This window comes from Clinocottus analis, unplaced genomic scaffold (genome assembly GCF_023055335.1).
Source record: "Clinocottus analis isolate CAN_PGR_092001 unplaced genomic scaffold, fCliAna1.0.p SCAF_13, whole genome shotgun sequence".
NCBI lineage: Eukaryota > Metazoa > Chordata > Actinopteri > Perciformes > Cottidae > Clinocottus > Clinocottus analis.
The window spans coordinates 6,295,446-6,439,624 of NW_027175854.1; the positions used below are offsets into that span (position 1 = coordinate 6,295,446).

Consider the following 144,179-nt stretch of genomic DNA (forward strand, 5'->3'; position numbering starts at 1 on the left):
CATGATTTAAGACCCCACATCTGCCTTTGGCTCAAACATGAGGATCTTGATTACATACATGACCCATGTCTCAAGCTGTTCAATTTATAGTTTCTCATGTGAAAAAATATGTTAATTCAAGAAAGAATTTTAGGAGCGTGTAGTAGCCCAAACCTTGCAAAGATGTAAAAGATGTAAAACATTATTGCAGCTTGTCTGCTGTCATCTGGTGGCCAATTAGTGAAACTATTAGAATATTCTCTTTGTAAACTGATGTGGAAAACATCTGTATTAAGTGTCTCAGTCGTTTGTCAGAGTATTTTTATAGCGAGAAGGTTCTTGGCTCAAAACCAGCCAATATGTGTCTGGAATTTTTGGGTAGGTTTTTTTCTGGGTAAATGTACAAAATGTACAAAACATGCAGCTCAGCTCAGGAAAACTGCACGTATAATTGTCAAAATTCACCGATTGTATGTTGACGTTCATGCAGTTGGTGATATACCCCTGAGATGTCTCAATGGAACTGTGTAGTGCTGAGGTTAACAATGAAATCAACGTGGAAACATTTTTGAAGCTTATTTGGTTAATTAATACAATATATAAACACATAATGTTTTGCTCATATATACATTAGAAAACTATCAAAACCAGCTAAATTGAATCTCTGTAAATGGTAAAATGTTATTTCGGTAAAAAGATAAAGAAGTTTGTCATACATGTTGCATAATGTTGTCAATAAAAAAGTTTATAAAATGTACATACATATGTTGATTTTAATAATACTAGTATTACTTAATTTGTCAGTATACTCTTATATGATGTGTTTTTGGTGTTGTGTTCGCAGTGCAATAGTGCCTGTATTTTGAAGGTATTACCAACATTCTCCACTAGATGGTAGTATTGTGTCCACTACTCAACTGCTAAAATAAAGCTAATAATATAATATAAGTAACACAAGAAAGTCCAAAACCTAAATGTATGGTATTGCCAATTATTTGTCCTCACAAAAATAAGAGTTATTAATCCAAAAATATTCAAACACAGCTCACATAAAACACATAAAACTAATTTAAGATGCATACAATGAACAAATACGCAGATAATGGAAAACATATTTATTTTGTGTAAAAGTTAGTTAACATGCGAATCTCTAACTTTACACACCTACCAAATAGTTTTCATTTAATCCAAAAAGTTAAGGAAAAACATTTCACAGAGATAAATGCATTTGTGGTAAACGGTCTAATAACCATATCCTCAGAAGATATTAAGTCTGTAGTCCTGCAAAAAATATGATGTTTCTCATGAAACTGTTCTGATATTTTACTGAAGCTTGATTACACCGTTTTGGAGACAGTCCTTAATAACGTAATCCCAGTAAAGCCAGAGCGGAAGTCGGACTCTCCTGGGCAGGAAATTGTCGGCAGTGTTTTTGTTGCCGGTGGGGACTGTTGTGTTGTGAAAATGGCGACGCCTCGTCGCTCCTCTCAGCAGCAGCAGCCAAACTCCCTGCTGTCCTCCCCGCCCCGCGGCGCCTCTCACTCCGCCACCCTGCTTGGCTCTCCGCCGGCACCCACCGACGATGCCACCACGCTCACCCGAGGAGGCCCGATGGAAAGCAGGTCTGACGGCGAGGGAACCCCTGCCTCTCCCACCTCCTCCACCGCAACCTCCCCAGCTCTGGCCCTCACCGCCAGCAGCAGCAGCAACAGCAGCGCTAGCAGCAGCGCTAGCTCCCCGACAACCACCGAAGGCAGCGGGACCAGCCCCGGCTCGACGCCCGACTCTGGCAGCGGGGACGCGGGCAGTAGCAGCGGCAGCAGCGGCGGCGGTGGTGGTGGTGGTGGTGCAAACGGGGCGTTCAGGGACCTGTTTGAAGCTTGTCGAACCGGGGACGTCTCGAGGGTGAAGAAACTCGTAGATGCGCTGAACGTGAACGCTAAAGACATGGCTGGACGTAAATCGACGCCGCTGCATTTCGCCGCAGGTAAACATAACGGGGAACCGTCTCAGTGTATCAATACCGCAGCGGAGGTGCTTTTAGGGCGTTGGGAGCGACCAGAAAGTAGTTTATAAATATTGGCAGACATTATCCTCGAGCTGGACAACAGTTTTCAGGATGATGCCCATCAACAGTAACCGCTTACAAATGTGAAATGCACCAACAAAGGAAAAAAGTCCATGTAACTTTGGTAATCCCACTGGTTATTTCAAGCAAAAATAAATCTAGCCTCATGCTTACTTTTCTGATCTGAAACAATTGTAGCATCTCTCTTTCTCAGTTGGTAAAGTTTTGATGTCTTGTTCGAAATTCGGTACCAGTATTAACAATGTGTTAATGATAACAGCATAACAACAGACAGGATTTGATTGTGTTATTGTATATTGTGCTGTATTAGGTGTAGAACCACTGCTTACGCTCCTTCTAGTTAAATGGTTCCAGGTAATACAGATCAATAGGATAGGCGTGGGCAGAACAATCCCATAATATCAGCTTTAACTCTGTAATTTTGCTCATTTTCTTAGAATATTCACTAATGTACGAACAGATGTGGAAATTATTTTAAGATTTGTGCAACATTTGAGTGGAAACATACTTTAAAATGACTTTAAATCAGTGAAGGGCTGAGAATGTCATGTGTAAACTTTATTATTTTTTTTACAGAGAAAAGACTTTTTTTCCGTTTTATTCCTCTCTGTTCTTGTTTATGGTCCGCGGCCATTGAAACAGGCTCATCTTCAGTTCAGTTCCAGAATTGACTGCTTTTAATTCTTTCATCGGTGCAGATGAAAGAAGATGAAGGAAGAAAGACTTGCGCAGCTGTTTTACATCTCAAGCCGTCATAATCCCTAGCAGCTTGAACACTGAATGTCTCGCGGCACGTTTGTAGTGAACACATAGCAAGCTTCACTTGTACGGTGCTTTCCTAAGCAGCTGTCACGTGTGCCTCACAAAACAAATAAACAAACTGAATAAATAAGAAGAAAACAAGACGATTGAGAAGAAAGTATTGATGCTTAACATGAAACAGACACAGCAGCCGGTCTAACCCATCTGTCAAAGTTGCAGATTTGATTTTTAGAAAGTGGTTTCATCTGAACCTCGCTGTTCAAATATTATAATTGTAATCTTCTTCTTCCTCTCTCTCTCTCTTTGCCTCGCTCTTTGCCTCACTCTTTGAATGTCGCTCAGGTTTTGGGCGGAGAGATGTGGTGGACCACCTGCTTCAGACGGGCGCCAATGTGCACGCACGGGACGACGGGGGTCTGATCCCTCTTCACAACGCCTGCTCATTCGGTCACTCCGAGGTGAGACTTTGACCAGCAACTCTATTGATGTAGCGGTATTTTTTTTGTGCCTCTGCAGCATAGCAGGTTTTATTTCACAAGAATTGGTGTGGTGGTAAAATCCCGAATGGACGAAGAAGTAAACTGTAATGGGTGCTGAGAGTAGAAGGTTATTCAGTCCGTACACGCAAAAAAAAACAACCCCTTTGCTTCTTTGATGTTCTGGTCACACCGGCGCATGGCGATGTTTCAGAGTATCTGTGACAGATGTGCTAATGCTTTTTATCTCCCCGGCCCTTTAACCACCATCATCAATCGACTGATTACAATTGGGATTGTTTTAGAGGCTTTTAGAGCTTTTTCTCAGAGCACTTTGCAACCACGTCAGAAAAGCGCAGCGCTAATGCAACTATGTGATCACAGGGATGATTAGTGCTGTGATGAGCGAACACTGTCCAAACAAGAACCAATCACGAAGCAACGACACAGAGGCACCCCTGAGAGGGATTGTTTGCCTTTAGATTTGTGTCCTTGTGTGATTTAAAATAAATAAAAACAAAAGTGGAAGATGAGGCGTCTGGGGGTTCTGACCCTCGTATTGTGGAATAACTGCTGGAAAGTGGAGGATTAAACCCTCAAGTTGGGAACAAGTTGCTGCATGAAGTAGAGAAGTATGTTGTCGTCTATAACATGAGTGACGGCGAGATAGACGGAGCTGTTGTGTCGCACTGTTGACGTTAGCGAAAGGTGTTAAACTGCAATACTTTTTTTTTTAAATTCCGAAATGGGTTTTCTTCGGTGACAACCTTGGGTTCTGAAAAGTAAAACGAACGTGGAAGTGCCTTTTTAATCTGCATTCTGGTGTCTTTGAGAAAATGACCCTCATTCTCACTTGATTTATTACCTCTGTAAACATGAGTTTATGGTTCAACGGCTAGACATCTTCTTCAATACAGCATGGCGTTCTATTTTAAATTTATGATTAAAACGGACCAAAAAATAGGGGATGCATCAGGGAGGGGCGACTTTGTGATTGACTTGTCGCTACCATGGCATTGTCCATGTTCTCCTTTAACAGCTTTAACACTTCCACAGTGCGTTTGCAGTTCATTCAAGTTTATTGTATATTGTAGCATTCTGATCACTTAAAAAAGTAGTATTCAGCATCCGGTTGTACGTAGCTCCATCCTCCTGTTTCTCTTCTGGTTCAAATGAACCATGATGTTGACGGCCAAAATGTTGAACTCGAGGATTTAAGCCCGTAGCCCACGAACCAATTGATCACGTCATGGTGATTACGTCACAGTCTAAGGTTGTAATGTATAGATGCACAGAGAAGACTGTCACATTAAAAGAAAAAAGGGTTTTGGAGAACAAAAAAGTGCATTCCTTTTATTTAAGTTTGTAAAAACTTGCAAAAATCAGGTGTTGGTGGGGAACTCGGATTCTTTGGTATTGTTTCCCAAACAAAGAGAAACTGCAGATGTTCTATAATTTGTTTTTTAGGTGGTGTCCCTGTTGCTGTGTCAGGGGGCCGACCCTAACGCTCGAGACAACTGGAACTACACGCCTCTACACGAAGCTGCCATCAAGGGCAAGATAGACGTCTGTATAGGTAAGCACCGATAAACGCACGCCGCACACATTGCGGGCTCCATAAACACAAGTGCGCATTAACCGTTTTGGAAGCGTCCCGTGGATTTACATGAAATGGTCCCATGGCATTTTGAGTTTCCTTTTTCTCGCTGTCTGTTGACGGAATTGGCCGCGTGAGCAGAACAGAAGCAGGAAATCAGTGTTACTGGTTGCCACGTTGCTTCCCGGAGTTACATCGGTCCCTTAGGTGCAATAAAAGTCAATGGTTGTTCTGTGGCCTTTCTAAATATGTTTCATTAATTGCAGTGGTGTTGCTGTGGTGAATTTATAGACGCTAAAATCCCTCTAGTGTTTGTTCTTGTTTTTAATTGTCTTCTCTTCCACCACCACCCCGAATTCACAACCCGGAGCTCTGTAAAATCAATTAATAATATAATAATCAATATAATCAATTTTCGAAACTATAATGAACTCTTTTTTTTTTTTCACTCGGCATCAAGCAGCAAATAAGCAGCAAATTGCAATTATTGCGTTACTGCCTGTTCTTAAGTCCACACAAGATCCAGAAGAGCATCGATTTCTTTGCACAATATACAAAGAAATTACACCATACGTACGCTTTTTAATTTTAGAATAGAAAACATGAAGGGATATCAGAGAGTACTTTAGCGGCAGCCTGAGAAAGATCTGAAGTAGAAAAGATCAGCACAGCATGAGAACCGTCTGAGCAGTAAGTTGTATGATAATCTTTATGATCTTAATGGAAAAGCGTTGCTCAGCGCGAGGAGCAATAACAAATGACTGCAATGATAGTCGGCGTCACCGTGCTGTCGGATTCAGTCTGGAGTGCTGAGAGCAGCGAGGAGGAAAAGCTGCGCCTGTTTTTTTAAATTTTTTTAATGTCTACAACAAGCTGCTGCAGAACGTCGGGGCCCTTTAATGACTGCGTGGACGCAAAGAGCTTTGTGGAGCTCTGAGGATTTATTAAGCATTTAACATGCGTGTATTTTTTTTCAAATAACGCATGCGCACACGTTTGTGAGTCACCTCTTTTGAAATGGCTGATTTACCCTTTCAAGGGAATGCAAGGCGATGTAGCAGTAAAACGGTTAAACACTCATTCATGCACAAATTTGCATGTCTCTCGATTTATTGAAAAGGCCTATCGTGAAGTGGCGTGGCCATTTAACAAGTCTGGTGCTAGAAAAACTGAATTTGGGAAAAGACGGACCCGCTCGACAGTGTCCATAACCGTGACGTCTTCCCACTTAGGCTGCGAACCGCTTCGCTAAAGCAAGATGTGCTAATAGTTTTAATGATTAAATCACACAAACGAGCACCTCCTCTTGTAAAGGTGTCATGTATCCGGCTATACGGAGACATTTAAGGACAAGTTTGTGCAGTTTCGTAGGTGGAAGTTAAGAAGCTGAGGCCCATCAGCTTGCAGTTGGAGGCCGCACTTGGTTGAGTCGACCAATGTCACGGTGACATTCCCGAGGCCCCAGTCATTGAAGGACACGGAGCACTCGAGCTGTCGCCATGCACTTCTCTGATAACGCGTCTGAGTGCCGGCCGCCGTTTGAATGTCTGACACATTTTGTGAAGCAAGCGGGACGACAAATACGTTTTTGGCTTCCACAGTTGAAAAAGCAAATATTTTCAGGTCACATTACCTATTTCAGAGATGATTTGGAAAACGTTAATATATGTTTGTTTTTTTCAGTTTCCATATCTCCCTTGATATGTTGCGCAAGTCAGTGTTGCGTGTCTGACATCTGATTTTTATAGTGTATGACGATCTGAAACCAATGGACGCAGGAAAAGTCTTGTGGCAAATGGTTCGCAATAACGTTGAGTCAACATGGCCGGTGGGGAAACGTTACTGTGTGAATCGAAGATATTTTTAAGGACATGTAACATGGTGATGCCATTTGTGTTTCTTTTTTAAAAATATCTATTTTAAACCCGGTCTTCACATATCAAACCGCTTTATTCAGTCACGGAGCGAGATAATCATCGGCTTTTAAATGCTGAAGATCAGCGCGTTGGTGTGCTGATTCAGTCTGGAAAGTTATTTTTTTTATGTCCAGTATCTGAACATTTTTGTTGAGGTCAAACCACTCAGAGGCACCACAAGTTCCAGCATTGAGTCTCTTTTCCTCTGGTGTTAATATAAAAAAAGAAAAAATGACATTGTTGCATTTTTATTTTCCCAGTTTCCTGTCCTCACTGCAGAGTTACCGACAAGGCATGTAACACAAAAACCTCTTGTTGCGTGTTTATTGGACCGAGCATCGGTGTCCTGTCATCCTGCCAGGTTAGAGATTTGGCAGCAGAGTGAGAGCCAAATCAGAGTCTGATTCTTCCGTAACTTCAGCTCAGCATGAAGGACGCTCTATCCTCTTCGTTGGTGTTCACGCAACTTGAGTAAGACATTAATCATTTATTGCTGGACCTGCATCTCTGCCATGTCGAGGTCCGGGGGAAATCTCATCAACGAACTCGGGATAAGAAGATCTTTGAAATCCTAAAGCAGCCGCGCGATTGGCTCCGAGCTTAATAACCCGCCGCCTCCATAAATGTCTGTTCAGTACACGGTTCACACGGTGTCCTCGTCTCTCCGCTGTTCTCATTCGACTGGTTATCCATCGGATCATCGGCCAAGTGAGGCGCCGCTCTTTCCCACCCCAGATGTCAGAAAGGTTAATAACGGTGTTTGGTTTTTGTACTTCAAGCGCTTCATCGTCACTCAGACCATCAAACCCCCCCGCTGTTCGACTTTGTTTTTTTATATTGTTTATTACTTTGTTTAAATGACAATGATAAACCTCGTCCAGAGGTTTAAATTCATTTAACTTGCTATGGGGATAGTAACAATTATTTTAATTATTGGTAAAACATTTTTTTTTAAAGAAATAGTTTCTCATTGAAAAAGGGAAAATTGCCCATTCCATTATCTGAGTGACGCTGACTCAAACAAGCAATTTAGTTTTGTTTTCAGAACCCAAAGATATTAATTAGAAACAGAAAAGCAGTGGCATTTGAGAGGCGGGAAACAATCTTTGGCATTTGTTCCTGGATAATCGACTGGCACAAAAAACTATTTTATTTCTATTGATCAATTAATAGTCTATAGTCTAATAGTTAATAGGAATGACATTTGGTGTAGAAACCTGGCCATTGTCAAATGTTTAAATGTATTCATTTGTATGTTCTTTTCTAAAAGTGGCAGCACAGGAACAAAGTGTACAATCTTCTTTTTTTTTTTACGTTGGGTGGCCTTTAAAAAATAAAACATTTGCCTAAATAATTGCCGGCAGCTCTTTGTTCGAGTGTTCGCTTGTGCAAACTGTGCCACTAAAAAATGTCTAAATGTAAATTTGGACCAACTAATATTACACATTCAGAGAAAGGCTTTTAGTGTGAGGGAGCTGCAGGAAGTGTTGCGGCCCCGATGAAACAGAAGTTAGAGCATCTATAGCTTCTATTCCCCAGTTCAATTTTGTTTTTGTAGTATTTCAGCAGTGAAAAGAGGGATTTGATTGGGCTGCTAAAAAGTGTGCAGGCTTAAAAGGGAGTTGGAGACATGACTACAAATGTATATCACTGGATTTATACATTAAAGGAAAGAAGCCCTAAATTAGCTTAAAAAACCCCAGAAAGAGGAATTGATTAATGCATGAAAGTCAGGGACTACTTTCCGTAAGCACATCATGTTGTTATACAATGCTGAAGAAATAGATCTTTGGTTTCATTTTTGCATACACGACCGCCGATGTGATCTAAAATAATTAAAAAATAAAGCTAATACTGAACCCTGCTGCTATTTGACTTCAGCAGCGCTTTTCAGTTTTTCCCATTGAACAGCACACCTCAGATGAGACATGCTGAGAACAAATATATGTCCCTAAATGACTTACTAATTGGACATAGGCCGCTCAGGTCGCGATCATAAAATAACGGCTGAACACCTGAGTGTTTCATCATTCCATCTGCCTCACTATGGACATCTTTTATCCTCTCACCGTGTGTGTGTGTGTGTGTGTGTGTGTGTGTGTGTGTGGTGCAGAGCTAAATCATATTTTCGTGGAGGGGTGACTAAGGTCTGCGTCAGTGCTCGGGCTGCGGCACATGTATGTGCTCGCACACACGCGTGCGCGGGGACGCGCGCAGCATTACCCGCGATATCTTCGCTCCTCTACCGTCCTCTCTGTTGGGTTTCAGCGGAGTAGTTTGAGTCAAAGGGCACGTGAACTGCTCGGCGATCACAGCAGCTGGAAGTGAGGTAGAGAGGGAGGCAGTGAGCGTTGACATTAGAGCCCTCAAAAGAGCTGTATTACCAAAAAAAAGAAAAGAAAACTGAGCCCATGCAGAGTTTGTTATTCAGCTCATACCTGTTCAGTAGTCGCATGCCTCTGCTCTCTCTTCTGTTTTCTTTCCCTCGCTTCTCCTTTCCTCTCATGTTCTCTCCTCTCCTCTTCTCCCCTTTCCTTTCTGTTTCTCTCCTCTCCTCCCCCCTGCTCATCTTCTGATTTCTTTTCCTCCTCTCCTCCCCTGCTTCTCATTTCCTTCTCCTCTCCGCCGTTTTTTTTTTTACTACTCTCTGCTCTCCTTCCCTCCCAAGCACACAAACATTCTTGGTTTGTTTTGCTCTCCCTCTCCTCTTTTCATCCTCTCCCTCTCATCCCTCCCACCCCATTGTGTCCCCCTCCTCCCGCCCTCCTCTCTCCCCTTCTCTCATCTTGCTCTCCGCTGCATCGCTCAGTCAGTCGGAGAGGCGAGAGTCTCTCCACTCGCACTGCCTGCACGCCTCGTCGCTGCCGCCTCTGCTGCCGCCTCGATTAGCTGTGTCAACTCGTCTCTCCGTTGCTCACTCGTTCTAATTTATTCTTCCCGGCTTCGCCACAGGCTCCCCGCGCTCCTCCACGGAGGTGTTATGTGCTTTGTAGGCGGTCACGTCGCCGCTCTTTGTACGGTCCGCCGTTTGTCTGGCGGTGTGGCGTAGCGTAGCTTCCGCTGCTCTTGTTGTGGCATGTCTGTTTACATCAGCGGCATGGCTCGCAGGGCAGAGGGAGCCAGGGGCAGCCGAGAGAGCGGCGCTAGCAACAGAGGTGGAGCGGCCAGGGGAGGTGGAGAAGGAGAAGGGGGACGTGCAGCTGGAGACTCGGGCAGAGGTGGAGGAAGAGGAGGGCTGGGAGTGGAGCAAGTGGGAGAGAAAAGAGGAGGTACAGGGAGAGCAGTTTATGGAGCAGGATGTGGTTCAGCAGCCGGAGCGGGAGCAGCAGGAGGAAGAGGAAGAGGAAGAGGAGGACTAAGGGAAGGTGTGTGTCGAGGAGTTTGCATGTCAGTCCAGGAGCTCAGCTACTGTCTGTGTCTGCCCTGTTGTACAGTGTTACTGCAGCACGGAGCCGACCCCAACATCCGCAACACCGACGGCAAGTCCGCCCTGGACCTGGCTGAGCCCTCCGCCAAGGCTGTTGTCACAGGTCAGTGTCCCGTCTGTACATCTGTCTGTCAAATGACACACACACACACACACACACACAAGGGGTCAACATCTGCCTGTGTTCCCGTTGCGGATTGTGTGCGTTTGTTTGTCTTTCCTGTTCTCAGTTTCCTCTTTTGCGTTCCTCTTTCTTTCTGCCTTTTCCTTACGGGATGCACTTTTTCCACTCCTCTCTTAATGTTAACAGGTTGCACACATCGTTCCCACAACATTCCTTTCATTCTGCCCAAGGCTGCAGGCAGTATTGCCTCGGTCCATCTATGACCTTCTTATTTTTTTTTTAGCAAGGCAGTGTTGTCATGTACTCACCACGCATGTTATTCAGTCTCTGTCCAAGGCTTCGCACATCGGCCATTCATTCGCGTTTCCTTAGTTCGGCCTCGCTTTTCTCCAATAGTCACGGGTCGCAGGTGTTTGTGTTTTCCTATATAATCTCATTCTTCCGGCTGAGGCTACACTCATTAAACAGCTATTCAATAAACTGTGTTGGATTTTGCTCAATGTTTGTTTATTTCTTTCCTTCCTTTCTTCATTCTTGTCATGTGTTGTTAAAAAGTAGAGGAATAACCAACACACTGACACAGCAGACCTTGACTGAGAAAAGTGTTTTTTCTTTAATGCAGCACGATAATGCAAACAATGACGGATTGAAATGTTTTTAAATGCAGTTTAAAAACTGTAAGAATCTTTTCTTCCTCCTCCTCCAACCTGGGTTTAGGAGAGAGGCTTTTCCACCCTTACAGGCAAAAGACTATATTGGAGAGCTTTAGTGGCCAACATGGGACACTTAAACTCTTTTATGCTAAAAAAAAAAAAAAGAAAAAAAAACCCTTAAAGGGGGCAGGTCCTTATTTAGTGGTAGAGGAACCACATGGACAAAGTTAAAGACTTTATATGAGGAAATAAAAAATAAAAAAATGTGGCTTTGAAATAAAAGAATTGTTGTATAAATTTTCCATTGTTAGACAGCTGAAAGTACAGACACAGTTTAACTTTTGTTAGTTTTTGTTTTATGTTTTTGCAAATCAGCACCTTACATCTTCTCTTCAAACAAGCTTATTCCTGCTCTAGTGTACACACACACACACACACACACACACACACACACACACACACACACACACACACACACATTGGTTGGCTTATGAATTATGAGTCCTCATCTCACTTTCTCTTCAGATGGGAAAGTTTGAAAGACAAGGGTCTTATTGAACTAAATTAGTCATCTTATTTCTGTTTTGCCTTGCATAGCTTCCTCCATTTACACTGTGTTACATCACCAATTCCCTCCGTGGTAAAGGAGATAAACCGCGAGATACCACAGCGCGGAGCTGCGCGGTGTCAAAGCATGTAGACCATATTCACCGCAGCCGGTCTGAGAAATCACTGTCCTTGCCAGCTAAAATTGAAATGAGGTTGTTCGGTGGCAGGTTATTGAATGTTGCCGCATATTTTGCAGTTATCCCCGTCACCCCATCTCGGTATCAGCCATGATAGAAGTTTTACTACAGAGCTGTCATGGATATGCGATTTACGGGGCAGTTAAACTAGAAGTCCATTTGTGATAGAAAGTGTTTACCAAACATTGCAGACTTATTTTTGTGTGTGTGTCTGTGTTGAACAGTGTAAGCAAGAAATTGACTGAGGACTCAACACAATCCTGCTAACAAATAAGAGTGAACACTGCAGCTTTGTTGTGTTTGTTGTTTGACGTCAAGATGGCTCAGACTGTGAGAGGTGTCTCCTCAAGGGGAAGAGAGGAAAGTGGAGAGAGAGAGAGAGAGAGTCTTAACTTAGTCAACTCTGAACGCACAGACGCGATGCACACATTTTGTAGACGTTGTCCTCACCCGTCCAAATGTTTATCCACAGTTATGTGTCCAGAAATCTGCCTCGATTTGATAGAAAATAGGATGCGTCTCATAGCTCCAGAACTTGTGTGACAGGAGAACTGAGGCCCATTTTAATGTAGGAAAACAATTCTTCTGTTTTAGGCGATTAACTAATAAAAACTTTGTTTCGTTTATTATATTCCTACAACTGATTTCCCCAAAATCCCACACACTGAACCTTTTTAAGCCAACGTACTTGTGAGAATCCACTGAAATGAGCTTTAGTGTGCTGCGGCTGCCTTCCCACATTACAGCCAAATACAAGCAGGTTTTTTTTTTTTTCCCCTGGCTCAAAGTGAAGCAAAGGTCGCACCTTAACACTGACCTACGAAACCTTAATTTATTTTCTTAACTGGAAAAAACATTTCAAGCAGATTTATGATGCCCCATGTGCCTACCCATTGGATCTAAACGCTCTATAATGGAAACAAGGGCTTTGGGATTAAAACATGTTTTAATTTCCATAAATTACGGTCTTTTCCAGACATTTTAACTTCTCATAGTTTAAAGCACGAGCCCAATTATAACATTAATAATGTCTGTGTTCCGTTCAGGTGATTCATTAAGCCCGTGCCAATGAGCAGGCATGCATCCTACCAGAACTGGGTCACCTAACTGGAATGCAGCCGTAATTAAGGTTATCAATTACACCTGTGCTTTTCCCCACTATGGCATGTCAAAAGGTCGCCACATGATGAATGTAGGTGGAGCACAGTGGTTAGAACGCACAAAATGTGTCTGAATCCTCGCCGCTTGCCTTAAGTCTGAGCCCCCGAACGGAGCAGACGGGTGTGTTTTTTTGAATTTCACTGGAAAAGACAACAGTAAGACATTGACAAGGACAGCTAAATGTCATCTGGCGTCTTCAACATCCGCCGTTTCCACAGGCATCCGCCGACGCATTCGGGTGAAAATGAGTCGTTAACAGGGAAACCAGTTGATCCATGACGCCAGCGCGCTGACTCTCCCCTCCGTCATCGGCCCTTTGCTCCCGCGGCGGAGGTTCAGTATTCTGTCTGCGCTTCAGATTTGACAAATCTACCGCACCTTGTTAAGTAACGTGAATTATCCTCTTAATGGCCGGCACTAATTAACCAAACTATCGTCCTGTCACATTGTCTTATCACCCGGCGCCATCCCGGAGTGATTCCGCCGTTCTAATTACCGCTCGCAGCGATGCATTTAACGCAAAGCTCCCAAAGACATTATCGTCGACATGGTCGGGTTTTTGGTAAAAAGCTTCAAAAAATTCAAAACCAAGCATTTAACCTCTTTTTTTTTCTCGAGAAAATAAACCCTTCTAGAGTGTAAATGTGAACATATGTGTGTTTGCATTTGTAGCCTGTGTTTGATCTTCCACAGAGACACCCTCGCCCGGTCTCTTTTGTCTTGCATGTTCTACGATTTTAGAGGTTCTGCTCTATTCCTCAATCTCCGCTGCAGGCCGGCACGGCTTTCAACCTCAGTCGGCGGTGATGGAAGTTTATATAGACCCATAAATAAGCGCTACCGCTCAGCCACATCCAACAAAGTGCTCTCCAAAATGATGGACTCTGTTCCCTTCTACCTGGAGATGTGGAACGAAAAGACGAAGAGAATTAGATCTTTTTTAAGGGGGCTTTAAAACAGGACACAATAATTTGTTTTGCAATACATTTGACCGGAATTGGGTTTGGATAGCTCATCTGCAAGGTTTTCGTCATGCTATTCTCCCCCCTGATCAGGGTGAACATACATCAGAACAGGGTAGGTCGGTGTTTATTGTCAGGTCTTTCTTTAAATCCGCAGACGTCTCCCAGATGTGCCTTTTCAGCAGAACTCTGCAGCTCAGTCCATTGGAAGTGTGAGACGCCGGCTGGGGTCAGACTCCCAAGCATAACTGCAAAATTTAACGCCACAGGCCCGGGTGCTCTGCTTCTCAGCATTGTTTGCACCAGTGCAATGAGCGAGGGAGGACAGGGGTTCATGGATTTCAGCTCATTGAAAATCTGTATGTGAAGCACTACTGGCCGCAATCTAAGTAGCAGTATAGATGAGCAAATACGTGTGTTAGAAATGTAAATAATCTGTACTCTGTTGTGCCTGTGCAGTGCCAAAACCTGGAGGCTTTCAAGGTAATTATGTCGTTCCTTATCGAGTTACAAAGGACAGCATGCACAGATTTGCGGCGCGATTAGCGTATCGCTACATGGTTACTGGCTCCTGGAGCTAAACCCTGATGCCCCTAAAGTACACACCATTGAGCCGATGTTGAAGTGAAGCCGCCGCGTTTAGATGTGATTCATGGTGCTGCGGCGATGTTGAGGACATGCTAGACAAATTAGTGTTTTGTGACAAGGCAAAGTCACTTTCAGCACAAAATGTTTCGAGTAGCATAAATAATCAATGAAGTATTTCACAGTATACACAGTGGACTCAAATAAAGACTTTGTAACTAACAAGTGTTTAATACCAGGATACTGATGAGCACTAAATTTAAACCGTAAGTGTTTAAATTGTTGAAAGCGGCCTCACTCGAAGGCATGAAAAGCGGTCCGCTGGTGAGCTTTAGAGCTGCCGGCAGTAGGGTTTTGCTACCTATTCGACAGAGCCAGGACAGTGGTTTCCTCTGGCTTCCAGCCTTCACGCTGAGAAAAGATAACGTCTAGGTTCCTACACCAGCGTGAGAGTTTTATCAAAGGCCTGGAAATTCCCAGAAATCCCCAATATCAAACTGCAGATAAGTAATCGAGAGAAACGCACGGTAATGATGTGAAAAGCACCAGAGGAGCTAACTACGGAAACAAAGGGATCAGCGGGAGGATTTTTACTCGGATCCGTCTTTCCTGTCCTTGGTGATTGATCTTCCTCTGGCCAGGAAAGCAGTGATTAGGACACTTTCATCAAGTTGTTTCTGCCCTTGACAATTCTGTCCTTTCTCCCTTCGTATCTCCGTCGCTTTCTTTCTTCACTCATCAATTACGATGTTGTTTAATGAGCTTGCAAGTACGGCATGTACTCCATCCGCCCCTCATCCTCACAGCCCTGGCATCGCTCTGTCCCTCTGACACGTCGTCTATACTCTTTGTCCCTTTGCCCCCTGCTGTCGCTCAACCGTCCCAGGCTCCATACCAATCGGCCGCTCCATCTTTCCCCTCTGACATTTGTCATTCATTCTCTTTCTGCTCCACGCTTGAGACGTCTCAATCGGCGTCATCCACTTTGAAATCTCTGACAGTAACATGATCCCATGAAGTACACCTAGATTAACCGTTGATGCATCAAAGACCTCAGCAACCCTGCAAAGATTGAGCAGTTTGGAACGCATCTCCACCTTTCATGCTCAGAAGAGACGTTTTCAGGCCGGGAATATGCCAAAAGTGGATTTTGGTGATCAACATCACTGCCAATATATTCGACTTATCTTCTGAAATACTTAGCGATCCTAAAAACAAACAAACAAACTGGTGAAACATGAGCTGCATGCAAATTGTATTTACGTGGTAATCTCTCTGAGACTGTTGTCCCAGGTATTAAGCGCTCATTGGGGATTTTGTCTGCATCATTGGAATTAAACTCTCGTATCTTTGTATTGTTTTGGTCTCGAATAGGAAACAAACTATGTTTATATAAAGGCAATGCCGTTTTTTTTAAAAATATCAACACCTGCAGAAGCAGATCCGTTTTCTCAGAAGAAAACCGCTCGCTTAATTTAAAAAGCTATCGGTGCAGGAGCATCTGGCTAGTGAAGGGAATGGGAGGTGACGTCCAAAACTCCCCAATGTTTAATTGGGAGATTGAATACAAAACCTCCTGTCCTTGCACCTTACTTTGCGTCAACACTATGCGCCGTTTAAAGTGGATTTGGACATAGATGCACGCGCAGCATGCACTTTAGTCCTGATGGAATAAAACGTCACTCTCTGTTGGTACACGTAGTGTTTTGTTCTCTTGCTGCTCTCATGTGTCAGTTCAAGTCAGCTATTTTGTGTGCTGAATTCGAATGGAGAAGCAAACCATGTCCACATGGTACAGCCTCATCTGGCACCACAGATCAGCCAATTGGAGAAGATTAGTCATTCTGTCGCTTTATGGACCGTTGCAATGTCTTTCTGAAAGCATGTAGCTGCAGACGGTAAATAAAGAAGAGAATAAATCCTTGTTGCAGTAAGGAAGGAGGGAGGGAGGGAATGAGGGAGGGAGAGAGGGAGAAAGAGAGAGAGACTGAGTCCATTAGCCGCTATTAATTACCTCTGATTGGTATTCACAGACTAGCTGCTTCTGAGCCTCAGAGAGATCAATTCTCCACCCTGGACTTCAGTCAACACGCGCACAACAAACACGCACACACTTTGGCATTCCTTTGGCCTCTCTTGTTTTAATGTGTCTTTAACACATTCCCATTCTGCCATTCTGATACGAACAAATCGGCTTCATTTCAGTTGCGCTGTGTCACGTTGCCGTTTGCTTTGGGTTAAGTGCCAACCAGATGGCAGGAGAGCCAGCTTGGCATTCAGTAGGAGGTTTCACACTCTGTGAGCTGTCTGTGTCTTTATGAAGTGTTGTTGCCCCTTTGATACGAGAGATATGGAAGATGATCTCATTTTAATTGCTGTCCTTGTCTGGTGTGTGCCCAGCATTTTCAAACCCGTTTTATATTCATAAAATTCATTCATGTATTCATAAAAAAAAGCCTTAAATGGAGAACAATTTTTGAAACCATTAATTTACTAACGTATTGGCCAAATGTTTGAAATGCCTATGACAATGATGTTCTATCGTCCTCATCAATTATCATTCTAATTAAAATATATGATGTAGTTGGAAACTTCTATTGAGGCTTCGGAGGTTTGCTGTCATGTTTTATTGGATCTAACTGGGATGCAGAGAACCCCCGTGGCTAATAAAGACGCTGGTGGGTTTACGTTGGGGTTGGTTAAACGGGCGGTGTGTTGGTATCGGCCGCCGAGGGGCACCGGCTCAACGTCAGTATTTGACGAGTCGGGAGTACGCTCGGGTTGTCCATGCCACTGTGAAGATGGCTTTGATCTTTCCTTTTTATTCTTTGTTTCTCAGTGTGGGTTAGAAAGTGCAATGTCTGTGTGACCTTTCATTACCTCAATGCATTTCTAAAATGAATGTGAGCTGTATTCTCTCATTTTGTTTTCCATAACCTCTCCTTGATAAATCCTATTACTTTTACTGAAGCAATGGCCGAGTTGCCCCGTGAAAATCTACTATCTCCTTTTGTCTCATCTTTAATCTGTGAAGCATGTTTGCACATATTCCCGTTTTTAGAGGCAAATCAGTTTCCTGGATTAAATAAACAAAGCGTCGGTCTCACTTTACCAACATGGGGAGTAAAAGTTTGCCTCACACTTGGATCTCAAACTTGGTCACTTGAGAACTGTCTCGAAAAAGAACTTGACGTCAGAGACGGGACAATATTTGCTATTTGAGTGGAAAACATTGTCACTCTAGTTGGCTTCAGATTTGACAGTTACAGTACGTCTTCCCCAGGTGGTGGAAGCTTTCAGTTCCGTGTCCAGCTGTAACTACATCTAGCTTTGTCTCCGTTCCGTCATGAAGGCAGACTGTGGAGAACTTGAATAGGTTGAGTGAACAATGGGCAGAATTAAACAAGATTGAACACTGGAGGTTTTTTTTTTTTGTCATCTTGTCATAGTTAGCTTTTCATCCACAGGAATGAGTTACAGACGGCAGTGATAGGCTGTCCTCGACAAAGAAACTACGTCTACAAGGATGTGCTGGTATGAGATGGAGAGGGGGAAAAAAAAAAGAATCTCTAGAGAATATAATTGCTTTCAATCAACCAGCTCGACTACAGTGCAGATACTCATTTCTCGTACTCTCTTTGTTATCAGTTTGCTCATATTTGTGCTACTTTCCTTGCGCTTGTACTTAATGGGTATTTCCCTGTCAGAACTAAATCATTATAGATAATTTATTTGAGTTTAAATGTTCATTGACGGAAGAGTTTACGACTGAAACTCTGGGTTGCAATCATTGACTTGCAACTGCCTGGACTACCGACAGCAGTGTCTTGGACAACACCGTGTCTCAGTACTCAACCGCATTTATGACGCGCACAGGCCGCCATGAAGTACTACAGAAGACGACTGTAATCGAATGAGAATCTTTGCTCTGGGAAAGACTTCCAGGCTCAGCAGAACTCCACCATCTAAATGGACAGCTAATTGACACAATCACTTACTTGAACTGAGACGCAAAAGTCTTTGCGTGATCTCGGTGCGAAAGTTAAAGTGCAAGACTCCTCTCGCGCAGAAACAAACTCGCACCCCAGACATTTGGCGGACGGCCAGAAGCAGACTTAAACACAGACCACGGTCACCCCTGACAGTAAAACTAGAAAATAGGTTTGAACTGTTAATAAATCTCCACGAGACAGAACTAGTGATGGACGCTGATAAGAAGGGACAAGAGAGAGTCATGAAGATACGTGCCAACGGGGCAAGAAAGACATTATTGGAAATGAAGGAAAGGGGGAGAATAAAATGATGTAACTTTTGGTTGTGGGAGATGCTATCAGAGATATAAGTGCTAAGACATTTACAACACCCTGATTTCCAGGTGTCAGTGAAATTATTTTACACGTGGGAGCCAGTGATGTTCAACGGCCTTGACAAAATGGACGCCCAGTTGTTTATTTGTAGACCACCGTCAACAGTCAAGCGATATTGGGTTCAGCAGACAGTTATCCCTCAATACATGGCCCAGCGTTAGGTTGAGCAGGATGTCACATTAGCTGGTCCCTCTTTCTTTTTAGCCAGCCGGTAGTGGGCGGGGCTTATCAATTAACGTGGGGGCTCATGTGTAATGAGGCTTATGGGTAGCAGCGTCCATCAGGTGATCTTTCAGATTCAGAGAATTGACAGAACGGAGCGCCTGTTACATCTAGCTTTGTTTGGATTCGGACCAACAACAACAACAATCTTGGGAGACGGCGTGCTCTCCACATGGACTGTTTACCTGCATTCAACCAAATCGTGCTCGAGCGAGATAAGTCAATACTACTGCCGACTACAAGCGGTATCCAGAATTCTTCCAATATCAGTCTCGCCCCTGCTCCCTTTGTATTCCTCTCCCAACAGATCTGAAGTTAAATGACGGTCTGTTATCGGTTCAGCCTTGCGACACTCGTCGGGCAGGCCTAACATGATGCAACCTCACACACAGCGGGCAGGGCACCAGGAAGACAGAAGCGGCACGGCCTCCAACTCATGGATCCACCTTCCAATTCCTCCTCTCGTCGATCCCATGCCTCACCTCTTTTGCGATTCACTGGCAAAATGTGTAGAGGTTTTTTTCACCGTTTTGTCGGGCACTCGGTTAAAATGCGCGATGTACGAATACACGTGCCGTGCCATGGCTTGCCTTTTGTACAGTATCCTGTTGTCTTGTCAAAACTGGTACTAATCCAATATTCTTTTTTTTTTTTTATCATCCCTTGGAATCAATAAGGGTGTGTGTCCACCCCGCACTGCTTTTGAAGTAGAACTGCCGAACAGAAGCTTTGGTGAAGCGCTTGTCCCCGCTCCTGCTGTTGCTGCGTGACAAGTAAAAAAACAGTTTGACGCGTGGTGTGCTTTGACAGCAATTGCGTTTTGTGTATGTGTTTCCATTAAAACTGTATTCCCGCCATGCTGCGTGTTGGAGGCATGCTGTCAGCAAGCACTTCCACTCTGTTGTGACAAAAGAGAAAAAGAAAATTGTTGCTTTGAAGATAGGTCCGCGGTGGGCTGGCAGCTTTAACGCAGCAGAAAATTAGCCGGCGCGCTCCCTCTCTCTCACAAGGGCCGGCGAAAAAGTGATTTAAGTGAACAAGGGAGAGGGGACTGGAGACGGAGAGAAAGCCGAAGAATGAGGAGAGGGGGAAGACGAGGAGGGAGAGAAGGGAGATAAGAAGCACTGGGAATGGGAAGAAAGTGGATGAGATGTCGAAGAAGGGAACAAACACACCGAGTGAAAGCGATTGAAGGGGAGAAGATGAAGATGCTTACTGGCTCGGGTGACAGACGGGACAAAGAGATGAATTGATGCGATGTCATGCGAATGCCAAGAAACTGGAAGAGAGGGGAGCTCTGATCGGTGTGTACGTTAACAGCCTAATCATGAAGACAAAGAACCGCTGTAGCTGCTCTGAAGGCTTCGTCCTTCTAATGCAGCGGGAGCAAATGCAATCTCGCACCTGTGTGCACCTTCGAGAGCCTGTAGGTGCGTGTGAGAGAAGAGAGAGAGGAAATGTGAATTCCTGTGTCTTCGAGGCCAAGTGTGTAGCTTTCCTCCCCTTTATCGGTGACATGCTTATTGATTACCATGATGACTGCTGTTCGATTGGTCCCTCAGTGATGAATGAGCCCGAGCCCTATTTCCAAAATGCTCCAGCATGAGACGCAAAAGTGTGCGTGAGTTAGTGCGTGTGCTTCTGCATGTGTGTGTTCCCTCACCCCATTCAGGTCATTTTCCTGCAGCTGAAATTGCCTAGTTTTCCACACGGCTGCACAGCTCCACAACACGGAGTGAGTTAGCGAGGGCAGTCGGCCACTGTACAAGAGTCAACTGTCGGAATTTGGTTAATAAAGTCAAATTTTTGGAAAATTACGGAAACAACTACTGAGCTGTATCTCCTGGATGATGGAAATGTACATATTGAAAATGGTGTGGGCCCTCGTATGAAGCCACCTTTATATCTTCTTTGTAGCCTGGTTTGCCTTTCCAGAATCCTCAAACGCTTCATACTTTTACAAGTCATCCCATGGATCGTTGAGGAATACAAAAGTATTCGGCTGCCCCTACTAAATGACTTGATTTGAGTGGTGTTCTCCATTAGATTATCTATTTAAAAGGGAGAAACATCGTTAAAATATGAATTGATTTTTTTCCCCTCTGTCATAAGTCATTGCGTGGCGCAGGCTGCACCCGCCCGTGTGCATGGCGCACTACAGAGGATCACATGCAGCGGAATGGGCTGACTTCTTGATTCTTCTCTGTTGTTGCGTGACTCCCGTTTGTGTGTGCCTCACTCAGGACAGCTGCAATATGATCTAATCTTATCCATATTAATATGTCCTCGGCTAACTTTGATGTTTTTCTTGTTGTTGCTCCTCCTCGGAGTAGGAGGAGGAGGAGTCGGTGTTCCGACCTCCTTCCTGTCCTTTTGTATCTGTTTAACGAACAGTGAAGAGAATCCATTCTGATGGGTTGTGGGCTTTTTGCGGGCATGCAAACTACTTTCCTGATAACCATCATGAATTAGCATTTGTTTTTTGTTTTTTTCCCCTCTTTAATCGGTATCCAGGAAGTCCTCTCGCAGGCCTCGGGGACAATGTTGCTCTGGCTGTTAGAGACAGACGTTTAGAGGGAAGGAGAAGCTTAAAGTCATTGGGTGTTAAATACACTGACGGGCCACCGAGCAGCGCACCATTATGGACAATGAGCACAACGGATGTTGAGCTGGAGAAGGATCCTGTCACTTGTTCCTTTTTAAAGAAAACATATTTTCCAGCGAGATCCAGAATCCTCTCTGGCATAGTGACTGAGGGAAACGCTTGACAGACAAGGGCATGTATACGGTAACAAATCACATTGACTTTGTTCAGCAACTCCTGCTTTCATGAGCAACATTGCTCACGATGTAATAACACACACTGATTCTGGGAGACATGCTTTCCAAGACGGAACAAACCTACTTCGTAGCTGCTTGAAAACATTGCCCGTTGTAGATAAGACACATTTTATTCAGAAGAATGCTGAGAAGTCGGAACGCACCACTGTCTGCACTAGAACGGCATTTTCAATTGCGGAGGAATGACCGCAATGAGATTCCTAGTTTAAATGAAGGTGTTTGGGGCGCGCCCACTGCCCACTCAAGGTCTCACACACACACACACGCTCACTGATATAGTATAATAAGTTTAGAGCGGCATAAACAGACCAAAACGTCCAGCTTCTTACGCCTACCAAGCAGAAAGAGAAGGATGGAGTGGGCGAACAAAAACACACAGTGAATCTCTTTTCGGTGCTCCGTGTGAAGCAATTAATCACACGGTGTAAGTGGTGAGTACGCAGGGTCGGTCCGCGAAAGGGCCCAAATAAAATCTCTTTCTCATTTCCGCACACCGTCCCATCTATTTACCTTTCCCGCCTTGATTGGTCTCAGAGCGCACAGGTCCGCCTCAGCAGTTGCGACCTTGCTGAGGTTATAAGTGGATCGCTCAACTCCTGACTCAAAGCCAGTTGTTGTATAACAGCAGATCAACTGCTTCTACGATAAATTGTATTTGATTTAGACACACACACACACACACACACACACACACACACACACACACACACACACACAAGCAGACAGCTGGGCACTGAGGCGACTCATGGTCCAGTCAGCATCAGTCAGCATCATCTGTGCTTGTACAGCCACTTAACACACACACACACACACACGCACACGCACACACCCACCCCTAGGTCCTTGCTGCATGGTCAAGATATATATAGAAGTGTGACTGTTTGACATTGACTTGCACTCACCTATGCACAACCCCGGAAACACACACACACACACAAAGGTCGACATGCTTTGAAGCATACAATTTGATTTCTAACGAACGGCGAGTGCCGGTGTCTACTGCACTATGCCAAGGGATTGACACACGCATGCACACATATACTCTCACTCTCTTTCACACTCACACACACAAAAACACACATACTATCATCATTCAGGAGGCAGCGAGCCTGTCCTGAGCTTTAACCTGTCCTTGTCTGTTCTATTTGGCGTCAGCAGGATTGTCGACACCGCACACACATACACACACACACACACACACACAGTCAGACTTGGATGTGTTCATACATACTTAAATACATACGTCCTTCTCTGTCTCATGCCACATAGCTGCATGAAGCTTTTGGGGAAAATTACGATAAGTTGAGTCACACAGCTTCTGTGTGGTTCTTTTCATCTGTGTCTGTTGTCAACATTAAGCCCATTTAACACACACGCCAGGTAGGCTATGTGTTAGCACATCGTTTTATTCTGCCAGCAGCAGGTCCAATACTGTGATATTGACTTAAAGTACAGTCACAGGGGGAAATTATAAGTGGCTATGTCAACTTGTTTATTTTTTCCATCCATTAACGCAACGGTCCTCAACCCCCGGGCTGCTTGGGTCGATTGGTACTGAGCCGCACAAAGAAAATGAATGTTTGTTTTTTTAAAAAGAAAAAAAAACTTTTTTGAAGAAGGAAAAAAAGTTGGGAAAATGTTTTATTTTGAAAAAGGACTGGATACATCCGTCTGTGCGTCTGAGCCTCACGAAAAAAAAAGAGCTAGCGAACCCACGAGCAATGGCATACCCACAAGCTAGTGGAAATGAGGGAAAAATATTGTCTGACATGAAACCGGGTTGTGGCTATAAAAAGGTCAGGGACCACTGCATTAAAGAACCAAACTCTTGGATTGCACGGGGCAGAATTTATACATTTGGCGACACCTGGTGGTAACAAATTGAAATATTTTGTTCTAAAGAGTCAAGCTGCATGTGCGTGTGTGAAAGAAACTAATTCAAACAGCTGAGTCACAATCACTTTAGCTCTCAAAGCATGAATAATATTGGAAGCAAGCTGCGGCCAGGCGAACAGTACATCTCGTATTTGCTGCAGTTAATTTGCAGACTGAGCAGGACAGCAGACTCAGCTGAACATAATGGTTTAGAATATGTTTTTTGTTCAGGTGTAAGTTACACTCTGATTGAACTGAGAGACCGAGTCCCTCCCTTCCTGTCATTTGTCATAAATCATTTAGCAAATATTTTCCCGTTTAGATTCTCTGAGGCTGACAATGCATGTTTCACGCGCGAAGTCTGCGGAGATTGAAATCACTTAAAAATGTTTTGTTGTTGTTTAGAAAGCCACTTCTGCACATCCTCGGTGACTTCACTCACTCTCGCCGTGACGGATATCAAAAAGCTTAAAAGCTTGACTTTTAAAACCAATGAAGTTCAAAGTGTTTAAAGTCTGAATGAAGTTGAAGGTGTGGGTTTGAGCATTCCTTTCAAACTCTTTTCCTACTTTCGCTTTGAGGAAGAAATGTAGTCCAACGGGCGGGGGGCAGCAAAAAATAATGCTAAATATGAAAGATATTTGTTTGTTACGCACTATAATGATTACAATGATACAGTGTAAGCCAGGAGCTTTAAGGGCCGTGACTGTCGGGTGTGTAGTGGAGAACGATCGTCTCAGGACAATAAATTGGTTGAAAAGCACATTATCTAATTTGGTGTCTTGATCCGCCTCTGTACGTTTCTCTCTTCTCTCTTTGTATTCATATTTTTCAATCTCCCACCCCCTCGCTGTCTCTTCCTTTTCTTCCTCCCTTGACTGTTCCGCCTTAGCCTCCCTAACACCAATTATACTGTGTCAAATCCATGCATGTCAGTTTCCAGATCCCTAATCATCCCTTCTCTCTTTCATCTACAAATCCTTTGTTCCTCCCTCCTCCCCCTTCCACTTCTCTGTAACCTTTTCTTCTGCGCCCCTCACCCTAACCCCACCCCTCCGTCAGCGCTGCGTACACACACACAGCGCATTCTCCGCAATCCTCTTCCGAATTTTATCTTTATCACTTGTACTTAGCCATCTTCCTTTGAATTTTTTTTTTTTCTTTTTAATTTCCTATTTCAATTTTATACCTTTTCTCTTTCCCTTTGGCCTTCTTTCACAGATGAACTGCATTGAGCAAATGTGCTGGCAACTTTATATATATATATATATATATATATTGGTTTTCATGTATGAATAAGCCCTTGAGGCACTCCTCGGTAAAAGTTGCAAAGATAGTCTTACTAGATTGGATTTTGTTTCACCGATTTTTAATTTACTCAACCCAGAAAAGAAATGGCAGCTCGCAAAAAAAAACAAACTACGTTGTACACTTTGTACAGGATGCCATACAGTCGGCGGTGGCAGAGTGCGTCTGACGGTTGACGTTATTGACTTGCATTATAGGGAAGTGTAGGATCCAGTGTTTTTGGAGCCTCATCCTTGAGTCATGCTTCAGTTTTTTTAATTTTGTATCTATTTTGAGGCCGATAACTTCATGACCGTAACGACACAGAGGTAACTGCACTGGAGAGAGCCGATGTGTCACCTCTCGGGTGTATTTTTCTTTACATTTCAGTGCAAAACAAATTATTGGTAGGTTATCCGAGCAGACTGGGCAGTCTTTTCTTTTTAAACACATCGTCCATGTGACGCCCCTCAATGACGACTCAGTCACTCAGTTAAATCTGGCAATGTTAAAGGTTTCAACCCCCCTACCCATCACCCATCAAGGTGTGTGTCTGCTTTGTGACTGTAGTTACAGGGGGGCAGGGCTAAGAGAGGGAGAGAGGGTGAAGGAGGTAGGGGGAGGGGTTTGTTTATTTCTGTTGTGTTTTTTGATGGTAACTGCGCCTCCTGAGCCCACAGGAGGAAAGAAGAAGAAGAAAAAAAAAGCAGGGGGAGAGAGAGAGAGAGCGTGAGAGAGAGAGAGAGAGAGAGATGGGGACAGACATGACGGTGAACAAGGGAAGATGGTTAGCAGTATGAGCGGCGGCCGGGAGACGGGAGACAGACGCGGCAAAGCAGGGAGGGATGGACGGACGCACGGACGGGTAGAGACGGCGCGCGCGTCAGTCCGCCGCTCGTCGCCCAAACAATGAACGCGCTGTGGTCGCTGCCGGCAACGCAACGCCACGGCAACCGGAGCCAGAGGGGTGCGCACTGAGCGAGAATGGCAAGCGAGAAAGAGAGGAGGAGGAGGAGGGGTGGATGAAGGAGGAGAGATGGAAAGAGAGAGGGTGTCTTCTTCCCCCAATGGATAGATCCTTCCTCTGTGTGTGTCTTTACATGTGTCTGCGTGTGTGTGTGGCTGATCATGTGTGTCTGTGTGTGGTCGGTGTGTGTTGGCGGCCAGTTGTTTGACACTATGATCTTCTGCCACCATCTAGGTGAATACAAAAAGGATGAGCTGCTGGAGGCGGCGAGGTGAGTAACAGACTCTCTGCTTGCTCTTTGTTGTTGTCGTCCCCTTCCTCCTGTTTTTATGCCTTTTCATCTTGTCATGTCTTTCCTCCCGTGCCTCCTTGTTCACTTGCTCAGTTCTTTGGCTCTCTCTCACCTCTTATTTCCACGCTCACTTTCTTCTCGGCTCCTCTCCCATTTCTGTTTCCTTTCCTTTCGTTTCTCCTCCTATCGTCACTTTTGTCCTTGTCCCCTTTACTCTCCTCCGCTTTCACCTTTTCTTCTCTTTTCCGATTTGTATTTTCATAATTTTCCTCTCGCTTTCCCTTTTGTTCTTCTTTCTGTGGTTGTCCTTCTTCCTTCTTCTCACTTCTTTGTTACCTCCTCCTTCCTCTCTTCTTTGATCCACTTATGTTCTATGTTTCCGGTCCTTGTTTTTTCCCCTCCTCTCTCCTCTTGTCTTCCTCCTCTCCTTAGTTTCCTCTGTCCTCCTTTTTTCCTTATTTCCTCCTCTGGATTATTTCTCTTTTCTCTTGTTTTCTACCCCCCCCCCTTGCGCCCCCCCCCTCCCCGGTTTTCATTTCCTTTCCTCAGCCGTCCCCTCTCTCCCACCCCCACCTCCTTTTATCATCTTATTTTCTTTTTCTTCTCCTCTCCCGCTGTTTCTTCATCTCTTGAGCTTTTTTCTCTTTTGTTTGCATTCCATCATTTGTCGCTGCCTTCGATTTCACCTCAACTTGCATCTTTGTGTGTCAAATGGCTTCTCACACACACACACACACACACACACGCACACGCACACGCACACACACACAGACCTCTGACACTAGTCATGTTTATCAGATCAAGAGAACATGTGGGCCAGGGACGCATTTGAGGCATGTTATGGTTGCAGGCAGTGCATGTGGGCAAAGTGTTTGTGTGTGTGTGTTTTTGTGTTTGTGTGTTTTTCAGTCTATTGCATGAGGAAATGGCATAGCTTTCATTTGGGATTGTGTGTGGGTGGCTGAGCGCTCAATGCCTCAACAGCCTCTCTATCTCTCTCTCTCTCTATCTCTCTCTCTCTCTCCCAGGCACACACACACACACACACACACATACTCACACACAGATAAACACACAAGGAAGCAGCTGGCTTAGCATAGCGGTACCCCAGTGTATTATGGGGTCAGCAGGCTGTTTAAGTGTGAACTGGGAACTCAGTGTGCCTCTAACACATCTGAGCCACTGACTGGCTCTTCCCAAATGCCATTTTTCTTGTGTTTGGTCAAATAACTCCCACTCATGACTTATAGGATATTGTTTGCCTTTTTATTTGTGGTACAGATAATTCTCGTGAAGAAATCGTAACGACCTGTCCCTTCATATTTTTGGTACTTGCTTTTGACCCGACTAATTGACAAAAAAAAAAATCCAAGTTTTGTGCTGTCCAAACATCTATAAGACATGCACACGTGCGTGCACACACACACACACACACACACACACACACACACACACACACACACACCACTTAGTGTCCTTCGTCCCCGTTAAATCCTTAAGATGTGCATCGAAATGAAAGCTTCCTTGTGTCAGACTACTAGCAGAATGCAGCGAGTTAAGGGGAAAAAGTGGGTGGGGGGAGTAAAAGAGTGAGGAAGGAAGGAAGGAGGAGGCCGAGCATTCGAGGTTAAGGTGAAGAAGAAGAAACTATGGGTCAAAAGGGAGGGTAAAGGTGGTGAGCTCAGACGAGAAGTGAGTAAGAGGGTAAAAGGCCAGGAGAGTAGCAGATAATGGTGGTTGGAGGAAAAACAGGAAGGAAGAGAGAGGAGATGTGCATGTCTCTTTTTGTCAGTAAGTGAAAGAAATAGAAACAAACAACAACAAAAAAAGTAAACGAGTAGAGAGAGAGAGGAAGGGAATAATAATCCCTTTCTTTCCATCTGACAGCTTCCTCCTTTACGGCTGTCACAGGGATGGAGGTTTAACTGGCCGCTGCCTTGGCAACACTCTCCTGGTGGTCACTCAGTGCCAAGGCAGTGAGCCTAGGAACCAGGAAGCACAGCTCAACAACATAAACAAAATCTCAACTCCACTGTGGTTAGGCTAAATGGCTTTCTCTCGCAGATTAGTTTAGCTTGTTGCGGGTAAAAGACACAGACACACAGATGCACTGCGATCCTTCCTTCAAACGTTCCTTTATGTCACTCTGTTCCTGCAGATGAAACTCTTCTCTTGTTCTTATCTTATTCCTCCTCATTTTCTCCCCCACACACTCTCCCTGGCAAGGAACAGTGCTAATCCTCCATAGCGTTGGATGTTTTCTATCTAATCCATGTGTGTTTGTGTGTGTGTGTACATTTTGCAGGAGTGGAAACGAGGAGAAGCTCATGGCCTTGCTCACTCCGCTCAACGTCAACTGCCACGCTAGCGACGGCCGCAAGGTAAGAGGAAAGAGTGCGCAAGAAAACCTCCCCACACACTTTCAAAAACAACTGCCTTTATTTGGCGGCTGTTTGAGCTCCGTTGTATCAAATGTCCCGAGCGCTCTCCAGCAGGCGTCAGCGGCCTTGCCTGGTCGTTGGAATGAATAGATGGAGACACAAACCACTCCAGTGAACACACGAGCGCTCGCTCTTAACAATAGCAGTGCACTGCAACACACTGCCCACTCAGACTCTCTTACTGTCCCGCATACCCAAACAATTGTAATTGTCGTTTCTGTCCTTGCTATCTTAGTCGATTAAGGGACACAGCGTTTAGAGATGTCTTTTGCAATTTTTTTTTTTTTTTTTTTTTGTCCGCATCAGTGAATTCTTTTGGTTCAGAGCCATTTGACATTTGAGTGAACCTGAACCTCTAACATTCGTAATCCAGATAAGCAGATGCTCACCCAGCCTTGTTTTTAAGCCCGCCGCTCTGCGAGAGCAGCACTGGGCTATGAGGCAAAGTGGGCGGAGTCTCGCGTCGTTCCCACACAGTATTTGCAAAAGAAGCGTATAATGATGGACGCACATTGGAAAATAAAAGCCACGCTTCTCGTTTCTCGAGCACAGCGAGAGAGAAGCTCCGCTACGCAGCGGCAATCGGCCAAACAGTTTTTCGGGATCCTCCGTGTGTTCTCGCGGCTTTACCCTTGAGCTATTATTCTTGTTCGGGCAGAGTCGCGTTCTGAAACGACCCCCGAAACATCGTGCGAAATTGAAACACTCAATCAGCAACCCAAACTGCTGCCGTATTCTAGGTACGTTGAAGCCATGGAGAGACGGTTTTATCTGGAAGATTTCAACAGAGATATTTTCTTTCAGATTGCTGATATTTATTGTCCGAGCCCCCTGTATTTTGTAGGTTGCTATGACAACTACAGGGAACAGCAGGGAGCCAAAAGGGAGCTTTTTACTCCGTACTTTTAGTGACTATCATATAAATGCTATAACAGCCTCGAGGAGGCTCTTTCCTCTAGTTATGGGTGTTTGAGTGTTGTTGACGATCCTCAGCTGCAGCTTGTATCCATCATATCACTGGCATACCCATAATTGTGAGAGAACATCCTCTGGCTATTATCTGTGCAGGTGGCCTGCTGGGGATGTGATACCTCGAGGTGGGGGGAAAAAAAAAAAACCTGTGTTATTTGAAATTCTTTCGAGACGCAGAGGGGACAAACACAAGAGATCATTGAAATGTAATGGTTCATTAGCGGAAGAATGCAACCAACCAGGCGATCGCTAAAAGCTGTGCTCAGACGTATTCTGAAATGACCTCTCCTGAACAATCTGGATGTGTAATACTCTTTAATTGCCCTGACTGAAAGCAGCCATGCACGGTGGATGGAATAAATTTCCACGCTAGTTGCGGTTTTATTATATTTATGAATCCATTTCATTCAGGGGGCGATGGGGATTTATATTCCCACTGCTAACTGAAATTATTCAGCGAGTTTAGTGCAATAGCTTTATATATTAGATGGAAGTGAGTGACAACTGAAACTTTCCCACTCGTCATTCTTGTCCTTTGACTAAATCCACTAATGGAAATCAGTCTGCTGGCAAATATGAGTGTGAAACCATCAACAGCTTTTATTTAGATTCAGTTTAGACTTATTTTTTCGTTTTCATGGGGAGAAAAATTATGAAGGCGGGGTCCAAATACAAAGCTTTATGTTTTACTGTTCATTTAAGTGATATAAGTAGGATGCTATTAGATATAATGTTACAGTGTGATGAGTGTAAATGACAGTCGGAAATGTATGGGCACAGACAAAGAAGCAATCTAGACAATTTCTCTTGACAAAAAGACATGCGCCTTTAATGACAACGAGTATAAGTAACATAATATTATATTAAAGCATAATATCTAACTCTTATGGAACTTAATAACAGGTGATTCAGGGTGAGACAGAATAGCTTGACGCAATAACATTTGTCCTAATTAAATTGGCGCAAACATGCTAAATATGACACTGTGGGCCGGCAAGCATCACTCAGTGTGCACACATACACACACACAGACACACACACACACACATACACACCCACACACACAGAGAGAGAAACACATTGTTGAGACGACACTAATGATAATCATGGACAAAACAGAGCATGGCAGAACCCTAATGATCGGTAATAATGATGCTTCTCTTTAAATTCAATAAGAGTCTCTCTCTCTCTCTCTCTCTCTCTCTCTCTCTCTCTCTCTCTCTCTCTCTTTCTCTCTCTCTCTCTCTCTCTCTCTCTCTCTCTCTCTCTCTCTCTCTCTCTCTCTCTCTCCCTCCCCCTCCGCCTTCCCCCTTCTTCTTCTTCATATCTGTCTCATTTTAATTAGAAGTGGCACAAGCTCTCCGTCTCCCCTCTTCAACCATGCAGTCGCATATAAACACAAATCTGAAGCACAGACGTTGATTGCGAATGTCTCTCGGCTGAATTGAAAAAGCTCTGCGTGCACACGCACTGGGCACACGTGAGAAGAGGGGAGGGCGAACGAGAGGGAGAAAGATACTGTATGACCAAAAGTATGTGGACACCCCTGCACTGCATTATAGTTTGGTTATGGAGGGCTTTTGGTTTGGGCCCTTTTAGGTTTGGTGAAGGGAGCCCTCAATGTTAAACATCATATTTGAAACAATAGTGTGGCAACAGTTGTTGGTAGAGCGGAGGCTGTTACGGTAGAATATCAATGGCCACGTTTCTGGAACAAGGTATGTGTCACACATGGACTGTTTCTAACCTCCACACTTCTAGTGAGAGCTTTTTGTTCTTATTGCACTGCACTATATATTATTACACTATGCAGTACAGGCAACGGCAGTATAACAGCCTGTGTGTGTGTGTAGGTGTGTGTGTGTGTGTGTGTGTGTGTGTGTGTGTGTGTGTGTGTGTGTGTGTGTGTGTGTGTGTGTGTGTGTGTGTGTGAGAGCACTTGGATGATTGAGGGCCCATCAGAATGGGATATTATTAACACAGCTGAGTGGAGAGCGTTATCAAACTGCCTCTATTGAAACCTACCACACACACACACACTCACACACACACACACACACACACACACACACACACACACGCTTCTGCAGACATTGCTGCCTCAGGAACAAAAGTCTTTCTGACTACCCTTTACACATACTTTACACACACGCACACACACACGCACGCACGCACGCCATACAGTCTCATTTGTTTTTTCCCCCACTTTCTTACTGTTCAACTTTACTTTCTTGCCTCACTGACATTTGCGCTCCCAGCACCTCCAAACCTCCGACTGACTGTCAGTGTTCAGTTTTTTCAGGGAATATATTTCATTTTCTGGACTCTGTTGAGTTCCTTCTGTTGTGAATGTGTGTTGGTCTTTGTTTTTCTTTGCGTATTGTGAATATTGTGAATTCTTGGATCTGTATCTCACCAGTGAGAATCATCCCACCCACTCGCGTCCTCGCTGGCATGGACTTCAAAGACACAGGCAAGAAGAGCATGACCAAGATTCAGATTCAGTGAGAGAGAGAGATGTAGAGAGGGAGAGGAAAGAGACGACTTCCATTGAAGCCTTGCTTAAATGTTGATTATAGGAGTTTATTATGTTGAGACTTACAGTGTGTATCATCTCTAATATGGGTAAAATATGTATTTTTAAAAAGTAAACTTTTCAGGAAGAGAACATAGTGTATATTTGACTTTCAGAAATCGGGTTGCACGCTACAGTTTTTGTGACGGCAATGTTATGAGGAGAAGGTTTAAGCATCTGCTGACGCGGTCGGCTGTTTCCTGAGCTTTTTTTTGTGTTTTAACACCGCTATCGAATGAGATTCTTTTCATGTTGTTGCTGCCATCTCTGTACCGGAAAGATATGTGCCAACATGCCCGGAAACTGTCCCGCAGATTAGAGTCGAGGTCGTCGTGGCTCTTGTCTTGGAGAAGTTTGCTCATGTTTACACATCCAGACGATGTCGCTGTGTGTGAATGTAACCCGGCGCCCTATCTGAGAGAGATGTTTGACTTCTGCTGTTTTTGAAAGAAATCATAGAAATATCCAGAAGCATTTCAGGTGACGGATGACAAAGAGGCTGAGGAGAAGTATGAGTGGCAAAATTAACCTCTTGCTCTTACGAGGGATACGATGAATTCGATTATTATAATATCAGCAAATGTTGGTTCAAAGAATGTGTACAATTCTTCTTGTATTATTGATGAAAATTCTCACTTTGCCTGATACAATAATACATGATCAGGGTAGTTTTTACACATGTGCATGTACTGAGGCCACTGAACTTAACGATAACATGCAACTTTCCATTCCACTTATAATGAGTGATGCATTTGAAAGGCTCAGTTGGGTTTTTAGCTGAATGTCACCTGTCAGCAGATACATAAAAAAAGAAAAGAAAAATATAACATGTCACGCCCGTCCAAGATCGACAATAAAAAAAGGCGCTTTCGGTTGCTTTCAGGGAGTGTTTTTCCTGAAGTTACTTTTTGAGCTGCTCAGCTTTAAACCTTTCCGTGGAGTCCTCAGCTCTGCTATAGGGTTTGTGAGAGGCTGAGCGTGTGTGTGTGTGTGCATGTGTTTGTGTGTGTGCGTGCGTGCGTGGAGAGCATAAGATGAGAAGACTAGCTGTAGGTTATTTATCTTCCAAGATGTTGCCTGGGCTGAGCTGTCAGCGCCTTTTAGTGTGTGTGTGTGTGTGTGTGTGTGTGTGTGTGTGTGTGTGTGTGTGTGTGTCCGTCTCAGGAACAGCACAAAAATTTGCTAATATGATTATTGATCCAGTCGTCTGACACTACTCCTCTTGTTAGCATGCTGAAGTGCAATCCTTACTTGAGTACAAGGACAAAATCAAAGGGATGTTTCACTGTTTGTTGAACAGAAAGGTTTTGTTGTGAACCACTGCTCATAATTATTTCACATTTGAATGTTACTCAGCCTCTTTTTTTTTTTGTATGTTTATCTCCTAAGTCATTGCGTAACAAGAAAAGCTTTTTTGAATTGAATGAATCATTGCACTGCTTGGGGAGGGATCGAGTGAGAGATGTTGGAGAAACGTCTCGTTTCTAATCTGTTTTCCTCTCATACTTATCCGAGCATTTGGGCACAGAGTGACTCCATGGATTTATCCAAGTACTAAATCTGAGGACATTGTTTGGATGGGTTAGGAAATTCTGGGCCCGGGCCATTTTTTTTTCCCGGTCTAAAAAGGATGTCTTAATTAAAACAGACGGATTAATTTGCTAATTAATGCTCAAACCAATGCTGCAGACAGTGCGCCGAAGGTTCACACACATCCAGTTTCAGATGAGGTACAGATGGATATATATTTCACCCACTTCGCTTCACGATTCTACCTTTTTTGTTCTTGAGCTAATACGCGGTATTATGACCAATTTAAAGAGTGACTATACAGGCAGAATATTTTCTTGTTTTTAAATTGAGACAATAAGCAGTGTGTGTTGCTTTAAACCGACGAGTTCATTCATTTACAGCTTCATGGGCTGAATGGAAAATTGTTTTGGTCCCGCAGGGCGAAGTTAGGAAATAACACGACGCGCACGCTAATGTGCACGCACGCGCAGGCGCACGCGTGCAAACAAAATGGTCAAATGCACCCTCCCAGATAGATCATGTCTCATTGCCATGGCAACTGCTGACAGCTAGCAGTCACCGTTGTCATGGGAACATCTTGACAGGCTCGTAAAGCGAATAGGAGAGGCGGATGTGAGAGAGGTTAAAGAAAAATGGAGAAAAAAACAAAAAAACATCACAAAGAAGGAACTGACACGGCAGCAGATTACGCCCCCGTATGGGTTTTCATTTTTAAAAATACTTTGTTGAGTCTAAACGCGTGAGCGGTAATTGTCGTCGTCCGACTTGTCCTCCGTGCCGTCAGGCGGCTGCGTTTTGCTCTTCGATGACCACGTATACCTCGTAAGTGTTGTGATGTGAGGAGACGCTGCAGCTACCAGTCAGATGGAAAGTGTTTTTGTGGAGGGGGAAGGGAAACATAAAAAGCAGACAAATGCTACCAAGAGAAGTCAGACAGAAAGATGAGTATTCCGCATCTCCCCTTCCTTCATTTTCCTCCCATATCTGCCTCCTTCATCTCCTCCCCCACCTCCACAGAAAGGCTTTTAGGTGATTAAAACAGAACAGAATGTTTTTTTTATTGCTATTGTTCACAAGTTCAGTGTGTCTCTTTTTGAAATATCTTCGACTAGGCTTTTCTCTCTCGGGCATCATTTGTCATCACGTATCGAAGCACTTTACGGATAGAAACACCGGGGACAGAACGCTTGCACCAAAAGAACAAAAGCTTAATAACTATGTGGCCTACGCCTCCAGAGGGCTCTCATTCTCACATCATTGTCATTCCTTAGTCATAAACTATGAACTGTCATAAACAGAATAATCCACATTCTCCAAACTTGTGGCGCTGGCATCAGCAGAAATATTATGCTCGTGTAAACACAGGGAGATTTCAAGCACCTGGTTTCTGCGGTAATACTGCCGCACTTTCTTTTAAGAGCGTTCGTTGAAATCAGTTTTTCATTTCATTCCTTCTCCGCCGACTGAAGGGTCGCCGTGTGAACCTCCAGATAGTAAAAATACGAAGAAAAAAAACTTGCTTTCTTTGTGTCATCATTTCAGTACACCAGGGGAAAAAATAAGAATGCTGCAGCGGAGGAAAGTTGGAAGATGTTGAATGTATTTTGACCAGATAGATGAAACATGGGTGACACTTTTGATTATTTTTGGCTTATGGCTGCTGAGGTCAGAGCCGAGTATCATAATATATATTCAGCTGGAGCTGCTTTTATATGACTGGAATTCAAATGGGCTGGAGAAAGCAAGACAAGTCTCTCTCTCTCGCTCTCTCTCTCTCTCTCTCTCTCTTTCTGTCTCTCTCTCTGTCTCTCTCTCTCTCTCTCTCTCTCTCTCTCTCTCTCTCTCATACGCATGCATGTAGCCACTGCTCTCACAGTGTTGACAGATTGAAGAGGTGGAGCTTAAACCTAGTCTGACCCTGGTAACAACGTGTGTGTGTGTGTGTGTGTGTGTGTGTGTGTGTGTGTGTGTGTGTGTGTGTGTGTGTGTGTGTGTGTGTGTGTGTGTGTGTGTGTGTGTGTGTGTGTGTGTGTGTGTGTGTGTGTGTGATGAGTCACTGGCAGCAAGGTTTAAGGAGGTTGCTTTGCATGTAAATATACGGCGGACCTGATCACTGGTTTACATGCCGTGTTATTTATATGCACAATTTGCAAGAACAAGAACACGCAGAGCGACACTGCATTTAAAATGAGGATGAGGACTAACTGTGTACCATGTCCCGCTCCTACCAAATGCTGCTGTCACATCCTGTAAATATGAGTGTACCATCTGTCCACCCAGCTCTGCCTCACTGCCTCGCTGCTGCACAGAGATCACTTAAGTTGATCTATGTTTCAGGATCTTCTCTGACGTTTGGCCACTACAACACCAAGCAGGAGACGGGCTCAAAGCGAAATGCAGCTGGATCCACTTTTTCACTTTTTCATTGATTGATTTGAAACCCTATTTTGATGAAAAAAACAAACGTTCAGACCAAAGTTCCTTTCATGGCATGAGGTCCATTATTGTGTCTCCGTAAACTTGCGTCAACTTGTGTAAACTTTTAAAATATGTTTGCATAATTCACAAAATAGCAGTGGCGGGCTTTTGGATTTTGTAAAGGACACAGGAGCTGGGAGTTGTGCAATGACAAAATAAGCTAATAGGGAAAAATAATTATAATTCCTATAGTGTATTTTGTGAAAAACAATTATGTTATAAAATAGCTATCATTTTTAATTATCGCCCAGCAGAGAAGGCTTAGCAGGCTCTGACGGCCCGCCACTGCTAAATAGGCAGCCAGCAGTGAGAACATGATACATTTTCTTCATGTTTGTCTAAAGAGTCTCAAACTTCTGGACGCTCCACTTTGCAAACCAGCGTTTTTGTACATTGCCATGGTTTTGCATCATGGCTTATGAAATAATGTTGTAATCTGACTTATTGAGGATACATCTTTTTTCTTGGTGACCTGTGATTCACCTTGTGACCTTGCTTTGTAAAAGCCTTGCTTTGTAAAAGAAAGATGTGGATCCCCAAGGCCAGTGTTCAGGTCTTTTAACTGCTCTTTAGCATTTGTGAACGCTCCCAACATTGTCACTGTACATCCCACCAACTCCTGCATCCTGCCGGTCTGTCATCAGAATCACTGGGATCGTGATGACATGACCGCATGCATGATGTTGAGGACATTTTTGCACTTTTGAGATCCCAGAGGCCAGCAGTGCTAAAACAAGTCGAGAGTTGTTGACCTTCGGCCGGCCCAAAAAGTATCACCAGAGCTGTTGAGACAGATGTTGTCACGCATAAGGTGGAGTACAGTTGAGTAAAATTTGGTCCAAACAGCCATGGAGGGACTCCTCCTCATTACTTTTTTAATATAACATCTCCCATTTTTTAAAAATGTTATTATGGTAGGGAAATTAGTGGAATATAAATGTATACAATCTATACATAGCTATTGTTTTTAAGAAGGATGAAGGTCCTTTTTACGTACGAAGTTCACACAAATTCTTCCTTCTCACCTTGCTGGCTTACTATTTGTCAAATCTTCATACAGGATTGTTATTCTATTCTAAACATACCACAAAGGACTTCCTTAAATCTCTGTCTATATGAGCTACAGTAAGTAAAGGGTTGCATTTCTTCCTGGAAAGAGTAAAGTTTCTGTCAAATTGTAGCAGAAATTTGAATCAAGTTTCCAGGAAATGAGCAAAATACAACGCAAAATAGTGTGCATTTCCATCCAATTGTGCCATTGAATTAGTTCATTAGAAGAGGGCACAACAAGATGATGCAATTTAAAAGCAAGCCAGTTAAACCCTTTAAAGCAGTAGGGAAAAACATGGATAGCATGACTCCTTTTATGTTTGTTTCATGTATTAATTGAAAGGAAATGGAAGAGTGTTAGCGTATCGTTTGTAAAAGGGAAGCTTTTGTGGACTTGTTAATCACAGACTTTATGTTCATCATGATTCATTATGTTTCTGTTGCACACTTCTTTCATTTTTTTTAGCAGGTTTTAAAGCCAAATAACTGTTTGGTCAGCTTTCCTGGCATGGGGACTCACTTTTAGCACGACCCAGACAGAAGGTCTCTGGAAGATGGCAGGCCACCTGTGTAAAAGGGACTTTTCTAGTTGGCTCAGTGTGTGCTATCTAAGAACTCTCAGATCTGCCTGCTCCTTGGGGTAGCTTTAATCCCGGTCCCATTCACAATTCGATCCTCGGTCCATCCAGTGACGTAAAATGGCCTTTATGTCGTGTCCCGGAGTCTTGATAGAGTGGGTGTCGCTCCGGCTTTGAAGAAGAATGGCCTCGGCTGAGAGCATATGGAGGAAGCGCTCCTCGGAGAGCAGAAGCCATCTCATCTCAGTCCCATTTTAAAGCATTCAGAGCTGCAGCTTTTCATCAGTTTTATTGTGGAAAAATATAGTCAGGGCTTTATTACTGTGGACTGATTCAGTGGTGAGACAGCCCATTGCTCTCTGAAAGGTCTTCGCTTAAGAAACGTTCTTCATCTGGGTCCTCGGTCATAACCAGAACCTCCTTGCACTTTGTACGGAGAGGACGACGTTATGAAATCACAATGATTGGCTGTCGTGCTGTGGAACACATGTGTGGGCTAACAATTGTTTTTTTCTCTCTCTCTTTTCACTCTCACTGTGTCTCCTACTTCCTACTTCCTCTTTCCCCAACCCCTCCCCTTGCTCTTTCGGCCCCTCTTTGTCTCTTTCTGTGTCACTTCTCATCTCTCCAGTCCACTCCGCTTCACCTGGCAGCAGGATACAACCGGGTGAGGATAGTTCAGCTGCTACTACAGCATGGAGCAGATGTTCACGCCAAGGACAAGGGGTGCGTACAACGACTTAAATAATGCAAATGACTGGAAGAACTACATGTATAATATGTCAGCGGTACTTTGTAGCAAGTAGGCTGGTAAAGATGTGTTCATCAGTGCTTTCCATCATCAGAAATCCTCGCTGCATGATTAGACAAGCGCACCACTCGCAGGGCTTTTACTGTCTCTCCTCTAATTTTCAAACTGGGAAAAACATGGCCCCGGTTCTGATAGTGCTGCAGTGTTTATGCTGCGTCATGCATCCGAATTTCGTTTTTCTGAATAAATGCAGTGACACTTGATTCATTTTGATTTGAGGTGTTGTCAGTTTGACCATGTTAGCATTTAGGTTAGCTCAAAGAACTCTTTGTCTCAGCAAAGCCTCACAGAACTGCTAGCATGACTCTAGGTTTTGTTATAAAATACATTATTATGTTGTTATTGTTTGGCATTCAAAAATGTGTTTATGTATTGCGAATAAGAATTCTATTTTGTGTTTTGTTCCTCCAGCGGTCTGGTGCCTCTACATAATGCCTGCTCTTATGGACATTATGAAGTTACCGAGCTGCTGCTAAAGGTACACACACTCGCACGCTCGCTATCTCGCTATCTCGCTATCTACTTAGGCAGTCGCAATTACTCTTTATTAACATGATCATATTGCCTTGCTAAAAATAAGGATGGAAATTGAATCCCAATCCCCCACTTTCTTTGTTGTTTCATTAAAAACAAGACGGCTATCTTTTTAAGGACGGACTGCTTAATCCCTTTTAGGATTATTAAAAAATATATTCAAAGAAAACCTGTTCCCAAAAATAAAAACGTTGCTCTTTTTTCCTAACGCCTTCTTGACATTTATGAATCCACCATTCCCCCCCACACCCTCTTTTTTTCCCCTTTCCCAGCATGGGGCGTGTGTGAATGCCATGGATCTGTGGCAGTTCACCCCACTCCATGAGGCGGCATCTAAAAACAGAGTGGAGGTCTGCTCCCTGCTGCTGAGCCACGGGGCTGACCCGACCCTGCTCAACTGCCACAGCAAGAGCTCTGTGGACATGGCGCCTACTCCCGAGCTGAAGGAGAGACTCGCTTGTGAGTGTGGCGCTTCATTTACATAAACTGCAGCTGCAGCACGCAGCCCTCTCAATGTGCCACCATGCTGAATTAATGAATAGGTGGTTTTAAGAAGGCTGTATTTACACCGTCACGTTCGGAGCACTTGTTTGAGTGTTCAGACAGCAGAAAATGGGAATCTCACTCTTTCGATGAGAGAACTGCTGTTTTCTGCAGCTGGATGCGAGCGATTGTGGGTTTTAAAAGAGGCAATTGCCAACAGTTCCACGTGCTTGAAAAGCCGAGTGGAACAAAATGCAGTCTCGACTCGTGCTCATATGCAGTTGTTGTCTTTTTTTTCACGTGTACTGGATGAAACGCCACAGAAACCAAGTGCAGACGCGTCTATCATAGAAGCTGTTGAGGATGCAACAGATGGTTTGGCCTTTGAGCTTTCGAAAATCTAAGAAAAAAGGAACTCAATTGTTATTCAATATGTATGTGGGGCCTATACACACAAACATACACTTAAAATATTGTGCTCCTTTGTGATATCAGGTTTGATTCAGCGTTAATGTGTATTTTTGCCTCCATAAAATCGGCACATCCCCATGCATGAGTTTGCTTAATTGAGCATTTTGCTGATGTACGAGAGAGTAATAAAAAAAATAGGATGGAGAATGCTACTGTTGAATTAATTTTCTTTGCATCTGCAGAGTCAAAGTAGACCAGACAAGTCTTTGTCTCTGCCAGAAAGCTCTCTGCAAGTCTTTGAAAGTCAATTAGTGAGTTAGCTCTCTCGCTGCTGCACTTGTTGCTGTATCTTTGTAATGCGGCAGATCAAAGCAAAAATCAAACGCGACTTGAATCAGAAGCCATTTTGGGTTTATGTACTACCGCAGGGCAGTTGCTCCTGTTAGTTGTTGGTTTTTTGATTAGGTTGTGCCTTTTGAAAACACATCTCAGAGGGACATTTGCTGCAATAACAAGACACTGAAGCTAACACTGAAGATTTTCAAAGCAATCCTATTCTGTATAGCATTTCTTCCAAATTGTATTTTTTCTTTTTGGTATGTACTGTATTCATCTAGTTTGGAGATGGATCCTCCAGCTGATGAAAGGAGGTTCACATCTATGGTAACGGGACAATAGCCTAGTGGAGTGTATGTTTCTCTAAAAGTCTCTGTGTTTAGTGTCGATATACTTTTTAAAGAAAAAAGGGTTTTTGTTTCCTGAAGCAAATTGTTATCTGACTTTTTGTGAAAAATACTTTGGTTGTGTTTGATTGAACCCTTAGTACCTTGATAGACATTTTCTTTTGTTCACAATAGAAAATCAATAGAAAAAAGTCTAGTTTGCCCAGATCACTCAGGAAAAAAAAAGGTGAAAATAGGTTTTCGGTAAATGGGAAACTTTCGGTAAATGGCTCTGAATAAGTAAGAAGGATAGCGATAGTAATTTAAAGGAACAGTTTGACATTTGCTTACACACTGAGGCCACTCGCTGTGATAAGATACCATTTCTTCATTTTCAGGGTAATCGCTAGTTTCCGCTCCGACTGCAGCACACAGACTCTTGCACCAGAAGTTCAATCACTAGTTTCGCTGGTAAAAACTTTGAAGTAATGTCTCTGAAGTGTTGGAGGCAGCAGGGTCATTGCAGGTAAAATAATTCCTCGTTGTCTGCAGAGAACCTCGTAAAGCGTAAAAAAGTTTTCTCTTCAGGTGAATTGCCAGATACTCCTCGGTGGTTAGGTGCTTTTTTTCTGTTTGTAGGAAATCTGTCAAGACACACTCAACAATTTCCCTGAAATTGAGGCTGTTGTCTTCTTTCCCTGACATGTTGAAGTATTGTGTGTGCACAGATGAGTTTAAGGGCCACTCGCTGCTTCAAGCTGCTCGAGAAGCTGACATGGCCAAGGCTAAGAAGACCCTGGCCATGGAGATCATCAACTTCAAACACCCTCACACACACGAGACCGCACTGGTGAGATGGATACACACACGCACACACCGATAATATGCCGGTGCAGAGACGCTCAGGTGATGTTTCTCTGTGTTAGCATTGTGCTGTAGCATCGCCGCACCCGAAGAGGAAACAGGTGACGGAGCTGCTGTTGAGGAAAGGAGCCAGCGTGAATGAGAAGAACAAAGAGTGAGTGCTGTTAACATCTGCTCGTAAACACAAAGTCAGATAATTACTATATTTGTATACGCGCTGTCAACGAAATTATTTCATATCGAGGGGATCACGCGCTGATGAAGGCAGCTGCTAAGGGCTGTATTTTTTGCTTTGAACAACAACAACAAAGTCGGGACTCAAGATGTGCTTCCCCTCCTTCTCTCTCCTCTTTGTAGCTTCATGACTCCTCTCCACGTGGCAGCAGAACGTGCTCATAATGACATCATGGAGGTGCTGCAGAAACATGGTGCCAAGGTAAACCACAGCATTTTTATAGTCGGATATCATTATGCAAATGTGCTTTCTATATCCATGTATGAATACATATGTTTCTATATCCACCTGCCTATTCACACTGCATTTAAATTGGCATGATGTGTGTGTTTTTTTTGTTTTTTTTTAACTATCGTTTTCTCATCCCCGTATACAGTGCCGATGAAAAATATTCACCGGTTGACAAATGTAGTTTTGTAGTTTTGTGTTTTTCTTAGCTGAACCCTGATGTGCTAGAGATGGAAAGTTTTAATCACAATGAACTCATCACCAATAATGAAGATGAACAGTGTTTTTTTTTTTTTTTTTAAAGAATTGAAACTGTTTTATTCCAAAAAAAACTGCAACCCGAGGTCTTTAAAGGTGTTTGTGTTGGCAGGTGAACGCCGTGGACACGCTGGGTCAGACGGCGCTGCACCGCGCGGCGATGGCGGGCCACCTTCAGACCTGCAGGCTGTTGCTAGGATACGGGGCGGACGCCTCTCTGTTGTCCCTGCAGGGCTTCACTGCTGCTCAGATGGGAAATGAAGCCGTTCAGCAAATACTCAACGGTATGCGCTACCCTTTGTGTTGTCTGTGTGTGGGAGGCCGGGCGAGCAGATGTGTAGGTGTCTTGGTGTTTTGGTTTCTGGCAACAGTGGGATTAACTGGGATTGTTTTTGAAAGGTCAGTATTGATGCTTTCAGACTGACGCTGCAGATTGAGAAAAGCTAAAAGGCAGTGAGCCAACTTTCCTGCGCCGTGCTGGAGGAAACTCCACATCAAACCATCTGCCGCCCGCAGCTTTAGATTCAGCACACTAACATGAGAGTGGTGTCCATCTTCTCATCCAACTTTCGGTGGGAAGGCGGACACTTTTTAAAAAAACATCAGTCACTCAGTTCACTCATTCTACTGCGTAGGTTGGCAGATGAATCATTGACAAATCATTACCGCCTGTCACTCATTGTCGGAGGGCAAATCAACTAAGTTTACTTTAGAAATTTAGTCATTTCAAAACATTTTTAACATAAGATGTTGTTTCGTCAATTTTGGATTGTGTGTGTGCGCGCATTAGTGATCCTGGTTTTGGCCAACATCATCTTCTGTCTTCACCATTCGCAGAGGATGCATTTACTGTTTACGATCATTTGGAGCCAATGTTTGCCCAAAAGCATCTTTTATTCTATGTTTCTCTTCAATGTTCTCCGCTCTGCAGAGAACGTCCCGGTGAGGAACTCAGACGTTGACTACAGACTTCTGGAAGCTGCTAAAGCCGGAGACCTGGACACTGTCAAGGTAGTGTGGGCATCACATTTTGTAACTGAACGTTGATGTTGTCCCCTGCTTGAAAGTTTGAGTTAATATAAATGTGATCAGAGTGGAACAATCAAAAATAAATCCACTTAACTTAATTTAGGCAGAACACGCTCAAGAGTGGTGTTGCTGTGAAAAGGGATAAAAGAGAGAAAATTCATTCCTCTACTAACAATCAATGTTGCTTTCATTTGAAAAATGAATAGACCCCCAGCTTAATGACACCGATCGCAGGAAATAATTTGCGCTGAGGGAGCAGAAATCATTTTTGTTTTAATTGCCTCATTAAGGTTTGGAAATCATGTGGAATCAAGTTCTGTAAAATTGCGCGTGAAACTTGTCAGCCGCAAAATTGAACACTTACTTTATAAACACCAAACATGTCTGAGCCGGTTTTACAGTTATGATGAGCCCAGAAAAAGATAATAAATATATAAGTTGATTGTCCTTAAAAAACCTGAATCATTTCAACTGTAATGAGAGACTTTCATTCATGTGCAGCAGTGAGAAACAGCAGACATTATGAAACTATAGATGGGCTAAACACTTGGATAATGTACATTTGACAGTGACTCAATGACACAGATTATCTTGCCTTTATTTGTTTGAACTGCAAATGAAACAAAATGTCTTGTCCTTTGTGTCTACTCCTGTTGCTCTCATGGAGTTATGCTCATAGTGCTTCCAGTTAAATGTCAGGTGGATATTGTTCGCCGTGAATGAAATGCTTTTTCTTCTTGTCTTTGTATTTTTTTGCCCATATTGATCCAAGTAAAACTGCAAAGCCTTCTCTTCTTTTTAAAGGTCACATTTCTCATCTCATAAGACACTCAGTGTAATCATAGCAGCATGAGTTGCACCGGGCCCACTCGTGTTAGAACTGTAGGCGCTCGGGATGCTCCTTAATATGCCTCGGATAAAAAACGCCCACCAGATGTCAGGGCCTGGTAAGATCCGGCCCAAAAAAAAAAGAAAGAAATTGACAGAAGTATTTGGTGGAGAGGGAAAGTGGTTGTGTCTTTACCCGCGGAGACAGACAGTAATGAGGTTATCCAGACGAAAGAGGGTCTGTCAGCGTCTGAAGGGTGATGCTTTGGCAGGTAGGCAGGGAATCGGAGCAAAACAGACAACAAGCTTCGGTCTGGCTTTCTGTCGCTCTTTTTATTTATGTCTCACACACACACACACAGACGCACACACACAGACACTGACACAGACTCGGCTTAACTGTCTGGCGTAGCTACTGATTGACAGAAGAAACACTTTTTAGAACACTTTGCATCGCTCAACCAACACGAGCGTTTCCTAGTTTGATTTAGAGCAGCTACATTTACTGTAAATTAAAGGAATATTTAAAAAACAGAGCTAGGCGAGCATCAACGGCCATCAGGTGGCCGCAGACGCAACGTGACTACCGAGTCGTTCTTCACAACAACACAAGATACCTAAATTATCGTATCATTTTCTAAATATATTTAGAGATTAATTGAACAAACCTTGCAGCTCCACATTGATTATCACTGATATTGTTGCTAGATATTGACTCCATCGTTTCTGCCGGTTTGGTTCCTATGAAACCCAATTCACAGCCTAGAGTTCAATCGTACCCCGTCAGCTTCCATCAAAACTAATCACATCATTTTCATTGTCGGTGGAGTTCAGATTCCATGCTCCAGTTTTGAACACTTTTTTCCTGGAAACACTTGTTTTCCTCGATGGCAGTTAATGTGAGGGAGGATAGCTTGAGATTGAGGAATCTGTCTGCCAGCCGCATGTGTTTCATATCATTTCCTTTAGAACAGCATCCCGGAGCATATGGGAGAAGAAAACTTCCAAATGAATTTCCCACCGTGTCTCCTCTAACCAAGGTGTAATTGGGTCCATCACAGAAAAACATTGGCACAGTTATTCTGTGTGAACAGCAGGGGAGCAGACGTCTACCTCAGTTCAGCAGACGTGAATCAACTTCAGTTAATAACTTCAATATTTTTTGCCGTTGTTCGCTAAAAACCTTTTTTCCTTGTATTTCATTTCACCAACACATTTTTCATCATAAATCATGTTTGGGTGGGGGGTTGTAGTTGCAGAGTTGCTCTTTGCTCTATTTTATCTTTCTCGCTGTCTCAGAAGTGCTGTTTGTTCGTGTTTGATGTTGCTTTTGGTTCATTGGCTGTGTTTTTTTTGGGGGGGGAATAAAAAAAAATGATGTATGTAGCCCAAATACTAATTTGTCTAGCGGGACTTTAGAATCAGTACAATCTGTCCTTTAGCCTCTAGGTAATTCTCAAGCAGTCAACATGATAAATCATGAAAAATGTCATAATAGGCAAAGATGCCGACTCCAAAGAAATACATTCTGCTGAGAACCTGAACCATTCGAGGCAGAACATAGAAATGTCCCTGTTCAGATTTATATGTAAATTACATTTTCTCCCGTTATCAGAAGAAAAACCGTGTCCATTTCCTGCCCGTTTTTCTTCTCGCAATCTTTTTTAGATCTCAATTATTCATTGCGACCTATCATCCATTTTCAGTGGAACTGTGGTGTTATTTTAATTTTGCATAATTCTTTTTAATGCTCCACGTTTATTGAAAAACCTCTTCAAATCATCTCATCTTCAAATCAAATATGTCCTTTTAAAGCCTAATTATAGATACTATATCATGTACTTTTGTCCAGGGCTCTTCAGCTGATCAGGTCCTTCATTTGAAAACAGATATTCATTTTAATCTCCACTCTTTGTCTCTCCGCAGTCGTTGTGTACGGCTCAGAATGTGAATTGCAGAGATCTGGAGGGAAGACACTCCACCCCCCTTCACTTTGCCGCCGGCTACAACCGAGTGGCGGTGGTGGAGTACCTGCTGCACCACGGGGCCGACGTGCACGCCAAGGACAAAGGGTGGGACTCCTAAGTTATGGTTTCCTTTGTAATAAAAAAGAAAACCATTAAAGTAAACATTGGCAGCTTTATTTTGGTCATGGGTGGTAATCATTTCTATGTTCTCCCTCACAGGGGCCTGGTTCCCCTCCACAACGCCTGTTCCTACGGTCACTACGAGGTGGCCGAGCTGCTGGTCAGACACGGAGCCTCGGTCAACGTGGCCGACTTGTGGAAGTTCACGCCGCTCCATGAAGCCGCCGCCAAGGGCAAATATGAGATTTGCAAGCTGCTGCTCAAGGTTAGACCTGCGCTTCCCTCTTAAACTACCTTTCCACGCCTTACATTCACGTGCATTGGCATCCTTAAACCTCAGTGGTCATCACTGCAATGTAAATCAGACTAGTGCTGCAAATTTAAAAGGTGTGCAAATCAACAGTATGGAAGACTTTTTTCTTTGAAATAACAAATATAACAGTCCATTTAGGGCCCAGGAATTGGCGAGCATTTCAACCCCGCGAGGATACTTTTAGACCAATCAGACTGCGAGGCAGAAAATATCTGTTGTGTTTGTCCTTATCGTCACAGCTCGTAAAGTCTAAATGAGTCCTGTGAAATGTTGCAGTTTTACAGCTGAATGTGTTTTTGTTTTTTTGTGTTTTTCCTATCATGAACACCTCCAGACTAGGCTCCACCAGCACAATGTTGTTGACATATGGGGCTTTATAAATCATTATTAGATCAACGCAAACCAAACGCATGAGCTGCAGGGAAAATGTGATGCTTCAACATTTTTCAACTCTCATTCCCTTTACTCTCTTTACACAATGAGATTAAGTTTGGAGAAATCTGTCATGTGTGTACAGAGCAGTATGTGCACGGAAGAGAAATTGGCAGTGAGGAAGTCAACTAGACTCTAGAGAACTTATGAGATTGACAAGGTCAGACGGACAAACTAATAAAAAAAGAAAGTACTGCACGCAACAGTTCACTGCAGCAATCGCAAAGCCCTTTGAGCCGAACTGCAATTGAACAGCGTTCAAAGAAAAAAAAGAGTGATGATGATGTGTGTGGGTGCGTGTGCATACGCGCCTGTGTGCGTTTGCGGTGGAGTTACTTGTACGGCTGTTATGGTCGAGTGGAGCGGGGCCGTGTTGAGGAAGGTGACATCTCTCGAGGCGAAAAGCAGTTTCAGAGTGAAATAAAAACACACTTTTTAGGTAAGCCGTGACTGGAACCTGGAAAACATCAGATCGGCGTTCAGGAGACCGTATCGTTCCTCAAATGAACACAGGAAGCGAACATAAATGCTATATTTCCCTGACGTATTTTTCAGGTTTGAGTAAGGCCATTTTCATGATGTCATATCGCTGCGGCGTCTCTCTGCAGTGTTTTACTGGTTGCTGGAGAATCCATGCCACCAACTGTTTATCCTGACGCACCCAAACTCTTTACTCCTTTCGTGGATGGAAACGCACAACAATTTGCATTTTCTTTCGCCGGTGAAAACACAGAGGAGAAATCTATTATTTAACATTCTATTAAACAGTCGTGTGAAAGGCGAGTGAAACGCTGGAGGAGAGAAGGTTTTCTTCTTGAAACATACTGTGCCTAGGAGGGTGATTGACATTGGGCAATAGTTGTTCACACTATTCACAGCTAGTTGTTTTAATGATGATGATGATGATGATAATGATGATATCTTGTAGTCGGATCACGTCTGAAATCTGTTTTTGCTTCACAGAAGCTCCAGTTGCAAAATCATTCGAGAGAAAAATGTTAGGAAAAGAAAAAGGATACATACTTTAATAGCATTACAACCACCAAAGACGATATATTCAAGACCTCTCAATTTACACTTAATCTTGGATTTAGCTGCATATTTAATGTGGAGCTAAATCTGCATATTAAGTAAGCGAGTATTACAGCAGACTCATTTTAGGGAGCACAAGGGGCCACTTTACGGTTAAATACTTAAGCCATTTAAACATCTTTTGGAGATTTCAGACTGACCCAACAATCAGCATCACACATTTGAGTGAGTATCTCTTGGGGTAATCGCGGTAATCCCTCCAGCAGAGCGCCCGAGATCATGACAGTGCTTGTAAAGGAGTGTTGAAGCTGTTCTAAAGACTTGTGATGGTCAGACATGTTTTAAAGACACTTAATGTTGTTGTTTTTCCCCCTTTTTAATCCGACACCCATCTTCCTTGTGGCAAGTGGGGCTACTCTGACCGGTCGGTGCTCGTGGTGACCGGTGCCGCTGTCGTTGGCAGGCGCACGCCTTCAGCACATCGTCCAGGAGCACCATACGCCCGAGCAGCTTTGTTTATGCTCATCCAGCACGAGGCTCGTTATCCTTAGTGGGAGTTTGTTACAAGTGATTGTTTATCCTCGTCTGGCGGCAACTCGGCAACGGACTCGAGAGTCGGCGTTTGAGCCGGGTGGAGAGAGATCCCAGTGAGTGGTCTCAAAAACAAAAGCCCCGGCGATACTCAAGGTCCTCCAGGCCACACTTTCACTGATCCGAGGGCTGCAATAAGAGATCTGGAGGTCGATGTTAGAAGCGCGCGCACACATGCACGTACGCACGCACACACGATCGATTCTTCAAGGTGGTGGGAAGTGTTTCCACTCTGGTTGTAAAATCCCTTCCACTTCACTAAGCTGTGATTGCGATTCTTGTGTTTGCATAGCAGCGCCCTCATTTCCCCCTTTTTTTAAACGCGTGCACACACACACACACACACATGCGCCAACTGTTCCCGCACTTTGGTGGTAATCTGCCATGGCCTCGGGACGCGACTGTTCTCTCTTTTTGAATAAACTATTCCAGAGTTCAGCAGCAGGTTCTCTTTTGTTTGCTCTGTTTGTTGTCAACTTTATATTGTCCCCTTTCTGTGTTGGATTTGTTGCTCAGAATAAAACTCTGTTTCCCTTTCTCCTGGTGCGGTGGCATTCTGGACCTTGTGTGAGACACAAAATGAGTATTAGCATTTTCTTTGTGAGGAATAAAGTGTCACACAATGAAATGTATCCTCCAATCAAAGGAGAATCTGCGTTCACAATGGACACCCAGCATTTCTTTGTGTTTGTGGCATTGCTAGCGGTCTGGCTCGAGGGATGGTGCGAACTGAAATGTCTGAACAACTATCGGATGGAGTGCTATCTGGTCTAGATATCCCTGGAGCCCAGAGGATGAATCCTAATCACTTTGGGGATTTCTGGGATTTCTACTTTTTAGCTTTTAAAGAAACATCTCAGGGGGGTTTGGAAATAGTGTTAAAGTAATGACATTTTCACCTCAAAATGGTCCATTCGCTTTTCATCGAGCACCATCATCGGGTCAAACTTTCAGTTTGGACCTTTCAAGATACTTTTAGGACAAAACATCCCAGCAAGCAGCCTCAGTTTGAATTTGGGTTTAGCGCAATGTTAGCATTCAGAAATTACGTTGGCTTAAAATCGGCACTTAGATTTGAGCACGGTGATGAAGTCCATCTTCCTCATAGAACAAAAATCCATCAAAAAAATGCCTTAGCCAGATAATCTTTCAGAGAGCTTGCAGGTCCGTAACCTGTTAAATATTGTAGATGGAATGCATATAGGCGGAATCCAATGGAAAACCAACATGCATTAATATGTAAATGTCCCCAATTATTACCTAAATTGGTCTCGATTATAATTTTCCTGGATAGCGAATAAATTACAGTGAGAATATGATTACAGCGGAGAGATGTGGAGAAGTAGGGCAGAAACATCTGATTATGAATAGGTTAAAAAAAAAAACCTAACTTTTAAATAGGGAATACAGGCATGAAAGATGTATAACGGACAGTTTCAGGCCAGCAGGGGATCCCCAGGGGAGTTGTCCCTCAACATCACATTTTAATGAGCAGATTTTCAAAAACCTACAATGAAGTGACAAGTTAAACCGCAGCCGAGGGAGACGGTTGAAGGATGAAAATGTCTGCTTTCCAGCCCATCTCCAGGGCGTGTGGTGTTTTCCACTTCACTGGATGTCCTGTCCTCACCTCTCTGCCTCCTTTTCGTCTGTCCCTCCCTTCTTCTCTCCAGTGAATTACCTTCATCCTCACTTGTCATCGTCTCTTCCTCGTGGAAGCGAAACTCTTCCACTGGGGTTCAAATGATACGGGGCTTTTGGGGAGTGATACATTTTCCCCCAACATTTTGACTTTGGTGTGACAAAAAAAGAAAGTTGGACATTTTGATCGCAACCACGGTCTGCCGCATCGGCGTTGGCGTGCATTTACACTGAACTCTCATCTGGGCCTCCTCTCTCCAGCACGGCGCAGACCCCACCAAGAAGAACCGAGACGGGAACACGCCTCTGGACCTGGTGAAGGACGGGGACACCGACATCCAGGACCTTCTGAGAGGAGACGCCGCGCTGCTGGACGCCGCGAAAAAAGGCTGCCTGGCCCGGGTGCAGAAGCTTTGTAGCCCCGACAACATCAACTGTCGGGATACGCAGGGACGCAACTCAACGCCTCTGCACCTTGCAGGTATTGTGCCTTGTAGAATCGCGAACCGGAAAAAAAAAAAAGCGGCTTGCACATTTACAGGTTGTTTTGATTAAGTAAGCGCCTCTCTGGTTATGCAAATCTCACATTGCAGACTAATTAAAATGAAGGGTGAAGTCAGACATTCGAAGGCGCTGTTTTGCTGAAATTGCCAATCCATCTCACTAGAACTCATCAGAACCTCCTGAGATTGGGCTCGGTACGGGTGCCAAGAACAAAGCAATAAACACACACACAGCTAAAGTCTGTTGGTAACTTACTTGTATTTATTTTTACGCACACAGTTTAAGCGTGCGGATCCCTTTTTACTCAGGTGGCTCTTCTGGAACCAAACCCTGCTGTGTGTCTCTGTGAGGGAAATGACGATCATGAGGGCCAGTGAGAGGGAGGCAAGGATGAAGGCGATGTGTTGCCTCTTTTTTCAGTCTTATTGTCAAGAGCTGGGTAGTTTCAGATCACTAATTTATGGCGACGTAACACGAGAACCTTTCTTGTACTGTAACGACCTTGGATCTCACACAAACTTGATAAAGTTCTTAAATCCTGATGGCAGAGATATGGTGGTTCTTCAAAGGTGCACATAATCGTTCATTCGGGATCAGTAATCACGATAACAGCGGCTCCAGAGATAAAAAGAACACCACTCTGCATAAACACAGGATGAAAAAAATGTCTTCAACCTTTACCTTAAAATGTCAGAGCAAGAAGGGTAAATATTTAGATATTGCGGTGTTGTTTTTATCATCCTGCTTTTAATTTTTTTTTCGCTCTGACATGATGTGAAGATTACCTTCAAGCACCACAAATGGGTTTCCTGTCAGCTTGCTTAAAGTGGGGGTAAAGTGTGGCGCCTCAGTGTTAAATGAAGTCACTCCCCAGTGGGAAACAGGTTATCGTGAATTGGGAATTGAACTGTTGAAGTTAAAAATGCCTTAGCCCGTCTCTCAAACTACTTTTCCCGCAGTAGCTTCTCCATGTAATCCTGCTCTGGTGGGAAAGCAGATCTTCCTCTGCCTTCTCTTATGCGTTTCTTTCTTTTTTGGACTCTGTATTTATAGAGTTTCATGATCAGGCTGGCTTTTGTAGGATGATAAAGAATTAATAATTAGAAAAAATGTTTTGCGGCATGACTGGCACTTTTAAAGTTAAGAAACTGCTGAAGAACCACTTTGAAGGTTTGCCTTTTTTCTTTCTTTTTTCATAGATCTGACCACTTAGACACACACCCACGCACCCTCTGCCTTGATGTACTCGCTTGTAAAGGGAAAAGATGATTATACGCTGCCACACTGTAGGCCGGCATGTCTCCCTGGCTTTCCTCCTCTCTCATTACCTGACTACATTTTTTGTTTCTCTTCTTTTTCTCTGTTTATCTGACGCTATATCACAACCCCCATCTGTCTGTCAAAACAACCGCTCTCTAGCCGGCTACAACAACTTGGAGGTGGCCGAGTATCTGTTGGAACATGGAGCCGATGTGAATGCACAGGACAAAGGAGGGCTGATACCGTTACACAACGCTGCTTCATACGGGGTAAGAGAGACGCACACACATATGTTCACTCACTACACACTTGAATTCAGTTTAATTCAGATATGTTGCTCTTATAATGTTTATTCACATTTATTCTCGGGATGAAATTCATATCTAATAAAAGTATAATATCTTCAAGTTTTGAGACAAAAAGTGAATTTAGCTTTTACTTGATGGGACTCATTATTAATCACAAAACACTTGTGATCTCCCCCCCCCTTTTTATTTTTCTAATTTATTAGAATCAATGATTAATACAAAAAAAGAATTGAAAGATTTTTATTTGACAATTTGACATGCTGTCCTTTTTTTTGTCATTGTACACTCCAACACTGCTTATTATGCCTTGAATGTGAATATTACACTGAGGGTCTCTGAAGACATGCATATGTGCGTTCTCCTTCATCTGGAGTCCTTAGTTTGCTCTCAAACACATTCCACAAACAGCTTGACAGCCTTGCTACTACGGAAAGAATCACGAAACGCATGTTTGAATGAAAACTTGATGAGCGTGTTTTCTGAAGTTCGCACACACATACACACTCTTTAGCATCCCCCCTGGTACTCAAAAACAAGCAACATTGTGTTTGACGCTAAGATAACAGTTGGAGTCAGACGATGAGGGGAAGAAACAGGAAGGAAAGGAAAGCTAAGACCTGCGGGAACACAAGAATCATGATGGCGTTAATAATTCACACACGTTTCACTCCAGAGATTCACACGTATTACAGATTGTTTTATCATGATTTTTATAGCACTCCTCCCACATTTGCTCCGGTGAAACACTTTTATCTGTTGTCTCTTTTCCTCCTCCCACCACTTCCCCCTCTTTTTGCTCTCATTCTTTTTCTAATCGCTGCTCTCCGATTCCCTTTACATCTCTCCTTCTCCTTTCTTCTTTCCTCTCCTCCCTTGCTCTCTGTGCGTCCCTCACCACCTCCTCCTTACTCCTCTTTACCTCCGCCTCCTCTCCTCCGTCTAGCACGTGGACATCGCCGCCCTGTTGATCAAGTACAACACGTGCGTCAACGCCACAGACAAGTGGGCGTTTACTCCCCTTCACGAGGCGGCCCAGAAGGGGCGGACTCAGCTCTGCGCTCTGCTATTGGCCCATGGAGCCGATCCCACCATGAAGAACCAGGAGGTACAGACGCCACTGGACTTGGCAACGGTACGCAGTAGATGAACACAGTGGAGTCATTTATAGACTGAGCCTCGAGTCAAACTGAGCCTCAGCACTCCCAAGAACGACCCGGACAATCCAACTGCTTCTTCAAAGTGCATTAAACAAAAGAGCTGATGATACATTCAGTTCTAAATGCATAATATCACATTTCTTATTGACAGCCGCGGATTAGATTTGGGTTAACTTTTTATTAAGTGGATGGCACCTTTTATGGTGTTGTTATTTAAGGCATTGCACCTGAAAGTGAGACAATTCTACTCTGGAGAGAAAATAAACAAATTCTTCCCCTTGCAAATGAAAAATGTAATTCATTCAAACTGGGTCTGGCGAGACCAGTGGCTTGTAGAGGCGAATGTTATATTGTATAAGAGACTGGTGGCTTCAGCGCTAAGCTGCATATGTGCTAAAACATAAGCAAGTTGTTTGTTAGGCAGAGAATTAAACATAGAGTGCTTTATGCTTTCACTATCACTACGTCTATGTACGTCTTATCATAATGTCAGCCTCTTTATCGGTTGCAGGCTGATGACATCAGAGCATTGTTGATTGACGCCATGCCGCCAGATGCCCTGCCAAGCTGCCTAAAACCTCAAGCCACTGTGGTGAGTCCACACGCGTGTGAAGGCGTATAGAAAGAACATTAAACTTTATGAAGCAGTGGTCATATTATGCATTTTCTGTAAAAAAAAAAAAAAAAAAGAAGCTGCCAACTAGAAAAAAAGCTCAATTGCTGTATATAATAACAAGCAAAGTTGAAATGTCTGTTGAACTGAAAACAAGTGGTAGAGATAGTTGAAATGTGTGCACTGTAAAAAATTGGAAAATATCTGTCAGTGTGTACAACAGTTCAGCGATAATGTTTGACTTAGTGACCCTTCAAACCAAATGGTCTCTCTTCCACTCCCAGGTGAGCGCTAGTGTGGTGAGCACAGGTGCTGTAGGGGGCGTCTCTCCCTCTCCGTCTCCGTCCTGTCTGTCTGCAGCCAGCAGCATTGACAACCTCACCACGCCTCTCAGTGACATCACCGTTGGGGGTGCCACTGGACCAGCAGATGGCGCGTCTGGGTCCGACAGGAAGGAAGGAGAAAGTGCGTACAGTAAGTTGTGTCCTAAATCAGAGGCTGATCCTGTGGTCGTTTGTTTTAAATGAAAGCATGTCGGCGCGTGTAGCATGCCTGCTGACATCACTTTGTCTCTGCAGCTCTGCTGGACATGACCATCAACCAGTTCTTGAAAAGTCTCGGGTTGGAGCACCTCCGAGAGACCTTCCAACGAGAACAGGTACACACACACACACACACACACACACACAGAATTGTAAGGGCACATTTACAAGACAAGGTAGTCAGGCGTTCAAAACTGGTATTGCAAATTAAGATAACGCTTTTCTGTAAAAGCAGACAACCTATCCAGTATTTCTATTTAACATTTGTATGTGTTCTCGCCATGTTGTCATCTCAGAAACATATTTTATAATGTGATCATTGTATACTGAAAGCTGTTCAGATTCTTTTCAAGAACTTTCTTCTTCTTTTTTTTTTGTCTAGTAGTTTATTGCATTTGGGGTGACATACTAATTCAGCCATGGTTTAAAGTCATTTAGTTCATAAGTTTTGTTTCCATAGCTCATGTCAGATCAGAGCCGTTCTAGTGGCGTGGCTTTAGGGAGGGGAAAGTCGATTTGTTGGCCCAAAATGAATTATCTCGACAACAGATGGATTGCCTTCGAAATTGCTCCAGACATCCTTGCCCCGAGGATGAACTGTAATCACGTTGGTCGTCCCTTAACTTTTTTTATCAAGGGCCATCAAAATTTGTCTTTATGGCTTATTACAGCATGTTTTCTGGCTAAATGCTTACAAAACTAACAACGTTACCATCAGCCGCAACTGTGACGTGGCTCTGGCGATGATGTTTGCACCAAACTAAGATGATCTTGGTAAATATCACACCCGCTTAGCATCAGTGTGTCAGTATTGTCGTTGTGAGGATGCTCCAAACACCACTGTGCCAAAGTACAGAGCCGCAGGGCCGCTAACATGGCCGTAAGCTGTGAGGCTGGTGCTCGGTGTAAGACAGAAAGCGTTGAGGTTGATGGATCGGCGGAGAGGAGACACAGATGGACGGAGTGAGAGAACAAGCAAGAAAAATGGAGGGATAGACGCAGGCCTGAAGAGAGAGATGGAGAAAATAGACAGCGAGAGAGAGAGAAGGAGACAGATTGGGTGACAGAAAGAGGAGAAAACCGACGGAGAAAGACAGAAATAGAAAGTGGAATTGAAAGGTGACAGCGGGCAAAAGGCTAAGCATAGAGGGAGGTGTGGTAGCAATACTGTGTGTCTATGTGGGTGTGGGTGTGTGTGGTGTGTGTGTGTGTTACATTCAATATTAGTTCCCCTTAAGGGAAACCAGCCATCATTAATATTCAGATTGAGGTGAGCGTCGGCTCAGTGTTAATGGAAAAATTGATTTTTCTTTCAGAATAACATGAACAAGGACTCATGACGAAGATATAATATGCAAAGGTTTAATGGATTTCACATCATTACAATAGACTTGATTAAAAACCATACTTTTTACTCTGTGGAATTTGCAGTCTTTAGTTTGAAATAGAAACCAAGACCATCAGTTATTTTGTTTTAGTTGAGTTGTTTGTGGTTGCAGAAGAAGACGAGTAGAACATAAAGTTGTCGACGGGAAGTTTGGTCAAACGGCTCATACAAAAAGACTTTTCCCTTCTTGCCGTCTAGTTTTAGCTCTCGCATGACGAAAGAATGCAATCATTTTGCAGCATTAGTGGAGTGGAGAATGAAGTTGGCTGTTCCAGGTGGCAGATTGTTCAGACGCTGCTCTTTCTCCTCCGTCGTGAAATTGTAAGTTGGCAGCTTGAAGCCTCAGCCTGTGGTGAGAATCGGGCTTTCATTTATTTTAGGCGATTACTTCAAATTGGGTGAAACAAACTCGTACAGCTCTGCAGAACTTTGCTGCGATTTCTGAAATGAAACCGGGATTCTTGTATTAATTAGGAACAATGACTGTCTCGGTAAACACACAGCAGAGTATATTTAGGCCATGATGGTTTATACCAATTACAGTGATTACAGCAACACAGAGAAAAGGAGGCAAAGGTTGCGCTCTAAAAAGCTCCGTTATCTCCGCCTCCAGCGGGAATCTCATTTCTGCTCTCCCTGAAAAAAACCCGTCTCCGTCATGAATTTGCATATCAATCCCTTGATAACTGCCATTCATTTATTGACCTTTTCTTTATGCTCCCGTCTCGCCTTTTCTCATGAATATTTGTCAGAGCCGTTGTCTCTGCAATATGTCTCGATCGTTGAACGCTTGTATTTATTGTTTATATCCGTTTTAGCATGACTTTTCTGTTGTCGCCATTAAATGTGAGTTCTATTGTTAAAAACAGTAGAACAACATTTGTTTAAAGGTATAGCGAGAATAGTTATTGCATTCGGATAATACAATGTTTTTTTCCTTGTAATTTACATTTGATGGATGGATGGATGGATGGATGGATGGATGGATGGGCAAGACTGACATGACTCGTTTGTTGTTTCTGGGCAGATTTCGCTGGATGTGCTGGCAGACATGGGTCACGAGGAGCTGAAAGAGATCGGCATCAATGCTTACGGTCACAGACATAAACTCATTAAAGGCATCGAGAGGCTGCTGGGAGGTCAGCAAGGTCAGCAAAAAAAAAAAAAAAACACACACAAAATCACATACATATACAGCAGACACAACTTGTTCTATATCAGACTTACTGTATTCAAATTAATATTTATTCTTAAAAAAAACAATGCTGGACATTTTAAAACATATGAATGTGACAGATGTTCTTCTTTCAATCAATTGTGATTCTCCTTAGAACATAACATTGTGTTATCTAGTACACCTGCTGCAGAATACTTGTCGGTTATCAATGTGAATATACTTGTTATTTATGATCAAAAAAGAAGAACACATTCTGTATTAGAGTCATCTATCCGCTCTGTCCTTTTTAGGTGCAAACCCATACCTGACGTTCCACTGCTCCAGCCAGGGCACCGTGCTCATTGACCTGGCAACGGACGACAAGGAGTTCCAGTCTGTGGAGGAGGAAGTACGCAAACACACTTTTACACACACACACACACACACACACACTTCAAAGGCTGAGCTTATAGTGGTTTCTTTTTGTCCTTAACTTCCTGCTTGACTGACTAGCAGCTTGTTTCTTTGAGTGGGATCAAACATTTTTAAATGCGCATGTCCATGAGATGTAATTTGGGACATCTGGCAGAGGAGACGCCACACACTGCGCACGGCAGACTCCATGTCAGTGCTATTGCCCCATTTAGCTCGTGAATGAAAGCAGTAACTGAAAGAGACAGCAGTTATCAGTCTGAATGGATTCAAAATTAATGAGCACCGTCAGGTGTTAACAGGTAATTTAAACGGTAATTTGAAAAAAAACGACTTACATGAGTCCCCTCTAGACACTTTCCAATACCAGCTTGAGTTCCTCTGCCTGTTCACAGCAGTATTTTTTTATAGGTCATCAATAATTTCAGTCATCGAGATGATAACTCATTTTGTGAAAGGCAGTAATCACTTCAACCGCATCACGGCAAACTTTCCTCTAATGGCTCCCATCAGTTTGTAAATCCAGCTGCAGCAGCTCCTGCACTATCTTACTTTATGTTGTCTTTTAAGAGTCAAGTTGTCCTTTTCACTGCTGATGCCACACTTTTGCAGCCGCACCAAATTTCCCACGGGCATTGTTTAGGTATCCGCTGTGATTGAATGAGTCGCTGTCCTACTTCATCGCGGATTATATGGCGCCGTAATCTGCGCTCAGTTGCCAGCTCATCCTAACTAAGATGAATCAATGAAACAGTCCCACAATATATCCTATCGTCCCGAAGGTTTTTACGTTCGGTGTGTCCCCCTCGTTTATATCTCAGAGGGTCTGCTGCACAACAGATGCACATCTCTGTGCTGCTGTTGAGTTCCACACACTACATCCTGCAAAATAACCTTAAAAATCAACTCCTCTGTGTCAAATGAATTGCCAATCGCAAATCGGTAAGAGCTGATACACCAGATGAAAAATAAATGCCATAGTGAACAGACAATACAACAGGTAACAGGAGATTAAATCGGTAGTGGAGGTGGCCATGGGATGTGTCACTTTTATTCTGAATAGGGAAACACTCACACGCTGGCGAGGTAGAAAAAAGGAAAAGACTCCTATCCAGGTGGTCTAATGCTGTCCAAAGTGCTGCATGAATCACACCTTTTGTTTTGAAATTTGCATACCATTAGCATGTATTATCCCACACATTCTCCTTGTCAAGCCCTAAAAGCTTTGCGTAAGTGTGTAGCTCTGAAGTCTATTCATTTCCTCCTCAGCTGCAGAGCACGATCAGAGAACACCGCGACGGCGGCAACGCAGGTGGAGTCTTCAGCCGGTACAACATCATCAAGGTGCGCGCTCACAAACACAATTGCGCAGTCCACTCGCAAAAGACTCGGTCAATTACAAAGTTGGTTTTCTTGTTTGACTTCTGCGAATACCATTTGAAATCTTAATTCCCTCTTCGTCCTGCCCTTTGTTCCTCCTCTCCTTCCTCTGACCCTGCAGATTCAGAAGGTGGTGAATAAGAAGCTGCGGGAGAGATACGCACACAGACAAAAGGAAATAGCGGACGAGAATCACAACCATCACAACGAGCGAATGCTCTTTCACGGTAAATCAGGACAGGTGTCGAAACCCCAACACCCTGGAGATTCTCCATCTCTCTCTCTCGCTCTCTTTCTCTTTCCTGTTTTTACGCTGTCCATGTCAAATAGAAAGCTAATCTCAGCTATCTCCGTATCTGTCCGTGGAGCTGTAACATTTAGACGTCGCACCAACATCTGGTTGTTCCCGAGCTAGACACAAACTAGAACGTGTCCAGCTTAGCCCCAGTCTTTCTCTTGATCTTATTCTCCCTCTTAGCTTTAGTCACTTCCTCTTACAAGTACGACAACTTCATCCAATATGCACATCTATCTTAAGTGCTGCATGTAAAGTTTTATTTAAAATCTTGTATGGGCCACGGTGCAATCCAAAAAGTGAGGGAGTAGCAAGCCATAGAGGAGGCCCGTCCAAACAGGAAGTGCAGCTGTCCCCACAGTGTTGAGGTCTGCATCTTTTTGCCGTGAGATGGACTTGACAGTAATGTGTCCGTTCTCCTGCCAGGTTCTCCCTTCATCAACGCCATCATCCACAAAGGCTTCGACGAGCGACACGCATACATCGGCGGCATGTTTGGCGCTGGGATCTATTTTGCAGAGAACTCCTCCAAAAGCAACCAGTACGTGTATGGGATTGGTGGAGGCACGGGATGTCCCACCCACAAAGACCGCTCCTGCTACGTGTGCCACAGGTGAACCGTCTTTCCCTTTTCCTGTTTCGTGACGACATCTTGTTTCTGTGTGGAAGGACGGAGCTTCTCTTCAGCATATGGGTCCCAATTTCACACGGAGTAGTAATTATTATTATCCTAATTATGTTAAAACTGCTCAAGCGACAACATTTAACTTAAAGATGCTGCTTTGTATACCGAATGCACTTAAATTCTAGATGTGCTTTTGATGTCCCAGAATGCATTGCACAAAGGGAAAAGATGGAAAACGAAATAGTTTTTCTTTCTTTAATTTCAAAGTTGTATTCCAAAGGCTTAGTTTTAATAAACTTGTATCATTTCCTGTTAGGACAAAACAGTAAAACACTTTTATTGCATAATTACAAAAACAATATATATTAGAATATAATGCACTACGGTTATGTAATACGGAAAAGTGGGCCTCGAGAGAGAATAGGAATTACTGCTTTGTATTATTGCACGAAGTAAAATGATAATAAAAACGTACTGTAACAATCATAACATTACATTATAAAGTAAAACGGTAAAAATGAAACATGTTTACGTGATCTTACCGTTCACTTTTCAGGCAGATGCTGTTCTGCAGAGTGACGCTGGGGAAGTCGTTTCTTCAGTTCAGTGCGATGAAGATGGCCCACGCCCCCCCTGGACACCACTCCGTCATCGGGCGACCGAGCGTCAACGGCCTGGCGTATGCGGAGTACGTCATCTACAGAGGGGAGCAGGTCAGTACGCACATTTATGACCACAAACCAATCCATTCACATGTCTTCAACATTTCTGTTTCATACTTCAAGAATTTTCTTTGGATGAATTCATCATTTTGTCTATAAAAATCTCAAAAGCATATTGAAAAATGCCCATCACAATGTCACAGTCAAAGGTGGCATCTTCAAATAGCTTAACGATGGTCTAAAATCCAAAGATATTCAATTTACGAGGATATAAAGCAGCAAATCCTCACATTTCAAGTGCATGCTGAATGATTGAATTTCCTATTCATATATATGGAGACAGGAGTTCGAGAGATGAGCCTGATATTTAGTTGTATTTACATGTGATGCGCTCCTTGTCCACAGGCTTACCCAGAATACTTGATCACGTACCAGATCGTGAAGCCAGAGACTGCGGCTTCGCCTGCCGCCGCCTCGGAGCAGAAGTCCTAGAACGCAGTCACAGTTACAGCCAGACAGCAATGGACTAGAACCGCTCTTGTGAGGAGACTAAAAATGAACTAAAGGGCTTTTTCAAACCTCAGAACCCCGAATTGAAGTCTCCGGAGCTGAACTTGAGGCGGGCGAGGCGAAGCGTCGACCGCGCGGTGGCCAGACGACCCTCGCAAACAGACCCGGATGTGTCTTAACAGGAGAAGAGGAGGAGGACGCGTTTCGGGGTGTGCTACATGCAGCAGGCAGCGAAATCTATCGGCCTCGCTAATTAATTGGGTCAAATTTAGCTGGAGAAAATGCAAAGGGTTAGATCAACCACTCTGGAAGTGTACCAGTAAGCGGATTTTCTCATTTGCAAGCCTCTTGGCTTGATCCTGAAGACAATTGGTAAAAGCAATTAGAACAGGACACGGTCCAAAGCGAAGCGAACATCCCCGATGTTGCACCTTTTGCGCACTGCTCATGTAATCTACCCCCAGTTTTTGAATGTGTTGTTTGGATATTGTGTCCTCTTTCGGCTTTGTGCATCATCCACAGCAGCAAAACAAAACAACACCCCGAGGCCACTTCCAGAAACGGCGATTGTCGTGCTGAGAGAACAGATATCCAGTACATTTCATGTTGCAGCTTGTCACATTTTCCCCAATGAGGCTCATGTAAACCAGACACACACGCTGTCTCTCTCTTTTCCTCTCTCTTTTTCTGTCTCTGTCTCACTTCTTTTTCTTCTGTGAACAAAAAAGAAATTATGAAACGAGGGTAAGCGGTGAGAAGCAGTAGAGATTACCGTGGACACATAACCAGAAGTCGATAGGAGGAAAACAAACAAGGGACCATAAATCCTCTGCTGCTACCAGTGCAGGTTACAGAGCCTCCGCCACAATCCATACTGGGACCATCTTCAACACCAACCAGCCCCCAACCAAACCAGTCCACGTCAAGAGGACTGCTGCTGCCAGGGAAACCTGAAAAAAACAACATTTGAGTTAAATTGGCCAGAAAATCCCAAATTGGGGCAAAGACGAGTTGTTACAAGCAAGCGGCAAACGAACAGAAACCCGACAATCAAATAAAAGAAACGTACTGCTTCCCGAGCCTGAAAAGGTGTGAAATACTAAAATTCAGAGCATTAATAAAGCAGCAAATATTTAGACTGTAAATATATGATTGTAATGTACTTAGTAGGTACTTGAACAGAGAATGAAGTCTCTCTCTCTCTCTCTCTCTCTCTCTCTCTCTCTCTCTCTCTCTCTCTCTCTCTCTCTCTCTCTCTCTCTCTCTTTTTCTCTTTCTCTGCCGTCACCCTTTTCCTCCACTCCACGCTGCACACAGCAACTCAAACTACTCTACTTTGAATCAAAATTGGGAAACATGGTCAAGTTGATGTCACTGAACTCTTTGTTTACGAACCCAGCCGAGCTTCCTCTGGATGGTGCACTGGTCCGCTGTTACGTTTTGTTACATTATCTCCTTCAATGTGAGAAGAAGTGACTTTTACCGACACAAGGAACCGTTTCGGGAACAAAAGTCGACTTCCGAGTTAGCTTGTCAATTGCAGATGAACATTCATATTCTATAGCGTAACATTCTGCTTCGTGTGAGATTCACACTCGCACCTGGAGCATTTTCTGTTTTGTGTTTTAATGTCTGGATCCACATTTCCCAGGTTTTAGTTGTTTACAATAACAATGACGCTGCCTTCTGCCCCTTTTCCTCGACCTGTAACTCCTGGCGCCCCCTAGCGGTGCAGCAGAGGAATGGCTGGCTTGTAGTATTGAAGAAAACACTCCATCAGGAAGGCATTCATGTAGGGAGTCATTCCTACACAGTGCTATTTGTGTTTTCCTAAGGGTTTATTCCATTTTTTTTTTTTAGTTTTCTTCCTTTTATTTTTAGGTCATCTTCATAATGTTGAGTTTACACTCCACAGACAAATGGGAAACGTGACCCTCGTCACTGTATCTTAGCAAGCCATTCAGCGGGCTGGTTAAAAGGCTTCAAAAAGATATTTATAGAAACACAGATCTGCAGGATCGTGAAGGTTGAAGACGACGAGAAGGCTAACATTTCTCTTTGTATTAACCATGTATCGTACTGACACACTAACATGTACGACAAACCTCATAACAGCAAGACGATGAGCAAACTCCTCACAGCGCACGCTGGAACCGTTTAGTTTTTTTATTACACCGACCATGTTTTTTGTTTAATATTCCTAATGATTATATTGTAATGAATGACCATGTTCACTACTTGGGACCACACATGACTTTAGTCTCTTTTGTCCATCACGTCAGGTCAAGTCGAGCAGTGCTGAGATCTTTGTAATTCCTTGAAGCTGTGTGGACTGTGAAAGGGAAATGGCCTTAACCGTTTGAGTGGAGAATGAAAAGGTTGCCTTGAAGTCACTTGGAAACGTACTATGAATGGTTTCTATGAATGGTTTGCTGGTTCATATCGGCCGCACAATCTGAAAGATGTTTTTTTTTTATACATCAGTGAGAGAGACGGGCCATGTATTTCTGACAAAGCTGCTCTGGTGTTTGATTTTCTGTGTTTGTTTTTTATCCCGTTAGCGTTACAGTGTCTGCCAGACAAACTCAGATTTCAGCTGATTTGCACCTGCAAGGTGAAGATGACGATGGTCTGAGTGCAAACAAACATCACGTCTTGTGTGGAGCGTGAATGTGACGCAAGTCCCCATATGTCCGCCGAGAAGCTGCTGAAATATTACACTCTTTTTGTTGTCACACTATTTTCCACGCGTGAAATTTTCACATCAGCCATTTCTCCGCTCAGTTTTCTCCGCCCACATGTCTGATAGCGATCGTTCATCCCCAATAACAATGAGTGATAACTTTAAAATGAGCGGCGCACATTTCAGCAAATTACAATGTGATTAATTGCAAGGAAAAATAGAAAGGAAATGGGGGGAAAAGGATAATTAAATTAATAAGTAGGAAAGAATAACAAGTGATGATTGATGTAAAAATGAGAAACTAATACGCTTGAAATTAAATTGTCCTATAGTGAAAAGTTTAAAACCGTTGCAGCACTGGGAAAGTTACAAATGATTGTTTTTCAAGCACATTCTATAAAATGTTAACATTTCACAAATGTAATTGATTTATTAGACTCAGATTACATTTTTAAATGATATAGTTTAAAGTCAGTTTCTTTGGAGTCCTGCTACAATTAGGATGCCGCCCGTTTGAGTTTATTACGTTTGAACACCGTCTGTGTTGCCCCCGGTCAGAGTCGTCACAGAGATGCAGATGTCAGACTGCGTGGCGGCGGCGGCGGCGGCGGCGCTCTCGGCTCACCCAGAGACAGTAGAGGTCACGGTGTCGACCTCGTGGAGGTTTCAAATGACACGCCAGACGGGCCTTCTGAGGAGGATTTTTGAGTGTGTTTTTCTTGCTTTCTTTTCTCATTTCAAAAAGTTTTTTAATGTGAAAAATATTTGAATCGTGTTTGAGCTGGCCTGCCTCTACGTATCTGTCTCAGGGGCCGGTCAGCCATGTTGTTGTAAATCGTTTGGAGGGGTGTGTGCGTGCGTTCAACGGATCCACGCCTCACCTCCTGACCTGCCTTCTACCAAACGGCACCAGTTTGATTACCACACCTCCTCATCAGTGACGTTTGACTTCCTGTTGTACAGACTGTTGTACAGAGCTGCTGACCAGTTAACATGTGGAACAAATAAATGTGTACAGAAGAAAATAATAATAAAAAAGAACTTAACAAAGTCTATTTTGTGTGTTTTATTCATACTGCCTCTAGAAGCCTCTCAGTATAACTCTGTGATGAACCGGCACCACAAACCACAGCTTCCACAATGCACACAGCATAAATATATAAACGATACTTAACCCAGTTTTACCAAAGCTGAACCGTTGGAGACTTTGTGAGAGCTGCATTCGTTTTAGCTAGTTTTTTAAAATGTACTTTGAGTGATATTTTGTATTGTTTTCTGATCTCAGGGTTCCCTGATCGCAGAGTTCTATTCTACGACCTTATGACCTTAAGGTTCTATGCTCCGACCTCATGTAGTTTCAAAATGAAGATGAGATCCAGGACCGGCCCGTGGGCAGACAGCAAGTGAAGAAATATGGATAAGATAAAATGGTGAAATTGAATGTTCTACTTGAATAAAGATCTGGCGGCCTGTGATGCCTCGTATGCTTGGAACTTAAAGCTGGACGGGGGCTCCGAAAGAGGAAGCTGACCATCGTGGGAACGATACGGACGAACCAGCCTGAGCTCCACCCAGACTGCTGATGACACAGAAAAGGCCGGTCAACTTCTCCAAGTGCCACAGAAAGGCAAGAAAGTGATACTCATGAGTATTACACAGGAATGGAAGAATCTGTGCCCAGGAGCATCACTCGTATCTTCATTATAATCAATTTTCCTTTTTATTGAAGAAAATAAAACAAACGAGTACCACATTAATTCATAAATGTGGTCTAACAAAAGTAAAGGTCAAAAATTAACCATATAAAAAACCCCAAAATGCAGCCGGTCCACCAGACCCACGAACACTCACTGAATAGCAGAAATATGAGCACCACACAAGGGTTAAGACACAAATTCACAATGTTGTGAGCGGAGGACAATGACATGTTCTCACCACTGGGTGGCGCTCAAAGCTAATATGTCTCACTCTGCAGAGGGGCGTAAAAGAAATACCGCACAAAGAGGTTCCTGGAATTATAAATGACAAATAGTACATGCTGTCCTTAGATGTACCATTGTATGACATTTAAAAGTACTACTACTTCTACGTGTACTAATTCCTACATTACCCACAAAATAAGTTCCAATATATATTTCACTGTCTCAAATTACATTTGACTGCCTTTCATGAAATTGTGTGTATTCATACTGTATAATATGTAGTCGGTTCCAAACCATCATACAAAGAAAGCACATACAACGTATTAATTAAGAACATTGTTTATTCAACAGTAGATCTTCAGTAATAAATAAATGCACGGATTCATTCCACAATAAAATTGAGGGAAAGATTTTTTTTTGTTTGTATAAATTTCCAAGTGGAGGATTGATATTGCCATGATGGGTAAACAGCATTGACCAGACGGAGAGACAGTCTAGACAGGTGGACAAACACAGAGAGGCAGACAGACGGGCGGACAGACAACTACCACAGAGATGTGTACAAAGTATTGCGTTTTTCACTGCCTGCCTCTCTTTTCTCTCTCTGTCTCTTTCTCTGGAAGGACAAAATGTCTTTTATGCAAAGTCTAGTCAGTCTGCCACCACCACGATGTACAAATCAATCATGAAATATAAATACAGTATTGCATCACTTCAAAGTGCTACAGAGATAGGTGCCGACAATCTTCAAAAACAGAAAGCAAAAAAAAAAAGAAGGTTTGTTTGTTTCCTGCGTGTGTGTGTGTGTGTGTGTGTGTGTACTTCAAGACCCGGGTATGAAAGCAACCATGGTTGAAATTTGTGCCTTTGGATGTCTAGCACAGAGTGTAAAGCTCAGCCTGGTCAAAAGCGTCAGCGATACGAACACTGTCTTAGATTGTGACGTTATACAAAATGTGACATGACGTCTGTGTGTTACGTCCTCAAAAGTCTCCGTTGTCCTTGAGTGGATTGTAAGTATTGCAAGACTTCAAAGTGCCACAGAGAGCTGTGGACAAACTTCGAAACCAAAGAATCAACTGGATTATAAAAGGGCAAATACCTGTAATTGGACTATGGTCTTAAAGCCAAAAGCTCTTTATCTCCATCACTCCTTTTATTCAGTTTGGATTTAAAAAGTGAAGTCAGGAAGAGATTGTGTTTTTCTTTCTTAACCTAGATTCCCCTCACGAGGAACAGCACGGAGGCTCCCTGATGTTTTGTAAGCAGAGTGTAAAACACCCGTGTGTGAATGTCTTTAAAATGCAGCCACAATGTTATAAATGGGGGGGAAAAAAACATACTGCCTATAAAATGTCTCCAACTCACTCACATTGAAGATGTCAAAGCATACTGCAGAAAGGTTTTTGTGTCTAATTCTCATTATTTTACATTCAAGTTCAAGTGAGCATTCTTGGTTTGGAAAGTTTGTCTTTGTAGCTTAGGACATCCGCTAATACACTGCTTATATACATATATATATATATATATATATATATATATATATATATATATATATATATATATATATATATATATATATATATATATATATATATATTAATGTTTTTCCTGCCTGAACAATTGTTATTTTAAAAAGGTCAAATTCACTGTCAGTGTAATGCTAGTGATTTACTCATCTGTATGCCAGTTGTTTGTGTGTGTTTGTGTCCATCTGTGAGTGTCAGAGATGAAGAGAGGCTTCTGCTCTTTTGAGTGGGCGACCATGCTGAGACGCGTCTGAAGGCTGACGAACATTCAGCAATCGGCTTTCTAGCAGCCTCTCTACATCCGTGGGATACCTTTGTGAACAAGGCACAAACATCTTTAAAAGAGGACCACTCGCTGGTGATGCACATTTTAGACAATGAACTAAAAAAGTAATACAAAATGTCCAAAGCATCCCGAAGGAGACAATGTTTCCGTTTGATTTGCTATGAAAATAAAATAAATATTTAAAAAGAAAACGTGCAGAAAAGAGTTGAAACCAATGTCTTCAAAGTTATGCATGTTTTGGAAAGATGGTTGAAATGAAAGATACATTATTTATAATGCATTAAAACATACAAACCACCAGGGCGGTCCTTTAAGTGGCTGCCTTCCAGAGACACTGTGCTACAACATTTGCCCTCTGATCTTTTAGCGAAAGCTAAATTGTGAGACAATGTCATTTTTCTTTCAGCCCTTTCGTCCAAAACAACGTTTTGTAGCTGACGGGGTTTCCTACAGTGTGTATCAGGGGCCTGCAATGGGGTTTCCCCGAGTTCATTTTCAAGGGCCCGGGCCTTTATTTGGCAACTTATTCTATCTACTTAGCCTCTTCAGTGAGGAGATGAGGAGCAGAGGAGAGAGGGGGCGGACGGGGCGAAGATGAGAGGCAGAGATGAGAGGAGGAAGAGGAGGAGGATGGAAGGAGGGAATATAAAAGGATGAAAAGGAGATGAGAGGAGAGGAAGGTGTGGGGGAGAGACAGAGAGAGGAAGAGGACGCATGAAAGACAGGAAGCTCCGGTCAGAGCACCTGTCACGGAAGAGGCTCCTGCTTTCTATCACCGTCTCCTCCCCTCTTTTTTTTTTTTCCATCCATCTCTTTTGTCTGGCAACAGGAGGGACACCCAAAGGGGAAAGAGCGGGTGCTTAAAATTCCTCCTTCCTTCCTGTGTCCATCTCCTCTCCTAAAGACCTGTTGTCTCCATAGCAACAGGCCCTGTCTTCATACTGAGCTTATTCAGTTGGTAGTCATGAATGTGTGTGTGTGAGACCCGGGCAGAGCGAGTGTGTTCGCCGCCGCTCGTCAATTTGAAGAAATCTTGTGTTCAAATGGTTGGCTGGTCTCTGGACACGAACACAGTTTTTTTTTGTTTTTTTTTTACCCTCCAAGTATCTGCGTTTTGAATCAGGCACCGTGACGCCTCTCACCTCCCCGCCCTGGAAGCATGTACGCGCTGCGGCGGGCAGCAGGATGGACAACTCTTCCAGCACAATGTTCCGAGTTAGTTCTTTTTGGGGAAGGCCGCGGCCTGCCATCCATCAGCTGCCGGGGGAGGTTGTGATCGGGCTGTGGTTCAGGTAGGCGGAGTTCACCACAGACACCGGGAAGTTGAAAATGAACGGGGAGGTGGGCGTGGCCGCCGTCACCGTGGCCGTGGTCACCGCGGACTTGGGTCCGAGCAGCGGGCTCGCCGTGGCGACCGCCTCGGCGGCGCAGGAGGTGGCGAGCAGCTGGGACTCGAACTGCAGCAGCTGGCCCATGAAGCTGAAGTTGGGCGAGATGATGCTGCGCCGCCGCCGCACAAACTCGAAGGCCTCGTCCAGACGCACCCGCTTCCTCTTCATCAGGTAGGCCAGGCAGATGGTGGCGGAGCGGGAGATGCCCGCCTGACAGTGGACCAGCACTCGCCCGCTGGAGTCCCGTACGGAATCTGACGAGAGAAAGGGATCAGAGGTTAGACGCTCCCACGGACAATAAAGAAAACTCAGACAAGACAAAGTTCACAGCCGTCCACTGAAACGTCTCATGATCTACTAAATGGATTGGCACCATATTTTGTACATTCATGGTTCCCAGAAGATGTACCCTCATCGTCTGGGTACATCCCCCGAGTCTGACTTATCCTCCAATGCCATCTTCAGTAATGTTACAGACAAAATGCCTGCTAAGCTAATTGCATTCCCATTAGCCTGAGCTCATCACGCTAAACTCTGCTGGTGAACATGGTAAAAATGATTTATTTTAAACAGCATGTTGTGGGTATATTAGCATGTTGACGTTAGCATTTGGCGCAAATCTTTGACTTGTTTTTGTTATGTTTTTGTTCAGCGCAAAGCCTGAGGTTAGCCTCGCCTCGCAGCGCCGCTAGCATGGCTGTAGCCTCTGAGACTTGTTGTTTTGTAGGGCTGAGATTATTTTTTTTCATTGTGGTTTGCTGCAAGCTCAATTTCCGTCACGGACAATGACAATGTTTTCCGGTTTATTTCATCTTTTAAAAAAAAAGGCTCCAAGAGTGTTTGGTGGAGTTCATTTAAGCCAGATTTTTTTTTTTTGAGGTGAAAAGGCCCCATTTGCACCAGAAAGGCAAATAGCACTGACACAGCTCCACATGCACATTGCAGTTTGCATTAAATGCATGCATTCAATTTACATCAGTGCTTCATGTGTGCAAAAAAATATGTAAATATATTTGTATTTTTGAGAAAAACAGTGCTCTTTGAACAGATGAAGGATGGAATTGTATGTCCACTGTTTTCCATCATCATGTGTGGACACCTTGAACCTTAACAAACAAAATGTCCCCCACAATGCATTTTATTATTTTGTCTTCAGCCTCCAAGAGTTTAAAACTGATGTACAGCTTTGCCTCCATCTGTTTTTATTTATTCTCCGCCACACGTCCATGTCGTCCCCTCTGCGTGCAGCCAAACTAGCGTCAAAGTTCGAAAGCAGCTCATCACATTTAAATGAAACACGCCACTGCAAAACAATTTGAGTCATCCGCCTCGTTCACACTTCCTCGCCTGTCATATTTATGTCTCTGTCTCTTTCAGTATGTTGAGCCGCATGCTATTACTTTGTTACTGTGCATAACCAGATTTAGGTAATGGTTTGAGTAAAGCATTTACAGTAACTCAATTTCCCCTAACAGCCTCAGTTTGAGTGATTAGTCGGACAGTCAAATTATGGAGGATGTGTGGCGGCCTGCAGGAAATTAGAAGCACAGAATATGAACTACATGATGAAGGGACTTTTTTTGTATTATTGTTTTTGCATCGGGATTAATTTGATCTTGTTTTCCACCACAGCTGACTATGCTGCTGTAATATATATATATATATATTACATTTAAATGACTGCTCAGAATCCAGTTCACCCCACGACATCTCTCTGGCACACAAGCAAAATAGTTTTCACTGCCATTTTCTTCAAAATGCACAGATGCTTGATTGACAACAAAAACCTCCCCCAATCTCTCCATCTTTGTGTCTTGTGCTTTTGGGACGTCTAAATTGTTTCTCTCTCTCTCTCTCTCTTTCACACACAAACAGATTTCAGGTAACTTCACCATAGCGTCTGTTCACCGGGTAACAGTGGATGAGTCAGACTCCCACAGCAGCTAACTATGACGCATACCAGCACCTACACACACACACACACACACACACACACACACACACACCAGAGTCCGTCCACGCTCGCCGAACCTACACTCACGGTATGAAAACCACACGCACAATGTCTGTGTATGTATGAAAAGCAAATGAAAAATCATACACTTGCTTATGTTACGTACACAAATAGCAATTGAGACATTGTGCTCCAAAGAAATGCTCCGCCATATTAGTGGATTTATTTCATTCGATTTTGGTGAGGTGTTTTTATTTATTTATCTGCCTCTGCAAAATCTGCTGACATGTCTGATGAAGGGCTAGGAAGGGCTAGGAAATTATAATTTTATGGATAAATGTCTGACTTGTCAGCCTGTGTGCCTGCTCTATATGCACAGTGTGGTACATGAAAGCTTTTCTCTAAAATCTCTTTTCTGGGAAATATTCTCAGACTCAAACCCCAGCGATGTGGAAGAAAGATGTTACATTAGATTTAATTCAAGTAAACACATGAGTAGAACTGCAATTGTTAGTCCATCAATATATATATATATATATATATATTTTTAAAATCAATTAGGCTTTGAGTTATCTTTCAAGCAAATGCAAAAATATTAGATGATTTCGGATTTTTTAAATATGTGAGAATGTTTTGCTTTTCCTTGCCTTAAAATACAGTAAATTCAATATATTTGGGTTTTACACTGTCGGTTAAACAAAACATGGTGTGCTCTGGGAAATTGTGGTGGGTAGTTTTAAATTTCTCCGGTCATAATCAGCCGAATATTTTATTGGGATAAAATAAAAACTGTCTTTGACATGTTCTGACAGAAATGCTAAACGACCTTAAATAAGAATTACGTTTTTTTTTTTTTTTGTATTAACTTTAAACGATGCAACACACACACACACACACACACACACACACACACACACACACACACACACACACACACACACACACACACACACACACTTATTCACTAACCTATGAACTCAATGGCCTCCAGGAACCAGCAGCTGATATCTTCTTTATGGTTGTCCTCCACGGGAATACATTTGTACTGGTACGCCCCCTCGAAGTGGTTTGGACAGTCGGCGGACACATTCAGCAAGGCGGAGATTCCTCTGGCGTCCAGGACATCTTTCTTTGAGGCGTGAAGGGCGCTACCGAGGTAGAGGAACGGGAGAATCTCGACTGGGCCGCCCTGGTCGAAAAAAAAGAAAGAAAAGAAAGACAGATGGAAGGAGGATGATTAATTTATTATTTCATTAGAAATGAGCAGTGAAGAGATATGATTTCTGTTCTGAGGCAGTCTGTTCATAACTCATCCAGCCGTTCATGGAGTTATTACACGAGGAAGCATCCCCTGACCCGACCTGCAGAGCCGTGTTGGACAGAATCTACTGAATCCAACACGGCTTACGTCACAAGACAAAGAGTCCACTGTCTCGCGGTGCAGCAGAGGCCAGATGGCAGATGACTTCAACATAAGTGTGACCTCGCTTGAATATTTTTCTAATCGCATTAGGCGCGCCTTTCATCTGACAGGGGGTTGCTTATTATCTGTGTAATTAATGCAGGGTCATTTGATACGGGCTGTTTAGTTTGTTAGTTTCAAGCAGTTATTTCCTATTATTGGACACACAGCGAGTATCTGATGAAGCGACTAATGTTTGCAAGCTTAAACCATAACATTGAGTGTAAAAATGAGTTTGTTTGTTTTTTTTCTACGTTGACCGGTCGCTCACATTCTGTTGAGGACGCCATGTGTGTGTTCTGGAATCTCATTTTATAAGTGGAAAACAAGAAATCAAAAGCTATTCTGTGATAAATATACTCCACGGCAATACATCCTCAAAAAGTCTACTCAATCACATTTTGAAGATATCATTGTCAGAGGATGTGAAGTTGTTGCTCTATTGCATTTCCTCGAAAAAAGGAAGTATCTAGTGGAACATACACATATGAATGTGTTGAGAATATGAATTATTGGCCATAACATTTAATGCCTAAGCCAAGATTAGAACGCCGCAGTCACCCTTCAGAAGGAGAAACTGAAGCTTTCGTGGTGAAAAAAAAAAAGAAGCGGTTTTATGATTAACACATAACGTATTTGTGCAAGTGTCTTATCTAGTGTTCTGTCGAACGCCACAAAGAGGAAATGCTTCTACTGAAATGCATTACATTGTTAGAAGTTTGGCTTTCCCTTTCATTGGACCTGAGGGGGTCAGCGAGCTGGCAGTCTATACCGGTAGTGAAACTTATTGACGAGGACTCTGTTTATGTCACTGCCGCTGACGACCTCTGTACTGACACAGCGTCAGCAAATGATCAATACTGCTAAGAGATGTAATGTGAGGAGGAGGAGGAAGGAGGAGGAGGAAGGAGGAGGGGGAGATACTGAGAGGAAACTAGTGAGTGAGATACAGGAAGCTCCAGTATTGGTTAAAAAAAAAAAACCAAGCATTTTTTCTTAGAACACGCACAGAGGCTGGATTGTCTGCGTCTCTCTCTCCTCTTGCGTTCCGGGGGGAATTAAAGCGAACCACATGTGACCGTGAATGTTGCGTAAAATCTGCAGGCTCCAACAGCAGATCAGCGGCCGACAAAAAAAAACAAAAAAAACAGCGCCGCCAGGATCACAGGAAGTGACGCAGAGGTGAATCAATAGTGACCTTTGACCTCTCCGGTGTAGCCTGTCATTACAAGTAACTAGTTCGAACAAAAAGTGGCTTTTCAGAATACGTTGCTTCAAAAAATATACATATATTCTTTTCCCCAACAGGACTTTAGACTCATGAAACGAGTAAGTAAATATACTCTCCCTGCTTCGAATACGCAGACTGGATGGGGAAATGCGGCTGAGTGACCGTGGGAAAGTGCAAAACAGTAATGCTGCAAAGCAAATAACTTCCTGTGTTTGCACACTCTCTGCGTGTCAATGTGTGAACGTAAAGTTGACTTGTACAGACCGAACGAATTAGTTAACTGACGAGAAATAAAGTCACCCTGAAGGTGATAGGCCCGATGTCACCGCCAGTCGCAGTTTGCGCACGCTCTGTGTCAGGTTTACACTGGTGTCGGTTCACTGTGTTATTTAAAGCCTTCGGTTTTTGTCAGGCCGAAACGGCGCCGGATGTTTTAGAGGTTTCTCAGTGCGCCTGTCTCCTGCTGTCTCACCTGGTCGTGGTGTGGAGTCCCGCAAGACGAGCAGGAAGAGTCGACGCTGGACTGGCTGGCGAGGGCCGGTAAGGATTTGGTCTTGACACAAAACTCTGGGTACTCTGAGAAAAAACGGTCGTATCCACCTGGAAAAGGGGCGTCACGATTAAAATACAAGGCAAAGCACGCGGATGTGAATGAGCACATTGGAAACAATGTGGGAGTAAAACATGAGTGACTGTGCCACAGAAAGACTTTTCAAATCCTCCAGGATCATGACAGAAATAGAGACTGTTGTTGTTGTTGTTGTTGTTGTGGGGGCATTTATGTGCAGAAACACTCGCATGCATCAGGAGAAAAGGAACACATGAAGATCGCAGCGCAGTCAGTTCCCCCTTTGCATTCAGTGAGTCTGACACAAAGTCTATTCAACAGACCCCGGACCAACTCCGTCCTGTTTCTACTACCGTGGATTTGAAAACAATTTTCATCATCCCTTTGCTGCTACCCCCCCACCACCACCACCACCACCACCACCACACACACACCCCGCGCCCTCTCCCCCAACACATCTGCAGGCTGACCACTGCACCTCAGGGATCCCGTCAGATTAACTGTGAAATATCATCTTTATGAGCTGCACACATACACTCCTGTGCTTGGAGGCGTCTACGTCATTAGGATGCACACAAAAACAGAATGCGCCACAGCTTGCAGCAGCTTTGCCTTTTTTTTTTTTTTTTTATAAATTCCCTGCTGTCTAAATATAGTCTGGTGGGTAAATCGAGCGTTGATTTTAGATTGTACCGCTTCCCATCCGGTGATTTACCCCAAGCGGACGGTTTTCTGAAAGGATCATGTGTGTCCTGTAAGTCCCTACGGCTTTGATGTGGCTTCTACGCATCAGGCATTACCTCATTCACTCAGCTCACGGCCGTTAGTCTGTGTGCGAATGCGTGTAGCTGTGAGTGAGTGAGTGCATTGTAAAGAATTACATCAGTGCATGACAATAGAAACAGTCAGGAGGATATTTCCATTGTCTGGTTTTTATGTCTGTTGAGCAGCTCCAAAAACAATATCCACCATCTTTATGGAGGCAATAAAATATTACATATTATGTCGGTTGAAAGATGTTACCAGACGGTGGCATGGCAATTGAAATGAGGCCATTCACAATATTATTATTATTTTCATAGGCTCCCATTTAAAAGCCTCAATAAAATGAAATAAATGATCATGAACAGAAACATTAGAATCTTCCAAATCAAGTAGACTTTTATCCTAATTATTTGAATTTCAGAAAAAAATATTTTGGCTATAACAGTGTTAGAGATGAGGGAAAAATAAAACAGACTATACTTGTTTTTTTATGAGCTGCCCCATTTAAGAGCTGAACAATGAAATAGTGTGTGCTTATTATACTATCATAATACATTCTCACACCATCATTTAAATTCCTCTTCACTGCCCTATATGTTTACGGTTGACTCAAAGGATGAACCCCACTAGTCAATGTGTTGACCACATCCTGTGCACGGAGTACAACTGACTCCCCACAGGCCGAGCGCAATAACAATAACAACACCGGCACAAACTCATATTTCTTCCCCTACCTTTGAGCAGGTATATCTGCGTGCCGGAGGAGTCCCTGCACACGGCGTTGAGCACCAGCGTCAGCGTGCTGTCCTCCTTCACCGTCTCGGAGTCCGGCGTCCTCTCGTCGTACAGCACCACCGCGGAGAACATCCCGGAGCGCAGGCGGCCGCGCACCTCCTCGTCCCCGGCCAGGATCTGGTCCAGGCTCAGCACGGAGCCCTTGGCTCTGCGGCGGACGATGGTGTTGCAGCGGGCGTTGACGGCGCCGCGGATGTGCCCCGCGTTGAAGGCGAGGAAGGAGCGGCAGTCCAGCAGCAGGCACTTGGCGCTGTCGTCCTTCAGGAAGCGCTTCACCACCGGACAGTCCATCTCGCCCAGGTCCTCCATCGCACGTCGTCTCTGGGTGCTGGCGTGTTGCGTCGGGTATCTCCTCTCCGTCTTGTCTGTCTTGTCTTGTCTGTCTCTCTACCTCCTCCCCCCCCCCACACACACACCTCCTCTCCTCTCCTCCACCGCCCTCCAAACTTCGGATCTTCCTGCGCGGCTTGCTTTGCGCGGCGCCGCTATGCGCGCATCGTAACTGCACTACTGCTCGCTCGCGCGCTCGGTCCGGTCACCTCTCTCTCTCTCTCTCTCTCTCTCTCTCTCTCTCTCTCTCTCTCTCTCTCTCTCTCTCTCTCTCTCTCTCTCTCTCCCCCCCTCAGGATTGTTTCTCTTTTTTTTCTGTTTTCTTTTTGTGTGTGTGTGTGTGTGTGTGTGTGAATGAGTGTACCGCGTCACGGCGGAGGTGACGTCAACCGGTAGCAGCCAATTGCAAAGCGTCCAGAGTCCCGTCCCCTTTCCCTCCTCTGGCGTTCATTCATAAAACAAAATAGACATCAATGAAACGGGAGGCGATGGGGACGGAGATGGAAATTAGACTCGATGAGGCGTACAGTGGTGTGCAGATCGCCAAAGCCTTAACCAGCTCATGACCACATAGTAATGATGGGTTTGTTATGTGATGAAATGAAAGGGATTCTAAAGGAACCCTCTTAAAAGCACAATAAAGATGACCTTGTGTATAACACTATTTTAAAATGAATCAAATAAATGTGATAAGTGTGCATGCTTGTACATACATGAAGGGTATAATAACCCTGAGCATTAAAACACAATTCTGCAACGAGGCTTTCTTGTTGCTTTTTTATTTTGGGGTTTCGATTTGTTTCAAGCCACAAACATATTCTATATTCAATCTGTATCGTTTAAACCTTCCACCATGTCCAGCTGAATGAGCTGTGATAAACTCACCAGCCTATAGGCAACATTGTGTTGTTGTTTTTTTAAAGTACCAGATGTGTTTTTTTTAGGAAGAAAAACAAAACTGCTGTACAACACAACTGCTATAAATGCAGCTTTGTTTCCGCTGGATGTGAAGGTGGGCTGCAGTGCTTCTGTCAGTTTGTCTCTGTGTGGCTCGACATCAACTAATGCAGCTTTGAGTTCAGCATTTTGATCAGAATTAAGATGTAAATCTATCTATATTCATATTAATTTCCCCAATGTTTTGATAATGCCTGGTGTAATGTGCTGAGGAAAGTACTGGACTGCAGGTGTGTGTGTGTGTATGTGTGTGATCCTTACGAGCGGAAGCACAATTTGCATCTCCGATCACACAGCCATAGTGTCCGTTTTCAGGTATTTGCATGTTGATCCCATTTCCATGGTTACGAGAGGAAAGAGAGCTGCGCGGCAGCAGACGAGAGGCGGAAGAGGAGGAAGAGGAGGAAGAGGCAGACGCCCCGACACAAACAGACCGACACACACCACTCCAGCTGGAAGAGACAGACAGATAAACAGCACACATGAAAAACAGCTGATTGGATGCTGTGCCATTGTCAGACCGAGTCATTATGAAAGGGTTAATATGGAGGAAAACTCCATAGTTTTACTGCTAGCAGACTATCAGTAAAATTGCTGAATGTTGTGGTAATAAAGGCGGGGTTCCTGCCTGACATGGCCAAAAGAAAGAGAGATGAGACAGTCAGCAAGAGGCAAAACTCAAAAGGGGAAATGTTGCATGCTTATAAAGAGACAATACATATTTGTATTCTTCCATGAAAAACAGAGCAGTCATTTTATGTATTATACCAACAAATAGTTGTCAAGTTTCAAAGGGGTACTCAAGCAATTTAGTACTGCACTTGGCCCTGACGACAAATGACACGTTCAGACGGGTTACAGAAAGTACAAACCAACATAATTACTTTAATGCTCCTTGACACGTAATATCCAAATGTTTTTTTCATTTTTTTATTTCTGGGTTTCTGGTTAGGTGCCTGAAATAAAGTCTCACAAACAAACACATTTGAAAGTTGTGTTGCATATAAAAATATGTCAGTAAATACCCCTACTGCGAATTTATTTAACATAAAAAAGGACAGTTTTTTTTTTTTAGATCTCTGGTGATTGCATAAAAACATGTCATAATAGTGCTGTTGATTTGTAAAGATTATAGTGAACGTGTGTTTATTACAGATCTTATTTTCTGCATTATCCCGAAAATCCAATGGAAAAATCCCTCTGGCTTTTTTTTTTTTCTTTCTTCGAGGGAACCAGTGCAATGCAAGCATCCGGGGTTGGCCAATAAAAGTACGTCATCATCCCTGCAGCACTCGAATCGTCCAAGAAATTCCCTCCATGTGTTGTTTTGAAAATGATGGTGGAGAGCGCTGGCTTTCTGGGTGGAGATCCTGCGATGAAACCTCCACATTCGTCCTTCGTCAATTCATTTATTCAGGTTTTCTTTTTCATTTTGTCTCGTGTTTCTGCATTCACACACCTCTGGATCACATTGTGTTCAATGCGTCGACGTTTTCTAATTGAAAACAAGCGACTCCATGCAGAAAATGTAGATTTATATATAAATATTCACCCAGCACGTTAATGTGTGTATCAAGTCTGCAGTAGTCAACAGAAGCACTGCAGCAAAAATAATTCATGACTGAAAGGACCTTGAACGGTAAGACAGAGAGGTGAGATGGAAGATGGAAGACGAAACAGCGACAGGCACAATAGGGATGAAGAGGGGATGAAGGAGGACAAGAGGAAGGGAGGAGGGAAGGTGAGGGATAAAGCACTGAGTTGGATTGCAGCCTCTCGTTTCACACACACACACACACACACACACACACACACACACACACACACACACACAAACACACATTACTACCAACCCTAAACAATGCTGCGCACTGGCGGGATGTTGCTGCTGCCGTAGCAACAAGGGAGCGGTGTAGGAGGGCGGAGACGGTCCGAAGGGCTGCGAGGGGATTGGCTGGAATCAGACTCTGCACTGATGTCATCCCTCCCTCCCTCCGTCCCTCCCGCCGCTCTGCCCTGTCCATCCATTCATCCCCTCACATCCCTCGGCCGCATGCTGTCACCCATCAACACAGTGGAGGAGGGAGAGAGAGAGAGAGCGGGAGGATAGTTGATAGATACAGTATGAGCTTTGCACACGGAGTTGCTAAATATCACTCGTACTTCTTTCTAATCGTTCTTTCAACCTCACCGCCCTCACTCTATATAATGCTGTCTTTTTTTCCTCCTTCTCATTTACATTCACAGTGCATATTACAGCAATACAGCGTTTGGGACAAAGCCCACAAGAAGACGCTTCAAAACCAGTTAAAGCATACGCAGCAATAATACAAACTGAATGTCAATGTGGGTAATATCAAATGTCAAAGTGTCCTTTGAAATGAGCTCTAGATGAATTGAATGAAATATAATAGTTTTGTATATACATATGTAATAAATAACAGTCAATATGAAGGCAGTGAAGTGCTGTGGTTTTTATCCTGCATACAATGAGTACCAACAAAGTCCACAAGGCAGGATAATTAAAACACCAACACAACATAAAAAAGCAACGCACACTCAAACTTGTACGAGTGTGTGTTTGTGTATTTCCTGTGTGTACTTTCTACATCTGTCCCGCTCTCTAATCCCATAATCCAACGGTTAAGCCTTGACTGAGTGACGCAATGTTTTCATGAATGAGTTTGTGTCGTTTTGTCATTTGTCTGTGTCAGTGTGTCGATTAAGGGCCGAGAAAGAAGGACGAAGGAGTCATTATGTGGGTGTGTGAAAAGAGGAAAACACGAGTGAAAAACACGAGGGGTGCTGTTAGGAAACGGAGCGGGAAAAAATAAACAGAAAAAAAAAAAAAGATAGAGAGGCAAAGAGGGCAAAGGATGGAGGCAGCGGGCGTTGAGTGAGTGGTGTGCTGGGCTTGGCACCGTGGTAAGAGCAGATCCATATTTCCTGTCAGAGTCAAATTCTCATCGCTGACAAACTGTTTAACCAAATAATAAGGATGAAACTCCTATTTTGCATGTTGGTCAAGTGCATCGAAAGGAGAGCCTCTTAGACCACATTACCGTGGTATTTTATGTAATTTATTTGTCGATTTTTCTTTCACCTTTTGGCCTCATGAACCCTTCCAACTGGGTAATGTCTACTCGCGTCCTCTTGCCAACTCGTCGCATGCGACAGATTTAGTTTCTGGTTTTAAAAGAAACATTAAACAGACTTTACATGAACGTAGATATTCCCAGGAACCTGCACGGGCGATGCCGATGCTTTGGGGATATATCTTTTGGGTTGATGTCATGTTTGTCCAGAGCTGTTTGTGGAGACTCTGTTGGTTAATGAGTAATAAAACAGGTCACCAGCTGCTTATCCCCATTTCAATGGACCAACTTACTGAGGACACACACACACACACACGCACACACAAGGTCATTGCCTTGAATCCCTTCTTGTCTGGACCTCACATGCTAATCTAGTGAACCCAAGGCTGCAGACACTCTGTCGGCAAACAAACGCGCACGTGCCTTATTGCCTCTTTCCTCCAACCGGTTATTGTGAATGGGAGTCGTGGGTTTCTTATTTGGTCATTATGTTGCTTACTTCCTCCTCAGCCTTATGTGCTCACAGTGCTCACACTGTTTGGCAAACCGCTGACTTCTGACCTAAAGGGGCCTCAGTTTGCAGGAAATCTATTTTTCTTTATCTAACTGGGGAAGTCGACGCAGGGCAAATTTACAACGACAACCTGATTGTTCTGGCTCCAAATGTGCAAAATTTGATAAGATGAAAGGGAACGTGTATAAAGAGAGATTGTGAAACAGATTTTAGGCTTTTTTGGTCAGCATTATTGCATGTTTCATGACCTCACCGCGAGTGTTTAATGACGCTCGTGCTTCTCGTCACAATTTATTTGTGTTCGGTGAAAGCAGAGCGTTTTCCAGCCGATTGTTGTTTTAGTACACATTTCGGCCATAAGAGAACGAAGGGCACCATGTTTCAAATAGGACTAAAAGCATTCATTTTATTACCGTGTGTTTTGCGTGCATGGAGAAATGACAACTCACCTGCAGGAAAGCATGAATGAGTTTAGTCTGGACTCGTGGGGCACTCAGCCAACAACAGCTTTTGTCCACCTGTTAGGTCATAAAGACAGGGGAGAAAACTATTTAGATAATTAACTACTTAGAAGTATTTAGATTAGACTTTTGTATTACTTTCCTCTCAGGACTCTCACACACCCACAAAAAGTAGTCCTCATTCAAATATCGTTTATCGTTTTGAATAGTCAAAGTAGCACAGGATGAAACGATGAGCTCATATTCAAACTTATTCATATTCCACTCAAACATCAGTGTCCAGCCAAACATTCCTTTTCCACCGACAACATTCAAAGTGCTTTTTCAAACTAAGAAGCTATACAAATATTGTTTGAGTCAAGGAGAATAGGAAGAAAGTTCATGCTGATAGCCTGGAGGAAGCGAAGCTTCTTTAAAGTGCCGTCCTGTCATATAAACACCGTCTCACAGCTTGGGCACGAGTCCAGGCCGCATGTTTTCATATGCGGCCATCTGGCTAACATCCACAGGCTGGTGCTGACGGGTGTACAGACGGTGGTGATGCCAAAGAAGAAAAAGGTGAAGCTGCAAGCAGGCATCATATCATGTTAGGATGACGCGATGACAGCTCACTGGTGGTCACGACGTCACTAAGCTTCTATCACTACATAATTTGGGAAAACGCACAGATTCATTTTACTGTCTGTGTTTGTACGGGCAACTTGAACATTAGCCGTTAAGCGATGCTAAAACTTGTCTGGGAACTGTTTCGTGTCAAACCATTCTTGTTCTGTACTGCAGCTCATGCTCAGACAGAGGAGGTCAACATCTTTCTTCATTCAGGACTCTATAAACAGATTTGACTTAATTCACTGGAATTGATGTATTCAACTATGAACGTGAGAATAATGTGAACGTAATAGTTGTAGTAACTGGTTTCTATGTTAGCTGTTTTGTCAAAAGAGGCTGACGCTAAAAAATGTCATCTAGAATGTATATTCATTCATTTACTTTAGCAGTGCATGAACGTGTAATTTAAAGAAAATGTTGTATATTTGTAAATGAATGAACAAGACGCAACCAATACACACAATAAATATAATAAAGTAGGAAAAAAGACAAACATAACTGACACAATGAGTTGTTTGTGTCAATATAATTCAGTGCCCTGACGGTGTATGAGCACACATGTAAACATGCACACATGCAGAAAGGTCACCGGGGTAAATGTGTCTCTGTGCTTTGGATGACTATGAATCAAGACTGTAAGGAAGATTATCCACAGGTCTAAAGCAGAAAAGACTAAAGCCCAACTGTGTGTGTGTGTGTGTGTGTGTGTGTGTGTGAGTGTGTTTGTCTGACGTGTGGCTGTCTGAGAACAGACGGGGATTAAAGACAGGAAACAGACTGACATTCTAACCATTTCCGCATCTGTACACAAACAATCTTATGTGCCTTTCTCCTGCAGTTTGATAGAAAAATGTACATTAAATAAGATGAAACCGTGTATTTTGCAGATAATAGCGTGTACCCGGACACACACACACACACACACACGCAGAACTATGCACCGTCTCATGTGGCAGAGTTGTGCATCCGACTTGACACAGAAGTCCATTCCTCTTGTTGTTGTTTGAGATGCTGTGGAAGAGACATGAACTGCGGTTACTAAGAAATGTGAATGGTGTCGATAGGTACAGACGCACAAACACACGCGTCTGTACACAAGCATACAAAGCGCTCTCAAAGGCACATACAGAAAGACAAGCCACACTGAACTCATGTTGACCTGCGGCTCATAAGATATCTTCTGTTCATTTTCCCAGAGAACGACATGAAGGGCAGCTGACCAGTGATGAAGGGGATGAGGAGAGGAGGGGGAAGGAGAGGAAGACAGGAGATGAATGGGGGAGGGAAGAGGAAGCGGAGTGTCCTTGTTAATGTGACACGGTCACATTTAAGTGATTGAATTTCCTCTGTGTGACTGTCTGTGTGTCTGTGTGTGTGTGTGTGTTTATCAGTGTATATCCATGAGTCAATTGCCCAATTGCTTCACAGCCGACATGACTAAAGTTACACAACACACGACTGATACATTTCCCCCCCTCCGCGCCACCCGCTAGGCTAGAGGCTCAAAGCAAAACTTGGGGCTCGAGGTGTCATCATAATCTGCCACAGAACAACGCAGCAGAATCCTTTTACAGTATGTCCTGCGTGTTGTAACATCACACAAGCTCTCTCTCTCTCTCTCTCTCTCTCTCTCTCTCTCTCTCTCTCTCTCTCTCTCTCTCTCTCTCTCTCTCTCTCTCTCTCTCTGTCTCTCTATTCCTGCTTCCTCCTCTCATGCTGTCAGAATATGCAGCAGAGAAGTCGAGATGAAGAAGTTAGAGGTATTGCTTCCAACCATGCGGCGCCTCATGGAGGACCAAACAACCGTTTACATGCTTTTGCTTCATATTTTTGCCATTTAACTTCATAACCCTCTCATGTCTGGCAACCGAATATCATTAAGATGAACTTGGGGATCTGCACATGTGCAAGCAGAGACACTGGTAATGAAAGATAACTGCTGGCAGCAATGGACCAGTAACATTAAAACGCTCCATTAAAATGGATAAATTCCACTTGAAACCAGAATGCCTGTAATAAAATGACTCTAATTGATTTTTTTCCATCAAATTGAGTCTACTGGCTGAAAAGCAAACATAGTCAGTGTTGTGTAATGTTGCCTGAAGGAAAACCAACCCACGGTCATGTGTGAACCTGCGAACAGAACTAACGTGCCAAATGCCGTCCACAGACACAATGTGGGTGGACATTATATCACTATTGTTTTCCATTGCAATTTTCATACTTTTATTTCTAAATATGCCAAAAGAGCTAACAGAAACATATCTACGTAGAAATAGGGCATATTTTATGGGTTGCACTCAACACAATGATTGGTGGTCGGGCACGAGCAAACATCATGCTGAGGGCACCAGATTGGTCGGCACATTTCGCCATATTTTGGCACACGTCTGATTATTTTCGCGTGCTAATGCTGCAAATACTTTAGCTTTAAGGTGTTATGTAGGTTTTAAAATGGGGTCCTTTTTAATAATCTACTGTAAATGTTCATAACATTACAGTGACAACAGCTTCAAAAGAACAATAACAAAAGCATATGTGAGTGTTTAATGCTCACAGCCTAACCAAATAGAAATAATGTTTATTTTCATTTGAACAATGAATATTTCCATTTATATGGGCTGCTCCTGAAGACTAAAAGATACTGAGAACAAGACGGAGGTGAGAGCTGTGCGGTCACGACTGATGCGAGCGGTGTATTTTTACATCTGAGCACATACCGCCTTCTTCAGGGTCAAAAATAAACACAAATCGACTCAAATGTATATCTACCTATTGTCAATATGGTTTGTCTATTACTGTATTTGTCAGTTTTTCTGTTGTTGTATGTCGCATCATAGAAATAAATAAATATTACATGCTGGTTCAGAAGAGGTGAATGTAGAGATGGATGCTAACTACTTGCTGTGAGAGAGCATACTGTAAATGCCGAGTCAGCTGTTCCTCACGATGTAAAGGTCAGAATGATCTCTGCTGTCACAGGTCACACAACGTCACATTCTCATTTTAGTCTAATTGTTCTTCTCTGCTATTCTAACTTTCAATCCGACCACTGAATGTCATCCTATTTCACATGTGAGGGTCAAGTTCCATCTCCTGGACCTCGTCTCCTTGTGTTGTGACTGATATGACATGATTTTGCCCTTTAAAGCACACTGCATTATCCACAGTGACTTTGCAGCGGATGCCCGTTGTCTGTTTGTGCCGCATGCCCTTTGCTCAAGCTGTCTATAAATACCCAACCAGTAAAGAGCAACTTCACAGAAGAGTTGGGCTGCAGGAACTTAGAATATTATATTTATTCAGAGCGGCCCAAATTCTGGGAACCAAAGACGGCTTGAGTGATTTCCTTTTTCAAAGAGGACTGCATTCTCCACATCAGATATGTCCCGCTAACCGGCTTCCATTGTAGCTGCAGGGGAATTGCCTCTTTCGTCAAAATGTTTCCCATGAATTTTGTATTTATGCCTTAAGCCAACCTCGTGGTTGCCAGGAAACACTTGCTAATATTTTTTGGCCTTGTGTCTCAATTGTAGTCCCTTGCTGGGAATATTACCCATCTCCACTGCGCTTGAATTTCACCTTGTTTATCACATTCAGGAAGGCACTATTGTGGGCAGTGTACTTTATTTCATCCAAATCCTGCAACCATCCAAACCCCAGGGGGAGGATATATAACACGAGAAAGTACTGGGACTCGCAGTCCGACTCCTACTTACTCCGCCAGGCGCAGCCAAACACTGAGCCGATTCTTCAGCTTCTGAGGAGATGTGTTTTTGTTTTCGAGACTTTCTCCTTACGTTACTCCTCATGTTCTAACTGCTGTCATTGTCTCGAATTGCGCACAGGCAAACATCTCCTACACGCCCACTGGGATGCGTTCAGAGGAAAAGCATGGAAGACACAGTGATGTACCGCTGAATTAAGAACACACTCTTTCAAGTGTGAGGGGCTGAATGAAATTGAAAAAAAAGTTGCTTTTACATTTGTCCGTAACTGAGTGATTGTTCGGGATGCTCACAACATGTAATCCCCATCCTATACTCAGTCAATAGGCAGCAGGCTTAACGCTCGATTTGGATTACATGTCTTGACATTTTGTTGAAGATATTTTCCCACCTCCAAATTGTAAATGTACTTTTCCTTTCCAAATGAAACACCAATGAATTTATCGAGTCAAATGTGTCCACTGCTGTCATCCCAAAAATGACTCATCTCGGCCAAATGTGCCTTTATTTACTGTTCCTTTTCATCAATCGTCTGTTTTACATGATAGAATCTACTTTCTGTGATGTATTTCCAATCAAATCTTTGAAATAGGACAATGTTTTTAAAGGGATCGTATGCTCATTGTCAGGATCATACTTGTATTTGGAGTTTCAAATACAACATAAAATGTGTTAATGTTCAAATAACATATAGTTTTTCTCACACTGTCTGTCTGAATATACCTGTCTTCAGCCTTTGTCTGAAACGCTCCGTTTTAGCGCCTGTCTCCCCGAAAAAGCCCAGTCTGCTCCGATTCGCTTTCCTAAAGGGAAATGGAGCATCTTCAGCAAAGGTAGTTCACAAATGGAGTTCCTCAGATGTCTTCTGATTCTAATGAGCCGGCAAGTGCAATAGGAAGGGAAACCAAACGGCTTGTTGAATCACATATTTTCAGATCCAGGCAGCCCACAAACAAATAAGTGAGTTGTCTTATTTCCCAGTGTGTGGGTTGTAGGCGCGCTGGATTCCCACATGGACGTACACAAGCACTGAAACAGGTTTGGAGTTTGAGTTTTTCATCATAAGTCTCCTTTAAGTCTTAAATGCTCCGACATGTCAGAGATGTAAAATCTTGGTTAGGAAACAGGACTATTAGAAAAGTGGCCTAACCTCTTAATTCAAACGGTGTGAGCACGGCTAAAGCTGTGGCAGAAACAGGCCCGCTATTGTTGTCTCTATAGCGGAGCGTGTTGAGAAGCCAGCTTTCCCAACAGCTGAGGATAAACATACTTTTCACAGGGCTCTGTAACACCACGCAAACGGCACAGATTGAGGGTAAGAATGCAGTCTGGATGCTGCCGAGCTGTTTGCTCAATGTGTGTGTGTGTGTGTGTGTGTGTGTGTGTGTGTGTGCATGATGGAGCCTGACCAAGATTCAGGATATTTCTCAGCAATTTAATCCAGGGAGTGGAATTTAGTTGTCCAGTTTTTTAGAAGCTGAAAGGCATATCATATGTGTCATGCATAGGAAGTTGTTATATTCAAGTTAGTATGTGTAGCGCAGTGGAAAGGCACATTTACTGTTGCAACTATTTTAACCAACAGTTTGCACATTTACTTTGATGCTACTTGAGTCATATCTTTAAAAAGAGTTTACTCAAATATACTTTCATTTAAAATAATGTTTCTTCATTTCCCTAAACAGCTTGGAACTATAGCACATATAGAAACTAACTTCAAGGTGAATTAACACACATGTTGGTGGTCTGGTGATATTTACAACTTTATGGAAGTGACTCAAAATATACTACTTGGCCAATGTATGTTCATGACAATAAAAAACCCAGATTAACTTAAATTTAAACAATCTGAGCAACAGCTCAGATAAATACATATTCATGACTTAAAAAAACGAATTATTATACAACATTTAAATTCCAGCTAACCGTGTTATTCTCTTCCATACACTTCTTCCTCCCATGCGGACCATGTCACCGGAGACAGGGTCATTAACCCCGGCAGCTAAAAGCAGGTCAAGTGTTGTTCCGTGATGTCGAAATGAACAACTACAGTCCCGAAGAGAGGAGCGATGGAGAGATGGAGGGCAGCCACAGGAGGGATGGAAGAGGACAAGTGGTTCAAACGGAGTGTGTCCATTAGAGGCGGAGCAGGGAGCTCTTTTACTCAACTGAACTCCCGACCACTCAGCCGACTCCCGTGCTTGCTCTCCGTCTCTCACATTACAATTACAGCGTCATGGACCAACACTTGATTGTAATTCTGAAATTATAGTGAGAGCCTCCAGAGGATGAGAGCTGGTCCTGAAATAGTCTTTGTGCGTAGAAAGCCGAGTTATTTCAGTACCGGAAGCGTCCGGGTCCAGATTATGTTGACGCCAAAAAACAGTAGTAAAAGTAGAAAGTGCATTTGTGCTATTTCACGCAAATGGTTTCTGTCGGTTTACTGCGTCTAATTAAAGCAATTGTTTTTTTGAACCTAAACAAAGAGTATTCAAAGTAATATATGTTTATTCTCAAACATACAAGGTTTTATTCAGAATCTTTTATAGTCATTCACCATCTACTAATTAAAACAACAACAACTGGCATTTATGTGATTTCTAAGGCCGCTGTGTGTTTTTTTTCTGTCAGCCTTGCTCGCAGCGTGGCTCCAGGTCAGTCGGTCCGCCACCAAGTCCAGACGGAAATCTCTCAACAAATATTGGATAGGATGGCCAATAAACTTGTTATAGACATTCATGTTCCCCACAGGATGAATAAGGATGAATAAGTGACTTTCCATCGAGCGTCATCATCAGGGCGAGATTTTAATTTGTTCAATGCAGTGGTTTATGACTAAATACCTGCATTCCCATCAGCCTCAGCTGTTGTGTTTAGTGCTAGTCAGCAGCCTGCTGTCATCATTTAGGTCAAAGCATCGCAGCTTCTTCGAATAAATGAGGGCCCTACCGCCTGATTGGGAAAAAAGCAAAAGTTCAAATGTTTAATGCTGAATTCTAACATGCAGGCGTTTACCGTCTGACGTCAGTTCTGTGAACTGAGGACCTGACAGCCGAGTGCACACGTTCGTCAACTTCCTCAACAAGTCACCGGACGTGCATTATACATCCTCCGGGCGTCACGGTGCAACTATAGCTCACCACTTCTCGACTTCTGCCAGAAACGCTCGCGTGAGAAGATATAGGACCACTTGCTGCAACAAATGATGATGCACTTATATTTGGCAGAGTGCTCTGCTCCTGAGGTGCTGCCTGGTGAAACTGAGCGGCAGCGCAGCACAGGGAAGATAAACGAGACAATTAAACTGTGCTTGATGGCACCTCAGTGACTAATGGCTTTTCCTTCCTGCTTGTCTGAGCACAGACAAACACAGTAGTAAGCAGGAGTGTGTGTGTGTGTGTGTTGCTCTGACAGGCACATGCTTGTGTGTTTATGCGAGTGTGTCTTGCTGTGTGGGCGGGAGGTTTGCCCCCGGGATTTGAGTGATGGACAAACACTTGTAGACGACAAAACAATGAGAATAAGATTAGCAGGTGAGACAAAAAAAAGAAGAAACGTTGGCACAATTCTAACGTTTGTTTCCATTTTATCACTGTGCTGAATGTCCACGGAGCGTGTGACGCGTTTGTTTTGTATCTGTGAAAAGCAAATCTACCCTAAAGCTAGGGAACGACTAGAGATCTCTGTCCATGATAATGTGCTGAGCGCATGTGACACGCTTTGTTGACAGTGACTGTTATTTGTGTGTATGTGGGCGGTGGGTTTTTCCTGCCTTTACTTCCTGTTGTATACCCTGTTAAAAGGCCAACAGTCCACTGGGAGTGGAGAGACGGGACAGTCATGTGGTAATTAGCTCTGCTCATTAAAACTGACCTCAGGCTTTGTTCTGCCATCTGGACTCTCGGTCCTCCCTCCTGTTCGACACAGTCTACGAGTGACCGACGTTACTTCCTGTTTCTCACCGTCCTGGATGGAAAATGGCCCCACCTTTAGTGTTATTATATGCTTTTTAGAATTGTACGTGGACATGACAGCCCAGAACATATTTGCAACAAACCGAGCATCAGTGATATATGGATGCAGGGAGGTTTGTGAGCAGACTTTGAAATGTGAAAGTCCAACCAGTCTCACAAAACCTTATAGGAAACACTGAGAAGTTTCTGAAACACCAAACTACAGAGCTGCTTCTTTCCCTCTGGCTGTAAAACTCCTCAACCATGACTTTCTTCTTCTTTTTTGTTTGTTTTTGCGTTTAGTAAAAAAGGGACAGCAGCTCACATTTTGCCGTGCAAGCCTGTGTTGTAGAGTGACAGTAAACGTTCTTTTTTTGAAATAAAATGCATTTCATTGAATTCTACACGTATGAGAGAGAGCATATGACGCCTCTGCTCGTCACATTCGTGAAATTCACTGACATTTACGTTCACACGAGCAAATTCACTCGGCCTTTGTTTGTGGGTGCGTGGTGGGACAGTTTTTAAATGATGTATTCAAATGTGTAGGGGTGGACCACGAGCAGGCACACAAGAATGCCGGTTTAGTCCGGAACGCATGAAATATGTCACGTGAAATGCTGGGCTGTTCATCGAGCGACCGGAAGGTCTTAGGTCAAATCCCTAACGGTCCACGTGTCCAAATCCAATCAACTGCTGCTACTTATGAGAAGAGCTGCTGTGTTTAGAAAGACTGAAGCTTCACCTAACTCCACCTGATATATTATAGGACACATTATGTCATCGTTAGATGTACAGTTTAATATGATATCTGACATATCAAGATGAATTACAACACAGAATCCAATACTATGACATCACTTATGACTATAAATCGCTCTTGCCCGTCGTGCGTTGTCGCGAGTAGCGGCAGCTAACAAACAAGTGTAGGGAGACTGTGAGTCATACCACTCTGTTCACAAGGACCTCATTTTCTGTCTGATCTTGTGTGATGCATGTCTGCAAGTGTGTGTGGGAAAGAGAGAGAGTGTGTGTGTGTGTGTGTGTGTGTGTGAGAGAGAGAGAGTGAGATAGAAACAAAGACAATGGCCGAGTGTGACGAGTAAGAAATATGCCCGTCTGCAGCATACTTCATTGTGCATAGGGGGAGAGAGAGAGAGAGAGAGAGAGAGAGAGAGAGAGAGAGAGAGAGAGAACAAAGCAGGTTTGTTGTTTAGGACAAAAGCATCTTTCTGAGACGCATGCCTAGAGCCGAGGACAGAGCTTGCAGGCAGCATCAACCGCATCGCTCCCGTTTCATACAAGCGACGGACTCAAGGCCTCGTTCTGCAGCTGAACATGTTCAAGTTCACACCGGACAATATTATTGTTGCTGGAATAGATATAATACAGCATTAATGGTGCAACATGGGTATATATGTAATTGGGGCCACTTCACTAACTGTGAAACTCTATTTATTGTCTGCTTTTTAATGTCGATTCTTAAGGTATGTTTTTAGACTTTAATTGGGTTTTTTCATGAGAATAGTATGATAATATGCGGTAATGTTCAGTCTGCAATTAGACTGCTTTTAGATGCAATGTGTGTGGAAGCAATTTGAGAATTTGTTCTTGTATTTTAGCTGCTTCAAACTTTTTGTGACACCGTAAAATGAATGTACTTGTGATCCCTCACCAGAGGTTATGCACGTCAGTGGTGAGCACTTTTATAGGCAAGTATCAAGTTATTGAAATGTTTATTAAATACATAATTAAAATAAACACTTATTTTTGCTGCTTTACTTTTTCCTTGAATTGTCCGATGACCCCCAAAATCTATTTGGGAACCCCAAACAAACAAATTGGAAACCACCAGCATTAAAAATGACACCTGTATTTCACCTGCACATTGGACAGGATACAGAAACAACAGTGAAATACTCCAAATACTTCAAATATTTTACAAACAATATAGCACACAGGTTCATAAAGGAGGAATGTGCCATGAGAGTAAAGACAACATACTAACAACAAAAGAAGTTAAGACACTATATCACACATCACTTCAATGACTATGACAGACACATGCAAACATAAACAATATGGAATATAATGAAATGTTTCACTTCAATATCACCAAATACAAATGTAAAAATACTTGTTTCATGTTCCATATGATGGACACAGAACAACTCTGGTTTATGATTCATGTGCTAAAAAATCACTCAGGTTACGAAGGTTCTTTAAAATGTAGGCGTGCGCTCGCAAACGCCTTCTGGCATCACAACATGTGACTCAGATTGTGTGTGTATCAATGTTATAGTGTGTGTGTGTGTGTGTGTGTGTGTGTGTGTGTGTGTGTGTGTGTGTGTGTGTGTGTGTGTGTGTGACTTGCATACTAAAGTCAGTGTCGGTATGATGAACTGTTGCTAAGCAGTCGTGGTTGCTAGGTGGTGGAAGGGGGAGGGGAGACAGGTTTGCAGTTAGGTATTGAATCCAAGGGCTTACCTCTGCGAGCGTGTGTGTGTGTGTGTGTGTGTGTGTGTGTGTGTGTGTGTGTGTGTGTGTGTGTGTGTCCTTGGTTTTCTGTGCTTTAAATATTGATATTACAGAGTGGGGGAAATGTAATTTCTACCAAACGAGGGCTGCAGTTTTGAGGCAATTTCAATTTCTGTTCGCAGTAAACTCCACCATGGGGGGAAAAAGAAGGTGCATCTCGTTTTACCCTATTAGCAATATGTGATAGATAAAACAGATTTGGTGGGGCAAAAAGGTTTCATTTTCTGAATCCAATGAATCTTTTTAAATTAACATAGATGAAAAACAGACCCCCCCCCCCAAAAAAAAAAGCTGTCTAGCAGTGTCAGATTCAGCAATAAGAGAAGGATTATGAGTCATTTATTTTGTCTTTTGTTGCAGATTCCTAAAGCAAAGCTTTCAAATATCTGGCAGAGGAACACGGCGTGAAGCCAGCACGCTCCTCGGCTTTCCCCAGGACGATTACCGTATCAGATGCAGCGGAGGGGGAAGCCTCACCGTGTGCTGGCTTCCCTCTGGGTGTGTTCACATATTTTCCAGGTTGTTCTGCACAATATAGAGGCATATTTTACCTCAAGCTTGTTTTTAGTGCTCATATGTCCCTCAAACTTATCAGCAGCTACGTCAATGAACATAATGTGCATCCCTAGCCGGTGTCGCCCTCGTCACATCTGGTATGATCGAGTCGGGTAAAGGAGACGGTGGGGGGATGGACTGGGCGAGACACAGGCAGCCATTTGTACTCAAGGTCCTGCGATGGAGGGTCCAAACACCAGTCGTAGTTCTTTAACAGGTACATGCACGCTTCCTGGTGGCAAAACAAGAAGAAAAAAAAACTTCAGTATCTTTGCTGAACTGACATAAACTAAACTTACTTTCTGTCTGATGATATTTAGAGTTAAGAGCAAGTGGGGGTGGCATTGACAATTTCCTAATTTTATAGCATTGCAAAGACAGAATGTTAAACCAGGAGGCACTTGGCAGAGTGAGAGCATCCGCCAACGCTGCAAAAAAAAAAAGCTCCAACTTGTTAAGCCACAGCCTCCATAACACTTGTTGTTATATGTTTGTTTGCATGTAGAAGTAGGGACACAACGCAACACCTTTCAGCAGCCAAGTTGAAACAGAACATTAGATCCTTGGGACTGAAACACTTTGCTAATTTGATCCTCTAGCAGTGTACAATTTTTAAGTTTCTCCAACATGTCACCAATTAACATTCTACACTCTCATTCCCAGTGTACTTTGTGTAAAGGTTGGATGATGAGGAAAACCCTGATTCTATTTTATTCCACGTACTAAGTGCACGCAGAGTTCCCAATTGGTTGACACCCGGCCACCGAGCAGCCCAATCGCATTCACCAGAAACAGCAAGTTGCCCTTCCTCTCTCCACTTTGTGAATGAAAATGTTCCTAATAGAGGGGGAGGAGCCGGATGAATGAATGAGGATGGAGGAAGGGAGGAAAGAAGAAGATGGAATTGGGGAAGGATGATGGTGGTGGGGGTGGGAGGCAGGATGAAGAAAGCAGGCGATGACTCACGTCTCTGACCTAGATCCCTGTGGTCTACTTTTTACTCTGGTCACACCCTCTTGTGTGAGTGCGTGTGTGAGTGCAAGTGGTCCGTCTGCTGAAAGCCAATCAGACGCACGAGATGAGGTTCAACACATGCCTCATTGGTGCAGAATAAATCTTCACAAGGTGATGGATAGGTGCATGCCAGGGTTGGGTCACGCTGCAGAGAACAACATTTACTACGGGGGTCCAGAGAACGCCGAAGCTCACAGACGGAGGAGCAGGGTTGACCCCGTTGATACGGGTGACATCATGCATCTGAATGTATTCAGTGAATGTCAAAATAAAATATTCACCAACACGTAGGAGTGTGAAAAGCAACTGGACATACACACACATAATGACATCTAATATCGCTATATCTATGGCGATATAGATATTGATATGCAGAATGCAGGGAGAGATAAAGATGACTGCTTATTGTCAATGTGGAGCGAGAGTATGAGAGCAATGCACTGCCTGCCTTATCCCATTCATGCCACTTCTTGAAGCAAAAAAAAAAAGCAAGAAGCTGCTGGATGTCTAGAATCAGTAATCTAGTTTTTAAATGATGAGATCTGATTGTCCTGCGGAACAATACGGAGCGCTGAATGAGGAGAGGGAAGATCAATAAACCGCTTTGAGCATTTCACCTGCGCTCCATTCAATCAGACTCAACATTGACAATGACTCATGGGAGTGTGCGTGCATGTGTGTATAGACTCTGTTTTAGTGACCGTAATCTACCAGCGTAGGTTAAATATGGAGGTTAAATCATGCACATTAACATTAATTGACTCAATGGATGGGAACTGCTGAGATGCGCCTCCCATTGGCTGAATGGTGGAATCTGCATCCTCCCCTTCTACAAACACACACTGCAACTAGCATAAGTGCATAACAACCGGCCGCTAACACATTTAAAACCCTTTTAAGGGTATCTAGTTTCAAAAGGGGGGCCCTGGAAACACTGAAAAGCCAGCCATCCAGATTAGTTTTGACCAAATCACGGAGCTGGCTTAATTATCTAGCGATCTAGATAGTGTCACTTGCAGTTTTGCAAGCGACACTCAACATTCCAGTCGGAAACACAGTATACACATACAACGGTTACTGAGGATTGGGCTTCATTGATTGCAACAAGACCATTAAATATTCAATAATGTTATCATATATGTTTAATTACACAATGTATAGTCTGTGATGCCTAAAAATAAAAAGGGAATCCTTCCATTTAGTGTCGCATGTTTCCAATTAAAACCGTGGGAATCCAGCAGCTCGCTGTGGTTGTTTTAAGGGGGGGCGTCACCTTCCAAGGATCACAACACATACATAGACACAGCCGTTTCCAGAGGGAACGTCCACATGGGAAACAAATCTCTGCCCTTCCTGTTGTCACACCTGTAGCACACCTGCCTTCTTGTTCTTGTTCCGGACTTTCCTCCATAGGCTGTGCATGCGTGTGTGTGTGTGTGTGTGTGTGTGTGTGCCCTGAATATAGGCAATGGTGGCTATGGTGAGAGCTGCCGTGGGGACTGGCAGGTGGTTTAAACAGGACAGTCTGTACTCGGGCTCTCCTTCTGTTATCACTGATAAAACACACACACACACACACACACACACACACACACACACACACACACACACACACACACACACACACACACACACACACACACACACACACACACACACACACACACACACACACACACACACACACACACACACACACACACAGAGCTAAGCATTTCATCATTCCCATGAGAAGTGCTCATGGCTCACCGCTCTCTCTGTCTCTTAGTTATTTGTTTCAGTGCCATATTATGTCACTCTACAAACAACTAATATGGTCGACTGGAAGCTTTGCAAAATTCCCATTTTTCTTCCTTGAGAGAACACATTTACACATAAAAGATATACAAGGTAAATATAATAGTCCATATCGATATTTTCACCCTTAAAAAAAAAATCACACCATTTGTAGTGTTCAGGTGCACAGCTACAGCAGTCTCACTTTCAGCTCTCCTTTTGGAGGTTAAGGACAGAAAACAATATGTGTGAAATATTTGCACCTATGTTTGTAAATCTATCCATCTATACATTGTGGTTGCATCGTACTCTTTGAAATGGCTTTTTCTCAGCTCAAGGAACGTTTTACAAACATACAACTATACATTCACAATAGAAAGAGTCCCATTTGTGCTTGTTTGCAGTTTGAGGTGTCTCACAAACGTCTTTTTTATAATGGTGATGGTCAAAGGCTGAGTGGCCCTATGGCATCCAGCTATTATTATACGTACATGCAAATCACTCAACATCTTTGTGTCCGTTTCTCTGACTAAAGAACATTAATTACATGCAACCTTCGACAAATCTTTGACCTCCTTATCTCCAAAAGAAGACATCTGTACAGACTGTGGCACTAAAGAGTGGCACTGTGAGTATGTGTGCATGTGTGTGTGTGTGTGTGTGTAGATGGAAGTGATATGAGCTAAAGAAAAATGGAGTCACCTTCAGGAAGACATCGTTAAGTTTCGGTCCAATGCAGCTTCTGGGCCCATTGCCGAAGGAACACAGGAAGTGCTCCTGGCCCGCATTCCTGCACATACAGAAACATAGTTACGTGTTATCACAGAGGGCCGTGTAAAACTGTTCCATTTCAGTCGATATTAATCATTTAATTGACATTCCAATTAGAATTCTCAATGACCTATTTTGAATACTTACCATGAGAAAATACAGGTTCAATCTCAGCACCTTATTACCTACTTAACTACTTTATTTAAAATGGGGCAGATATTGGTCTCGACTGACGACATGCTGCGTCCTCCAAGTATAGTGGTGAAATAAATCATTGCCCAGGTCTCGTTACACACAAATCACAAAATGCATGCAAAGAAATCAGAGCTGCAGAAACCAATAGTTTTACACGCTTCCATAATTGTCGGAAAACACAATTTAAAAAAAAATATATTTTCTATAAATCAGAGCGCCTGAGCCTGAATCTATTCATAGAAGTCCCTGAGCAGAATAATGACCACTTCATGTCTCTGTTGCTTGCATATAACAAAACTGCAATAGGATACGGGATGCTCATCAGACGTGACATCAGATGATGATCTGATGGTGACGATATGAATGGAACCAATGATACGGCCTGAATGATGGCCAGAGGTCAGCGATATCAGGAAACTGTGTTCATTTTGAAATACACACTGTCTGGGTATATGTGTGTCTGTTCACTTCTTTATGGATTTACTTGCATTTTACACAGATTTCTGTAGACTTTTATCATTGCCAATATTATTGCTCTAGGTAGTGTTGGTTTTTCCACCACTTTCCAGAACTATCTCCATAACTGTTACGGGGATTGAATTAATAAAAGACAGAATTACGGAACGGAGGTGGACGCTAACACAAGGTGGAACTGAATCAGAAGTCAGTCTTACTCTCTTTGCCATACCTGCTGTAACGTTCCAATTTCTCCTCTAAAAATGTTCTCAAAAAAAGTCAAGATGCTGGTCGTTTCCAGCCATCGGGTTTGTCAACAGCCTGCTAATGCAGGCCATCGCTTCCCTCTCACCACTAATGTATCCTGTCTTCCTGAAACCTGAGCTCTGATTAAAGGCAAACAGGAAGCATTAGTGGTGTGTATAGTCTGGGTCCAGTGTGTGTGGTATGCTTTGTGTGTGTGTGTGTATGTGTGTGAGAGAGTTAGAGACAGAGAGAGAGAGAGAGAAGGGAGAATATTAGTGTTCTCTGCAGCATCTGTCTAATGGTCTAATGTACTTCGAGGCCCATCCTGAAACAGCAAGATGTGTTGTGTACAATGTCCTGTAACACTGAGACAGAGGAAGTCTTAAGCGGTCCAGCAGAAGGCCATATTAAATATGCTCAATAGATGGGAAGTAAAGCAGAGAAGTATAATCTATAGTCCAGTATAGAGACTTTGCTCTGAAGCCGGGATAGCATCAAATGCATCCAGCGAAGTATTAGCTTTAATAGAAGGGATAAACAATCTCAAAATATTCCAGTGGTATATTTCCTCTTGTCTTCACACCTACGACTATATGTGTCCATTAATACACAGACCAAGGCAAACAGATCTCAGTCATCTTCTGGGACGTATTTTTATTTCTCAGCATTCAAACACCGATTGATTTCTTGAAATGCTGAAAACTCTCAAGCAGCAATCCAAACCAACACTCAAGTTGTGCTGATGATTTCCACTTCAAATAAAAACCGATGTATGTCAGAACTTTTGTCCCTGTTCTCATACTTATCTGAAACTAGCGACACAGCTCGCTGTAGCTCAGATTTCTATCTGCGGTTGCTTGCGTTTCCGATTCATTCATCTAGCGGCCGGCGCTCGTGTGGGCGTTTGGCTGATCGGATGTTAACTCACCAGCTCTAACATTTGCTTCCAACTGGAAAAGCACACAAATACACAAGCTGAAGATACACACAGATACAAACTGGGACACACGGCGGACAATATACGCAATTATCGCACACAAACACACACAGAAACAGATGATGTGGTTCAACTGTAGTTATTGTAGGTGGGCAAGACTGCAGTCATTAAATTACACGGCCAGGTGGCAGGGAAAGGAGTCAGGCAATTATCAAGGCAGACAGGAAAACTGTCTCCAGGAAGACTGACAGATGGAGGAGCAGAGACAAGGACAGGTAGGAGGAAAGAGAAACAGGCCGGAAGATAAATAGAGGGATTGAAGCGTAAATACAGTAAACATGCAGAGAGACAAAAATACAGTTATATCCTGACGGAAATTCACTAGTTTGAGCAGCAATTAACACACACACACACACACACACACACACACACACACACACACACACACACACACACACACACACACACACTTGCCCCTCAGCACCAAGTCAATCTGGTCACAAATTCAGTGAATTTGGAGCACTAGTGAGAATTTTTGGCAACTGCACATCAAAGATGGATGCGCTACGAGAATAATGATTTGTCGGTTTTAGTCTTTATGGGATATCATCATCAAGTATTTTATGGACAAAATTGCAAGCACATCCATTTTACGATGATGGTTTTTAGGTTTTGTTTATGGTTTCTTGAATTTCCATCAGGTCTCAAGGAAAATCTCCTCTGACTCATTCCTCAACCCCATCTCATCCCGCAGGGAGGATGTACACACGCGCGCACACACGCACACACACACACACACACACACGCACACACACACACACACACACACACACAGAGAATCCCCATTGGTAAAAATCGGTATGAGGTAGACAGTTACCATGGCAGCAGTTACCGGTCTATTCATTCATGAAGTGTTCAGTGGCTTTTACGTTCACTTCAGTCAATTTTAAATGGCACCCGTTACCCAGTTAACATTGTGTTACTACGCAGATCACCACCTTTTCAAGGAATCATTACAATAATCTGGTTATATAATTGTCCTTTTGGCATTGGAGGAAAAGCCACAGATGTTTCTTTTCAGTGAATTAACGGCGTGACCACAAAGATGATCTTGAATGAGGTCAAATAAAATAAACCCCGAGCTTTAATAAACCCCCTGGACATTTCTATTGTAGGAAACATACCAGTACAATGAAATGGTAAACTGGGATGCCCGGCTAAATCTTCACATCCGCAGAAAATATACTGAGACGTTATGAATTTGTCTAGAAACTAATTCTTCGTCATTTCTTGATGATCATGCTCGCGGAGGCAAATTGCTTTAACTGTTCCTATTAGACATGCGTGTGTGTGTCTGTATTTTATTTGTCTTCATTGACTTAAACTGTCAGTTCCACTAAAAGGGATTTCATAACGGCGGTTCCATTTATCGGATGGGGGGAAGCCCCACACACACAAAGACATTTCCTTTGAGAGGAATCACCCTGTTTTTGTTTCGAGAGTCGCACAGAGGCGAAAACAGGATAGGATCTTCTCTGACTCATTTTCTGTATCCTATCCCATTCCATAGGGCATCATCCCCCACCCCACACACACACACACACACACACACACACACACACACATACACACCCACACACACAGGGAATCCCTATTGGTAAAGACGGTGTCAGATGACTAGTGTCCATGGCAGCAGCCCCCTACATACATACATTCATAGATCCTGCCCCTCCCCCGACACCTCTCTGCTCCGTCGCCTGAATGAACAGCCATGAATGAGAATGAACAGGTGAATGGAGGAAATGGATGAATGAAAAAACGGTTGACAGAGGGAGTGAATGGGTGAAGGAGGCAGATCAAGTTACATACGTGTCTTTTATTTTTTTCCCTCCCATAATAAGAGCTTTTTGATCAAGTGTCAGATCTGATGTGTTGGCCATGAGCCATACCGCTGCTTGAACTCTTCATGACAAATGGTCCGCACTATATTAGCCAGCTAATGTTACCTTTTGTTGGTCGTAACGATGCAACAGTGACACAGGGGAGGGATTAGTCGTTGCTATATATTCTATATGTTTGTGGTAACCTGTTCTAATTTAGCGAAGCGCAACTCTGCCCCTAATAAACAATTATGTTTTAACTGGAGACGTTTCTACTTAAGAATAGCTCCCGGTGCTGTTGCTATGGTTACCTGGATTTTAATACATACCTGTGACACCTGCCTATTTTCTGTGGCTATGGTACCATTGCAGAGAGTAACATGGCTGCCTCGTGTTGTTTGGTAATTTCCTTCCTCGTTTTAGCACAGTAACTTCTACAGAAATCCTGCATTTGACAGAAGTCTGTCCACTAACACTTGTTTCATCCACCCATCAATATAGCTGCATCTATCTTCCATTTGTTTTCTCTTCTGTTCAGTTTAATTATTTTTTTTAAATGACATTTTTTCTCTAAATCTTTTTTTTTTATGAAAAAGGATTATCCTGACGCATTTCCTCGTACCCTAATGCGTCAACGCACTGAGAGCATCCTCCTTCTTGCGCAGTCTAATCAGTGTGTGTGTGTGAGTGTATATGTGTGTGTGTGTGTGTGTGCACATGTGTCCGCCTGCGATACCACAGTGAGTGGCAGACAGGATGTGTCAACACCAGACCTTTCAGGATAAGCCACTTATAATAATATGGACACAAAAATGTCACCGGTTCAGAGATAGTAAATGAGAAAAAGTACAAAAGAAAAATCAGTTAGAAACTCAAAAGTCATTATTTCCTTGAAAAGCTATTTAATCAGATTTTATCTATTTAATGAATGTCTTTCATGCTGCTGCTTTTTTCCAGTTTTGAGAAGAAGTTGTAGCACTTTCTTGAATGTGATATTTTCTGGTTCCGTTTGTGTAGAAATTGATCTCTGACTCTTTTTTCTCCTTTTGAGATTGTTGATTATCGAAGCAAAGTGGCAGCACGAGACAGAAGTAATTTCTCTTTCTAAAAGACAGAAACTTGAGATACGTTGAGATTGATTAGATTGAACTAAGCCTTTGTGAAAACCCCCCTTTCAACTACTGGTAATATACAGGCAGAAAGGTATTGTTGGTATATATTCAGAAAGGTGTTGTTTCAACTTGAAGGTAATTTAGTTTGAGATGGAGCTGATTTGCTGGATACGTGACAAGTTCTTTTAAATTTTCATAATCACCCTATCAAGCATGTTTTTTTTACACCCAAAGACTTCATTGACATTGATTGGGGTTTGTGCGATAAATCCTCCGCATGAATACATGAACAAAAAACACATTAAAACCCAAAAAATACAACACACAATTAATCAGTTTATCCTCGAGTCCAATTTAATGTTTGTGCCAGATGTAATTAAAGTCTCTCCAGGTGTCCCTGAAGATATTGCTTTCATGAGAATGGGACTGACAAACATCACCGTAAACTTGACCTTTAACACCAACATCTAAGCAGTTCAGCCTCAAGTCCGAGTGGACATTTGTGCCAAAGCAGCTCACCCTTGAAGGACCATCGTGTAGCATGTAGTGACATCTAGCAGTGAGGTGGCAGATCGTATCATAATGAACACCCCTCCGATGTCCCGCAAGACCTTCCAATCTATACGTGTGGGAGAACCCTACACCATCAAGGTGCATTTGTGTCACAAAGTTCAAGTAGCCACCAACGCAAAAGGCCTCCTTTAGAGCCAGCGTTTGAGCCACTGGGGAAACGAGGCCGTACAACATGTGCAACATAGCGGACTCTGTGTAATAGATAGATATATCATGCAGCTATGAAGGGCTCATTCTAAGCTAACGGAAACACAAATACGATATTAAGGGGTGATTATACACAATTCAAAACATTGTAAAATGACATCAGACGAACTCTGAAACAATTTTTTTTCCGCATGTCCGAGCTTAACAAACCAAGACTTGAAGACACATCTAAGATCCTCACCTTCCGCTCCATCTCTCAGGCAGGAAGCTGTCTGGCTGCTGGAACACCTCTGGGTCACGGTGGACAGAATGGCTGATATAGATCACACCGTAATCCTTCGGGACATGAAACCCAGCGAGCGTGGAGTCCTGCACATACACAGTGGGGAAAAAAATCACATGATTATTATTATTATTATTATATTGTATTATAATTAAATAATGCACTTAGTGAATCCTGCTTCACATCTACAAGACCTTTGTGTTTTACAAACTGTGGATCAGGAGGGTTTATGATTATGAAGCAGATTTGGAAGCGCTGACATACAATAAGAAGGGAGCGGGGGAACAGCGCAATGACGCAACTTTAAGAACCCGCTATTAATACCCCTTTGAACCAAAATGAATGGGAGCGCTGATGTTTGGCTCCGATTGTAAATTGCAGTTCCATTGTAAACAAAATGTCCTGAGTTCTGTTGAAAGGAGCCACCTTGGGGCAAAAAGACCACTTACACAAATGTTGCCCTTTTAATTCACGTATTCACTACATCCATTAGCCGCTGCACTAATGGCCTACCACAGTACAGGATCATCGTTTCCGTTTCCTCTTCTCGCTTTCTCATTTTTCTTTTATTGCTGGAGTGGAAAATAATTTACAATTCTCCTTCTTTCTCCTAATTCACACTGAGAGATGCCTCTGCCATTGCGGTTTGTTTCTCGCTTGCATAACCCTGAAACGATTGCATATCTTAGTTCCACCTGGATGGAGCTTCTACTTTTTCCACCGTATTGTGAATACTAATAATCTCTCGCTTTTCTTACACACCTACCTGTGCGCATAAACATCTCATCATCTCTTTTCACTCAGCACCCGGCACTGCTCTCCTGATTTTCTTTGGGGGAAATGTGTTTGAAGCAAGAAAAATATTTGCCAGGCGAGGATTGAATATGTGCCATACATTTCTACATTAAATACAAAAAAAATGGCGACCTTAAAAAGTTTAATATATCAGATAATTTGGAGTGAAACATATTTATGTTGATGTGGTTCCAGTCAGGATATCATATTAGCACTTTTACAGTAGCAATTTGTTATTAATAACCTGCAGGTACTCGTCAAAAGAGCTACTTTTATACTACACTTTAAGAACATTTTAATAACGAATAATCTAGTAAAGTTGAGTCACCGTAAATAATATAGTAGTTGTTGTTCCCTCCCCAATAGTATAACTTGTCCATCCTGTATGAACAAAAAACACATTATTCTTGGAGTTCTTAAATTCTCCAAAAACACCCACGCATCATGACCCCGCATCCCACCGAGGCCGTTGGGAATCAAAGAGTACCGATGCGTTTCCCAGAAGTGACAAATGACTTTCCACTCGGCCTCACAGTGCCACCAGCACACATCAATCCCACTGCCAAACCCCGAACAACCCCCGAACTCGCACGCTCACTTCCGTCCGGGGGAGCGGAGCCGATCAATAGCGGAGATGGATCAATGCCTCTGATTGAGCTGTTGCATAAGGCAGTTTGATGAGGTCATAATGATAAACACAGCCGATGCGGAGGGAGGTGGAGGCAGCCCTCGGCGTAGGCAGCCGGCCAATCAAGAGACGGGACTTCTCAGCACTGTCAGACAATATAATCCCAAATTCACTCAGATCAAACCTGAATGGAACATGTTCGAATAAACAAGTGGCGTACAAAATAATAGAATAATAATAGATACACCTGATAAAATATCAGTTAGTAAATATTGTACTAACTGATATTTATATCAGTAAATGAAATCCAGCTGCACGCGTCTGTCATGACAACGTTTAACGTATATCATGTCGCTATTAAAACACATATTATGCTGCTTAAACACTCATAGTCACTCCTCAATGCAGGCAGGGACTCGCATGCATTGACAATTACTGTAGTTTCTGTCTCACCTTTCAAAATAAGAAGAAAAGTCTCAAAAGAAAAGAAAAAATTATGAACACCAGATTGACAAAACTGTTTTTTAGTGCAGAGCGACTGTAATGTATGTGATTAATATAATATACTGAAGGTGTTTGTGCTTCTCGTCCAGCCCTTGTATCTCTCAGTACTGCACAGTGAACACAGAGAGAGGACAGTGACAGCAGAGGAGACTTTCAACTACTGGAATATGTCGCCATCTAGAGGAAAGGAGTGCAACGCAGAAAACAGAAGCCGAGACTACTGGAAAATAAACCTATAAAAAAGGTACAATAATGACTTTCATATAGTCTTCAAAGTGTACAAAAACAGGATTTACTCGGGAGGGAATTGAGTTACTCTGCAATGGTAAAACCTTAAAAGTAAAAATTTGGACAGCAGCTTTGTTAAAAACATCCAAATGAAAAGGTTTTCCATAAAATCAGCTTCACAAAAGATATATTTTCTTCATATTTCTCAATGTAAGTTGTACTTCAAAACTGAAAAAACTAACATATCAAATGTATTGAGTTATACTTCAGATATTCAGCTGAGAAGAGAATGGTCACGCAGACTACTGTTGTCTTAAGTTAATCATTTCATTATCTTGAGAAAAGATAATCAATTCTTTATAAAAAAAATATATATATAAAAGGAATAAGATCAATTTGATCATGTTTAAAAAAGGTATCAAACATGTGCTGGTAAATTAAAAAGAAAATACTGTTTCAAATTGGAGATATTGCAAAGTAAAAGTCCCATTAATCATATTACCATAACAATTAACTTGTGATCTCAAGATAACGACAGAATAAAAAAAATCTGTTGTACCAAATATGTGAAGCGTAAAATGTTCCCATATCCTTTGGATCTGAAAATCAGTCCCCAGAACCAAATTTGTGATTTTTTTAATGACTTTAGAGACGAGAGGGTCCCAAAAGGGACACAGAAACTTTCAAATCCAAAGCACGAGACAAGAACTACACGACACTCATTCATTACGATATGAAATCAAAAGGATGCCAACCGGTACTCTACCTGATCAGCTATTCTGCGTCCACCAATGAAAGGAGGCCAAAGTCTCTGCACCTCCAGCAGTACTGAGCGAAAGTAATCAGGGTCCTCCATCGCTCGCCGACGGGTCTTCTCATGAACACGGAGAAAAGATTTTGGTTGGTAAATCTTATATAATGGCAGAAATAACTGTAGTTTTTTCACAGGCCTCATTTTTGAGAAGATTCAAGATGTTTTTACTGTCATATGCACAGATAACAGGCAGTTATTCTATACAATGAAAAACTTATTCCACTATACATATAATTTATATGACTGTTTTTTTTATTATCATATAAAGCAGTGATTTTCAACCACTGTGCCGCGGCACACTAGTGTGACATGAGAGATAGTCAGGTGTGTCGTGGGAAAATGTCCAATTTCACTTTATCGGTCCCAAAAAATATTATTAAGTTGCCGCAAATCATTTTCCATTGTTTAGCGTCTGAGAGTGCATCTAGTGGCTGGCCTAGTCATTAAATACTCTTCCATGCCACTAGGTAGCACAATAATTACCTTGCATATATGCTGTATTATGTATGTATATGCAACATGCAATGTGACATTTTGGAACTTATTTTTGGTTGTTGGTGTGCCGCAAGATTTCTTTTTATTGTAGAAAATGTGCCGCGGCTCAAAAAAGGTTGAATAACACTAACATAAAGTATCAATTTAAGAACGCAAAAAAACCTGATAATGATTGATTTCAGCGGTTTTGTTTTAATTTAAGGACATGCCGTACTTTTCTTTCAGACACAGACATTTGCCACGTCTGCACATCTGACTGCCCACGTGATTAATATGTACTGAAGATGTGCATTATCATAATTTTCTTCCATCAAAACACCCAGCTTTATCCATTTGTGTACCTGTTGGTTTCCACTGAGTGCCAGTGTGAAGGAGGTGAGCAGCGATGCCAGCGCCTTGGGGATCAGCGCTGAGATGAACAGCAGGAGATGCTGGGAGGCTGAACTGGAGTCGGGCAGCGGCAGAGAGGCGAGGGAGCCGACAAAGCTAGAGCCGCATAGAGGAGAGAGCGGCACTAAGATTAATGTTGCACGATCTACAAATCATCAGTAATTAATGGCATGGGAGCTATAAACAAACCAGTGCATAATAAACAGTCTCTCCTAGCCTGTGATTTATAGCAGAGAGAGACGGCTTTACGCATGAGAATGTCACTGCAAAGAGCAACAGCCGCCTGATATTAGAGAGGGGTAATGTTGCTGTATTTCAAAAAAGCATATCTCACATATATCACTTGAGAGGAGCAAAAGATGAGTCATTAGGTATGTTTCAATGTACCTGTAATGACGGAGCAAAGGTAGGTTTGCCCCAAAAGCCCGGCCAAGACAACAAGCAGCTAAAGATCAAAGTTCATCTTTAGTCAATGCCAAAAAAAAGGAAGGCAGAAGTCTGGAAACTAGCCAGGAAAAGTAGAGAAGCAGTGGGCGGTTCTTTCGGTCTCTACGAGTAGAAAGACAACTGCAGTCTCACCCCTGTTTGTCATTCTCCAGTTTGTCTTTGATGATGTCCATCAGTCTGTCTCTGGCTTCCAGAGCGGTGGAGAAACCCGACGACCACAGAGGAACTTTCACACTGACCGGTGCAGAAATCAGACCTGCAGGGGCATCGGAGGAGTCGGTCAAGAAACATACACAGAAGGGCAAAACCACAGAAAGTGTCATTTTCACTGAGCTGAGTTAGAAGGGGAAGTGGAAGATTTTGCAATACTGTGTTGCAGAACCACAAAGCGGACTTTGTCTGTAAAAGAGCATTTTACAGTGAGTGTGAAACAATACCACAGCTGCATTTCAATAAAAGGCCATTTTATATGAACTGATCGTTGCAGAGAAAAAGAGGGGGGTGGTTTGGGAGGTCAGGGACTCTATGGCTGCACCATGGCTGTGTTTTGGTGCATTTGTGTGTATATTCAGCATATTTGTGATGTCCCGTACCATGCCAGTGTTCGGTGCAGAGCTGCATGATTTCCTGGAAAAGTTCGGGTTGCTCTTCTGCTCGTACGTTCAGAAAAAGGCCCAACACCAACTCTGTCCCCAAACGCTTGAAGGCAGAATACACACACTGCGGCCGGCCACTACACACAGACACACGCACACACACGCACAAACAGATCACATATCACACACACACACAAACAGATCACATATCAAATAAATAAAATAGATAAATATCTACCACACATCATGAAACTGCATGTGTGTTGATGAGAACAGGGGAAGTTGAAACATCCACAAACACAAACAGGTATATAAGGAAACATGGGCACTAACATGCAAATATACAGAGCGTTACCTGAGGTCCTGCAGACAGCGCTCACATACACTGTTGAGAGAAGAGGTCGAAGAAACACAGACAGACAAGATGAAGTCAGTCGTTTGAAAAGATATGTCCTGGCAGTGCATTTACATACATTCTGTTAATTGTAACGATAACATAAGGCACACATTGTTGCAGCAATACGGACTTTGCAGCCATGTTTTTGCCTCGATCTTTATCCATTGCACAAGAGGCGAGACAAAAATAATGTCTCAATACACAACCAGAGTTCAAATGACAAATGGGCTCCATGGTCCCATTTTAACTTTATAAAACTCAACCCTGTGACTCTCCAGGTCATAAAATACACATTACACAGCAACATGAATATAACACTAATAATCCTTTCCCTACCTGGTGATGTAATCATGAGATGATTTCAAACAACTTCCTGTGAACAAGTTGGTGAGAGACAGACGGAGAAGACACGCCTCCTCACCTGGAACACACAAATACAAGTTACTCATATTTGCTCTGGTTAATTTAAGCATATTTCATAGTTTGGGTCTTACACTACCAGTGTAGAGTAAACCTAGGTGTTAAGAACAAAACTGTTGTTTTTTTGTCAAAAGATGTTTTCTTTTCTTCTCTTTGCAGTACCTTGTGTATGAAATACATATCTTCTGCATTCAGAGCTCTGCTTTGAGCAGTCTGTGGGGTGTCTGGTGTGCGCATGCGTTTACCATTAGTGGTGACAACCGTGTCGCCATACATGTTGGTCATCAAGTCAGTTGGATCCTTCAGAAACATGTTGGACTTCTCTGAAACACACAGCATAAAGTGTATTACACACACACACACACACACACACACACGTCTGGGTTACATCCTCCCCCCCCCCCCCCCCCCTCATGTAACATCACGAGTCTCTCCCATGACGGGTCAGACTAATCCCGGGGTGAATTGTGCTCCACATAAGGAGGAATGTTCCTTTAGTTCCTGCGCCCGAGAGCAAAACTCTGTCTCATTATTATCCTAAGGCAAAGGAAACAAGGAGACAAGGTCACTGCCCTCTTAGCCTACTATGAACTACTGATAACATCACCCCCTGTAATACATGATCAAACCAACAAAGTTGTCATATCTAATAAAATGACCAATGGTTCCTGAAGCAGACAAACTCTACAATATATTGGTCCACATTGAACCACTGGTGTTTTATTTGTCGTTGGGGACCAAACACGCAGCTTTACTGCCCAACAACCTGTTGAGTCCACACGCATACACGCGCGGGCACACACGCACGCACGCACGCACGCACACACACGACATACCGCACAGCAGCTCTCTCATCCCCTGTACGGAGCAGACGAAGGCGGTCGGTCGATTCAGCACGCGGCACTGAAACACTCGGCCCCGGTGCTTCTCGGTCTTCTGCCGGCAGAAACTCACCGGGTCCCGGTAAAACTCCAGCGACTTGTCCCCGAGCACCGGCACACCGGCACTTCCTGGTAGTTTAGCCATTAAGGTCCAAGGTTGGAGAAGCACTACTTGAGACGCGCTCGAGAATGGACGTGTTGGTTCTCAGGTGGAATAATTTGACCTTAATTTACAAACGGCAGCGACTCTTAACTTTAAGAATCGGTCCAGGTGCTGATGTAACCCCGCTGTCATCGCCTGCTAAACATTTTTAAATTCGCAGGCTCTACCTGTGCGTCAAATTACTGCAACCTCATTGTCGTCACCGTGATCTCTGAGGTAATCGGACGTATCTGCACTGGGACGCGTTCACGGGAGTCCGTAATTTGGGGCTTCACACTGCTGTTCGTTCTTTGTCATTGCTGCTCCTGCGGTTTTACTTCTGTTGATCGCATATGATCGCGGCATAATGGGCCCGGTGGTGTTTTGGCTCATCATAAAGAGCCAGGAGAGTTCATTTAATGTTCTTTTCTTCTCAATCACGAGTTGTTTTCCTCAACCTGCGAAGCCTTGATGCACCAATCATCACTTACTGTAGATATATTTTGTATGTTACATTTTTTTTCTTTTCTTTGTTAAGCATTTTACAGAACCTTCTGTGAATCTTCAATGAATGAAGAAGACCCAAACTATTTATTATAAAATACGTAACACATTCTAGAATACATAAGCACAAGCAATACAGACAAAATATGAATAAGTAAGTAAAACAAAATCAACCATAACATGACATAGATGCAGAAGGATTTCAATTTCAATATGATTTAAAGGTAAAATAATAGTTATTGTACATGCTGTTAATGCAACTTCTGCTGCTACTACAGTCCTAAACAGATGAGAGAACAGTGCAACAAATAAATGAAACAAACAAATAAAGTTTTCCCTCTTTGCCAGCGTCAGTTCCCTCCCGGTGCTTCGGCTTCCTCCCACGGTACAAAGACATGCAGCTTAGGGCAATTGGAGACTCTAAATTGCCCGTAGGTGTGAATATTAGTGCGAATGGTTGTTTGTGTGCCCTGCAATAGACTGGCGACCTGTTGAACTGGTTCAGAGGCAACAGCGAGGCATACAAACATCAGCTGCCATGGAGGAGAATCCCTTGCAAGACCAGTGCAATATCCTGCTTCTCAGACACTTTTGAATTCCCCAGAGTCCCCTGCTCTCAAACATTAGTTTAATTGGCATTGGACAGTGAAGGCTTAGGACACAGTGTCCCAGGCTGTCCAGTATCCACTTTGTTTTGTGACCTGAATCTCCCTCCGCATGCCCTGATATAGTGAGCATCGAAGATGGTGGATGTGCAGAGCGTCGGTTGGAATAGTCCGCATAGAGGCATGCTTGACTGAGAATCGGATATCGCAGGGTTCGGACCATGTTGGGAACATCACAGGTATATATAGTGAGAGTTAGAGGGGCGGAGTCTGTGGTAGAAATAACCTGTGTGGAAAATGATACATGCCGTGTTGGCAAGAGTGGAGGTGTGTAACAGTATGTCAAAATGGCACTGTAATTATGTTATTATTAAATGCAAATAATCCATAATTAGCACAACAGTCAACAAGAGTGGAACAAAATAATATTATACAACAAGCAGGATTTTGATATAATACCTTTTGGGATTTTGTAGCCAAATTAAAGTTAGGCTTTGCAGCAGCACCATGCAGGCAGATATAACGGGTTTCTGCTGGATGGCTTCATAATGTAAAAGGAAAGATGACAATTATTCATCACAATTATAGCACAAAGTCTCATTACATGAATGGTATGTCATTCAAACAAGTAGACTAGTACATTTGCAAACTGAAACCCACAAACAGAATTCAGAGTTCCTCCAAACTGAGACATCTGTCCTCTCTCTCTTTTCAATCTGCAAGATGGCAAACTAGGCCAATCCATCTGAAATACCAAATTAATAAATCATGCGTATTTTGTTGAGAGGCCATCATAAAAAAAAGGATGTCTATTTGCCCAACAAGAATAATCAAGTATCATTTGAAACGATCATTCCAAGATAGTTTTCTTCAAACATAGTCAACATGAAAACATGTATTAATGAGCAATACTGCGGGAGACATTGTGCATCAGAGTAATAATGAATAACTTTCATGCTGACATGTGCAAAAGGGTGAAGAGGTATTGAAAATCAGCACGCTCCTCATATCCAGAACCCTAAATTAAATCATAGATGGAAAATAACAGTTAACACTCACTGAATAGTTGTTGGCTTCTGCATCTTGTGACAGTATTGAGCCAACGGTGACACACTATTTTTTATTTTTTCACTATTCCATGGGAACAGCAATTTGATTGATGAAAAAACGATTCGAAATATTTGAAGTGTGACTTGTCACTTTATGAGTTATTATAAGCAGGCCTGCTGCGGGTGCTTCAGCTTGTGCGTGGCGTGACGTTGTATGTTTTCTTTACCCACTCTTGTTCTCAAGGCGGTACAGCGGAGCACGAAGAAAAACACCGTGCGTAGCAGGAAGAGCACCAGCCTTTGAAGCCAATTGTTAGGACCAAACTGTGGAATTACAACTTCCGACGCCATTGTGTGACGCCATTGGGCCCCCAAATACTTTTCCCCCTTAAACTTGTGAAAGAGAAATCTGTGACTTAAATTTGTATCATCAACTACATATTTTAGGAAAGTAAACTCCTGAGTTCCAACGCTTAAACACTTCCTATTGAAATAACAAGTGGTCCAAAGTGCAATGGCCCCTTCAAGCCCCTTCTTCCAGCGCCCTTGTTAAATGTATGTGTTGTTGCACATAAATAAGCCTTTAGCATTTGACTTACCAACATCAATATAACCTTTGATTCTCTGCATAAATTCACAATATTATAATGATTTTCTGACAACATGTGCCAACACAGGGGGGGGAGTCTACTACTGGCACTTCTTTCTATTCCTGGACGTAAACACCGCCACACGATGGCAGCATCAGTCACTCCTCTCTCTCTCTCTCTCTCTCTCTCTCTCTCTCTCTCTCTCTCTCTCTCTCTCTCTCTCTCTCTCTCTCTCTCTCTCTCTCTCTCTCTCTCTCCGTCTCTCCGTCTCAACCCGCACGAGGCGGTCTGCCGCCCAGTGTCACTCATTTGCGCTGCTCGTGCAGATCTAAATCCCAAAGGTGCGTGACATTTATTTATTTTTTATTTTTTTATATTCCTCTTTCCAGCCGTAATATGGGAGCCAGCAGCACTTACTGGGGCGCCTGGATCCGAGGACGGGAGGCGAGGAGCCCGGCACAGGTGAGCAGGTTACATATTATTCTTCATTTTGTTTTAAAGTTTTGACAGACAGAAAGAAGAGAGCAAGATAGAAACACTGTTTATGAGACACATGTTACTAAGATGTTACGGAGTCATGTTTTGCGGAGTTTAACTTTTCAGATAATGATAAATAAAGTAATTCAATGTTAAACTGAAATTACGAATATTTTCTCTGATTACTAACTCAAAAGAGACAGTTTAATGTGTAATGATGGCATTTATTGACACTGATGTGCAGGTTTGAGAGGGGATTTAATCGTGTTCCCATCCTCCTCGCTTCTGCAGTCATCAAAGTCAATACGCTTCAATTGAAGCTGAGACTTTAATACAGACAGAAATATAGTGAGAAGGTATGTTCTAGAAATTTGATACACGTATAGGTCGAGATATATAAAGGTCAGAAAAACAAGTTGATGGATGTATAGTAGCAGAAGTTTATGGGCTACAGTCAGAGAAGTTTGCATATCGACAGCTAACATTCGTGTTTAATATTTAGGATGCATTCTAAGAAACCTGTGTCCATAATAAGTGCTTAAACTGTCACTGAACTTTAGGTCTTATCACTTATTTTATGAGAGGTGTGTCCATGTTAAAGTATATGAGAGTATGGATGGGTAAACATACAGTAGATATGAAGAGAAGGAGAGTTCATGGTTAACTCAATACAAGTCAATTTTATTCCAATCCAATATCCTAAATCACAAATTTGCCTTGCGGAGCTTTACAATCTGTAAAATAACATTTAAGGGGGGAAAAAAATGGACGATACTGTACGTTGTCTGCACAGATTAACCAACATGCTTAAATGACAGTACAGACCATTCAAATGGCAAATATTAAATAGGACATGAACATATATTGAACAATTGGAACCAGCAGGATGTTATTAATCAGCTTCCAGGTGAGCTATAAACTGAGACACAGCCTCCTCTCTACAGGACAGGCTGCACAAACACACAGGAAGCAAATGGAAGCACATCATTCCCACTGATAGAAAACAAGCACAGACAAAGAGAGAAAGAGAGAGAGAGAGAGAGAGAGAGAGAGAGAGAGAGAGAGAGAGAGAGAGAGAGAGAGAGAGAGAGAGAGAGAGAGAGAGGGTGAGAAAGACAAGAGATGAGGCAGAATCTCCTAAGGGACGGAGATCCAGATCCAACATGTGGATGAGGCAGGAGAGAGAGAGAGAGAGAGAGAAAATAAAAAAGCCCCAGGATTGGCCTGCCCTGAGAAGCCGGGGAGAGAGAGAGAGAGAGAGAGAGAGAGAGAGAGAGAGAGAGAGAGAGAGAGAAAGAGAGAGATACGGTATGTGCTCGTGGGACACGAGCAGCTGAGGGTTATTGAGATGTGGCTTTCAGAAGTTTACATTACTCTCGTCGGCAGGACAAACTAGGACTATATCTTTAGTAAATGATAAGCTGGGGTTGAGAAAATAATGAAACAATAACAATAAGCTACTGCTCTCTCTGCAGAAGGCTTCTAAGCGAGAAAAAAAAAGGAGCTTTGATGAAAGTGAAGACAGAAAGACGTCTCCCTAATGTCTGGAGAGACACAAACTGGATAACATGAATTCACGAGGTCTCTGCATCATCCGTAACTAAAATAAGTCCAGGCATCTACATTGCTGGGTCCGTTGACCTGCTGAGACCGGCATGGAAAGATTAGCAAGAGTTTGTTTCACGTCAACATCTCAAAAAATGTCTGCCAGAGGTCTGGACACTTGAAAAGGTCGGCTGTTGTTCAATTATCCCGAACACAGTGAACTGATTGCTAACATTTCAGTGCTGACGTGCTGCAATTCCTCCATCCTTGTTACTTCATTACAGTGTAGTTTATCTATTAGGAACATGAGCCGCACACACTCCCTTATTACTGTACCCACACAGGTGCTCAAGCACATACAAATACACACGGCGTCCATCGATGCAGATGCACCTCAGCGGGCGGCTGTTGCTGTGTATTCGGCGGCTTTTCAATTGATTATTCTTTTAATTGACTGTAAACATTGTAATAGTGCTAAACAACAGTAAGATAACTGCAGTGGTACACTGTAGATTGTACTGTTTGCACTATGTGAGCATGTGCGTAGTCGTTTGTGCACAAGAGAGGGAGATATAGAGAGGGTGAAAAGAGAGAGAAAAGAGTATAAATAGAAGTCCTCACAGTCGCATACTGTTGTGTTCTGGCAAGCAAAGTAGTGCAGGAAACATCTTGTCATGTGTTCTCAAGCTTTTTTAAAATCCTAATCTTCACAAAAGTTGTGTTTGTTGGTCTTCAGAGATAATTTCATCCAACATGTTGTGTTACTAAAGTTTGGATGAACTGTGTTGGCAAAAGTGGATGGCGGATTTTCGCGTCTCATTCACTGATCTCTCTTGAAATATTTCCTGTTTCGGTGATGTGATCGAACGTAATCAAAAAGAAATGGAAGCTCAACGTGATGACCCACAGCCCACTGCTTCTGTTCTGTTTATATGCCTGCAGCTTTTTGCTAAAGCAGTATCAAAGTTATTAAGAAGAGATAATATATATTTAGACTGGCGTGTGTCTAAGCTATCCCATGAGATGTAGTGTTTTCAAAGCCAACGCAGTGGTGTCTTCCAATAGCAATTCCCTAGTCCATGGTTCAAATCCCCTCTGTCTCTTTCCATGTCTCCTAATCTCAGTATATCAAACCAGTGGGCTCGTTCACAAACATATCACACAGAATCCGCACTGTGTAATCCTTCAAACACACACTTTTGGTCCTATTTAGCTTTGATATAAAAACCAATAGATCCTCATCACTCACATTCCCATGCATAGTTTCCCAGGGATAACAAGTCCTAAATGTGTAACCCCTGTAACATCTGGGAAAGAGGCAAAACAAATAAAAGGCATTTGTGAAAACAAGCAGTCATGGCGAGTCACTATTATAAGGCCGTTCGTTGCATAATAAGTGGAATCAGGATCAAATGTAAATCTGATTTGGAGTATCTCAGGAGAAAGCCCATAAATTGAAAGGCAAAATAAGACACAATTCCAGCAATGGCTGACGGCCTTAAGCAGAAAGCCCAGGCCACTTCAATCAGGGAGGTGAAACACACTGGTGTTGAGTGCATGTACTCAAGTAACCTGCCGCGAGCAAATTAAGGCAAAACATCGGATTAGTCGCAGAAAAGGTGATTTTGTGGCTCAGCCCCGGTCTTTGCGTTTACAGGAAACAGTTAACGTCTTGTCCCTGCACTGTCCTGTCCTTATTAGCCACTCCCTGTAGACATTTAGGAACCAGCCAGAGCCTTCGGGCTAAATCTAGACCGTCGGCATCAACGCCAACTCATTAGCCCGATTCCCTGGGCCAGCCAGGCCTTATTCATTATCAATCTCACCTCACCGGAAAAAACATTTCCGTCTCCACGTTGTGCTTCTCGGCTATCAGAGATACGTTGTTGTAAAGTCAACTCATCGCTATCAGCATTGACATAAAGTAAGTGCTCTGTTTATTTCAACTGCGGTATACTTTGTATTACCCAGTATTTCTATACATTTGTGTCAAACCTTCTCTTCCTGAAGGTTTGTCAATACCATGATGAGTAAAGGTTTCTTCTCCTGACTTGTATATGACAAATAGCTACTTTAAATCAAACTTGTACGCTTTAAAAAAAGGCATACAAGGCAGTGCTGACAGTATCAGTTGATTTAATTAAGTTGTAGAAGACACGCATTATAACAGCGTAGTGAACAGTGCTGGTGAAATAACAGAGCGCTTGTTTCGTCAATAAGCGAGTAGACATTTCTGTAATTGACATAACACACAGCCAACGAGTGGCACTTTCAAATTCTCAAGGTATACAACTGCGTGGTGGTCAATATGCGTCAGACGTTCTGCAGCCCAGATGCTGAAACTGTGCTTCCAAGCAACTCCCTTGAGTGCCGATGCTCGGCCGTCTTTCTCCAGTCGTTTGATGCTCCTTTGACATTGTGTGACTCCCTTGTGTATGCGCGCGGTCTGGGTTTCCCAGTGGTTCTCAATGTATGTAAGCGGCGGGCCTGACAAACATATCTCACACAGCAATGAACAAACACAACCGGGCTTCCAATTACTTTTTTCCCATCGGTCTGGAGCCTCATGACCCCAAATTGGGCCCCTTCATCACTTCCTGCCTCCTTACTTGATCCACGGCAATCGTTGAACTCTGATCTTAAATACGCCGCTGTAACGTTTTGTGACTGAGTCTGTCCACAGACAGACAGACGACATGTAAGCACCTGTCAAAGTACTCAAAACCACGTAGTTCCCACTATAGTAGTTGTCTCCAGGGCTGCATTTTGCCGTGATGACACACACACACACACACAGATACACACACACACACACACACCTAGACTCACAAGGTGAAAACAATAGCAGTGTCGCTGTCAAGGCTGCGAATCAGCTGCCATTGTATGCAGAAGTGAAATGTAAATCTTGGCTGGCAATCTCTTGAAGCTAGAATTACATTTCAGGCTTGTGTTGGAAATTCCCGAATCATTGTCAACCTCAATCTGCTTGTTACTTCATGAAGCAAGGAGGTATGAGCCAGCGTCAGGTTTCTGTTCCCGTGGAACAACGGAGATTGTTCTTTTTTTGGCTGGTGCCAAGCAAGCTAGATAAACCACCCATCCATTTTTATCTGCTCATCCGGGGTCGGGTCGTGGTGGCAGCAGGCCCAGCAGGTCGGCCCTGGCTTTCCTCTCACCTGCAACATTCACCAACTCATAATCCCGATGCGTTCCCAGGCCAGCTGGGAGATATAATCCCTCCAGCCTGTCCTGGGTCTTCCCCGGGCCTCCTACCAGTTGGATGTACCTGGAAAACCTCTAATGGGAGGCGTCCAGTAGACGTCCGAATTAGATAAACCAGTAAAAATTGTATTATTAGTGGAATTTATGTGTTTCATAAATTGCATGTATTCATAGGAGTTGTTTTCTGAAATAATTGAACCTACAGTATATGTTGGAAAGGTGATCATGAAAAGCGTCAAGCTTCATTTTAGCCAGCTGTTGCTTTTAGTATTCATATTGGTTGATTTGTCGTTAAATCTTTATGTGACGGCGAATTGCTTCCATGATTTCCCGGCAGCAGTTTATGCAGAAAGAGATATTAATTCGGACAGTGGTGGAATGACAAAGCGGAAAACCGATCGGTCCTAACTAAATCCAATGGGGGAGGCACGCAGTGGGCGACGCCTCCCGGATAGAGGCTCTATTTCCACAGCCTGCCGGTCTTCCTCTTTGAGCGCATGTAACTTTGTCCGTGTGCTTCCAAATGTCCGTGTGTTATTCACTTCCATCGCACAGTCATTCTCCGTTTACCACCTTCATCCAGTGAGCTGGCACCCTTATTGTGACGAGCCCGGCACGCTCAATTACCCGCTCACAACCCATTACCCTCACCCAAACAGCTTTATTCAGAGGACACGCTCCGTCCACTCAGTTGCATCTTGCTCCAGCCATGCGTGCACAAGGCGAGTGTGTGACTCGGCGCGTCCCGGTGAGCGCATGGAAAATACGAGCGCGTCTCTGAAATGAGGACGAATGAAGTGTTTCTGAATATTCCGTAATCGCAGGTGACGTCGTTGATTCCGACCCGGGTTTAAGATTTTTGTTCAACCTTATTGGAGTGGCAGATTCTTTCTGCAGCGGGTGTACAGACAATCACTGGCTATGACATTTCTGGCTGTAAAATGTGTTGTTTATTTGTGTTCACTTTAGTCTTTACCTTGGCAACAGCTACTCTTCCTGGGGTCCATATGAAGAAAATACATGAATCATGTTCACACACACACAGACATAGACTCTATTCCAAAGAAAATATGAATTCATTGGGTTTCAATTTTATTATTTTATTTATTTTCAGTTTGCTGATTGGGTTCAGCAGCAGCAAAACCAAGAACGGGAAGAAAAGATAGATAGATGGATGGATAGATGGATAGATAGATAGATGGATAGATGGATAGATGCATGCCACATCAACATTGTTTATGTGGACTCAAAGTAGACACCTTGCCAGCCAGTGGAGCAAACGTCCTTTCATATTTCATCTCAAATCTTCTTTTCCCCCTACATGTGACCCTGGTTTGAGATAATGAGTTAATTCTCAGCAGACTTTGTTTAACAGGATCTGTCATTACAGCAACTATTTCAGGCTTTTGGCCGAGAAGGTTGTGAGTTCACGGTGCGTTGCTGGAGGAAAAAATACCTGCTGTATAAATATGGTTGAAGACGAACTGAGTGTGCAGTGACATATGGGATAATAAGTAAATATGGGAGAATAATAATAGTAATACTATTAATACTACTAATAATAATTTTTATTTTTTATTTTTTTATTATAGCAATAATAGTAATAGTATGTTAAGTTATTAGCCAAGTAATATTTACACAATTACTTTTATACAACATTATACAACATGCGCCATGCTAGCATGAGTAGTGTTAGTATAAGCACCATAAATATACACTTTATTGACCGAGAACCCAAAACCATATAACAATAATTTGACCACTTGGCATTGCAGTGAAGAAAACACAGCAACATTGAAGCAAAAAAAAAAATGGAGACAAAAAAAAAATGGATCTGAGAAATTACAAGTGAAGGTTTTTTTTGGTGACATTCAATACACTCTAGATGCTCTTTCCACCCCATATTTAATAATTGAATGTGTATTGGTTGCAGTCGAGACTTTAGTGCTACTTGGACAACCGAGGAGGCCTTTGGCTCCCAGCCAGAGAAATTGTTGTTGAATTGTGTGTTGGTGTGCTGGCTGCTGCTGCTAGTGGGCAAGATATCTGATGGTTTTAAATGATGTCCCAAACCACTTGATTCTTGAGCAAACTTTACACGTTAGTCATTTCTCCAGTTCTGATGTGTGTGTGTGTGTGTGTGTGTGTGTGTGTGTGTGTGTGTGTGTGTGTGTGTGTGTGTGTGTGTGTGTGTGTGTGTGTGTGTGTGAAAGAGAGAAACCGGATGGTGTTTTTTTTTTTGCTTTTGGCTGATCATTGCTGAGTTAAACTGACAGGGGTTCTACTTTTTCTGTTTTGCAGTCGTAGAATTAGTGCCAAAATACATACGTGATCTTTCCACAAGCAAGTCAGTCGAGGGGAAGAGCCTCGTTAAGCGTGCGACGTGTCTCTCCTGATTTCTAACGCCATTTGACATCAGTTTTTAAAATGGTTCTCAAAATTCAAGATCAAATTGTGTTTTCATTGAGATTCATTACAGAAGTTACAGCCCTGGTCGATTTGGTGACACCTGTAGCTCCTCACAGTTGTGGACAAGTTATTAGAAAACCTTTTGAGTTGCATTTGAAGTCGTGCAAGGTGTGTGGATGGCAAACATAATCCTGAAAAACGGACACACTGGGCTTGTGTGTGAGGCTCCAAGTGCATTTGGAAAAAGAAGGTGGGCGTTGAGTGTTGTTTGCAGGTCTCAACATATGGGTAAACAACACCTCCATCCGTGAGTCTTAATCAAACAGCACCATTCATTTGCAAACGTTTAAAGATGTACTTCAAAAATATTGACAGACCTAAAAGAAAAAAAGAGCGAGTGCCATCATTAAGTGCTGGTTTTATTGTAGAAGAGAGAGAGGCTGTGTTCCAAATCACAGGCTGACATGTTCACACTACTTTCTACGTCTCAAAATTAAGTATGAAGTCCGTTCCAAATGCATTGTATGTTGATTTTAAGTGTGTGAGCCATGCCGGGATGCAATCTAGATTCGCAAGAATTTCTTGGTCGAGAGCCTTGTGGACATACTCAACTGCCCAAAATGCATTGCAGCTCCAAGGACTCAAACGACTTGCAAGAACCAGAATGCAATGCAAGTAAAGAGCAGGAGTGCTTTGCACAATCTGCATGCGGGCATCATTCATAGGGCATTCATCACCAAATAGAGGAAACGTGTACAGGTTCTGGGAAAGTGAGACCCAAGTAAATACAAATAATGACAAATGGAGTGTTATGATTAAATCCATGTGGAGTTAAACATGGATACTTGGTGTTTTTCACGAAAGGATAATGTGTTGTAATCTCAGAAAAAGTCTAACAACTTCCCTACTCTTCCCTATTTTACGTTTACATGCTGTAATGTGGTGTGTAATAAACTACATACAGCTTTGGCTACACAGGCAAGTTGGATTGACTTACTTGAGGTCTTTTCCTGTGATTTCTGGCGATGTTTCATGTCGTACTTATCTTTTAAATCTATCAAACGATTGACGTTCATCAACCCTGTTTGGAATCTGGACACTGAAGCACAGACTCAGACGAGAGCGTCTGTCCGGCAACAGTTTGCTTAAGCGCCAGCCTTCCTTACTCAAACAATTAAAATTACAGTAGGAGAGTCTGCTGAGCATGATACCTCTCAGTCTCCCTGGCAACAGGACCAGAGACTCCTCCAAACAAAAATATGTGCATATGCACACACACACACACACACACACACACACACACACACACACACACACACACACGCACACACAGGTTCAGCCCTCTCACAATCTGAGGTGTGAGATTATGTGAGAAGTACTTCCCACCTGACAGAAATCAGATGACTGGAGAGTTGAAGATTATTGAATTCGTTAAATTCAATGAAACATTGAGACACACTCTCAACTTTTAGTCTTCCTTCGTGGCCCAAAGTGTCTGAGCAAACACTTGTGGGCACGTTGTTCTTGTCGAGATGTCTGCACGCCTGCTGGAAAGTCATTGTTATTTAGTGTAGAAACAGAATCACAGCAGGAGTGTTCTGCAGCAGATGGAGAAAATTAAAATTAAAATCCTGATGTAAAAGTGAAAATAGCTTTAGAAATACATAATATAAACAAAAATAAACCCTTTCTTCAGTCAAGCAGAATCAAGTTTTCAGATATGCATCAGGTGGCAGTTTGTGCAGCCCAGAAGTTCAGGAAGTTTCCCAGATGGCAAGTGAGAATCTTTTCTAATTACAGCGCACATCAGATGAGTCAGTCAGTCCTCCTACGTCGTCTGTCTGCCTGTTTCTATCTATCTATCTATCTATCTATCTATCTATCTATCTATCTATCTATCTATCTATCTATCTATCTATCTATCTATCTATCTATCTATCTATCTGTCTATCTGTCTGTCTGTGTGTCTGTCTGTCTGTCTGTCTGCCTACCTTCCTTTATCTCTATCTCTATCATTGTCTTGACTTGAACTGCTCTCCATTGATATTTGTACTTGATATTGTTCATATTGCTGATTTCTAGCATGTTGTTTTTTTCCCCTTTAATTATTTGACCTATGAGAAATGTAATATGTCCGAATGTCTGTGGTGCAGCTTCATGGGACGACCAAAATACTTACCTCCCATAGATGTGTGCAGCCTTCATCCTAACTGGCAAAATTAGTATTCTAACATCAATAAGCCAAGATGATAGCCACAGTTAACTACCTGCTAAACATTAGCATGTTATTATTGCCATTGCCATTGGCCTTTAGCTCTATGCGCCTCCATGGGTTAGTAGTCTCACAACACTGCCAAAATGTCTGAGGACTTTCAGTCTTAATTTCTATATCTATATATGATTTTGCCATTAAAATCAGCATCACTGAGATCATGGAACATTTAGTTTTCGTATATATTTGTAGTGATGATGTTTTTTTTCTTTTTCTCAAGACCTAAATAATGGAGGAAAAAATAACCACAAAACAATTAAAAGATACTTTTTGAGTCGCAATAACGACAGTAACGGTGGGCTAAAGAAGACAGAAATACTCAAAGAGCCACTCGGTTTCTGCCTGCTCTCCAGAGTTCATTCTGTTCTGTGCAACGGTGTCAGCCCGATGTGAAATGGACACGATGAGCTGTGAAAACGCGCCTCCCTGGACGCACATCACACAAGAGAGCCGCAGCAGTCTGTCAGAGACACCGCTCTTCACCCTTCTTACCCACTCGCCTTTTTTTCCCCCCTATTGTTGAAATTCAGATTGAGCCAATATTTTCTCATTCCTAGATTCCTATGTGTGAGTAACTGAGTGAGCAACCAGTACGAGGGTGGGAAGTGTTAGTTTTGTTGTCCAGTGATGATTTCTGTGTGAGCATAATGCTCATTACAGTTTCCTCTGCGGATCATTTGAAATGCAAACAGTAATCAGTCATGTTTTGGTGTTCTATTAAAAACTGGGTGTCGTAATGAGAATGCAAAGTTGAACAACATCCAATCTGTGCGCCATTGTTAAGCCAAATTATTCCTGCAGCAACTTGACATTTAATTATATTTGCAGTGTGTATAATCAGTGTTTTTCTTTGGTCCTAATCATGGATGTAGGTACTGGGGCCAGGTATCCAAGAGGCCAGGGGCCCCTAAAGGCCTCGGTCTGCTTCAAATTAGTGCTTGTTGATGATCTTATCCTTTTTTTTTTATTGGCCCGGTGTGTGGAGGTGCAAAGGTAAGCAGGATTTGATCTACTTTTTCAAACTCTCTATTGTATTTGTATATTTTTTGCCATAATTTGATCGACCACAGTTTAGAAATGGAAGCGAGAGATGCTTAATATCAATTCAATTGAATTTATTTTGTATAGCCCAAAATCCCGAACCACAAATTGGCCTCAGAGGGCTTGCGCCATGTAACCGAGGTCTCAATGCTTGACTTGAACACGGGACATGGAGGTTATGATGCACACAGCCTCACCACTACACTATAGCTCTTTTAAACACACATAATTGAATGAAGTGAATATTGTTTAGCACAAATAATACATTACAACTGCACGGCATTACAAAATATTTCCAGGTTTTTAACTGAGGTTGGTGTAGCGGGTCCTGTGCAAACTGCTTGACCTGGGCGGTAGTTTACTGGTTATTACGACACTGCTTATACTAAATGATGATCAGCGTCAAACCAATTTGTAACATCTGTGTGGGTACTTGACCATCAACGATGGTGGTCTGTCCATGGTTCCACATGTGTTGAGATTTTAAAAAAAAAACACAAAAATGTATGGCTGCTCTTCAGCCAAGTGCAATGAGGCTTTGGCGTTATCTTCTTGTTATCCCCCCAAGAGTGGAGCTGTTGATAGAAAACATCTTGTTTTTGGTTTTGATTTCAACTCAATTTCACAGTCCAATGAATGTTATGTATTATGTAAAGACAGGATAAGTCAGAACTGGCCAGAGGTTCGCAGCCTTTTTTTTGTCTCTGGGGAGCAGCTAGCAAATCAAGACCAGTCCGGCTGACCCACACTGTCCCTGTTTATTCTCAGAGTTAAATGGTTCTCTGCCAAGATTGATGGAACATTTTCAAAATAAAATGAGGGGATTTCATTTTAGTTGAACTTCCATCAAAGCCTCACAGTCAATATTGCAACGGTACCAGGTCGGACAATTAAGAATTACTGGACAAGGTGATACGCAGATGTGACAAACTGGAATCGGTGATCTGCCTGCAGGAAGTGGGAGTTGTTGACCGGATCACCGGCTGTCAAGGTCTGTCAGATGATATTGACCGTAGAGCGCGATAAGACGAGACAGCCGTCATAAAAAGGCAGCGAAAGCAAATGTTGTAATAGGTACTTAAAACTGATAAGGCATCTACAACTGCACTGATGAAAGGTTATCTGCTGTTCCTCAAGAACAGATACTTACTGTAAAATGACTCAGACCAGGAATTAGTGACATTTTCCATCTTAATTGTCATTTCTGTCACGTTGGCTGATTTTTGACAAAATCCTCTTAGAACATAGAGAGACATTGCAAGTACTTGTGTCTTTCCATGGTTAAATATATATCTCTTTATATTTTATAATAAATCTGTTTTTAGCCCTGCTAGCAGAAACTAAGTGTATCAGACGGGACACCACTATTAGATGGATTGTCATGAAACTCGGTACAGAAATTGAAGTTTCCTCATGGATACATTTGAATAACTTTGGTGATTCTTTGCCTTTTCTTTTTAGATTTAGCTGAACATCTTTAACTGATTGTACACACATTCATTGACATTCGTTGAATTTTCGAAGCCTCCAATTGTTTTGTCTCGCACTATCATCAGACCACAATTTGTATTTGTCCAATACTTTATTTCATGACAAAATTCCATTCAACACCTTCGCAATTATAATAGTTAGATTGTGAGCTGTGAATAGAAACAAACAGCAGTCAGTCCACAGAGTCGACAATGAGATCAAAATTGCTTGACAAAGACATCAATTTTAGTAATAATATTCACAAACATCCTTTTTCCCACATGTCACATTAGAGAGAAAGCAGAAATGTCACAAAAGTGTTGCTTTGTTTCTTTTTGGGTTGATTTCTGTAGTGCACACTTGGGCTTACCTAGAGAGCTGTAATCAGCCAAGACCAAAACATAAGAATCTGTCTACTGATTTGAATCAGAAGTTATTGATTTGACTGGAAAAAGAAGAGAGCATGCAGGGTTCCGGTCAATAATGACCCAGAGTCAATGCTTCAACGTCTCATTTGTCTGTGGCGTAAATTTCCTCTCAATACCTCAGGCAGTTGTTCTTAAAATCAATATGTTGCTGGCAGGGTCAGGCAGACTATCCCTCAAAGGCAGAACCAGGATCTGCTCATACCCAACTAGTCCCAGAGGTGCTGTTCTGGAGCTAATACCTGACCTTTGACCTCCTTTGACAGGGGAGTAAGAAAGGAGAATTCCCCCTGTGGCGCTCACTAAAGCATGGTTTTATTGTTGCATTACGAAGACAAAGGAACTTGTTGATGGAATCTGACAGAGACAGCTGCTGCTTGTTGCAGCGTATTTGCCCTCTAAATATTACACGCTCTTGAGCTGTGATCCAGTTTTTTATTTAAGGTTCAAATATCATCATTGTTGTCAAGATGATCAAATAAAAAGAAATCCAGCCCGTCTGTTCAGATGGCTTACGGATTGCAGACTAACCGCAAGTGTGTGTGTGTGTGTGTGTGTGTGTGTGTGTGTGTGTGTGTGTGTGTATCAACAGGGCCAGAGCAGGTAATGAGGACTATCATCTGCTGACCTCAATGCAGATGACCAGTGATGGCCACAACATCACCTCGACAGTAAGTCATGAATTTAAACTATTTGTGTGTGTGTGTGCGCGTGTGTGTGTGTGTTTAGTGTAACTAACCTATTTGTTTTCAATATGATTGTTTTCTACATAATCATTTCCTTCTCACCCCCTCTCTCCACCTTGATTCTTCTTCATCTATCTACAGTACTATCAATACTATGAATATCATCTACCCAAAATAATCCGATATATGAGGGTTTTTTTTTTCTTTTCGTTTTTTTTGCAGTTCGTTGGATGACATAATAAACAGAGAACAAGAACAGCAGCAGCAGCAGGAATTCCTGAGCTCGCTGGAGACAATTGTTCTGACCATCTTTCTCTCCATTATTATCATCATGACAGTGTTTGGCAACCTGCTGGTCATGGTGGCACTCTGCAAGGATAGACATCTGAGGTGAGGCTGGTTATCATTTCATAAATACTGGAAGCAGTAACAACAGTCCAATCTGGTTGTAAAGTGCCAGTGAATTGAGAAGTGTGTATCTGCAGCCAGCAGAATCCATACAGGACACACACCTCAAGGTTCTCCCCATTACCTCGACACAAAATAAAGGCCACAAAATTCATCTGAAATGTTGTTGATGTTGAAGTCAGATGTGACTTTAATGAGACAAAGCTGAACAAAGATACAAAGCCAGGGCATTTATTTCTTGCTATTTGTACTAAAAACACACACACGCATGTATCGTGTAATGCATTGTGGGGAAAGTGTTGTACAATGACAAATGTGTGGAACAAACACATCAAATGTCAAAGCACTCACATTACAGAGATCCTTTCCTGGAAAATCTCAAGTTTCCGACAGGACAGGTAGATTGTTAGCCTACCTGTGACATTGGATGGTTTGTAGTTGAACTACAAAACTGATTGATAAAATTGACAAAATTGATACATAAATAAATGTAAGTAAAGACAAATTCTCAATCCTACAAACAGACATCAGACAGGCTTCATTTAAAAAAAAAAAAAAGAAGAAGCAAAACAGGACACTTGCCAGTCGCCTAATATCTCTGAAAAGCAACACTGACAGCTGGCAAACTTAAAAGGAAGCAAGCGTATTACAGTCATGTGAGACATGATGGCAGTACAACATACAGTACACCATGAACTTCTACAATTTGTTTTGACGCTGACTTGTTGACCCTGCTTTCCTCTCAGAAAGAAGAAGACAAACTACTTCATAGTGTCCCTGGCGTTCGCCGACTTGCTGGTTGCCTTGTTGGTGATGCCCTTCGCTGCGATCGAGCTGACCACCGGACAGTGGCGGTACGGAGAGATCTTCTGTCTGGTCCGAACGTCCCTCGACGTTCTATTGACCACAGCGTCCATACTGCACCTCTGCTGCATCGCGCTGGACAGGTTTGCCCGTGAGAGAGAGATGAACGAGAGGGATTTGAACCTCATTCATTGTCTTTCTGGTGGACAGCATGTGTGTGTGTGTGTGTGTGTCTTACTCCAGGTATTACGCTATCTGCTGCCAGCCGCTGGTCTACAGACACAAGATGACCCCAGTCAGAGTGGCAGTGATGCTCAGTGGCTGCTGGCTCATCCCCATATTCATCTCCTTTCTACCCATCATGCAAAGCTGGAACGCCATCGGCATCGAGGACATTGTGAGTCCTCGGCAGCTGAGATCAGAATTTAAAAAAGGGGGCGAGTTCGAAAGCAGCTGCTGGTTACATTATTATGATCATAATATCTGTATTACAGCTCTGCATAAACAAAATATACGATATGTTTGAACAAAGTATCACACTGAAGAGTTCATATACCTCCCTCAAATGGCTCAGAGGGAGATGTTCTTTCTCTGAGGGCCAATGCAGCATACCTTTCCAGCCTAATATTCTCTGTTTCTAATAACGTTTCCAATCCCGTGAACAATGACACGCTAATGCAGTGATCACAAAACCATTCCAGTCCCTGTGGAGGCTCTCGTGCTGCGAGCAAAGACAGCACTTCAACAAGCATTTCCTGCCGGTTTGGATATGTTTTGGCGTGAGGTTATTTCAGAGCTGCCTTGAATTGAGCTGCAGGACTCCCAGAGGCAGACGAGGATAGATGAATTTATTCAGCCAGAGTTAATGAAATACTCTGCTCTCTTCTCTGTCTTTCAGTCTGCCAGCATCCAAACAACAATCTTTTTTGGTTTTAAGAGCTGGCTGGATGGCTTGAAGTCATATGTCACAGACAAAATTGCATAGGACTAGTTATGACTTATGTCTGCACATTAAGGCCAGGTTTTAGTGCTTTGTTTGTTTTATCTTTTTTTTTGTCTTTGGTCGCTTTGTTTTTCTCTCCGAAAATTCTGAAAATGTCCGTTGCGCTTTTGTTTCTGCCCAAAAAAGGAATTGTTTGAGATTGTGACTTCTTCTCACTCGAGTTGTCAGAAAGCCACCAAAACTGATTTAATAATTGTAGCATAAGTTTAATGTGATACGGTGCAGTATGTCAGCTTGGTGTGAACTGTGTCTGCTCCATTTCCACTAAGGACAGGTTTACACTCTGCACTCGTGGCATGTGGATATGACACTGAGGAGTCTCATCTCTATCTTTAAAACCAGGATTACTTAATATGTTTATTCCGTGAAATATACTATTAAAATGTTTCTCGGTTCGGATTCCTTACAGATGAGATGTGTTATTTTTGTGTCCGTGTCTCGTCTCTTATCCAGATCGAGGAGAGGCGCGCTTTGGCAGGAGGCTCCAACGACACCAGCTGTGTGTTTCTGGTCAACCGGCCGTATGCCCTGATCTGCTCTACAGTGGCCTTCTACGTCCCGTTGGCCCTCATGGTCCTGGCCTACCAGCGGATCTACGTCACCGCCATGACCCACGTGCGGCAGATCGAAACCCTGCAGCGGGCCGGCTCGGCTCCTGTCACCGGGACGACCCCAGTCATGGCCGTGAGGTCGTCCACTTCCTCAGATCCGTCGGAGCACTGCCGCCTTCGGACGACGACGGGCTCCTCGTCCTCGGAGTCGGCTCCCATAGCGAACAGCCGCATGCGCATCGAGACCAAGGCGGCAAAGACGCTAGCGGTTATAATGGGTTGTTTCTGTCTTTGCTGGGCGCCGTTCTTCATCACCAACGTGGTGGACCCCTTCATCCATTACTCGGTGCCCTGGCAGCTGTGGACAGCCTGGCTGTGGCTCGGCTACATTAATTCAGGGTTGAACCCTTTCCTGTACGCCTTTCTGAACCGGGCGTTTCGGAGGGCCTTTCTGGTGATTCTGTGCTGTGGGGATGAGCGGTACGCACGGCAGGGGAGCTGCTCCTATGGACACACCCAACGAGCGTACTCGGCCGCGTCGGTCAACGGGACGTCTATGGCACTGAGGTAAAGGCACGGTAAAGGCACCCCTGCGCCTGTTTTTGTGAACATTTTGAGAGTGCGTATGTGTGCGTTGTCCTGCTGTCCTCCGTGTGAAAAGCCCACCATAGAAGAAATGAAGACCTCAGGCGGGAAACAGGTTCTTTTGTCGTCTCTTGCAAAGAGAGGCGAATGTGCGTTAACATGGGGCTGTTGGAAAGTTATTCTTTTTTTATTGTGTTCATATGTCTCTGATGCACTTCATTGTACCAGTGAAAAGAGAATGACAGATTGGACTGTTATGTGTTCTTTTGTCAATCTACCTGTCACCACAACCTGCTTTTGTTCAGCTGCAGTAATTTCAAAAGTTATGCCAGTCAGCCCAATTTTGCTGTTGAACTGCAGAAGTCTTACGGGTGTAACATGGACATCACATTTATCAGTACGAGATGACACACTGTATAAATTACTAATTGGTGTCATAGATAAGGTTACATTACATGTCTGCCTTTTTGAAGACATTTAGGTAATGAAAACATGATCCGCTCTACAGCCTATGGATCATAGATTGGTCCATCATTGGTGCTGCATCCAAAACAAGAAGCTAGACAACATATCAAGGCCTGGATGCAAGCCATCATCTTATTTTAATTAAGTCATCATTTCTCATTTAGGCCACGTGTCCTGCCCTAATGTGTAAATAATAGATGTGAACAGGCTGTGCCTTAATAATAAGTGTGCATGGTCAAAGCAGCTGTGGTGCTCTGCAGATGAACATCTTACCAGAAAAAATAAGAAAACTGTTCTGGACTTGAGACCGGTGTAAAATTTATTTAATAGTTGAGTCATTCAATTTTGGGGCACGGTGTGTACCAGTATTATAGAAATGAGGTCAGCTCATAAGCTGTCATATGCTTTTCTTTCTATCGTGACCCATCAGGAAATGGGATCTAAGCTGAGCTGTCAAGATAAGGAAGATAATCTCATGTTTCAGTGCAGATCTCGCTCGACACACACATTGTATTTTGTGTATGTAAATACTGCTTTAACTTATTTTAATATAAAAGCATGTACAGCAATAAGAAAGTTGGTGGATGAAGTAATAGACCAGCACAGACAGTGACAACCGCATGTAGCTCGTGGAGTTATAAGCAGCAGCAGCAATTTTACAATCAGACAACATGCTTTGCACTCCGACATGGAAAAGCAATGATCATTAAAGTCAGAATTCCAAGTCAGAAACTTTTGTAGATGGAAGCCGTTCATTCTAAGTCACCAACTTTTGATCCAAAAGCGTCCCAGTGCATCTGCTCAGGAAAACATGGCCGCCTGCAGCAACATGATGTTTGTATGACAAGTATCTGAGCTTCATAAGCACCACTTTGCTGAAGGCGTTCCTGTTTTCCTGAGCAGATGCACTGGGATACATTTGGATCAGAAGTCGGGAAGACTGACCTGATATTATTGACTTCCAATTTGCAAAAGATTGCAGCATCAGTCTGCAAAGCTCTGCACAGAACACTACTGCCTTTAAAAAAAATATATTTTAATGTGTCACATGTGTGAATTGCACCAAATTGGACAAAGCACTGACTTGACACTGCATTGCTTTTATGAAGCCCTCAGTGAGTAAAACTGACACCTAAATAAAAATGCATGCCATCTTAAAGTAAACCCCATGTTGCTTTAAATAATATGAAACATCTCAAGTCGTTTGTCACAGAGCTGCGGAGTCATTTTGATTTGTTGAACTTCAGGGAGGATGGATTTAATTTTTCAAAATGTGTCTTATTTCACCAATCACAATCTCTAATTGATGATGATGAACGATGACACAATGATAGTCCAACATTCTTTTGATTTTATAACAGGTTTTCTGTTGACGTTAATGGTGGTGATTGAGTTGACGTCTGTGTTTATGCTCCCCTTCTAGCGGGGATGATGGAGGAGGTGACCTGTTTGTGTCTGCACTGTTTAACTTTAAGACAAGTACTTTACTGCTGGAGAGAAACAGAGGCATACGCACTGACACACACAGTCACACACAAACACACACACACAGCTGACAAATTCATTTATACAAAGCAGGCTAAAAATTCTAAAAATCAAAAAATCGTGCATGCAAGAACACACGCATGCTATGCTTCGTGCACATAAGTTTGTGTGTGTGTGTGTGTGTGTGTGTGTGTGTGTGTGTGCAGTCTGTAGAGAGGAAGCTTGCTGACTGTATGCCTCTGCTTCAGTCGTAGTGGTTTTGTGGTTCCGTGTGTTTCCGTGGTTTCTGTGTGTAGGAAACTAAAAAGACAGTTTTAACTCTGATCTTGTGTCCTCTCTTAAAATCGGTCTCAGACAGAAAACAGACCAAAACAATCAGATTTATAGCCAACAGGATACTGGAAACAAAAAGTACAGGAGGAATCCTGAGGAGTCCTTTTGTCTTGGTGCTCTTGGGCGTTTACGTGGATGGTGTATGTGTCCGTGTGGGGGTTTTCTCTGTCGTGTGGTTTATTACACAAAGTGTCTCCTGTTTTTTTTCCTGTCTGAATGCGCTTTTGTGCACACTTGACAACAATCTGCCAGTTTGTAAGACATGGACCCATAAAAGGCAGATTTCCTCTTGTAAAGATGCATCATTCGTCTTCGAAGGCCGCGGGCAGCCTTCCAGCATCTTTGAAAACACTTCAATTAGAAGAGACAAGTCAGATAAAGAAAAGATAATTGTTTATTATGAACAGATGATTTGTGATGATAACACTACAGGGAGGTTTGGAATCGAGGGGCGCCTGCCCTGAGCAGCAGCATGATCGATGCCCCCACGGAGGTGTTGTCTGTGGAGGCTGGTAGATGAGTTTATGAAGCAGAGGGATCTACGGAGACTGAGCGGAGTCGGGGTGGTGGAGCTACTGAAGGTGGAGGGACAATAATATTTACAAAGACAGCAGCAAGGTGATAGGCTAACGATGTAATTGTTTCATTGACCAGCTGATCCAAACCGCTGATATAATGATTGACAGCCCCGAGCCATGACAGCAAGGAAACGATGAGTGAGCATGCGTGAGGAGCGGATGGCAGATGTATGAGACATAAAGTACAAGCACACAAGAGCATAGTCTTCCTGACTAAACTCATGCTAGAGCTTCATTTGTTCGTCCACTTCATGCCATGGTCAGCTTTGGTCTTCTAGTGTTTACTGAAGTAAGGACAGTATCGTCCTATAAGATGAGGATGAATACAACGTTTTTATGACAGTTTGAATTTGTAGCTGTACAATTCTTGATTTTTTGACTGTTGACTTCATACTTCAGAGTTTTTTTTGTAAAAGGGTTTGTGAATTTTGACTTATTAGCATCTGGAGAAAAAACAACAACACATGCTGTCAACACTCACCAGCGCCACTATGCTCCAGCAGTGGGAGACATTTGTATGTGTTTAGAGTCATATCAAAGACTTTTGTGTCGTGCCAAGCAGTAGAAAAGTAGAAAAGATATCGAGACCAACTGAAACAGGTTAACACTCTTGAGTAAATATTGTCATATTATCCCCAGGGGTCTTGAGTTCCCCCCTGAAGAAAGTAAACATCTTCCTCCTACAGTATCTTAGTCTTTGTTCGCTGCCAGCATGCTCTTGTTATCCAGGTCAACACAATTTTGAAAGATCAAAGAAGTTGTTGGAGGATTTGCTACTTTCATAACACAGGGCTCCCCCCGCTACTACGCGCTGACATTTTAGGACTCAGGAAGTCCTCCTACTCGGTAGCTTATTGTTGTTGAACACGTTAAAGCTCTCGTGGTCATCATGTTTTTATATGCGGCCGCCACATCTTCTGTGTTTAATACACATTCTCTTCTGTTAATCTGTAGTTTTCTCCGTGACTCCCTCAGCTCCGTCATCTTACCTCCTTCAGAGCAGCTGACATCAAGACCTAAAACAGTGTGGGCTGAATGTGTGAGCTTCAACTGAAAAATACACTCCTGGGAGTGATCCAAGGAAGAGTGAAAGGTGTGAAGTGAGGGGCTGATACAGTCTCAATGTGCACAAATCAGACCACAGATAACAAATTAGCGACCAACAAATTGGCCATCGCTATTTGAGGCGAACCTGGAAACATGCACATTCCACTGCAACAAAGTAGTAAAGACATTTGTGACGCCAGGAAGGGCTGTCATAAAAAACTTGTTCCTCCTAAGAGTCAAGAGTCTGCTGAGAAAAATAACAAGCTATAACTCAAAATGTCCAACTCTTCCTGTTGCAGTTAATCAACTTTACTGTGATCCATCCGAGTTCACCTTCGGCTTTGCATGAAGATGTCAAGTCCGGTTAAATTCCACAAATACACGGTTATCAGTCCTGTACAATCAGTGTGATTGTTATGCGCTTTAACTGTCTGCCAGTTAATGCCAAAGCAAAGCGCAGCTGTTTAACAGTTTCAAAACAGCAGGATTTGTAATTTCCCTGGAGCATGACTTCTTGGGTCAAGGCCCTGCCGCCATGCTCACTCAATGCTGTTTTCACATCCTGAATCTTGTCATGTTTTGATTATTAAAATGAGCTAGAGCATTCAGCTCCATATATGGAAGTTTTATGCAGCAGGCAAGAAGTCAAATGAGCATTGGGAGCAAAAATGCAATGTAAAATAATACATGCTATAATAATGACTCGCTACAATAATGGAACCTGAAAGGTATTACACACAACATAACTGATTGTTGGGTTATATTAAACGCACAGTCCACTGATTTTTACACACACACACAATCAATTTACTCGGCAGAGGAGCCCAACTCAGAGCTTGACCAATAGAGACTAAAAGTTGTGATATTTAAGCTTGCATTTATATTTTTTTGCCAACTATCCCAAGTCTTACGGGCCCAGCTCTGGTAGGATGTCGGAGGAAAGAGAATCCAAACTAAAGACGACGCTGCTTCTCCTCATCTTTGGAAAATAGTGTCCCAAAATAAATTTGTCTATTCTAAACCTTGATTGAGGACGCATGATTTCATCCTTCGGGACTGTGGACGGATGTTCACCTGTTGCTCTCACGTGGGTTATCCTTCACATCAGCAGGAGAGTTCAACAGTGCTGCTACCAGGATGCTGGAGCCATGCAATGTCTCAATCATTAAAAACAAACTACGCTTGTTTTTTAGAACTCCTCTTGATTGTGCAGGCCATGGTTTGAGCATGTTGTGTGGACCACAGACACTAAATTTAGACAGACAGTCCGAAGAAGTGTAAACACTCCAGTCTGGGATTTAGTATGAGGCTTACATGATTTATTATTGTTTGAGTGAGACCCTGAAACCCAGCTGCTCCTCTCTAACTCTCACTTTTCTCTCTCTGTCTTTTTTCTTACCCAAGGATTTTGACCTTTTTTCTTTTTCTTTTTCGTCCCTGCATCTCCTGTGTAGCTATCCAGCAAATGAACACAAAAATAGAGCAAAAAAAGTGAAGGAGTAAAATGTGGAAAACTCACATATCTAAATGATAAGAAATGAACCAGCATCAAATATAAGTTGTTGGTGTCTGGTTGAATCCGCTGCTGTCGTTTCTCTTCCTCCTCATTTTGAGATCTTTGGACGTTCTAAACTCATCTGTGGTTGTAAATGAAACTCATCTCTCGCTCAGTCTCTTGGCTTCGCTCTGTAACAGAAAACGTGGTTTCCTTGGTTGACACATTGGACAGTAGAATGAACCCACCTGGGCAAGTCAGCGCTTTGGAACTCAATTAGGCTTTCAGTGAGGGACAAAAGACTTGCTTTGCTTTTTGTTCTTTGAAAAATGTAAACATAGAATGCCAGTAGAATATAAATCACACGCTGCTCTCTGTCTGTGCCGGTATAAGATACTGTGTTGCATAGAACAGGAAAGGATGAAGCACATTCACAAGAGGCCTTTTGTCACGGAAGACTTGTTGAGTTGCAAAAGCACAGGTGGTAATGAGGACATCAATGGCTGAATTCCATTTACCTGCTTGAGTTTCAGGATGCTGTTACAAAGAAAAAAGTGATTGTTAATGTTATTATCTTCTCTACAATGAAGTCAGTGTCTGCGGTAAAAGGAAAAGGCTTATAGACCTTCAATAGAAGTTTTTTTTGGCTACTTTAGGGTAGCAAAAACATTCCCTGTCCCTCTCGCTCTGCTTTTGGTCTCTGCTAACTCCTATCTGTCTCTTTAGCTGCTAACCCCTGCGCTTCACCGTATATTATGTGTTTATCTGCCGTCTGCTTCTGCTGTGAGAGTGAACCGAAACAAGAGAACCGCAGACCCGAAAAACCAAACCAATGAGCGGAAAGAGGCTAGGATGCTCCGTAGCGCTGAGAGGAACTGCGGGTCACTTCTCATTGATATCACAACATGCTGCAGGACTTCGCTACAGCTGACTGTCGGCCTGACGCGAAGAGATTCTGCTAAAAACAACACGGGGCAGGAAAATAAAGCCGAACTTCATTTCAGCACATCGAGACAATGCGATTGAACTTTGCATCAGATCTCCTGCCAGGCTTCTGGTGGGGCTTCTGAGGACTTACGCCATCGCGGTTTCCCATCGTTCTGTGAGCGCGCTCAGTCCCTCAGTGTTGTCTTTACAAATGTTGACGTACCCGTACATCCTTCGCGTCCGAGGTCACCTCCAACATGAGGGGGAAAAACTACCGCGTGGTGACGAGCGCGGGTGTGATCACACCTGAGAACAGTCCAAATGATTCCAGAAATGTCCGCTTTGTTGCTTTTTGTTGTGTTTGGTTAGCTTTGGGTGCTGACAGCCTCATTTTTAGCCGACTAGAACTAGTTGTAGACAGTAAGCAATACTCAAATGACTCACAAGCAGTTGATTTACGTCCCACGTTGCAAGGAATCTGATGATTCATTTTAGTTCTGCACCTGCTGCTAATCACATGTTGCATCATTTTTCCATCCGTCTACCCATAATCCCTTGTGTTCAGGGTTTATTTCCTGTTGTTGGACTGAATCACATGTTTTTTTTCCTGTTATTTTGTTGCTTTGAGAAGCTCGGGCTCAGACAGTTGTGTTTATATGTGGATATGGAGGGAACAGTTTGGCCATGTGATGTCTTAAAGGATATGCTCATCTTTACAACAAAACAGTTGAGTTCCAGTGGTGTTGTAAAGTCTCTGACCTTCACCTGCTGCCCTTGTTTTCGCTTCAGGTGAATCACATACTTTACATTTCTCCCCTCAAAAGAGAGCAAAACGATGGATTTGTGTCTGACACAGGCGGCACTACGGCTCAGTTTAAATCTGCCATAAACACTGGCAGTCGGCTTGCGTACTGTAAAGCAAAGCTGATATTGAATTTGGGGATGAGGCGCAGGCATTCTTCGGATTTGTTATATTCTTTTGTTTTCACTGTTCTTATCTTAACTCTGCAGAGCAAAATCCCCCCAAAGGAGCAACGGAGATATAATTCAGTTCAGTTCCGAATGTTTTTCATGAATGAGGCCATTTGAACTTAACTCTCAACATTTTGAATTGCTCACACATAGATCGTAGTCTTTTTTAGCCTATTTTTGATGATATCTCATGTTAACTTTCTGTGTTCATTTTGATAAAAAAAAAACAACACAAGGTTGACGGTGGCCTAAACAAGAAGCGATCAAAGTATAAAAGTCTTAGTGAAGTCAGACTGTGTCATACTTGCTTCTTTACTCTTTCTCAATAATATCACACACTCACCTTGAGCTAACATGCTCTTATGTGTGTACTGTATTCATTAAAACTAAATTGTATGTATTTTAGCAACAGCCAGATTCTCTTTCTTTTTTGCATAAGTCACACATATACATAGACTGAGTTCAGCCTCAGCCATCTGCTGCTGGTCGCTGAGCTGCTCCACTTGGATGCGGCTCACTTTGAAATGCACATCATGTGGAGCCGCTAAAGAGAGAAAGAGCATTTCTTCTTTACTTTCTTCCTCTATTGCCTTTCTGCGATATTCTGTCTGCTGTAAACCCTTTCTTTAACCAGACGTTTAAGTTTTTTTTGTTAATAGTGTCTTTTTTTTCCTGACTATTTGTTTCCTTAGCAACAGCAAGCAGGTAGGAGAAAATAATGGACAGTTTTTTTTAAACTCATGGGTTAGTCATCAAAATGGGTCACAGACCGATTTCACTGTAATGCATTTGATACATAAGATAATTACATCCGACAGCCTTTACCTAAAATATATATAGATATAACTTTTGGAGCAACATCTTTGCGTGAACGCAAAAAAAATGTTTTAACGATAGTCATCATTTTACAAGTCCTTTTTTTTTTCTTCACCAGAATAAAAGGTGCTGTTTTCAGATTATAATTAACTCCAGATGAAACCCAATTTGTTCAGTTATGGCTGTCGAGAAAGTATTCACAGACTCAGAAGACTGCTCGCTAAGTTTAGACTTTGCAGCTCTGGGTCTTTAATGTATCTGCGTTAAAGGGGACATGTGCCCTTTATCCGGTTCACAATTGTATTTTGGGTTTCCACCCAACATTTTTTCTCATTCTGTCTGTTTTAAAATACCTGAAATATCTGTGTCTGAAACACACTGTTTTGGTGTGTGTCTCTTAATGATCCCTGCTGCACTTTTCCTTGTGACATTGCTAACAATGCTCCAAAAGGAGAAAAAATATCCCACATCTTGGGCATAAAAAAAGACACAAATGCATGTTAACCTTCTTCTTCTATTGTGTCTATCTACCATCCTATGTTATGCTTATTTGTAGGGAAATGAGCTTTAGGGATGATGTGACAAAGCTTCTAATCTTTGCTTTCACCATCATTTTGCCACCTCAACTTGATTCCATCAGTTCCATCAGAAGCCAGTGGCAGGCAACACGTCTGCAGAGAGCATGAATGCTCCCACCGTTAGTGACAAGGCTGTGTGTGTGTGTGTGTGTGTGTGTGTGTGCGAGTGAGATTGTGTGTGTACGTTTGATTGCCGGAAAGTTGCGTGTATTTTCTTCGAGGTGCGCAGTGCGGACGGGCCGGTGCTTCTGCATTACTTAGAGCTCGGTCAACATTGCTGGTGCAGCCTGATAAAAGTCTGGCTGCGCATCAATCACTTCCTTTCAGTTTAATTGAGTTTTATTAATAAAAACAACCATCACCCTCGGGTACAGCTCGACATAGCGATTAGATTTCTAAAGAACATACTACATGAATTATGATTTAAAAAAAATATGTGTGTGAAATTAAAACTGAATTGATGCAATTGTTGGTGTGATGATAACGGCCTTCCTCTGTCTTCACATTCAAACAGGACGTGATGAGAAACAGCAGCTCAATGTGTGAAACTCAGCTTACAACAGCACAGACACATTTATTCGGACTAACACATAAAAAAAACAGTGCAAATCAAGTCAATTTCCTCTGAAAGAACTTTTGGAAAATAGTTCAGGTGATGGCTTATTGACAGCTTGTTGAAGCTTGATGTCGAAAATCAAAAGGCAAGCTTAAAAGAAGTTCCTCCGAAACAATGTTCATGATGCATGGGTCACAAGATGAAGTAAGGTTTTAGTGATTTGAGAACATTTCACCCAACTAAACGAACATACTGTTCAGAAATGTGCACACACGTGCAAACCGGCAGACATACTGTGTCCAAAATAGAAGCAGCGTCTCACTATCAGGTCCATCTCTGAGTAGGAAGTGAGGTGGTTTACCTTCAGTGGGATGTGGGGGAGATCAGATCCAGGTGCATTTGTCTCCAACAAAGCTCTGTTTGAGGAACGCGAGGGATTTCCTTTGTTTTCTTTAAAGCCAGTGCTCGCTATATGACGGGAGTCTGCACAGGCCCGCAGAGACAGCACCGGAGCTGTGTGATATCGCATCAGTACATTGAAGAACCACGCTCAGCGAAAAGACGGATCTCATTCCGACGAGCTCCATCACCCGACAAAGTTTCTTATTCACATATATCCTCTCTTTCGTTCTCCTTTTCACGAGGTTTTCGAATGAGTGTTTTCGCCCGTTTTCGAATCTTTCAGCGCAGTATGACCTGAGACTGGTCACTGAGATTCAGATGGAGAGGAAACGGGTCAAACACTTGCCAGTATATGACGCGAATAGAAATGAGTGTGTTGTCGATCCTTAATAAATCTGTCGGGAGATGGTGTCGGGTCATTGCACGGAAGTATGCCTTCGTTCAGAATGGCTGCCACTTCATCATCCGCAGCAAAATGGCAGAAACATGAAAGGCAGAGGATTGTCTGTCCTAGAAACCCAGATCGTGCTCATGAAGGGGCAGCAGGATGCAGGACTCCAGTGTGAGTCAATGCTCAAGTATGCCGTCTGCGGCATGTATATGCATGTGTATTGTTCACTGTGTGGTTAGTCGTTTGCATTTTCTGAGAAGCAAAGACTCTCCAGTGGAGCGTTTCAGGTTTCTCGGAGCAGGTTTTGATTTTTTTGGGGGGGGGGGGGGGCTGTGTGTACTGTGGATACTCGGCCTGTCCAGAGTTTTGGGATTTGTTCTCGTACGCTGTCTATTTATGAGCTGATGGTCCTTTGTGTCCCTCCATGTTTTCATTCCGTTTGGTCTCTTGGAAGAGTGACTCCAGGCTTTGGCCCGAAAGCATCTCTGAAACGAGGTGGGCCGGAATGAGAGCACAAGATGAGGTCTTTTGCATTTAGCACAGGGAGAAAAACTCATTTCAGGGAGGAGGGAGGAAGTGACATTGTTTATAGAAGTGTGCAGAAAGCAGTAGAAGTAAAAAAAAAAAAAAATCTGGGTCTTTAAAAGCCTGTGATGTATAATTAATAGGGCCGAGTGTCCGCTATGTAACATGTACTCTCCATTACCGCGGGAAGAGCTCATCTATCAGAGCTGAGTGGTTCTGCTTCCTTCCGGCTTTGTTTTGAGGACGGTGTGTCAACACAGTTTAGGTGCTTCGACATTTTAAATCTAGACTCCCAGCTGACCCGTCCAACATATTTGTTGTACTGGAAACGGTGAAGTCCTTACTGGCCCAGATTCCAGTTTGTCTTCATAAATTCACGCGGCCAATTAGCCCATGGATTTCCCACGAGTGATGGAGCTGTCTAAGCGAAGCTTCAGTCTGTACTTAGTTCTGTTTGTGTGTGTGGACTCAACTGTTTTAGTGTGTGCAGGCCGGAGTTTAAGTATTCGGTTCTTTATTTAATTCAATAAAAGCATTTGGACATTCATCAGTTTGTCAGTGATACCGTGTGTTCAGACTAAAGTTTCAAAAGTACAATATGCCGTCTTGTTTTGTTAAACATTCTCAGTTTGTAATTAAAACATGTGAGATAGGTGGAAATGAGTTTACTGCTAAAACTAGCTCCTGCAGTAATATCCTCCGGGCCGCTGTGGGAAAACGCACCTTATCTTCCTTCCCCATCAGCGCTCCGTCCTCGCTATACTTCAGCCTCAAAGCGAGAAGATAAGAGTGAAATCGGATTATTTAATGTCCTCGAAAAGATATTAGCACTAAATTAAAGGAACACAAACCTCTCTTGTATCTCGTGTTGATTTGTCTTAAGGTCACGGGTACGGATCATGTGACAGGACAGCATAGTTGTTTTGGGAACTTTACCTACTGGAGGGGTGTACAAAAATATGAAAGGTTCATGGAGCGCGACGGGTTTTCTATCAGGAATAATTGATCCAGTTGATTGTACACACGTGTTGTTTCTTGGCATGCACATTCTAGTTTCTCTATTTTCTTACAAACAAAATGTGCTTCTCATTAATAAGACAAATATACATGGGCATCAGTTACTTATAATGTTTTATGTTCAGGATTGCATTGGCATAATGTTCTAAACTTCTTGTAATAATGAAAGTGCAGGATTTCCCTTTATAATTAAAAGCATTTGTAAAAAAACAAAACAAAGCTGAACATTATTTGTTTGCTAAAAATCATATCAACAGCTTGAACCAGAAGAGACTTTGGACAACAAACACACAGCCAACACACACACACAAGTAATAAATACACTTTCAAAAACCTCATCTGAAACGTCTGCTGCCAGTTAAAACCCCTCTTTGCTCCAAAAGACTTGAAAAGTCCTGTGAAAATCAGTTCAAGGAGTCTGAATTTCCTCCTTTCTCACGATCTTTTCCTTAAGCACGAAGCTTTTTGATGTGTGTTGTGATCTACCGTTTCAATTTGTCGGGCTGGAATTTTGCCACACATTAAATGAACCGACAGATAGCGGCGATTCTGGCAGCACGTAAGCGCCAGATGCAGTTAGGAACAGTAAGTTGAATGCGTGACCTGTTCGGGGCTGTTTTTAACTTGGCTTCTTTTCTGAGCGCTGCCTCTCAGGAACTTATGCATCTTTCCAGTGACAGGTCTCAAGGTTGTGGGTTGAAGAAATTGTAATGAATTGTATTTGAAAGTAATCGGACGGCGTTGATAGTACCGGAGATTTGGGTTAATCTTTTTTTTTTTTCAAATTTCTCATCAAAAGTGTAATTTCCTGCAATACTTTTTTTTGAATGATCCAGTTTCAGAAATGACCAAAATGGCCATGTCTTGTCATGTGACACACTTTTTAGACAACATTTGCAGTTAATGTTAAAGTTCAAGCTTAGTGACAAATCCAAAACATTACATTTAGTGTGGCTGCTTCACAATGATTTTAATGCAATACTATGGAACGATGGGTTTACATTAGCAGTAACTTAAAAGTAAAAAAAAAAAGGTTTAGTGACATGTAGTGGTCCGGTTGCAGATTGCAACCAACTGAAACTCCTCCTATATGCTAAGTGTGTCGTAGAACGACGATGACTGACACACAAAAAGCAAATGGCCCTATGTAAAGCCAGTGTTTTTATTTAGTTTTCATTCCGTGCAACAGTAGAAACATGGCAGTGCGACATGGCGGATTTGTAGTTTATTATACACTTGTGAAAACATTCTTAATTAATATCATATTCCACCGCTACCAAATATCCCCCTGAAGCCTACGTACCGGCCCTTTAATTTAGCTTCGACACTGCTGTGGGAGATTGAGCGATCAACACTGAGGTTGATATCAATGAGATCAAAGTAATATAGGGCTGGATTACACGCCGCTTCACATCCTGTGAATCTTGTGCGTGAGCGAACTCAATTTAAATCCACCAGTCCATCACAATGAAAACTGCTATGTGAAGAGGTTATTACTGGATGTGCATAGATTAGTTGTAGACTATAAATAGTGACACAAATGGTTACAAATTTCATGTCGTGAGAATCTAACACAGAGTTAGAAACAGCTCCGCTTTCCTCGCCACTGCTGCTTATCGCGTCTGAATAGAAACCAAAACAGATTCCCAACGAGAGAAGTTAGTTTCTCCTTGCTCTTCTTCTGACCAGGAGGGAGACTTTGTTGTTCCCCACCAGTTTTCATTTGCATCATAATTGTCAGCTGACACAGTCTCACAAAACATTTCACTGCCATCAAACTGGAGAAAGTTATGGAGGATTGCCAAAGTGCACATGTATCGCAAAATACTTTACTTTACCTTTTTCTCCAAATGGGACAGTGCAAAGCAAAACAGATCGGAGGAGACACATGAGGGGAAGTTCTGGTGGGAGTTGACCACTGGATCGCTGGACACAGTGAAGTTACATGATTCAATTTATCATGTGGGAAAATTCCAACACTCTGTTTCCCCCCTTGTCTCCAGGAACGATCTGTTATCGGGGGCTGATGAAATTAAACCCCGAATGCCTCCCAGATGTTAGGGAAAGCATTACCTTAATGATGCTGATTGGAAGCCTGAATTTGTTTGTGACTGAGTTACCGGGGCTTTGATCTTCATCCCTATAAGACGCTGCATTTAGTCTTCACGTAATGCCGTGCAGGGTCAGATCTCAGGGATAAGCGGGGTTTTGTTATGCCTCGTTAAATGAAAAAAAATAAAATATATATATATATATATATATATATACACTTTTACAAGAGTGGCTATTTTGAGGATTTCTGCATGTCAAATTGCTTAAAATAAACTCAATAAACTACTAATTTCCCTCCAGGCAGTAGGGACAGCTGGGGCTAGCAGACGCTTGTTGTTGACTTGGAGTTACTCTTTGCCTCGGTGCCTCCAGATAAATGTCCTTTTAACTCAAGATCTTCGCGAATAATTCCCAGATTCAGATTTCTTTGCTTCATAATCAGAAGGAGATTGTTGTAAACAGGAACGGCGAGTAGCCAGAGCAGCACAACCTTTTTATGATCTCAGAAAACATGGCGGCGCACTGAGGCCAGTTCAATACTCGATGACACAGCTGCGTTCATCCTCTACTGGCTTTACATCAGTTTTCGCCAGGCTGGTCGGGCAGTCTGGGAAGAAGCTCGACTGATGTCGCACATCCGATACTGAAGTGTGACAGCGGACGTAAAAGTGATGCAATCTCAAAATGGCATGCAAAAGTAAATACTGTACTTATTTTTATGGTGCCGACGTATCAGTCCACAGATGAAAAACAGCCTTCAGGTTAACCCTTGGCCCATTTACGATTACTTGTTCAATAACGCAATAAATGAATAATATATTGCCGTTGCAGCTTTGTGTTTCTGAAAACCAGGACTTCGACCTTTCCAGATTAATGTTGCTTCATTAAAATAAATGAATATAAAGTCTCCAAACTCTAAATATCAGTGAAGCTGATCCTGATGAGCATTTCATTGCCGAAAATATTGAACATCAATATGTATCTTTATTCTGAGTTACCTCAACAATGTGAGTTTTTTTTCAACCCTTCTAAAACTTCTCCTGAAATAGCATTCATATACAACAAATTGGAATGTATTACTTTGTTTTTGAAGACAAGAAAGCGCATCTGTAAAATGCTCATGGTGTCAGCTGAAGTTAATTCCAACTTGAGTCTTGCATCATGTTGACCTTCTCACGACAGAATTGTTCTTGTAACCTTCAGTTTCCTACTCCAAACCTCAGCAGGGATGCAGGCTGCCTACCACGGTTTCTGATGACAGTCTTGTGCTTTTGTAAGCTATCTATCCCCCTCAAGCAACACTTCCTCCACTGGAACAAATTGTCGCTGCGGTCACGTTTCCTCCGCAACATATTCACCAATGCAAATTAGTAATTTGTATCGGGCAGGTTTACATTTTTGCGGGGAGCTTTTTGACCTCAGTCTCTAATTCCATGATGTTTGTAATCTGGTTGCCTGCTTCCCTGAATTTCTTCCTCGGTATCTTTCCTCTGGTGGCTGCTGGCGGTCTCAGCCCCGTCCGTGTGACGGAGAGACAGACAGAGTATGTTTAGACTGTAAACACACTCGCTGTGCAGAAAACAGAGGAGTTAAAGTTCCAGAACATTTTGTGTTCATACCCCCCCACCCCTCCTTGCCCCTCTCCACCGACCCCTCTCACCTCCTCACCCTGGACAAGCCTCCACATGGGACCCAGTGTGTGCATTAGTGTGTGTGCTTTAGTGTGTGTGTGTGTGTGTGTGTGTCACTGGAGTAAATGGTCTGATAACAGCCAGTATTCACTGGAACTTACCATAAGGAAGCCACCCGGACCTCCGTTCAGGTGTGTGTTTGCTTGTTGGTGTGTGTGTGTGTGTGTGCGTGCGTGTGAGTCTGTGTGTGTGTGTGTGTGTTTCCCAGAATTCCCATGCTCATGAGGTTATATAGTCTTCACACAGAGGACAGATGACATAAGTCCTTCCCACTAAAGTACTTTTTGCCACTTCAGGCTAGTTTAGGGTTCTCATTTGGACTGAGGTTGAGTGTCAGTTTGAGTCAAGTTTAATTTAGAGTTCAATTAAAGACACACTTTGTATTTTACTTTCCGACGGAATTTAATCCACTGTATTTCCCAATGTGCTTTTCCCAAAATGCTTTTCATGACTATTAAATCAATGTATTAATGTGTAGTACAATGTGTAATGTAGAATGTTCTGTCACAATCTATAGTATCTGTG

General features: G+C 42.9%; 4 protein-coding genes across 8 annotated transcripts in view; 2 read left to right on the forward strand and 2 right to left on the reverse strand.

Annotated features, from left to right (window-relative positions):
* Positions 1-1,385: 1,385 nt before the first annotated feature.
* LOC137783523 (poly [ADP-ribose] polymerase tankyrase-1-like) lies at positions 1,386-64,952 on the forward strand. Of its 3 annotated transcripts, none has more exons than XM_068573545.1 (29): positions 1,386-1,966; positions 3,173-3,288; positions 4,774-4,882; positions 10,254-10,349; positions 26,271-26,307; positions 28,634-28,709; positions 38,587-38,681; positions 39,178-39,244; positions 39,573-39,759; positions 41,585-41,706; positions 41,783-41,874; positions 42,078-42,156; positions 42,554-42,725; positions 43,373-43,452; positions 46,225-46,370; positions 46,485-46,650; positions 50,656-50,875; positions 52,318-52,427; positions 53,410-53,598; positions 54,135-54,215; positions 54,521-54,701; positions 54,815-54,894; positions 57,193-57,313; positions 57,633-57,730; positions 59,023-59,097; positions 59,255-59,360; positions 59,855-60,041; positions 60,610-60,766; positions 61,121-64,952. In XM_068573545.1, the coding sequence occupies exons 1-29, from the start codon at positions 1,444-1,446 to the stop codon at positions 61,205-61,207; spliced, it is 3,855 nt and encodes a 1,284-aa protein (XP_068429646.1). In that variant the 5' UTR covers positions 1,386-1,443; the 3' UTR covers positions 61,208-64,952. The 3 variants fall into 3 exon arrangements, with proteins under 3 accessions (XP_068429646.1, XP_068429647.1, XP_068429644.1); XM_068573546.1 differs by having other exon boundaries at positions 53,410-53,571; positions 54,521-54,710; XM_068573543.1 differs by having other exon boundaries at positions 1,387-1,966; positions 54,521-54,710.
* Positions 64,953-67,446: 2,494 nt separating this feature from the next.
* On the reverse strand, positions 67,447-76,203 carry dusp4 (dual specificity phosphatase 4). The gene is made up of 4 exons (XM_068574788.1): positions 75,751-76,203; positions 74,156-74,283; positions 71,960-72,179; positions 67,447-69,290 (listed from the first exon to the last, which is right to left on the reverse strand). The coding sequence occupies exons 1-4, from the start codon at positions 76,118-76,120 to the stop codon at positions 68,899-68,901; spliced, it is 1,110 nt and encodes a 369-aa protein (XP_068430889.1). The 5' UTR covers positions 76,121-76,203; the 3' UTR covers positions 67,447-68,898.
* Positions 76,204-91,315: 15,112 nt separating this feature from the next.
* LOC137784099 (putative cytochrome P450 120) lies at positions 91,316-108,878 on the reverse strand. The gene is made up of 11 exons (XM_068574537.1): positions 108,492-108,878; positions 107,901-107,978; positions 107,572-107,656; positions 107,194-107,223; positions 106,836-106,975; positions 106,375-106,498; positions 105,747-105,891; positions 104,863-104,967; positions 101,900-102,027; positions 96,044-96,131; positions 91,316-92,783 (listed from the first exon to the last, which is right to left on the reverse strand). Exons 1-11 carry the CDS (start codon positions 108,679-108,681, stop codon positions 92,622-92,624), a joined length of 1,275 nt encoding a protein of 424 aa, XP_068430638.1. The 5' UTR covers positions 108,682-108,878; the 3' UTR covers positions 91,316-92,621.
* Positions 108,879-111,760: 2,882 nt separating this feature from the next.
* LOC137783763 (5-hydroxytryptamine receptor 4-like) overlaps positions 111,761-144,179 on the forward strand; it is a 36,273-nt gene continuing 3,854 nt past the window's right edge. Inside the window, exons 1-6 of one of the 3 annotated variants that reach the window (XM_068574064.1) lie at positions 111,761-111,888; positions 124,880-124,958; positions 125,196-125,363; positions 126,128-126,328; positions 126,429-126,582; positions 127,642-128,306. In XM_068574064.1, the coding sequence (XP_068430165.1) occupies positions 124,936-124,958; positions 125,196-125,363; positions 126,128-126,328; positions 126,429-126,582; positions 127,642-128,306 (1,211 nt within the window). In that variant the 5' untranslated portion in view covers positions 111,761-111,888; positions 124,880-124,935. Of the gene's footprint in view, positions 111,889-122,247; positions 122,345-124,829; positions 124,959-125,195; positions 125,364-126,127; positions 126,329-126,428; positions 126,583-127,641; positions 128,307-144,179 lie in introns of those variants that run through there. The other 2 variants (XM_068574065.1, XM_068574066.1) reach the window with 2 other exon arrangements.

Excerpts from the sequence above, each read along its gene's own strand:
- LOC137783523 (XM_068573543.1), top strand. The coding sequence starts at position 1,444 with ATGGCGACGCCTCGTCGCTCCTCTCAGCAGCAGCAGCCAAACTCCCTG. Across the intron at positions 41,707-41,782 it reads ACACACACGAGACCGCACTG|CATTGTGCTGTAGCATCGCC; the intron begins GTGAGATGGATA and ends TCTCTGTGTTAG. Across the intron at positions 54,216-54,520 it reads TAAAACCTCAAGCCACTGTG|GTGAGCGCTAGTGTGGTGAG; the intron begins GTGAGTCCACAC and ends TTCCACTCCCAG.
- dusp4 (XM_068574788.1), bottom strand. The coding sequence starts at position 76,120 with ATGGAGGACCTGGGCGAGATGGACTGTCCGGTGGTGAAGCGCTTCCTG. Across the intron at positions 72,180-74,155 it reads GGACTCCACACCACGACCAG|GGCGGCCCAGTCGAGATTCT; the intron begins GTGAGACAGCAG and ends TTTTTCGACCAG. Across the intron at positions 69,291-71,959 it reads GGAGGCCATTGAGTTCATAG|ATTCCGTACGGGACTCCAGC; the intron begins GTTAGTGAATAA and ends TTCTCTCGTCAG.
- LOC137784099 (XM_068574537.1), bottom strand. The coding sequence starts at position 108,681 with ATGGCTAAACTACCAGGAAGTGCCGGTGTGCCGGTGCTCGGGGACAAG. Across the intron at positions 106,976-107,193 it reads CGCTGTCTGCAGGACCTCAG|TGGCCGGCCGCAGTGTGTGT; the intron begins GTAACGCTCTGT and ends GTCTGTGTGTAG. Across the intron at positions 104,968-105,746 it reads CACTCAGTGGAAACCAACAG|ACCCGTCGGCGAGCGATGGA; the intron begins GTACACAAATGG and ends GTTCATGAGAAG.